The sequence below is a fragment of the Heloderma suspectum genome, chromosome 2, assembly GCF_057233095.1.
Source record: "Heloderma suspectum isolate Gila_16-S chromosome 2, 16-S_ref, whole genome shotgun sequence".
Classification (NCBI taxonomy): domain Eukaryota; kingdom Metazoa; phylum Chordata; class Lepidosauria; order Squamata; family Helodermatidae; genus Heloderma; species Heloderma suspectum.
The window spans coordinates 191790237-191932860 of record NC_139459.1 but is presented as its reverse complement, the minus strand read 5'-3'; the positions used below and the strand labels follow the sequence as shown (position 1 = coordinate 191932860).

Below are 142624 nucleotides of genomic sequence, written 5' to 3'. Positions count from 1 at the left end.
AGTTAACATGAAAGAGAAAGGAATCAGGATTAACGTCTACGGAGGGCCCAATCCCTCATGAAGATGTTACAAATGGCCTACCTACCATCCCAGGCAATGAGTTTCATAGCCTCTCTATGGGGTGACAAATAGCATTTATTTGTTTTATATATGGCACCACTCCCTCATCCCCATACCTTACCGTAACTAATCCCAAGTATATGTAACTGCAATAATCACATATTCTTTGCCTCCATTTCCCTTCCCATTCTCTGTTGTTTGTCTCCCTCGCATCTGTTTCAAGACTGTAAGCTCCTTGGGGCAGGGATCTGCCACGTACATGGATGATGCAATAATGACAGCAGCAGCAATGAAAGAATATATGATGCCAGGTGATAGACGTAACATAGTCTGGACTTGAGGACGGGGGCGGGGGAGAGAGGGCAAGATCAGTGGTTAGCTTAATTTTTTTAAAGTGATCCAATGGAAGAACAAAGGAGCAGGCAATTAGAACAAACTGTGTTGGTTAGCAAAAAGGCACAAGAGTGCCATAGCCAATCCAGAGACAAAAGAGATAAAGAAGGAGTAACAACAGTGGCAAAAGGCCTGTCAATGGGCCACTTTTGGAGAGGAGACTTGACCTGTTACCCTTCACACTCTTGCACAGTGGCCCTACTAACTGACCTAAGCTTTAGGACGAAATGGTATGTTATGGCATGCACTTCCACAGAAGGAAGTCCTACAACTGCCAGTATTACCCAGGGGATACTGGGAGTTGTAGGACATTTTTCTGTCTAAATGTTCATAGAATTGGGCCCTTAGGGAGCAATCCTAAGCTTCTGGGGAGGGTAGATTAGGAGCTGCTGGATACTGTGGACCTCTCTCTACACAGAGGAAAGCTTTCCTGTGCTGTGAAAGAAAGCTCTGCTGCCATTGCTGTATCATGCACGGTGTTTCGTGGGTGGTGGGACCAAAAATGGGGCATCCTGGGGGCATGCTGGGGGAGGCCATGGATCGACTGGATCCAAATCCCTCTCATTCTCCCAACATGCCCCCCAGAATAGCCCAAAAATTACACCAGCCCTGAAGCTAGTGGATTTATTTCCCCTCACATTAATGTACGTCTAGCATATGGAGAGTTAATATTGTACATCACAGTTGCAGCACAGATACATAATGCATGATATGGGTATTTGTCAACAATACCCAAATTGTCTGAATGGGAATAATATTGCATGAATATGACATTATGGCAAAATTAACAAATTATACTGCACAGGAAAGGAGGCAGGCATACAATAATTTTATTTAAAATTTATTATTAGAAAAACAAACTGCACTCTTCAAATAATGATTCCTGCTTTTGATTTATTATTCATTTTGTATTTGAATGACTTGTTTGTTTTGTTTTAATTGATATGAAATAAACTTCATAAATATATATTAAAAGAACAACACATATTTTCACATGTGAAAACTTTTGCCTGCTTAAGGGCATGGAATATGAAAGTTTTCTTGCAATATTTTAAAAGAATATTTGATTAAAATAAAATGTATTACCTCAGTTATTCTGTTTCTTATTGTCTGGGACTGACATCACTATTAATTACATTTGTATAGTATTACCTAGGGCTTCAGACAGATAGAAAATCCAAATCATGCCCACACAGTAGTGAAAATACAATAAGGGAGCAATCCTCTGCATGTTTTTAGCTGAAAAAGTCCTACAATTCCCAGTATGGCTGGCTGGGGCATGTTGGGAGTTGTAGGATTTTTTTCTGTCTAAACATGCATAGGATTGTACCCTAAGGCTGCAGTCCTATACATACTTACTTGTAAGGCCTATTTAATTCAACGGTGCTTACTTCTGAGTAGACCTGCATAGGATTGTGCTGTAAGAAATGAAATAATGGACCATTTAAAGTTTAAATAGCACAGTTCAGTTCTATACATCAGCTCTCATGACTGCAAAGCCCAGATCTATTCTATGCAGGGTATTTAACATTTAATTGCCTTTAAATACCCTTTTATCTCCAGTCATTGATCCCCAGCAAAAGCAGAAGAAACTTGAGGGCGGATGGAGAACCTTTGCGGGGGCGGGGGGGGGATGCATCTGGCCCATGGGCTGGAGGTTCACCATCCCTGATTTAAACCAATATAGTGATGCTATCCACACACCACTCTTTAATGGTACCCTGAATCTGATTCCTGAGATGGGTTGCCCCACCTTGCTTCATTGAGTTAAAACAACATTGTTCTCTAGACAAATGCTCTGTCCAAAGAAGCCTGTCTGTACAGCCAGCATGTACTTTCTTCCTGTAACATTTTGATGATAGGTGTTTCAAGTTTTCCTTGTTGAGGACAAGGAAAATGTTTCTGGGCAGGGCCAGAGATCTGAGCTGCAGCAGGTTCCAGGCAGCACCTGGAGGGATCAGACAGATCAGGGTCGGAGTCAGGGTGAAGCACTGCAAAATCTGGATTTTATTTTTTCAGCCCCTGACAGTACCTGGTTTGAGACTAGTAAAAACCTGGCTGGTATGTAACCCAAGCTCCAAGAAACCTCCAGTCTGAAACTTTTTCACTGGATGCCAGTGGTCACCATCCCAAAAAACTAAAAATAAAGCCCTCATACATTCCCTGGATCTCCCGACAGTAGCCTTTCCTGTGGTGGAAATCCATGCACTTCAAATGAAGATGTGGAGGTGATGGCCCACCAAGTTTTCTGAAAGACTCAGCCAATCCACCCCTTCCTCCACCAGCACCTAGAGGTCCTCCTGCCCTGCTCAGCATCAGAGCTTGATGTGCTTATTTTCAAAGTCTTATATCACTTCCCACAATATAATTTAAAGCTTTCACGTATGTGCGGATAAGCTTGAACAGTCACTTCCAGTGTCAGAAAATTTCAAAATAAAGTAATACCACAAGGTGGCAGTACAAGCTCCTCCTAATATGGTGAGGTAAAAAAACAGAGGTTGTGGGGCTGTTTCTCTTCAGCTTGGTTGGTATCTTCAGACCAACCAAGCTGACCAACCAAGATTTTCCAGGCTAAGATTTTAACAATTACATATCAGCTAAGGGCCTCATTCTGAATAGAGCTGCCGCCTTTTATTTTGTGGCAAGCTCTTTTGTCTTTAATGGGTAGAGTGGCAGGTAGAGGGATTCAACAGGTGCAGCTTCTGCCAGCAATGGAGAGGTGCTGTGAAGGAGAAAGCTTTGCCTGTTGGATTTCTCCCATCATGCAGTTATTAAAATCACAGGTGGCACACAAAAAAGGTGGCAGCTTTAGAATGGAACTAAAAGTATCCTGATACACAGAATAAGGAATTTGGGCAGAACCCCAAACTTTGCATCCCTTCCTTTCCTCTCCTTGATCTGGTATCTAGTCTACCACTTCCTTCTCTTTTCCCCACCCCCCCTCATATTGCCTCCCTTTTAGATACTCATGCTGGCAACCTTCACAGTCTTTTCTTTCCCTTATCCAGAAAGTACCCACCCCACCCCACTACACTACACAGCAGAGGCCGGCTGCCACCTCCTGCTAGCTTGATACCCAAACTGATACACAACAAGGGGCTATTAATAATATTTTGCTCCATTAAGAAGTGCTGGCTTGCTCCTATTTAAAAATGGCTCCCATGAGTTCCTCTTTAAGGACAAAGGTTCAGCTAGGGAATAGCACTGGGTCTCAGTTGATGGGAGACTTCGTTGGCCGGGTTGAGATGGGAATGACGTGATGATTAAAATGGATTTTTAAACCTCCTTTCAGGAAAGATTATCCTCCTCCCAAAGTGTTTTACCATAGTTAATAAAACAATATAATATCATATAAAACACCATTAAAATATTAAAACATAATGGATGGCCAGTTTGTTGTGATTAATTTAACACTATTCTTATGGAAATTTCTTTAGTGGTTATAGTGTGCAAAGCATTTTCATTCTTTTTTCTCATTTGTACTCTTTAATATTCCCACTTTATGGATGAGGAAGCTGAGGCTGAGCGACAGCAACTGGCCTATGAGCACACAGGTTTTCACTGAGCTTTCTTTTTTGAGAAAAAGCAGCTATGTGGTGCCCCAGTTTAATCCAGAGTATTAAGTTGGGATGGGGACAAAGGAAGGGTAAATGAAAGGTAATACACCCTTTTAATGGGTCTACTCTAAGTTTGACTTAGCGGGGACTGTGGGTTTAGTGGGGTTTGACTTAATGGGATCCAACCCAATAAACTGTATTTTATGGGGGAGGTGAGAGAGAGAGAGAGAGAGAGAGAAAGAGAGACCTTAAAATTTTATAAGGAAATGTGGGATGTAAATATTTTAAATAAATTAATATCTGAATAATTCTTACAACAGCCATGTAAAGTAGGTCAGTATAATTATCATACCCCAATTACAAAAGGGACTGAGAGACATTTGCTTGCGTAAGACCATGTAGTGAATTCATGGCCAAGGTGAGATTTGAATCAGGAGCTTCTTGATTAACAACTCGGTCTGTTTGCCCTTAAACTAGCTCTGAACATGACAGAATATTACATGGAAATTACTAAAGAAAAAACTCAGCCAGGATTTCCCCTCCTACTGATTAGGCTGATTCTGATCCAAGTGTCCCTTTCCTCCAGACAGTACCAGGCAACCAAGGCATTTTCTACTGTTTCACAGTTACAGAAAAATCATCAAAATTTCCACATGTGATCACAAAGCCAGGAAAGCATTATCAGGAAATGAATTTGTCTTCTCCAAGCTCTTTTCCTGTTGATCCCCACACTTATGGATTTTCTGTTCCACAGTTCCATCTCCCCACACACCTCCTAGCATGCATAGGATTAGATTTGATGGGAAGAAGCCCCGGCAGTACTCCTGGTGGCCAAATCAGGTGTTTTTAAAAATATAAATCACCACTACTGTCTAGTACCATCTTTAGTTTGGCCTCAGCTGTTCCATATATAGTGCAATCCTATATATATCTACACAAAAGTAAGTCCCATTGAGTTAAATGGAACTTACTGTCACCGGTAAGTGGGTATAGGACTGCAGCAATACTACACACATGTTGCTGGGAGTAAGTCCCATTGAACACATGTTTAGGATTGCATTGTTATTCTCCCATTGCCTGGTAACAGTACAGCTGCAACTCTAAACACATTCAGCAACTATCAGGATAGGCAGTTATGGGGAGGGGGTGAAAGGGATGCAGAAGTATTCACTAGGGTCGACTCAAGATGCATCTGCTCTCCTACCCAAAGATTTCATTTCCAGAGACCCAATGTTTTCCGTAAAAGGTAAAACAAGGACCATGTTTTGCCAGGGACAGGTAACAGAAAATAGAGATTGTATTTGATCAATAGGGGTAGCAAAGTGTATAGGTCACACACACACATACACACACACACACACCTCTTTGCTATTTTCAGACAGGTTTGTCCCATGAGTGCACCAGTAACCAGACTCTGGGCTTCTCTACACATGGCTGTTAATCTGCTGCATCTTTCAGTTTCACTGCAGAACTGAGTTCTGAGCGTTTCCTTTCCTGCTTTTCTGCTACATAATCTCTAGGTGGTGCTGTGTTATAGTGGAATAACATAAATACACAGATGGAAACGGTGTTTTCTTTCCACCATCAAAAATAACATCCCATTTTCCCTGCTCTAAAAAGACTCACAGAAAGAACTGTTTACAAACAGAAGCGAAACTGGATGGTCACAATGTTGACTAAAGATCCCATAAACAACTGTGAGTAGGGAATGACAAGCTCACAATTAATGCCTCATGTAGAAAAGCTCTCAGAGGGGATTAAGCAGCACCCTTTCCTGTCAATTTGGAACTTGTTTACATTATTTGCTAAGAAGGGAGCGAGAATTGGGGAGAGGAGGGTGTTGTGAAACAGATTGTTAAAATATTAGGATTGTTATCTCAAGTCAACAATTTCGCCTTGGATTTGTTTGCACAACCTGAGGTGAGTTTTATTTTCCCAAATTCTGAGCTCACCATAGGACCCCTGACAGCTCCAGCAGGGCACCATGTGAGATGAGAGGGTGGGATGTGCTGTGGTTGCATTAAGGACCTTCTGTGGGCTACACAGGTGTATCAAGAAGGCTCTTCCAGTCCCCTTTCATTTTGATGGGTCATAGAAGTGAATGGGGTCATCACAGTATACTTGTGCTTTATATTTGCATGAAAGAAAAATGTTTTGTGGGAAAGTCCCTCTTCCTTCCTCACCCACCTCCATCTTCAGTAAGCATAACATTATTCATGTGACTATATTTCTGTTCCAAACCACAACCATTGTAAGAACTCTTAAGAGTTCAAAAGTGTAGGACAGCTGGGGAATTTTCTCTCTGAGGGGAGTTTCTACTCTGGCTAATGTTTAACATAGAAATTGCAACATACATGACATTCTGAAGAAACCAAGCAAGGCTTAAGCTCTTCGCTGATACATGCCAGGATTTAAGCCTGCCCGGAAGTTACACTGAACTGAAAATCTATTATTCTAATTCCAGGAAATGTCAAGACTAGTTTTGCTTTCTCAGTTATTTTATTTTTTTTCATTTAAAGCAGGAGTGCGGAACGTGTGGCCCTCCAGATGCTGTTGAACTACAAACCCCATCATCCTTCACCAATTGCCATGCTGGCTGGGGCTGATGGAAGATGCAGTCCAATAACATCTGGAGGGCCATGCATTCCAAACCCTGATTTTAATGCATTTTAAAACCGCTCTTCGGCTGACAAGGCTTCCAGAGTTGTTTACATTACATCAACAACAAGATGCTAAAAATAGGCTACTTAAAGAGGTGGGGATGAAAACAGTCCTCTTCCTTTTCCGCTCCTGCTCACAGGGCATTTTGTTTTAATGGCCTCTGTGTCGGGAGGAGAAGGGTCCAGTCTGAGCTGAAGCAGATTGCCTCAGTGGCTTCCTCTCCTACTCAAAGGGCAGTTGGTTCTAACAGGCTTTGCGAAGAGAGGTTAGTCCCAACTGTGAGGCAACAGCAGGTAGAGACGGCGATGGTGGCAGTTCACCTCACTAACTTCTATAAGGTGATGGAGAGACACCTAGTACACTCCGGAGGCCAATTTCTTGCCAAGCACCCTTGCTGCTGTTTGCCCCTGAATTTGGGGTGTAGTTGGGGTGAAATAGCAGCTGGAGAGGCAATTTTCTGCAGAAAACTGGCACAGGGCCCCAATCTGGATTAACAGCCCAATCTGGATTTGAGCCCACAGCTGCTTTTGCTTCAGAATAAAAGTGGCCAGTTTATGCAAAGCTTCTAAAAAGGCATTAATAATGTAACGTGCATCCTGGCACTGATATTACTGGAAGCTAAGACTATGACATTCTGTTTGTAGCTCTGGGATGAAAATGAATCTGAACCATTAAGATAAAGAGGAAGGAAGGGGCGAAACACCGGATTTCTGAATTCTCTTTCTAGCTCTGGCACGGAATGCAGATAGCTGGAAAACAAGATTATGGAGTTCTTGTCCTGCCTCTGGAAGATGGATGGGGTCTCAAGAGCTACACCCAGGGCAAATTTAGAGGCAAACAACCCAGATTGCTACCTTGGGCACTGAGCACAGGGAGTGCCTCTCATGGAATTTCTACTCAACTATCCACTCAAGTGCTGGAACAATCATTCTATCTATTTTCCAAATACCGGAGGTACGGGAGGAGTGTGGATCCTTATATCACCAAAAGGGTCATACCCATGCACAAAATGAAGGTATCAGCAGGAATGGAGAACCTCAAGATTTGCAGGAGTACCCTCCCCCCAAAAAACCTTTAGGGGGAGAAAAAAAAACTTCGGGGGGGTGGAATGGAAATGGAAAATAGTGGTGGTGGTACAATGCAGTATCAGGAAAAAAGCTGGCAACACTAACTGGCATGGCTAGCACTGCATTAACATTCTTTTAAAAAATCATGTGCTTTTTTGATAAATGAAAGTTTATGCAAGCAATTGTGATCGGATCAAGGTATGCAAATTTATTATCTTATTATATGACAGCAATGAATCATGCCTGCAAACTGAGCATCAAAGTCATGAAATGGGCTACAAATGAAACACAAAATAAAGTATTAAAAAGCTAAACCAACTGAGCGTGGGCGAGGGGGTGGAACGGAAGATCCTTCTTGCCTGGGGCACCATTTGGTTGAAGGCTGGCTCCCCAAGGAGACGGAAAGCCAGCAGGACACGTGGTTTCTCTTCTCGTTCTTCAGCATGGGTCCTAGGGCTAAAGATGGAGAAAATGGGTTTCTGTATAATTGTTCCCAAACGATTGCCTGTGGTAATGAGGTAAATCGTTTCATCATTCTGTGCCTCAGTTTCCCAAATCGTCCCATGAAATACAGCTTCGTCACAAACTCAAGTGCCTGAACAATGCCGAGCAAGCTCTTTTCATTCTTTCGCCTTGCCAAACCCATAGGTGGATTTGCAGCGAACTCTCTCTGATGTTGTTAATGATGGGAAGACTGTGATTCTGAATCAGCATCTAGAATGGAAAGCGGAAGATCTCACACTTCCTTGAAGGGGGTGTGCGTGTGAGGACCGATCTATTCCAAGTTCCTTTCAGTTATGAACTATTTTGGGAACTTCCCCTATCACTTAATGGGAAGAACCACTGGGAATTTCCTGGAGTGCTAGTTGGCCAGGATCGACATCAATGCTCTCTGCAGAAAAATTGACTTGCACTAGAAATAGAGCTTTCCAAATGCTGATCCCTTTTTGTAAAAAAAAATTCCCTCCCTAAAAAAATCCATCAGATTAGTTCCACTGAAATTTTTTAGTAAACCAAAATGTTTTTGTTTTGTTTTTTTGCTTCCTCCACGTTTTGGGGAGCTACAATCCATGCCATGTGTTTTATTGGGTTGTTGGTTTTACACCCCTCTCTATCTGGATTGTTTTGTCATTTGTTTTTATTTCAATGCTTTTAATGGTTGCTCTGTTGTATTGTTCTACTTCATACACTGCTTTGACAACAGAAAAGCAGGATATAAATTAAAACTAAAACTTAATAAAAATTTAGCAGCCAGCAGTGCATTACCATTTCTCTCCTATGGAATCTGCCTTTTCCTTTTATATTTTAAAACTGAAGAGGGCCAGCAGGGTCCCATTTGGTTCCACATAGAATCCCCAGACACCCATCCTTACATCTGTCTTTCCTGCCCAAGCATCCCGAGATGACATCAATTAATGGTGCAATCTGTTTCCCAAATCCCATTGAATGAGGAATATAGGAAAGTGGATTATGTAATCTGATCATTTGTCTATCTAGCCTGGTCTCTGACTGGCACCAGCTTTCCAGGATCTCAGGCAGAGAAAATCTTTTGCAGAACCTGCTACCTGATAATTTTAACTGGAGATGCCAGAAATTGAACCAAGAACCTTCTGAATGGACCATCTGAATGGACCACTATGCTAGGCTCCCTCCCCTATATCTACCTTCAATGAGATTTAGTCCCTAGCAAGCATGCTCAGGATTGCACCCTTAAACTTGTTTGTTTGTTAATTACTAATGGATGGATCCAGCTTAGTTTGATAACAGCGAAGTCTTCAGGCAAAGTTACCCAGCTGTCAGAGTTGGACACACTGTGCCTGCCCCATCTAAGTGAAACCATGCCTGCTGCCACCCCTAAGCATGGGCCCTGCCATGATGCATCCCTACAGTCCTCTGAGGGAGGGGTCTGTCCACTCCATTTCCCTGAGGGGGGGCTGCCCCACAGCAGGGAGGTGAGGGCAGGCGTATAACTCTGTCCCTTGACCTACTAATCTGCCCTGGCTTCTAACTGTAGGGCTCCAAAGCTATACACTGGATAGGAAGTCTGCTCCTAGTGATGGAAGATGGTACTGCATGCTTCAGCCATGTGGGCACATCTAAATTAGAGAGCAGTCCTATTGGGAAAGGCGGCCGCCTATCTAATGCAGGGTGGGCGGAGCACAGAGGGGATCCTCTCTCCGCGCTCCGGATGCCCTGCATTCGCAGTTAGACAGTCAATTTCGGCTGTGTAGCTGCGGGACTTTGCAGCGGGGACAGGGGGAGGCTGGATGATGCATAGGAAGCGTTGTACCGTCACTTCTGCATTCCCCGCTCCCAGGAACACCCCCTTTTGCCCTGCTCCACACTGCTCATCTGAGTGCGGAACCCAGGGATGATCCATGCCGCCTATGAGGCGGTGAGGGAATAGTTTGGGAGGTGGTTTTCTGGGAACTGAACGATCCTATGGCCATCTAGCCGCTATCTAGCGGCCATAGGATTGCACCCTTAATTACAATTAATACATTTTAAAAACAAAGCAACCCCAAGATGCATACCCCTAGGGCCCCTTTAGTATGCAAGCCTAGTTTCAGGTGTCTAGTTTTTACAGTCTTGGTGCTATGGCACTGATGGATGGAAGGATGGATGGGCAGACAGACATCCTCATTTTTTGTTATAGATTTTTAAAATCTGCCCAATAATAAACATTCTCTGGGTGGATTACAAAAAACTAAAACAATAAAATGCAGTACACCCACACACACAAATAGCACAGGAACACACACACACACATATATGAAAGATAGAAAGACTAACAGCAGAGTAGTTAAATATATGTATATATATATTGAGCTAAACATTTGCGCTTCTGCCCTGGTCAGTAGCACTGCTGTTAAATGGATACCAGGAGTGATAGTCTGGAATGCCTGGAGATGAAAATTTCTTAGGAAAAAAACAGAGGGATGACTGCTTACGAATTGTCCTTCAGATATATATTCCCTGCAATATACTTAACCTCCCCATTGTGGTCTCCTCCCCACAATGAAGTGCACTTCACTCCCCCAAAACATCACCAAAGGAGGACAATGGGCTGTGCTGCTGACTCCCTGCCTCAAGGGCAGTCAGTGACACAAAACAAACTCAAAGGGAGTTGCCTGTTTCAACACAGTTTTAAGAGCAGGTAATCGAAGAGAAACCAAAGCATTAAACCCCAAAATCAACATTCAGCAACCAACACTTTTCGGAAAGGGCTTACTGGTCCTGCCTCTATTGTTGCTTCATGGAGCACTTAAATGGGCCCCTGGCCCCACCCTAGCAGTGCAATCTGTGGGCAGCATCGATATGTGACACTTCATAAGGGGCTGAGCCTTGTGCCTGGGAGTTGTGCTGTTCCAAATTAGGTTCAAATAGACCTGCGGGAGGGTTGCCACATTTTCCTGACAAAGGCTCAGTGTGTTTGACAGCATTTTGCTGAACACCCATCCAACAGCTCCAGATTTCCCTCTACCATGCTGATGCAGCAGTTGGATATTTTATCACTGGCTTTTTTTTAGTAACTCTATATTCTTGCATAAGGTTCCATGGAACACGGGAGATGAGTAGCATCCCACTGTGTGTACGGGCTATCACACACAGCAGATGGCTCATTGTTTGAGCCATGGGCACTCAAGGAACCTTTTGCTCTTGAATTCCTTTCTGCTGGGACACAGGATTGTAAAAACAATTCACTAGAAATAAATCAAAGATAACAGGGACACTTGGTGAGTTCACAAACATTAAGCAACATGAGAAATCCACACCAGCAACATCTAAACAGCAATGACATTAGGACCATTGAGTAAAAAATTGTGACAAAGAGCCCTCTCTGGCCTTCAGAACTGAGCTTGGTTCAATGACAGTTCGTGGTCTAGACAATTTACCAAGTTGCAAGAAGAAGGCAGCATTCTTCTTAGATTCCTTTTGGGAACAGGATGGGTGTAACCCACCTAGATTAGAGGCAGACACCCATTCTGTGTTCTGATCAGTCCTATTGTTTATCACTGTCCATTCCTGGCCAGCCAAGTCATCTTCGCTGCATTGATGCTGAAGAATGAGAAACACAGAGAAGTCTAAAATGAAAGGTTTCACTGGACCAACGGAATACGTAGAAATTGCATGCTTGCAAATTATTATGAGGATCTTTCTTAGGCAAAAGTGCTCAGAGCAAAGTGCCATCAACTGCTTTGTTGCCATCCAACCCTGGTCCTTAGCACTGCTGTTGCTGGGCTCATGGTCTGGTGCAAGGGACAGATCTTCAAGCTGCACCCACTGCAGGGCGAACTAGAGACTACCAAACTTACCACTCATTCTGCCCCCTTTCTCCACAACTACTTTTCTCCCCACCACTCTTCCTGACTCATGTTTACCTCACAGGTCTGGAACTGTACACTGGAACGGGGGCAGTTAGGGAACTTTCAGGGGAAAGGTAGCTGGTAGGGAAAGGGTTAAAAACTCTCTTCACTCCTTCTCTACTTCAAAGTAACAGAGTAGGATCTGTTGGGCTAATGTTAGACACAGCTGGTGGTATACACTTTGAAGTGCAGGAGCTCATCATGACACCAAAGAGCAACACTACACACCATAATTCCCAATGTATTAGGATCAGCATTTATTTATTACATTTATATCTCATCTTTCTTCCATTGAGGAACTTAAGGTGGCTACATGTGGTTCCCAGGTGGTCTTCCTTCCAAGCACTGTCCAGACCCAGACCTGCTTAGCTTCAGCAAAGTGGCTGCCTCATGTGCCTTCAGACCATGTACACAGTCACCTGAAAGTACATTCCACTGAACTCTGTGGTGCTTACTTCTGACTGCATAGGTTCAACCTGTAAAACACACTTGGTTTGTTGGCATGTCACGCTAAGCCACTATGGTTAAATAACCCCCAGGGTTTAGTGGCATGTGTGGGCAGCCATTTTGAATATTCAAGCCGTGACCGCAGCTTGTTGTGTTGTGTGAACCCGGCGAGGGCGGCTTGTTGGCGTGGTTAACAAACCAGCCAGAACCCATGGGCTGTTTTAGGGTTGTGGTTGATTGGTTAACCACGCTGTTAGAAAAAGGAGACTCCATAACCGTTGGCGTCTCAAGTTACGTAAGAGCCCGAGTGGCGGGAAAATATAGGCGGAGCAAAAAGGGAATCATACTGACGCGCTCATGACTAACAGCTTGGTAAGCTGATAGTGACTGTTTATTGGATATTGACTTAGTGAGCCGATGTACTAACTGTTTCATTAGTTACTGGTAAGAACAATAGAAGCGATATGATATAAAGGGCTTTTGCACACGTGTCTCGGGGTCCAGACTACTGCACCCGTTTTGCAAAACGTTCAATAAAATAGTGTTGGATCCACTGCTGCCTGCCTGGCATTCTTTTCTTCTAAACCAAAAGCAAGGACTTTTTATCTAACAATTTGGTGCCGTGACTCGGATCCTGCTTCGGGGCGCGTCCCCTTCGTGCTGAGCCAAGGGGCCGCGGAGGAGAAGTGGCCACAGGCGGTTGTTTTACACTGCCTTCTCCTCACGACGGTGGCGGCAGAGGCGCCTGGGGACCAACGCCAGAGGAAGAGGGAGACGTGATCACTCTTTTTAGGCACCGGCAGTGGATCAATAAGCAGCTGGACGCAGCTGCGGGCGGGACAGAAGAGGCTTTTGGGGTAAGTGAAACAGCTTACATTAGGGGATAAACGCGGGACGGTGGTGTGTTTCTGATTGTGTGAGACGCCTACGGGCGAAGTGAGTGGGGAGCCCCGATCTGCATTTCCTTACCCCGGAGACGGGCTAGGTCAGAGGAGGGCGAGGCGCAAGAATTGCTGATTGAAATTCCCACCGTCATGGGCGGGTCCCAATCTAAGTCTGCGAAGAAGTCCCATACGCCCTTGGAGTGTTGTTTGCGCAATTGGTCACATTTTAAGCAGGATTATGGAACTAAGATGACAAAGGATCGTCTTGTCTTTTTTTGCACCCGGGAATGGCCAATATTAGAACCCAAATGGCCACCCAAGGGGTCTTTTGACCCAACCTTGGTATCTGATGTGCGAACAATAGTAGCACAGAAGGGAAGTTGGGACCAGTTCCCTTATATTGATTCGTGGGCAACTTGTGTGCCCCTTGGTGGCAGGCCTGCTCCGTGGGTTGTTAAATGCATGTCCCTTGCCCTTCCCATGGTGGTCAAAAGGAAACCACCAAAAGAAGGACCACACAGGGTCGTGGCCACGGCACCGGAGGACCTACTGCTTCCTCCTCCCTACGGGACAGCCGTCGCAGGGCGCTCGTTGCAACCACCACCCTCTCCTGAGGGGCCCGCCCAGCGGTTAGATGCCCCCGAGAAGGACCCCTCTCACGAAATAGTACCAGAGGACCCCACCCCTCTAGTTGAACACCAGGACACTCTCCAAGATCGTCTATATTCCCTAGAGGAAAGATTGGAGGTCCTACAGAGAGAGGCAAAAGGGGGACCTAACTACAACCTGCGAAAGGACCCCCAACCACCGGTGAAGTTCACCTTCCCCATCAGAGAAGTCCCCGACCCTACCGCCCAACATCCTCAAGGGACGATGTTTGTTTATGTCCCATTCACAACATCTGATTTGTATAATTGGAAACAATTTAACCCCTCCTTTGAAGAGGATCCCGGGCCACTCCTGTCTCTGATGGAGAATGTGAGGCTTACTCACAACCCCACATGGGACGATACACAAATGCTATTGAACACCTGTTTTCTCAGCCAAAAGCCAACCATCCTTGCGGGGGCACGAGCCAAGTATAGGGAGGAAAATCCCCAGGCAACTGAGGAGAAGACAGCGGAGGTTCTGCCCACAGGGCGACCCAATTGGGGGGTGGCCACAGCGGCACATAGACGCTTACATGCTGACTATTTTCGACTCATTTTAGCAGGCATGAAGCAAGCCGCGAGAAGGGCCCCCAATTTGCAAAAAGTCCTGACTCTAAAGCAAGACAAAAACGAACCTCCTGCCGTGTTCCTCCAAAGGCTGAGGGAAGCCTTCGCTAAATATACTGACATTGACTTGAATGATCCAAATAATTTAAAGATCCTCACGACTCAGTTCGTGGGAAATAGCTGCCAGGACATCAGAAAGAAGTTGCAAAAAGTTGAAGGAGTGTTGGCAGCTGACCTAGGAGTTTTAGTTGAAGTAGCTCAAAAGGTTTATGAGAGGCGAGAAGAAGAAGAAGAAAAAGAAAAAGACAAGAGGCAGGCCAAGCTCCTTGCTGCGGTTCTTAAACCTGACAAAGAGGGAGCTAGAAAGGGGAGGAAAGGGGGAAGGAAAGGATCTCCCCTGGGGAAAGATCAATGTGCCTTTTGTAAGAAAATGGGGCACTGGAAGCGTGACTGTGAGGCTTTGAAGCAGAAAGAGAGAGGGGAAAATACGGGAGGAGCGCAGAGAGTTCTGTATGAACAGGAAAGAGATTAGGACAGACCGGGGCCCGGCCCCCTCTTAGCCATCTCTGAGGCAAGACGGGACCCCATGGTCAAAATAAAGGTTGGGGGCCGCTCCTACAAAGCCCTTGTGGACACAGGGGCCGCCCTGTCCGTCCTCCCCCTCAGTGAGCCCCCAACGGGAGGTGGAGGGTTCACCACCATAATGGGGGTCGAGGGAAGCACAACCCAAGTGCCCCTCTCTCGTCCCCTGTTCACCAAGGTTGGGAAAACACACCTAGAACATGCATTTGTCTGTACCTCCTCCTGTCTGGTGGCATTGCTAAGAAGGGACTTATTGACTAAACTCCAAATTGAGATTGCTTTGACTCCTGACGGAAGGATGGAGATACGGCTCCCTAAACAGCAGAGTAGTAACTACCAAATGGCCCTTTTGAAGGTTGCAGAAGAATCCACCCCAGAGGCCACCGAGGACTGGAGCTTAATAGAAAACAGAGTCAACCCTCTAGCTTGGGCCGGGATTGGAGGGGCCTCTCGTGCCAAGTCGGCAGCACCATACAAAATTCCCCTCAAGGAGGGAGCAAGGCCTGTTCATGTGAAACAGTATCCCCTTTCCCGCCAAGGAAAGGAGGGCCTACAACCAGTAATAACAAAGCTCCGAGAAGAAGGCCGGCTCATGGAGATAATGTCCCCCTATAACACGCCCATCATCGCTGTGCCAAAAAGGGGAGGGGGGGGCAAGGGCTACCGCTTAGTGCAAGACCTCCGGCTCATTAATCAGCAGATCGAGGCCCCCCATCCTGTGGTCCCCAACCCACACACCCTCCTTGTAGGAATTCCGGAAGAGCACGCCTGGTTCACTGTCACAGACCTAAAAGACGCCTTTTTCAGCATCCCCCTCCACCCTGATTCAAGGCCTTTGTTCGCCTTTGAATGGGAAAGCCCAGAGGGGGGGTCAAAAGTTCAATTAGCATGGACAGTCATCCCTCAGGGGCTCAATCTCTCACCGGTCGTCTTTGGCCAGCAGCTCCAAAAGGATCTCGAACCCTGGGTCCAGCAGCACTCAGAGGTGCATCTCCTCCAGTACTGTGATGACCTCCTGATTTCAGGCAAGGCCAAGAATGCGTGCCTGAGTGGGACGGTTTCCCTCCTCAACTATCTAGCGGGGGGGGGGTATAAAGTGTCAAAAGAAAAAGTACAGTTGGCCCAACCAACTGTAAAATTCCTAGGCTACCACATAACTAAAGGGACTCGGAGCCTAGGGCAAGAAAGAGTTGAAGTCATCCATGACACTCCTGTCCCTAAGTCCCCCCGCGAATTGAGGGCCTACCTGGGGTTGACCGGATTCTGCCGACTATGGATAGCAAACTACGGGGAGACAGCGCGGCCGCTGTATGAGGTGCTGCAGAAAGATAGACTGGATAAATGGAAATGGACTAAGGAAATGAATAAGTCTTTTCTCAGTCTTAAAGCTGCTCTTGTGTCACCACCTGCTCTAGCCATACCAAATCCCAGCCGGCCATTTAGACTTTATGTGCATGAAAATAAGGGCATAGCTTCGGGAGTGCTTTGCCAGCGAAAAGGGCCCTCTTGGAGACCAGTGGGATATTATTCCAAGGTCCTAGATGTCGTAGCTCGAGGATGGCCAAGTTGCCTGAGGGCAGTAGCGGCAACAGCTCTGATCTGTACCGAAGCCGAGAAAATGACAATGGGAGGACCCATTGAAGTTTGAGTGCCGCATGGAGTGCCACAAATTTTGGGATCAGGAGGAGGAAGCAAATTTCTCAGCCCAGCCCGGCATTCCCGATATGAAACAGGTTTACTAACAAACGAAAACCTCACTTTTAAGGCTTGCTCTAGCTTTAATATCGCCACACTACTGCCAACATTACTGGGCACAAACGGATCAGGACTCCCAGATCATGACTGCCTTGAAGTATTAGACCTAGACACCAAAGGCCGACCAGACCTTGAGGATGAACCAATAGAGGGAGCCAGAGATCTGTTTGTAGATGGGTCTAGCTATATGCTAGATGGAAGGCGCTACACAGGCGTGGCCGTCGTTACTCTAGAGGAGAGTGTGCGCGAGGAAAGGCTGCCTCCTCATTTCTCCGCCCATTCCGCTGAACTGGTAGCCCTGACAAGAGCCCTGCAAGCCAGCAAGGGAAAGCGAGTAAATATTTATACCCATAGCAAAAATGCCTTCGCCGTTGTGCATGCTCATGGGCAACTGTGGAAAGAGAGGGGATTCCTTACAGCAAACGGATCTCCAGTGGCTAATGGCGGCCTAATAGTGGATCTTCTAGATGCCCTCCAGCTACCCTCACAAGTAGCTGTTGTCCACGTCCGAGCCCATGGGAAAGAAAAAGAAGAAAAATGGAGACAGGGAAACCAGAAGGCAGATGAGGCCGCAAAAAGAGCAGCCAGAGAGGGAATCCAAGGAACATTCCTCATTCTACCCAAAAGAAAAGAGCGCCCCACATACTCCCCTGCTGAGTTACGGATGGCACAAGATCACGGAATAAGTCCCTGCGATGACAGATGGATCCAGATGACAGATGGAAGACTGCTTCTTCCACAGACCCTGCAGAGGGTTGTTCTAGAGCAAGTTCACCATTCTCTTGGACACCCTAGAGCATCAGCCATGATCGACTATTGCAAGAGGCTGTTTGTCTCCCCTGGCTTAACTGTATGCGCCCACCGACTAGCCGCAACCTGTGAAGTCTGCCAGAAAACCAACCCTCCCAGGGCACCCCCTCCTCCAAAAGGAGGGCGACCATGGGCCTACTATCCTTTCCAGAGGGCGCAGATTAATTTTGCTGAGATGCCACCATGTAGGGGTTACAGGTATTTGCTTGTAATAGTATGTCAAATGACGGGGTGGGTAGAGGCGTTTCCATGTAGGAACTGCCAAGCTAAAACTGTTGTTGCTAAATTGTTACAGGAGGTGGTGCCCCGGTTCTCCCTGCCCGAAGTTATAGAGTCCGATCAGGGCTCACATTTCACCTCAGTTATTACACGGGGGCTGGCACAAGCTCTGGGAGTAGAGTGGCATTCACATTGCCCCTGGAGGCCCCAGGCAAGTGGACAGGTTGAAAGAATCAATCGGAGCCTCAAGGAGACTTTAACCAAACTCCAACGAGGGGTGAAGCTCACTTGAGTTGAGGCTCTGCCAATAGCTTTAACGAAGCTTCGAAGGATGCCAAGAAAGGACATAAAATTGTCCCCCTTCGAACTGATGTTTGGGTTCCCGCCTCGGGTACACTGCAGAAGGAGGGAAGAAGTCAAGTGGGAGGTGGGTGATCAGATGCTAAGGGATCAGTTGACTTCTCTACAGTCTGTTCTTTCACAGCTACGAGCTTATTCCGTTCCGTTTCAGAGACTGCCGTTAGATGCACCTATCCATCTCTTCCAGATGGGAGATGAGGTGTTGCTGAAAAAGTGAAATAAGGAAGCTTTAAAGGAAGGGTGGGAGGGGCCTTATTTGGTGGGACCAACCAGCCACTCATGTGTAAAGCTTGTGGGTTCTAGTAAATGGACACATTGCAGCCAGATAAAGCCATTTAAGCGACCCTCGCTTCCTTCTGTCACCTGGAAAGAACAGGAGGACACAGGCAACGGTCCTTTGCTCCCTGGCACCCCTCCGGAAGCTGCCAAGGACACAGGCAAAGAAGCCATCCAGGAGCCACAATCGCCTGTAATATACAAGTCACAACATCTGAGAAAAGCTCGGGTTCGAATTACAAAAAACTTGTAATATAAAGCAAGTATTGTGGGTGGTGTTGGTAATGTTAGTTAAAGAAATATTAACGTAGATGGTGATACCTCAAGGACTTGGGCTTGACAGCTTTAAGATAAAACCCCGAAATGTCACACCAACACCCCTCAGACCACTTCTGGTACAGATCCCTGAGAAAGAGAGGCGTCCCTAGAGAACCAGGTTAGGAATCCCAATAACAGAGGAAACTGATAATGTGTGGTTAGAGTGGATAAAGTATACAGCCAAGTCTTTAAATAAGTCTGACTGTTTTGTTTGTTCCACAGGGAGATCTGTAGCAAAGGTGCTGCCCTTTCCACTGGGATGGGACACTCCTTCCCTCCTCACCTGCATGATCCGTTTGTTCCAACACCCTGATGCATGGGGAGAGGAAGAATGCCAAACCCTCAATAAATTATACCCCCCACTCAAATCAAAGTATCGTGTCAGACCTTCCACAGTCTTCCTGCAAAGAAGAAACCATACCGGATGCATACACCGAAACCTTGCAGACACAGAGGGGCGTATAGGGAACCTGATGAGTAAAGTAAAATGTGTTAATTCCACCCGCTTTAGGAATAATTCCCTTTCAATCCCACGAGCTGATCTCTAGTGGTATTGTGGTGGTCTAGAGTTGTATGAGGTATTGCCCTCCAATTGGTCCGGAGCTTGTGGGTTAGTTCAGTTGGCAGTCCCCTTTTCAACTGCATACCATCCAGCAGAGAAGACTGGCCAACCCCGGCAGAAACGATCAGTAACCCCTTTTGATGATCAAATATATATTGACTCCATAGGAGTACCAAGGGGAGTGCCAGACGAGTTCAAAGGAAGAAATCAAATTTCTGCAAGATTTGAATCTACCCTGTTTTGGTGGGTGACCATTAACAAAAATGTAGATTAGATTAATTACGTTTATTATAATCAACAGAAGTTTATAAACTATACTCGAGATGCTGTAAAAGGATTGGCTGAGCAGCTAGATGCCACCAGCCAAATGGCTTGGGAAAATCGGCGTGTTCTTGATATGATGTTAGCAGAAAAAGGAGGGGTTTGTGTCATGCTAGGTGGATGGTGTTGCACCTTCATCCCTAACAACACTGCCCCAGATGGCACGGTAACAAGGGCTTTGCAGGGCCTCACTGCCTTGTCTGAAGAATTAGCCGAGAATTCAGGGATTAACAACCCCGTGACTGCCTGGTTAGAGAGATGGTTTGGAAAATGGAAACACCTAGCAGCCTCAATCCTTATTTCGCTTGTAGTGATAATAGGAGTTTTAGTGTTATTTAGTTGTTGCATTATCCCCTGCGCTAGAGGCGTATCCCAGCAGTTAATTGAAACCGCTCTGTCAAAACAGATGCTCTTGCTTTATTGTGCTGATAAAGAAACTCCGTTTTAAATGCTTTAAGACGTGAATAAAGACTTAAAGGAGGGAATTGTTAGAAAAAGGAGACTCCATAACCGTTGGCGTCTCAAGTTACGTAAGAGCCCGAGTGGCGGGAAAATATAGGCGGAGCAAAAAGGGAATCATACTGACGCGCTCATGACTAACAGCTTGGTAAGCTGATAGTGACTGTTTATTGGATATTGACTTAGTGAGCTGATGTACTAACTGTTTCATTAGTTACTGGTAAGAACAATAGAAGCGATATGATATAAAGGGCTTTTGCACACGTGTCTCGGGGTCCAGACTGCTCTGCACCCGTTTTGCAAAACGTTCAATAAAATAGTGTTGGATCCACTGCTGCCTGCCTGGCATTCTTTTCTTCTAAACCGAAAGCAAGGACTTTTTATCTAACAACGCCAACAACTCACCTTTGCCAGGTTCACATGACATGACAAGCTGTGGTCGGGGCCTAAATAGGCAATTTGGTGCTTGCGGGTGCCGTGGCTCATCATGGCTTAAATACGCCACAACGATCATGTGAACCTGGTCACTGAGCTTCAACAAAGGGTAATCAACTAGCTGAAATGCAACTGTTAGATTTTAATCAGAAATGCAAACAATCTTGCAAAGAAGTGTTACCATTTAAACCACTGGTGAAGTAGGAACTTCATCAAAGAAAATGAAAGAAGGACCCAGCCTCTAATTATTTCCCTCATTCTCTGACTTCCTATACGCCAATCTGTCACAAACAATAGTAAAACTCAAAAGCCTTGGTATTACCTCATTCCCATGCCGGAAAAAGGAGGATGCATCCATTACCTTGGTGCTCTGTCAGATGAAATCATCGCTCCTACTCTTAAAAAGGTCCCAGAGCTGCGCTCCCCCATATTCCCCCTCCACTACACCACTGCACACGACCACAATGTACTGCTGCTCTTTGGCCATTCATCACCGTGCTGTCCAGCTCAGACTTTCCTTGACAATGGACAGAACTGGGAAATTACTCACTGTTTTCTCAACCATTAGCTCAAGGCCTAATGAAGGACTTTGGACAGCTTCCAGGTCTGACTGGCCCTATTATTAGGCAGAGCAAGGTGGCCACTTCAGGCTGATTTTAGGTGTCATAAAAGGGCAGCATATTTATTCAATTTATAATTGTTTGCAAGTTTACTGCCAAGGAAGGGAAGAGGTGCTTGTGGGATTTTCTACCTCCGGTGTAAAAAACAACTTGGGTGGCCCTCAGGTGTTACGAATCTTGAGTGGGGGGCAGCATTTACTCCTCTGCCTCACACAGCAAGATGTTTTGGGCCAATCCTAATTGCTTCACACTGGTCTCAAAAACAAAGGACAGGGGAAGCCACTTTCTAATTTCAAAATAGTGATCTGGTTCACCCTCACCACACCACATTTTAATCTGATCGGGATGTTTTTAGACATGATACTGGTAATGTTTTCTATGTATGAGGCCCCAAGGATCAGTTTCCAGAACTGAGAAAGAGCTTGGCCAAAGCCCTGGAGAACTACTGCTACTCATGGTTAGCTACACTACCCAGAAAGGACCACAAGTTCATCTTGGTATCCAGGTGCTCATTTAGGCTGTATCCAATGTTAGTCTTACTTAGCATAGGCTCATTCATTTCAATGGGTCTACTCTAAGTAGGACTAGCATTGGATACAACACGATATATGTGGATTTGTGGAATTCAACATTTTTTGACTGTAGGAACAGCTACATCTCCCAAAAGACATGTTATGTTATTCATGTTTTTTTAAAAAGTGGCTTAAAAAAATACTGCCACCTTTATTTTGAAGCAGAACGAGGTGCACCACGCTCCTGATTAGGCTCAGGGCTCCACGTTGGTTTCTGGTTGCTATCTGCCCCCAGAGATGCTGTTTACTGCAGACAGTTCCTTCAGGGGCAAGTAGTGGCGAGAGGAGTGACTTTCAGCAGGAAACTGGCACAGCAGGGCCCAATCTGAGTCAAGACCATGGTGCCAGGTCTGTTTCCGCATGTCAGTTTTTGCTTCAGAAGAAAACTGGCAGCATTAAGCGCACTTAAAAAAATTAAAATACCATAATGCGTAGTTCGGTTTGCCTCAGCAACTATTGTCCTTTAACCACAGCAGCTGATGGGACAAGCCAGGACTTGATTTTAAACCATGTGCCAGGTTACTTTGTGTCACTCAGCTATTTCTATATGTTTCCTACAGAGGGCATCATTTTCCTGTGTGATTTTTATAGAGCTAAAATGAGGTTTTCCATATATTTTGAATAAAACAAAAAAAGGAGGGAGAAAGAACTCTGTAAACTAGAGGCTTGCAATTAGTCCTAGATGGCATTGCATACCACACAAATGACCAAGTACACTGGGAATTCTCCTTGACTCAGTGCTAAATGACCAGGAGTGTTTTTTATCAGCTTATGCTGGTTTGCCAACTGAGGCCCTATCTGGAAAAACAGACCTTGCTTTAACTATCCATGCTCTAGTGACATCCAGGCTGGATTACTATAATGCACTCTGTGTGGGGCTACCTTCAAAGACAGTTCAGAAACTTCAACTGGTACAAAATGCAACCCCTCAGGTAACGGTAGGTGCTAGGTGCTCAGATCATGTGCCCCTATATTTTACCAGCTGTACTGGCAGCCATGCTGGCTGGGGAATGCTGGGAGTTGTAGGCCTTTTCTCTGTCTAAACATGCATAGGATTGTGCTCTAAATCTCTAAACGGTCTGGGTCCAGGTTACTTGAAGGACTGCCTCCATCCGTCCATACCAACTTGGCTGCACTCTGAGATCAACACTGGAGGCCCTGCTTGTGTGCCCATTTGTCAAAGCAATTATGCTGGTGGGCATGAGGGATAGGGTCTTCTTGGTAGTGGCCCCCTGCTCTTCATGTGGAACTCTGTTCCAGATGATGTCCACCAGTCCATCAATAGAGGCCTTCAAGTGGGCCCTAAAGACTTATTTCCCTTGGTCGGTAACTGAGTTAGGACTTTATTGGGTACCACTGTATATATTATCTTTTAACCATTCATTTTGATTGTATTATTGTTTTATCACTGTTTTCTGTGCTTTTAAATTCTGTACACCACCTTATGAACATAGAATCATAGGGTTGGAAGGGGCCTACAAGACCATCAAGTCCAATCCCCTGCTCAGTGCAGAAAGCCTGATTCCCACATGGTCTCCCATCCAAGTACTAACCAGGGCTGACCCTGCTTAGCTTCTGAGATCAGACGAGATCAGGTACATCCAGGTTGCCCTAAAAGGCAGCTAAGACATCATTTAAATAAACAAACTGATAATTTCTCTCCCATGTTCCTCTTAAGCCAGGCTTTCTCAGCCTGGTACCCTCCAGATGTGTTGGACTACAACTCCCAGCATCCCTAAGTCAGCATGATCAACGGCAGGGGATATAGTCCAATATATCACTGGGTTGAGGAAGGCTGTTTTAAAGCACTCATTAGAAGTGGAGTACCTACAGATGCATCAAAATATCCTCTTTTTCTTCCTCATCCGCAAGGCAGACTCAAAATATTGACAGAAGTGTATTTTCTAGGATCAGCTGGTTTTTAAGAGTAGGGGATTACATGAGGTTTTAAAAGCCCCCTTGTTTCTCACTAAAACTAAAATTCTATCACTAAAATTAGACCACTGACTCACTATACAGTCTTACCAAATGACCTGGTTTCCATGTCATGATTACCTATGGGTTGTTAAAACCATGGGTAGTTGCATACGAGTGGGAGTAAACAAGCGTGCTAGCTCCTGCCCACCCACCTGCTCCAGCTGAGTTAAACAACCCAGGGACGGAATATTGATAGTGACGTCAGAACCAAGATTTGTGGATTGCTGTGGGAGATACAACCCAGAGTTGTAACCTGTATTTTCTTCTTGGGTTACAACTCTGCATTGTCTCCCCCAGTGTTCGGGCATCCGTGGGTTGTTTAGTTCTACCTGGCCACAGTCGGAATGATTGGGCAGAAAGAAGCATCTCACTTTATCCTGCTTCGCTCACAAGGCAGGGTAAGAAAACAAACCTGGGTTGTTGTGACTTGTAAACCAGGTCACACAGTCTCCAGAGGAAACCATCACATCACCTGCTAGGCAGCTAGAGCCTTCAGTGAGCGTTTGCAGACTTTTCTTCTCCCATTCCATCTCAAGACTGTAATCATGCAGATGCCATGACTTCAAAATCAAGTCAGCTCTTCTCCCCCCCCATCCTTTCTCTCACCTCTGCTTTTTGTAACATCTTGCCTGATGAAGACATCTGGAGATCTTGAAAGCTTACACATTTCTTGTGATCCATTTTGCTGGCCTAATACAAATATTATACTAATCTTGATTTTAGAATCTCCACATCTGCATGTCTGAACTGTAAGCACTAACTTCCATCTCAAAAATCAAATCCGAAATGTAGACGTTGTGATTTCTGGATGTATGAACATTTGACACTGTACAGATTCAAAGCGGAGAATTTCAGCCACACACTCACTCAGCTTTTCTTTTGATATCTGGCAGGATGCTGCCCACTTCCTCTTACGTGGGACACTGAAACAAAAATATTGCTTAGGCATTGACCCGATAGACTTAGTCACTGATTCATTTTGTAAAAATCCCCAACGACTATCTAACCTTTTAGCCTGCTCCAATTTTATACACCCCATGGAAAAACAAACAGGAGCAAGGACCCTTTAAGACTTAAAGCTTAAGTGATTTAGAGTTTAGTCGACCCGCACACTTCCCTCACTTAAAAAAAAAACACACCTCAGCTTGCAAGGTGAGAAACCCTTCCAGCCACGCATCGGAATGTGTCTAAGGTGAGAAAAAAGGCGAGGAAGAAACTCTGACTCAGCTACCCTGCTCTATCCCTGGTCGTCGGGCTGGCGTCCTGCTTCTTTTCTGATTGGCTGCGAGGAATCTCGCCTCAGCTTTTCATTGGCTCGCCATATTATCTATAAGGGCCGCCTCGCCGCCTTGGCCTGGATTCCGCGCTCAAGGCGACCAGAGAGGCGGGGGAGCCGGGTTGGATTTTTGCTGCGAGAGCTCGGTGGTGCGTTGAGCCGCGCTGAACGTCGCCATGAGGGAGAGGAGAGCTCCTCAGCCGGTGGTGGCCAGATGCAAGCTGGTGCTGGTGGGGGATGTCCACTGTGGGAAGACTGCCATGTTGCAAGTGCTGGCCAGAGACTGCTACCCGGAGGTAAGCGGGGCTCCGCCGGGGTCGGCGTCTCGCTTCGACGGCGGGGGGCAGCTGGGTTGCTTCGGCCTCTCTTGCGTCGGCTTTGCTCTCCCGGCGTTGCATTCTCGCGTGTATCCCATAATATGCATGCTTCTCATCTTCGTTTAAAGGGGGATTTGTCGCCTTCCTTTGGGGGCAGTTTCTTCGGCGAGAGCCCTCCGTCTAGATCAGCCTTCCCCTATCCGGGCGCCCTCCAGACGTGTTCGACTGCAACTCCCGTCGTTTCCAGCGAGGATGGCCGTCCTGGCAGGGAATGATGGGAATTGCAATGCTGCATATCTGGGGGAAGGCTGACCTAGGCAGCGCTCAGGCGGCGACCCGCTTCGCGTTGACGATGCAAGGGAGTCACGTGCCTCCAGGCCATTCATTGGCGCTGCGCCCTCCATCTTCCCGAGCGCTCCAAAGTCTTCAGCTTCTGTGTCGTGGCCAGATGTTCCCGGCCTTCATTCTCGCGCTGCAGGGTTTTGCATGGCAGGGCTTGCTATTTTTTTTAAGGTGTGTGCGTGTTGCTATGGTTTTATCCAGCCTTCCCCTACTCTCCAGCAGGATTTCAACTCCATGTTCCCAGCCAGCATGGCCATTGATAGCTCTGAGTGGGGATTATGGGGATTATAGTCCAACACATCTGGCGAACACTGCATTGGGGGAGGGTAGTTTTATCTACTGCATTGCATGATGAAAGCCAATATGGCCTCTTCTCCCCCTCCCCCCCCCATGGAATTGGCAGAGCTTTGCGCTAAACTGCCTCTGTCAGCCAGCTTCTGATGATAGTTCCAGGTTGTGTGCCGACTTCTATCAGGTGCTACCCCCCATCTTTATTTGAGGGTTGTCGGCCCGGCCTTTTCCTTCACTGCTGGTAATGCACCCCCCCCCCCCGGCCTGTGCTTGGTAGCTCTTCCAGCCCCTGCCCCCTCCACTTTGGGAAGTTCTGCCTAATGACCCTTCTGTGTCTTCTCTCCATCCCAGACTTATGTGCCCACAGTTTTTGAGAACTACACAGCGTGCCTGGAGACAGAGGAGCAACGGGTGGAGCTCAGTCTGTGGGACACATCTGGTGAGGCATCTCTCTATCCTTCTGGACTTGGCACTGTGAAAGACCAACCTGCAGCCGCCCACTGTGCTGCAGTGAAGCAGCATGAGTAGAGGAATAACTTGTAGGACCTACTAGCTGGCTGAATGGGCGATGCATCAGTGTTGGGAATCCCTGGATATGGAGATGATGACATGAGGATTTCTCAATGGCTCAGCGTGTGCTTTGGGAAGAGGGCATCTCGCTAACCTGGTCTGTTCCCCAGGGGGAGGGTGGGAGGAGATTTCCTGATCTATTTGCGGTATGGGGGAATATACTGCAGGTGGGTGTGAATTAAATTCCTTTCCACCCACCTCGCTCTAGCAAGGAGCAGGAAAAGATCTGGTTAGCCAGGATAAATAGCTTGGAAGCAAGTAGGTCTTTGTTTGGAGGTGAGTAGGTGGTGGGGAGAAGGATGTCTTGTGCTGTGGTGCAGCCCTGAGCAGGGGAAAGTGGGACATCTAGCATTGGTACGCAGAGCCGCTGGCTCCTCCAAGGCAGCACTTGGGGAGAGGTGGGGAGAAAACAAGAGCGGAGTGTGGAAGGCAGAGGTTTTAGAGCAGTCAGAGTTGGCATCCTGGCCAAAGGGAACCAAGTCCCTAAAAGGCGACTCGTTTGGGGTTTAAGAACAAAACACCTGTAAGGAAAGAGGTTCCTGTTACAGATCTGAAAGCTGCTTCTTCCCCAGCCCCAGTTGAGAGTGAAAGCCTCTAGTCCCTCAGGGTTGAACTATAAAAATGCAGCAATCTTGTTCTCTTCTCCCCTGCCCCCAATTCCCCCACACCCCTGTTTCTTCCCACATCTCCAGTAGATCCTCTGGGGGACTGTGCATGCCTTCCCCTTGCTTGGTTTTGACTCCATTCTTCCATTTCTCTTCTGGAATGCACAGAGGGAGGAGGTTTGCCCCATTGTGTGTGCGGGGTGGGGGTGGGGAATCCTGGGTCTGGGAGCTCAGTGGACTTTGATAGAGAAATCAGGAGGTGGAAATGCCACTTACAATAAGGGGCTCTTAAAAGTATTGTGTGTGGGGAGGGGGGCAGTGGAGTTACCCTAGCAACTGGGGAGGGGCGACAGCCGCTCCTGTTGCTGTGGCATCCCCTCTTTTGAAGGGGGCCGGAGGTAGGGGTCCCTGGCTACTTCGATCCCCCTTGTTGCCATGGAGATTGTGCTGGTGCAGGGAGCCAGGGGCTGCTTGCTATTCTAGGCACGCAATGTCTGGGCTGCGGAAGCGTTTTGGATGCTGCTATTTCTGATGGCGGGGGGGGGGGGGGGCTCTGTGATCCTATTCCTCTTCATCCACCCCATGTATCTATGCAGCATCTCTCCCCACTCCTTGCATGCATAACATCCCTTGCACATATGCAACCCATTTTTCACTGTGCTTTCTGGCTAAGCATGTTGCTAAGCAACCCACATTCCTCCCCGTATGTTGCATTTTCCTTCCCCACCCCCATCCCTGAAAAATGGGAGCCCTGCACCACCCCATCCCTTCTCAGTATTGCTTGTATGGAGTGGGGAAATGGCCTTGGTTATATAAACCATAGTGAAGCTATTTCCTGGGGAGAATGAATATTAAAATGGGAAGGAGGGAGTATGCAGAGCCCTGCAGAATGCAGTGGGGGCGGCGTGGTGGTGGCTTTGTTGGAAATTATCAAAGGCTTTTACCCTCACTATCCTTTGGGAGTGTACAAAGCCAAACATATGCGTGCACACAAAAGCTTGAGGTGTGCCGAATTAACCCTAAAACAGGGCAGCTTTATCTTAAGCCATGAGAATTGGATGCTCCCTGCTTCCTTTGATTCTTGGTGGAAGGCAGTCTCCTGAGCTGCTTCGTGACCTTCTTACCCACTTCTCTCAGGATCCCCCTACTATGACAATGTGCGCCCCCTGTGCTACAGTGACTCGGACGCTGTCCTGCTCTGCTTTGACGTCAGCCGCCCGGAGACCATGGACAGTGCGCTGAAGAAGGTGAGGCATGTGCTCTTGCACCTCTCCTTGCCCCTTTTATCATCATGCCTGAGCTTTCCGTGGCCATACCGGTTGGTGCGTGGCTTGACAGAGAAAGGCATGGCTGGAGAAGGTGTGGCCCTCCAGCTGTTGTTGGACTGCGAGTCCTATCATTCCTCACCATTGGCTGTGCCAGCTAGGGGTGATGGGAGTTGCAGTCTGACCACAGCTGGAGGGCCACACCTCATCTCTAAGGACAAGGCTACATGGTAAAGGGAAAATAAAGGTTCTTCTTTAGTCAGTGACCCATTATGTACATGGAGGGCTTCCTATCAGATCTCCAATTCCTGAGCATCCTGTGACTAATGAAGACTGCAGCATTGAGGGTGCGGTGCTACAGACCCTCTTAAGACAAGATGGTCAGCTGGGCTCTCATAGGCTGGATGCAGTCCCCCCAGTCTATTTTTCTCTGGTCCCTGGTGACCCTAACACATTTTTGTCATGCTATGGCCCACAGGAAGAACTTTTCCTTAGGTTTTGAGAGGGAGATTCCACACTTCCATGTTACATTTCTTTTTTTGGTGTTGTATATAAATGTACATAGCTGTTAGCAACCCTCTGCCTGTGTGTGTGTGTGTGTGTGTGTGTGTATAGGTAGCATCAACTTTATTTAGGCAGCTGACCATTCCTGAAGGCCATTTTGTGCTGCACAGTATTTGTTTCTCCCCCCATCCCTGACCCCCAGAAGAGTAGCCTTCAAGAATACAGACTACCTTAGAGAATTGTGGAATAATAATTTGGAAGGACATAAAATACAGCCATGCTCCAGGAATTGTACCGAAAGCATTTGAGACACAAAATGAATGCTGTGTTTTGCCTTCTGTTTCCCCCAGAGCTGAAAGTAAATTGCCCGATCATCTAGCAGCTACTCCCTCAGAGAGAGCTCCCTAAACAAATACATTTCCTGCCTACTGTTAAAGGCTTCCAATTATTACTATGGAGCCTAATATTTCTAGGAATTATGCAAACTATAGAAATGGGCACTGCTTTTCTTACCCCACCTGCCTTTCCAGGTCTCTAATCAATCCTCCATTGATAAAAGATTCTGCAGCATCCCTAAACTCCAGTGTTCATCAGCCTAACTGATTATGATAGTAATAATGATAGCATAATACAAATAACAATTTTTAAAAGGGGGCTATATCCAACTGTGATTATCTGCTGATAGAAGAGCATTTGTCAGCAATATGAATTTCTCCAGCCCCCTGTGCTCCCCAGAATCTCTTCTCCACCCCCTCACAAAGCAGATTTCAGGGAGGCTGCAGTGGGGAGAGAAAGTTCCATTGTGTGAGTGAAAATCCACTTGCACAACATTGGATGTTGCCCAATAAACACTGCCTCATTTGAGCCTTGGATTTAGAACAGTCTGTGTTCATAGTCCCTGCAGGTCTTGAGCATCCCTGGAATTCTAAATTGACGTGGAAAGCTTTGTAAGCTGGCATCCCCTGGAGTGATTCTGCGCTAAGATGGCAATGTAAACAGCCCTGTAGTAGTCCCAGTAACTGTGAGCCCTAGGACAGAAATTCGTGGCTAGAGCCGAATGGATTCTGTGGTGTAGGGTGGGACAAACATTTCACAAAGCAAGAAGCAGATGCACAGATCTGGAGAAGACCATTGCCGGAGGGGTATGGGATGGCTTCCCAGCCTTTGTTCAGGAAAACCTGAACGAATCACTTTGGGGGTACACAAGCTGATAGCTAGCACTGCAGGTAGTGTTAGCTTGTCCTCTGTTAATAACTGCTTGTTAACTTTTCATAACGAGAGCCCCTGCCTGTCAGATTCAGGGGAAGGGAGAAGGACTTTGGGTTGGATCCAGATTTCCACTGGATCAACGGCACTGCTTGAAGTAGACTTCCCCGCCCCACTCCTTCCCGAAGCAGTCCTTCCACCCTGCTGAAAATGCTGCGCAGAAAGTCAAGGGACCCTGCTGAATAGGGTGAGCTGTGCGGGGAGGGAGAATCCCCCCAAATCAGGTGGAGGGACCTTCCAAGAATGGAGCCCATTCTCTTGCAGAACGTTGCTTCCTCTTGCGGAAAGCAGATCCTAGACCCTTTAAGTCTCGTAGATATGTTTGCTCTAGGGTATGGCTATGCAAATAACCCAAGCCAAATTACCTGTGAAGGTATGATCCTCCAAATTCTCTTCTAGTAGTAATTGAAATCTGCCTCTAGCCATGATCGGCCCTGGTGTTCCAGCATCTGAGGCCACCTCCACATTCTTACTTTTGCAAAGGATTCTTGTCATCTGTAACTTGGCTCAGGATTAGAATTGTTGAGGGTAAGGAGGATATAGAAGTTTCTTCCTAGTGCATCTAGTGTTTCTGTGGAGTTGACAGAGCTTGAATTTTTCATACAGAACTCCTAGCATATTAAAAACAAGCTCCACAACTAATGTAGGGGTGGTAGAAAGGAGGCAGCAGTGTTGCCAAGTTTGCATTTCTCCTGTTTGCGCTGCAACTTTTTAACAGTGCCCAGAAGGGCAGTGGTATATAATATGCATTGTGGTGGTCTGCCAACTTCTCAACATGGGATATATGCTCTGAGGCTTGGAACATTTGGGGTTCAACTCATCTCCAATATGTTTCCTCCCAATCCAGTGGAAGACGGAAATCTTGGATTACTGTCCCAGCACCCGGGTGTTACTTATTGGCTGCAAGATAGACCTGCGCACTGACCTCAGCACCCTGATGGAGCTGTCCCACCAAAAGCAAGCCCCTGTCTCTTATGAACAGGTAAGCCCATCCACAGTCCTGGTCTGGACCTCTAATCTGTCCTGAGATTCTTCCTCCTGGCCTGGACCCCTTTTTGATATCGCCAGCAAATCTCCTGTTTTAGGGATTCCTTGCACCTGCAATTCTTATGGTGTGAACTATTAAATTCCAAATTCCCACTTCAGGCTCCAATTCTTAAGGGGAAAATCGTATATAAGTGTGCTATTAAATCCATAAAAACTACCTTACAAGCTGACATCAGCACTGTATAAAACTGAAAGGCCCTCTGATTATATCCTTTCAAAACAATTCTAAATTATTGGACAGCTTGCTTTCAAAGTCATAAGACTGGAATAACACTCCACTTGCGTAATATTCCAGCTTCAACAACCTCTTTCAATCCAGTGGGGTTATACCCAGCAAGCACTCCCTGCCCCCCAACTGTCTGCAAAAGCTTACCCCTGCTAATAAATTAGCCTTGATGAGAGGTATTTTGGATAGCTGAATCGTGCTGGGGAATTTTGGATTCAATAGACTTGTATGCACCCATAGAACGTTGCCATCTTGTGCATTCAGGTATTACCCTATGGTTGGAGCTGTTCTGGGATGAGTGAGCCTGGGGTGAACATGCTCCCTTTACTGGGATGTCATGGCCAAACCAGTGCTGCACAGCGCATCTGACATGGGCAGCTGTGCCTTAGATGTGTAACAGACCCACAGCTGGGGGCATAGTGCACAGTTGCAGCTAAAATACAGCTCAGCTGCCCTAAAGCTTCTTGTTATTTTAGTGTTCAACCAGAAGCTTGAGGGATCTCCCTGGGGAAGGGGGACGCATGGGGCAGGGCAAGATCAGGAGAGTGTTTAGAATGTGGTGGGGTTGAGCTGAAACAACTAGAACCCATTGAGCTAGTTCGCACCATCACAGTGGGTTAAACAAGCCACGGCGCATGCTGGGCACTATTTGCCTAATCACCCATCTGGATGCAGCTTGTTGTGTTGTCTGAACCCAGGCGGCATGGTTTGTTGGAGGAGGAAACAACCCTCAAATGACCCAACCACAGCCCATGGGTTATTTGAGGGTTGTTTCCCCCTTCAACAAGTCATGGTGCCTAGGTCTGGATGATGCGGCAAGCCGCACCTGGGCAAGTGATTGGGGAAATGGTGGCTGGCACTGTGGCTTGTTTAATGTATGTTGGGTGATGGTGCGAACCAGGTTATTGTCTGACCATAAAACACCTTCTACAGTTCATGAAGATGATGAGAGAAAATGTGAATACCATGCATTTCCCCCACAATCCCATTTGGCCAGTCTTGATGTCTGCTGTGCAGAGACCATGTTAGTCTTCCTAACTGTGGCAGTTGTGGCCGCTTCTCTATGAAGTAACAGCCACGTATCCTGTTCTGAATTGCCAGGAATTTTTAGAGGACTCAGATGGACAGCAAGAAAGCTGCTGTTTCACAGAAAGTGGGTGAGGTGTGGGTCTTAACTCTTGGAGGATTTAGGAGAGCAGTTTATTCCAGCTGTGGCAGAGCACTGACATGGGAAGGTGCCATTCAAACACTTATTCCACATGCTTATCCCTCTGTTGCCACTAAACGTCATGCCACGGCGCCTCTGGAGTTCGGATGTGCTTAAAGAGCCCTTAATGCAGAGGTAGGCAACCTGGTGCCCTCTGGGTGTTTCAGACTCCAACTCCCATCAGCCCCAGGCAGCATGGCCAATGGTCAGGGGTTCTGGGAGCTGTAGTCCAAAACTTCTGGAGGGCCCCAGATTGCCTACGCCTGCCTTGGTGCCTTGGTCCTCAAAGCCTCCTAATGGGCACTTCCGGACTGGGGTGCTAGTCCTGTTCGATGGCTGGACCAGCGCCAACAGGGTGGTTCTTAGATCTTCTCTCTTCCCCTTTGCAGGGTTGTGCCGTGGCTAAGCAGCTTGGAGCAGAAACCTACCTGGAGTGTTCAGCCTTCACCTCGGAGAAGAGTGTCCACAGCATCTTCCGGACAGCAGCATCCCTCTGCCTCAGCAAGTCTGGCCCCCAGCTGCCCAAGAGCCCAGCCCGAAGCTTCCCCAAGAGACTGCTCCACCTGCCCAGCCGATCTGAGCTCATCTCCTCCACTTTCAAGAAGGAAAAAGCAAAGAGTTGCTCTGTCATGTGAAGGGCTGCCCGCTTCTGGGAGCAGGGGGTGGTGGTGGTGGAACCATTGTGGACTCCGGGCCCTCCAGTTCGCCCTTCTGGGGTGGGATGTAGGGGGGTGCTGGTGGGTTCCCATGGGCCAGGCCTGGAGAATCCGGAAGGGTTCAATGCCCCACTCTCCCTGGCTTGAGCAGGCCTGTCATCCCTGCTGCATCGCAGTGCTTCCCTCCATGCAGCCGCAGCGTATGCTTCCAGATGGACATGAGGGGGGATCAGAATGTGGCTGGACTGAGAGAGTAACAGTTGTCCTGCTCTGGAAGGCCTTTGGGGCTTGGCATAGTAACATCATGGACAGGAGTGGCTCCCATGGCTGTTCCACGTATTTGAAGGATTCAAAAGAGTTTCCCCCTTCCAATGCACAGTTAATATCTTTGTTTGGCCCTGACCATCTTCTCCATCTGCTGCTTGTCTCGTTGCCTGTCTGAAGCAGGCCAATTGCAGACACCTCCTCCCCGCCCCATACGCCTGTGCCCTTCCCTTGACTCCCCTCCCTTCCTCTAGGACAGAGGTGTCTGGGCATCTTCCCCTTCTCTCTCTGTAGGTGGAGGTGGGAAGGGCAGAAGGGAGTGACTGGTTTATGGACATTGTCTCTGTGTATGTGAGAAGGAAAGGAAATATGGGGGGGATCTTAAATGTTCAGTGTTATTAAAAGAAAGCTTATTTATTAATGAAGATATAATGCAGATTAACAGCCTCGTCCAAAGGGCTTTTTTATTTGTTGGTACCTCTTGGGCTTTCCCAGTAGTGGAGAAAATGGCGGAGAACTTGGCTAGCACACTGCTGCTATCCTGACAGTACTGAAGCTCTACTCAGTTTCTGGGAAAATGCCTCCTTCTGCACAAAGTCTCATATGCCTGCCTTCCTTTCACATCAGAGCAGCAGTAGAGCACAGATGAAGCACAGCTTCGGAATGTGAGAGGGCTTCTCGGGCCAGTCCCTCGTAGTGTGCCAATTATGTATCTATGGCTGTGGATATAGTCACGTTGGCCATAGGGCCATAGTGCCAGATCATCTCTTCTCAATGGATCCACATCCTATCTCTGTCTCCCCTATTAATGACAGTTGTTGGGACAGGTTCAGTGGTTGGATATTAAGGGCAAGCTGCAAATAGCTAAGCTCTGTTGTCTGTTCAAGATTTATTTCAAATATACATACGCATGTGTTGCTAGAGAGGTGGTTTTCAAGCTTCCTAATTTTAGGGGATGAGTACCCAGCTTGCTGGGGGAAAGGTAGTCACGACTGGGGAAGGCAATGGCAAACCACCCCACTATAGTCTGCCATGAAAACGCCAGCAAAAGTGGCGTCCCTCTAGGGGTCAGTAATGACCCAGTGTTTGCACAGGAGGAACCTTTCCTTTCACGCTGGTGTCTGCTACTGTGCCCTTGTCCATTGTAGTAGATTCTGGGGTATGTTTTAGAGTGCTTGGTCAGCTGGCCAAACCTATTTCTTTGCCCTGCTTTTTATTTATTATTTATTAAATTTATTAATCGCCCATCTGGCTGGTCACCCAGCCACTCTGGGCAATGTACAACATACAATAAAACAGTTTAAAACAATAAAATTCTACAATAAAAACATTTTCTAAAATACCCTAACCCACCTCAAATGCCTGCCTGAACAACCGCGTTTTTAATGCACGACGGAAGCTCATTAAAGAACGGAAGAGTGCATCTTAGAACATACCTGGTGCTTTGCTGCAACTGAATTACAAGAGTAAGAAAGGTAAGGAAGCTGCCTTTCTAGGGCAGCTTGTCTACCACTACTGATCTTCTGGATTTGGGGATGCTAAGGTTCCTGCAGCAATTTGACTCCTATTGCCCTTGGTCAGGAAACAGGCAAATCCCCCAATAAATGTTTGGTGGCAAAGCATAGTAGGAAGAGTAGGCTAGAGAAGCCTTCCCCAACCAGTTGCCTTCTGGGTGTTTTGGACTATAGCTCCCATCAGCCCCAGCTAGCATGGTCAAAGACCAGGAATGCTGGGAGTTGTAGTCCAAAACATCTGAAGGGCACTGGGTTGGGGTAGGCGACGAGTGCAACTAAATACCTTTTCTGCCTAAATGGCACATTTATCTAGCCGAGCTAATGTAAGATGGTACAGGAAGACAAAACACCTGCCCTGTAGTAATGCATGAACAAGTCAAAGCTGCTGCTATCTGCTTGGGCAGCGGGAGCCATGGTTCACTTTGAAGCATCAGCTTCTCTACCAGTGACATCTTAACTTCAGCGCTTGCACAGAGAGCTTCTATGTGACAATGACACTAAAAGGCACAACTCCTCCCTTCTACATAGCTAAGCCGCCAAGCTGGTATGCAGCGAAGAGCTGGCACTTGTCTCCTGCTTACATCAGCATTTTTCTTCAATAGTTGGCCTACACTGCAAGAGGTCTTATCATGAACTGGCCCTGAATTCTGCATCCTTTTGTCATGTCCAAATTATGTTGCCAAAATGTGTAATGGAAGTTCAATACTACCCTACTTAATATAAGTAGGGTAGAATGCTTTGGCCAAAAGAAGCTAATCCATCCTTCCCCAACCTGTTGCATTCCATATGTTTTAAACTGCAATGCCTATTGTCCCTGACCGTTGGCCCTGTTGGTTGGGGTTGATGGGTGTTGTAGTCCAAAACATCCAGAAGGCACCTGGTTGGGGAAGTTGGAGTCAAATGATGCTCCAGCTATTCTATGGCCTGAGCCAGAAGTTGGCTCCTTCCCTGAACCTGGTCTCTGAAACCTAGCAACTACCTGATCTTGTTGCTTGAATATAACTCCAGAGTGCTTGATAGTATGAGGGTGGCTATTTTACAGACAGTGTTACATCTATACTTTGCGATCTTAGTGTTACTGCATGGCTGTGCTGGTGTAGCTGTGAGCCCTACCAGACTTCTGAATGTCAGTTTTCCTAATAAAAAGTGGAAGTGCCCTACTCCTCATGATGGAGATGAACTCCAGCCAGCCGCTGTCTGTTTAAAGGGTGATGGGAACTGGGATCGAGCTCTTACACTTATTCCCTCCTCCAAGTGCCAAGCCTGATTTCACCTTTCCCTCTCTGCTCCCCTGAATCCGTTTTTCCTTTTCTTTCTGCTAGCACACTTCATCTGCGGTTAGGACAGATTACCTAACCAATAGAGGTACACTTGAATAAGCTTGTTGCATCTACAGACTTGTGTCTAGTAAATAAAAATTGTGCTTTATTTGATGAGATCATTACTTAATATTTACATATTTTCATTTAGAGCAAGCTTTTAACAAGGTGGCTTTCTAGGTTGCTGAATCATGAAGGTTCTGTAACAACTGAAATCTGTTAACTGGTGGGAAAAGTCACATATCCCCTCGAGCAGGGATGGCATAGATCTTCCCCTTAGAAGGAGGTGAAAGAGGGGAGGAAGTGAGATTTGCACACCACCCCTGTTGACCCAAAATTCTATTCTTAAACATATGTTGTAACCAGGCAGTACTGTGTGCTGTGTTGGACTTTACTCCCTGAGTAAATAAGTTTCAGCTATCACATCCGGCCTACTAATTATGTAGCTGTGGGCTGGGTTTGCAGTAGCCAAAACTATGTCATGGAACAAGGACTCACGATAACAGCTTCCATGGGTGTGCCCCATTCATGATTTAGGGACTGGTGGGTGGAATGTCTTCTGTTGCCAGCAGGGCTGGCCCTACCATTAGGTAGAGTGAGGTGGCCACCTCTGGCAGCAAATGGTGAGAGCTGGAAAGCAGCAGTGAGGTACTAAAGGGCAGAGCTCTGCCTGCCTGCCCTGCACCCCGCAAGCTAGCCTGCTGCCCTCTGGAGCAGTGGAGGATATTGTGCTATTACTGATGTTGAAGTGTGGGCAACTGGACCCCCAGCATGAAATGGGGGGGGAGGCACCATCTCCTTCTTTGCCTCAGGCAGCAAAATGTCTTGGCCCAGCCCTGGTTGCCAGCTAAGGCAGAAGGGCCCTGAGTGACGGTGTGGGCTTTTGGAGTGCCTCCTTGATGTGGGCTTAAACCATCAGTTGAAAGTATAGAGAGTGCTGCAGATGTGAGGAGGAAGTAATATAAAAAGCTGGTGGCTGCTGCCTATGGCTCTACCAAGCAGCCTAAGCCAGACATGGTTCTCTGACAGCGTATCAGTCTAAAAACATTTCTCAATATTCCATCCCATTCTCTTAACATTTGATTCCATACCAGAATGACCAAGGAACAGAACCCAGAATGTGGCTATGCGGATGAAGGGGTGAGGCTATGCAAATATACAGCTTGATTCTTAGTGGCTGCACTGGAGTTAATGTGGGATGAGGACCAGATTTGGTTTCTGCCAGTGTTCATGGGGAAGGTCGGGGGGAGCTCCTCTACTTATCTTTTGCAATTGCTGCCTTAGGTTCTATTTTTAGGAGGTGAGGGGAATATAATCTAGTGAAAATTAAGGATAGTTGGGGTGTGGCATAAGAATTTAATTAGGGGTGCAGTCTTATGCGTGTTTCGACAGAAAAAATCCTACAGCTCCCAGCATTCCCCAGCCTCATACTGGGAGTTGTAGGACTAATTTTTCTATCTAAACATGCATAGGATTGCATCTTCAAGCTCTCTGCCTGTGCACACATGATTTGAACACTGGGTTCCACCTAAATGGTGTCACGAGGTCCACCCCTTTCCTTTCTCCTATATACATGAATGGACACTTAGTCATTCCTATGGGGGAAAGTTAAGTGCTGTACTGGCAACAGTCGTGGGAGGGCAAAAATGTGTCTTCCTCTCATATACTGGGCATCCTAGCCCTTTGTAACTGGGGTCCCACAGTGGTGCAATGCGTGCCTCAGATGCATTGTAGTCCCTCCTGTACCATAATTACTGGCAATATACAGCCCTCCTTCCTCATGTACAAATGGAGGGACTATAGCTCTGTAGCAGAGCACCTGGTATGCAAGCAGATGGTTCAGTCCCTGCTGTCTCCAGTTAAAAGGACCAGGAAGCAAGTGAGGGAAAAACCTCCTCTGCCTGACTGGGGAGCCATTGTGAGTCAGAACAGACAATACACAAGAACATGAGAGTAGGGCAATCTACATTACAACTTTAAACTGGTTTCAAACCGGTTTATCTAAAGGGATCCTGCACTTTCATGAGGGTACTGAGAATTCTTTGCTAGAGACCCCTGTCCCCTGCCCAAGCGGCCCCTCTTCCTAGAGCTACAATTCCCAGAATTCCTGTATTTGGTAGCCGTAATTGCTAAAAACAGGTTTGAAACCAGTTTAAAGTTGTAATGTAGATTGCCCCATTATCTAATCCAGCATCCGGTTCTCACAGTAGCCACCCAGATGCCTATGGGAAGGAAATAAGCAGGCCATGAATGCAATCACACCCTCCCGCTCATGTTCCCCAGCAACTGGTGCTTAGAGACATACTGCCTCTAATACTGGATCCTCTGTGAATTTTGCTAATCCCCCTTTAAAGCTGTCCAAGTTGGCAACCATCACTACATCTTGTGGTAGTGGATCCCACAGTTTGACTATGCACTATATGAAGGGCTTTCTTTTGTCTGTCCTGAATTTCCCACCATTCCTCTTCCCAGGTTTTATTATTATGAATGAGGAAGGGAAACCTCTCCCTAACCATGTCTCCATTCTATGCCACATTTTATTCACCTTTATCATGTCACCCCTTACTCATCTTTTCCCCCCCTAAGCTAAAGAGCTCCAAGCATTGTAATCTTTCCTGATAGGGGACTTGTTCCAGCCTATTGATCATTTTGGTTGCCCTTTTCTGTACCTTCTCCAGCTCTACAATATCATTTTTGAGGTGCAGTGACCAAAGCTGTAGACAGTATTCCCAGTATGGCTGCACCATAGATTTGTATAAAGACATCATGATATTAACATTATGATATGAGTTAGATGAACAAATCTCACCTGGTATAAGGGAGGTTTCTGTACATGCATTGCCCATCACAGTGATACCACATTCAACATATACATAAGTAGAAAACTGCTCAGCAAGTCCAATGCTGTCATTTAATTTCAAAAGAGGATGCTTCTCAGAAACAGGAGACATTAGTCAAGAAGAAGTTGGAAAGATGAGTGAAGAGAGTCAAATCCCTCCAAAATGCTTGGAAGTTATTTAACATCATGAGAACAGAAACTACGGTGGAGTATATACATGGATTAGGAAAGGGGACGCCAGTGTGGTTAATGAGCAGAGTCAACGAAGCTACAAAAGGCCACAAAGCTTTCTTCAGAAAAATAAGCAATGAGGAAAGGAAGGAGCACAAACTCAGGCAGTAGAAATGTAAGTTGTCAGGCAAGCAATGTTTTTTTTTTTTAAAGCACGACTATAATCCTGAAAGTACAAAGAACAAGAACCAAAAAAAAATTTTCAGTAATAGGAGTAGTCTTGGCCTAATTATCCACATCCAAAATTGGGAGGGCAGAGTAAAGGTCCCCCTGCCCAACAGCTGCCCACATTTCCCTTGGCAGATCCACCTCACGCTTGAGTACCGGAAATGGTTTTAACCACAACTTTGATTCATTTAAATAAAATGAGCATTCTTGCATCCTGCATATGTGGAGGTACATAGAGATAGAATGTGTCTCCTCATGGCTTACCACGGTTCTGATGCAGAGCTGGAGGGGCCCCTAGCCAGAGCCGTGGGACTGATGCAAGGTGAATTTTCTTCAGGGGCCTTGTCTTGTTTTGTTTTGGGGAGGGATAGCATATTTTTCTAGTTTGCTTCCAGACATCAGCTCTCCCTAGTGTTGGCTTTGTAACATGCATACATACCAAAATCAGCATGCAGGACACCTGAAATCCACAGGAGGACAAAGCCCACCCCTGTGCTAGTGCAGTCATCTCCAAACACAACATTACTCTCCTGGCTAGCTATCAGAATTGTAAGATACAAGATCAGGTGGGGGAGATTCCAGTTTTTTCCCATTAGCACTTTTGATCAGCTATCAAAGTACACATATGTGCGTGAAGGAGTCTTGAGAGGCTAAGGGAGCAATCCTATGCATGTTTAGACAGAAAAGTGTCCTACAACTCCCAGCATGCCCCAGCCAGCTATAGGCATGTGAGTTGTAGGATACTTTTCTGTCTAAACATGCATAGGATTGCACCCTCAGCTGAACTGAGCATGCGCAGAGAGCTTTTCTATAATCCCACACACCGATGTGGCTCAGAAGCAGGTCTCCCAGGTAAGAAGCTTTGGCTTCCAGGCAGAATTAAGCCCTGGCATGTCTCTTTTCAGATATCTCCACAGTCAGCAGGAGTCACAGTCAAGACAACTTCTATGGGCTTCTTCACTCGGAGCTTTTATCCTGCTACTGAGATTGGTTACTCACAGACGTTTGCAGATGCTTTAGATGACGTTGTTAACCTCCAGGGTGTCTCCCGCACTAAATGACCTTTATTCTGTTTTTTAAAAGATCAGAGATAATAAGCATCACTACACCAGCCTAAAATCCAACATTTAAAATGGGGCTTTCTGCTTCCATTTTAAATGCAGGATCACTCCCTTTGCATGTGCTTCCTTTCCCCCCTTATCTGAGTCTTCCATATGTTACATTATATAGCCACTAGATGGTGCTGTTGTCTAACACCTCTTATTGTTAGTTTTCCTCTTTTTAGGAGCAGAACTCAAGCACTGTAATTTGATACCTCATTATCTCCAAACTTTTGAAAAATGGAATAAAGGTCATTTACTGCGGAAGAGACCCTGGAGGTTGATGATGAAATGTCCCCGTGAAGAAGCCCAATGAGCTGTCAAATTACCGCACTTGAATTCCACTTGAATTCCCTCCTAAAAAAGGAAAACCTGTAATAAGCAGAGGTAGACCACAGTGTCATTGAGCAGCTGTATAGGCCTGGCATGCTATGGTCCATGGGGTCACGAAGAGTTGGACACGACTGAACAACAACAACAACATAATGAAACATATGGAAAACTCAGATAAGGGGGGAAAGGAGGAAGGAAGCATGTGTAAAGGAGTCTGTCGTGATCCTGCTTTTAAAACAGAAGCAGAAAGCCCCGTTTTAAATGTGGGATTACTAAGTTGTTGCTTACCTGGATCTAAACAACTGTTCTCCTATTACTATGTCAGTTGCAGAGATTTAATATTTTCCCAGCATTCAAAACTACAATTTGGTATTGCTGGAGAAAGTCAAATTCTTATAGCAATTGATTTGAAAACATTTCATTCTTTTATAATTCTTTTAATTTCTATGTGATTAACAAGTAATGGTTAATAATGTTTTAAAGTTTGTTTAGTCACAAGTACGTGCAATGATCTATTTAGGTTGTAATCCTATACCTACTTTCCTGGGAGTAAGCCCCATTGAACTAAGTGGGACTTCCTGTTGAGTAGACACATATAGGATTGCACTGTTAAAATATTCAGAACAGAGGTTCTCATCATTTCTAGGTAACTTGCATCTAGTGCCTGGTCAAAATGTTTTTGTTTGTTTGGCCTGGCCCTTTAATAACTATGATCATAATAATACATGTTATTTTACCATGCTTTCCAACCAAGGTTGACTCATAAAGTGGCTTACAATTAAAATTCTCTTAAGTTTGTAACGTATTTGCTGTTGTATTGTCGATTTTACTAATAGTGTATAACGTCTTATGATTTTTGTTGAGTGCTTTTATTTACCCTGAAAGCTGTATTGTGAATTCTTCCAGCTCAAAGGCAGAATATAAATACTTTGAATAAACAAATATAAAATAAAACTTGAACCCACACATATGCAAAGGATTTTGTTATAGAGTAGAGGCGTCCTCTACCGTCTACTGAAGCAAGTCGCAACTGCATTTTTATTTTTACCAGAATCCACAGGCAATATTGCATCTTGCAGACCTGCGACCTGGTTATTTCAAATGTTTTTACTCCGCTGCCTCTCTAATCATTCCAATCGATTTCAAGCATAATTAAGACCATAACGGAACCCACACTTAGAAGTGGCTACTGTGGTGATTTCAATTTATTGTGTTGGGGGGTGGCTGTTTTGTAGGGAAGGGAGGAAGGGTCGGAATTTAATGTAAAGCGAAACAGCAACGCTGGGCTCGCCCCCTTTCGGGGATTCGTCCAGCAAACCCTCCACAGGAAGCCTGTCCGCGTCTGTTCTTACGCGGACGAGCCGTGCCCTGTACGAGGTCAAAAGTGCGCGCGCGTACACTTCCCAGTCTTCCTCATAGGCCAGCAGGCGGTGCTATCCCCCGGTTCTGACACGAAAGGGCCTTTGGGAATTGTAGTTTATCTTTAACGCAAGGCTGTACCTCGACGGCCGTTCCGGAGTGCTTACGGTACGTGTTTGGCGTGGTGCATGCTGGGACTTTTTTTTCTTGCGCCCGGCTCGCGTTTCATTTTGGGGCTTGTAGTTCTAAGCCTGGGTATTGAGGTGGGTAGGCTACGTTTAATTGACTTGCTTTCCCATGATGCTGCACGGCAAGGCGCTGTTGCGACCGGAATGGGCTTGACTAAGATGGCGGTGGTTTCGGAGACGCTGTGAGTCGCTACTGACGTCGAGGAACGTTACAGGTGAGGCATATCCCGCTGTTCCCTGGCCCCCCGTGGCACTGTCAGCGACCCACAGGTAGAGACGGGTTTCCAGGAGTGCGGGGGCGGGGGCATTTGGCGGAGAGGCTGTTCGTTTCAGGCGGTCAGCGGCCGTCTTGGGAAAGTGGGAGGGGGTCCCCCCTCCCCGCGCTTAATTTGTTTTCAGTGCCAAGGCTCGATCCTGGAACATACGGCGTAAGAATAGACGAAAGTGCCTCTGACGAAGTGCAGAGTGCCTCTCCCACTTCATTGGGTAACTACAGGGAGTTTCTCTTGTGCATCAGGGATCATGGGAAGAACGGACTTCCAGACAAGAGACTGCTGTTTCCAGCCCGACTTGAGCTCCACTATCTCTTTTTCGAGGAATTAAGCATCCTCCGTACTCCAGCTTTATAGGGTGAGGGATGAGGAAATCCCAGAGTGCCACCAGGATGCAGATCTCCTGGGTTCCACCCGGATTCTGGGAATGAGGCTTTGATGTTTCAGTCGGCTGCACAGGAACAGCGTGGAGTTTTATTCACTTCTAAGACCCATGAACAACTTTTAATTGCCATCTTTCACCCTTTCCCATATACGACTACATGGATTTTTTAATTAAAAAAATCGGCTTACATTTTTTAAATTACATTTCTATCCCACCTTTCCTTCAGGGAATTCAAGGTGGCATTCTGTTTTCTCCTCACCTCCCCAATCATTTCATCCTCACATCCATGCTGTGAAGTACATTAGGCTGAAAGATAATGACAGGCCCAAGATCACCCAATGAGCTTTATGGCTGAATGGTGATTTGAATCCAGGGATCCCCGATCCCAGTCTGACACTGTAGTTACAGCACCACGCTGGCTTTCGTGGAACTTATATGTAGGATATCAAATGTGAGAACTGCATGTTCATGCATGTATATTCAGCAAAAGATATGCGCACAACATGCATGTGATGCTGGGATGTGCTGACAGTCACGCTTTTTGTCATGCCTACATGCAGTGATCGTGTTGTGTGCATGTCATTGCACATAATGACCTATATGTAGATTTTGTGTTTTTTTCCCACAATGGAAAGAAAAGGATTACATGAGAAGCAGCACTTATCAGTGTATATGAACTTGAAACAATTATTCATTTGCAAAGGTTAATTAATTTAAATGTATGTAGTATTTTAAAATGTTCACTGCCTAGCTTTTTGGTGGTTTTCTAAAAAAAGGCCAGCTGGGTTAAAATTGAGTCTGGTAGCAAGTCAATGAACAGCCCATGTAGTCAGTAACTAGGGCCATATTGAGAAGGGAGTGAAACGTAATTTCTCAAGCCTGCCAGACTCCCAAAACAACCTGCCAGCAAGTCCTTTTCCAGAGATGCCATCCTCTCTGTGCTCCTTTTTCATGTCTGAATCAATAACTGGGTGGAGGGCAGGTGGCATACCTTTGGGGACCAAATTAGGCCCAGGGGCCTCCAATTGCTGATCCTTAGCCCTACTCTGAAAACAAGTTCAGGAATTCAAGCATAGCATAACTGATGCTCAGTGGTAGAGCACTTGTTTTACATGCAAAAGGCCCTAGATTAAATTCCTAACATCTCTTGGTAGGGCTGAAAAAGAACGCCAATCTGAAACCTTGGAGAACTGCCACCAGTTGGTGGCAATACTAAGTTAGATGGACCAATGGCCTGACTCAGTATAAGGCAGCTTCCTATGTTTCCTGTTATTTTGAGGGGAATACTTCAAATTCCCCATTAGGATACATTCACTGATGACTGGGACAGTACCATACTGGAGCAGGTTTCTCTGTTCCCCCAACTTCCCTTCCCACCACATATTAATGCCGCTTTCTTAATCCAGATGGCTGGGGAAACTGTTGAAAAGAGAGAGCGAGATTCTTCACCTGTCAAAGAAGAGCGGAGACGCTCACGCTCACCAGACCGGGAACGTGATCGAGAGCGTGATAGGAAAGGCTCCCCCGTTGCCAAGGACAGGAAACGTCACCGCTCCCGTGAGAGGAGAAGAGGTAGTCGGTCAAGATCCCGATCTCGGTCCAAGTCAACTGAGAGGTAATGCGTGACTAGGTGTCCTCACAGTCTTTGGAGGTAGCTTGGCCAGTCTGGTTTGTCATAGGAATGGCTTGGATTATTCAGCTTTAAGTGGCCTGACATAGCAGGGGGTAGAGGTAGTTTTGACTGCTTTGATTTGGCTGCCAGTCAGATTGAGCAACCTAGCACTGAACCAGATTTTGTAAATGGAGCTGTGGCCAGGCTGACTCAAATCATGCTTTATTGAGGAAATAGCTAGTTTCTCACAGCAGCTACTGTCAAATGCTTTGAGGCTGTACTAAGCAGTTGTGGTACAATCCATTCCCGTTAGGTGCTTGCAGAAACATAGTGATGTCTTGTGTATGTCTCTTTGTCTAGATGCTGCTCTGTGCCCTTGTTACACTGGGGCTGTGTATATTCTGTGGTGGTTTTTAAATCAAAATTGTGTACAAAGTTATCCTACACTGAGAGAAATTTAATTCTGAAACCTGCGAAAATTATACATCTGAAATAGATTTCAATGTATCTCTTTGAATGACATAATGTATTTGTCTTCTGCTATATATTCTGCGATGGGGCGGTGGGGGAACTTATCAAACCATACAGGCTGTTGTAGCATAACTTCTTAAGTGCTACTCTGTCCTGACTTTATCTGAACATTGGCTAGGCATTGCCTACACACTTGCAAGCCAATCTTTGCAGCTTTGCTTGCTTAAAAAAAGAAAGAAAACATATTCTTACAATACTGATTTCAGCGCTCAGTGCGCTTCCATGTCGCTATCACAGACATTCACATCCGCTGAATCCTGAAAACATTTGTTGACCATTCCTATGTGTGCAGATAGACAACAGCTGTACCCTTTACACAAAGGATGTGTTGGATGGTGTGGACAGACATATAGGGGGATGCTTTTTGAATTTTGTGGGATTGAACAATAAATGAAACCCACTGAGTGAATATGTCTTCTGGTTTCTATTGTCCAATGGAGGGGACGGTGTTGGCTTGCTCTGTATGTGAAATTGTTCTGCATGTAAACCATCTATTCGTAGAGAACGGCGGTATAAAGAGAGAGAGAGAGACAAAGAGCGGGACCGTAGCAAAAAGGACCGGGATCGTGAGAAAGATGGACACCGGAGGGACAAGGACCGTAAACGGTCTAGGTAAAGCACAGTTCTCCTGAAGGATGTGGTATGAATGTGGCTGCTTCTGAGATGTCAGTTATTTTAGAACAGCATTGTTTCGTGAATAACAAAGGTGAAACACAAAGTTTGCAATCTCTTTGGAAAGTGGGCGGTATGAAGAGAAGCATAATCCTTTTAACAAATTTTTTACTCTATAGGAATGTAAGAAAGGCCTCATAAAATCTGATAGAGGTTAATGAGGATGACTGGTGACAATGACAGAAATTGTGTTTAAGATACGATACCTGGGTTTCTGTTGAAAATGCAGTAGGATCGCCAATGACCGTGAGTGGCTGGGCCTGAGGATTTGTTGAGTAAACAAACTTCCCAGCAGCAAAATATCTTGATGTAGGCTGCAAGTCAGGGGACAGCGGTTTCCCTCTACAGAATTAATATTTCTTTCCCATTGTCTACTACGTGTTCCTTGTTCTATATAAGTTGCTGACAAGCTTGTTTCTGGCCACTTTGGCTAGCTTGGTGTCAGATTTTCACTGAAGTGTAATTTTAACCAAAACCTGGAGTTTGGTAGCCTGCAGCTTTTCTTGAAAACACAAGTGGCAGGGGTCCACAACTCTGTTTGCTGTGGTGAGCATTGCACCATCCTCTGGCTTATGCAATGAGTCCCAAACTTCCTCCCAATCCTGGGAGCAGGGGAAGGGAATGGGAATCATCCCCACAGTTCTGCAGTGATTCAGGAGAACTCAGTGCACCTCCAAAATGAAGCACAATGGCAGGAACAGCTCTCACGCCCTACCCAGCTCCAAGGTAGGAGGATGGCTGGACTCCTTTTCGTTCTGCACTCCTGAGGTGCTTGGAGCACTTTGGAAATACAGCATCAAAACAACAAGCCCCAGCTTTCATCTTTGGCTCTGTATGGGATGTCACTTTACTGCTATTCTTCCAGTGTTCTCTTAAGTGTCTTGGAAGCCCCACACCAAACCAAGTCCCAGCACTTCTCTCTAGCTTAGCTTGTTTTTGCACTGCAGCAGAATTCTAGGGACAATCACATATACCTCTGCCCAGATCGAAGCTTGGAGCTGAGGAGGGGAGCAGGGGATTGTCTTGGCTTTGTGCTGCATTTTGGAGATGCAGTATGAGATTAGGGACAAGACAAACAGCCCCCCAGTGGGAGGGGCCTGGCAATCACACATTTTTTGTCGGCCACCAATGCCGGTCAAAACTTGTGGATGCCTGAGTTGGGGAGGATAGAGTTGCTTCACTTCTGATTCTTCCCTCCCCTGTTGAGCAGGAGCATCTCTCCAAGTCGGAACAAATCCAGGAAGGACAGAGACTCTCGCAGAGATGAAGAGGATGATGCATTGTCCAAGAAGGAGAAGGTACCGCATGACCTTCCTGGTCACCAGCACTTGCTCACTTCCCTGTAGCATGAATAAAAAGTACAGCTGAGCTAGGAAATTTTGCATTCCCCACACCATGCTGGTTCTCTTAATTGGGAGCCTCCTTTTAATAAAAGCACCTGATGTCCTTGTAGACCTTTAGAAGTATTTTCGTAGGGTCATATAGATAAGAATCTTGTATGTCCTTGGTTGAAAATCCTCACCACAAACATCCAACAAATCTCTCTCTCTGGCACCTTTTATTGTAACTAGTTTCTGTTATCTACAAAGCACAGATCATGAAATGAAAGGGCAGCTCTTCTCACTGACCCATGCTACTTAAAAAACAGCTGTTTAGATACTCCTCCAAACTTGCTGCTTTGGAACTTCATGGCATTGCATTGCTCCTGTACAGCCCAGTGTGTGGGCCCCGCAGCTTTAAAGGTAGCAATTTCTGTTTTTTGATGGCTTTTCTTCGACATTGATGCGCACTGTTTTGTTCACAGGCCCAGCCACTTTCTCTGGAGGAGCTGCTGGCCAAGAAGAAAGCTGAGGAAGAGGCTGAAGCCAAGGTGAGAGGATGAGGCAAGGCCCCAATTTCTGTGCTCCCACCTGCTGATTCCACTTCTGTCCATGTGAGACCAGTTAGTGTATGTATTGGAGTATACAACTAACAAAAGCGAAAGGCACTGAATGCCATGCAAAACAAGAGAGAAATAACTCTCAAAGAGCCTGAAACATTTATTCTGCCCAATGCATTTTAGAAATACAGTTTATTCTTCAGGGCTTTTGTCTTCCCAGAAATCTGTAGCAATGAGCCCTTCTGCTCCTTCTGCTGAAACAGTTTCAGAAGAGGAAGGAGCAGAAGGGCTCATTGCTGCAGATTTGTGGGAAGAGAAAAGCCTCCGAAGAAGGAATTGTATTTCTGAAAGGTGTTGGGCAGTATAAATGTTTCATGTATTGGATTATAGCAAGTTGTGTGATTTGAGATGTATTTTGCTTCTTGGTAACTTCAGCAAAAGGACCACCAAATATCCCCATCCCTTCATGGTCTTTCAGGGTTCTTGCTAGTGGGGGCACAGGAGTTTCCTTGCACGTTCATCACCTTGCTCTGATTTCTTGCAGCCCAAGTTCCTTTCCAAGGCAGAACGAGAGGCCGAGGCCTTGAAGCGCCGGCAGCAGGAGGTGGAGGAGCGGCAGCGGCTGCTGGAAGAAGAGAGGAAGAAGAGAAAACAGTTCCAAGAGATGGGACGGAAAATGCTAGGTTAGGCTTTCTTCCTGATAGACGACCAGATACTCAGCCCCAACTCTAGGGACGTTGTACAATTTGACAAATGAATACTTTGCTCTGAGCTTATGTGATCTTGATGCCAAATTCTCCTGACAGTCTGCCATTTACCCTACTTGCAGAAGACCCCCAGGAGAGGGAGCGGCGTGAGCGGAGAGAGCGCATGGAACGAGAGACTAATGGGAATGAAGATGAGGAGGGGCGGCAGAAAATCCGCGAAGAGAAAGACAAGAGCAAGGAGCTGCATGCCATCAAGGTAACGATTCTGAGCTGGGTGGAAAAAAGAGGCCACCTCTTTTCTTTTAAGTTGCTGTCTCAAAGAGGTGTTGAGATGGAGATCAGTGGGCTAGAGCAGGGGGACCAGGGCAAGAGGGTATCTTGGATGTGCATTCATCTAAAACAGGTGTCAGACACACAAGGGGTTTTCCAGGTTGAAGCTGGCACAAGTTGACTTCATCAATAGACTTAACATGTTGAGACAAGGACTTTTTAGTGGGTCAGCCCACAGTCTAGATTGGTTTGCTGTATCTTTGCGGGGGAAATATTGATGTGGGTTGACATAGTTTGGGCCATTCACAAAATCAGCCTGGTACCAGTATACTACCAATGCCAACATGATGATTTCAACAACCCCACCCCTAAAAAACTGCTCTGGGAATTGGTCCATAGTATGTGCAGTTTGACCTATCATCTCCCTCTTGTCCTGTTTGTGGCTTCATAGCCTTAAGGCAGTGTGTAGCCTTAAGGCAGTATGTGGCTTCATAGCCTTAAGGCTTCACAGAAACCTCGTAGTGAGGTTTCTGTGAAGATTCCTGAATATATGAAATGCACAGCTGGAGAAGAAAGTAGCAGGCCAGCTCTTGACGGGGCCATAAGGACACTTAATTCAGGTCTTCGACACCGGGCTTAAAAGTGTTCTGCTTTGCTGTGGCAAAGCTGGGCTGATACATGAGTTTTTGTCAATGCATTTTTCATGCCGTTTCCTGGATCTCCATTCCCAAGGTCCAATGTTGTTAGCATGTCTGTAAAATTGGGGTGAAAATAGCTCAGAGAAGGAGGACAAATGGTGGCCTGGAGATGAGCCCAAAGGGGAAAAGCTAGTATTGCTTGAGAGCTAGTATTGAATATATTGGCAAAGTATCTTAGCTGTGAGCTAGGATGTCTCTAGTTCAAATAGCACTCCTGTCACCAGACAGGACCAAGGCCACCTCACTATTCTCTTTGCATACCTATCAGCCATACGATGAATGATAATACTGATCTACCTTACAGGGTTGTTATATGTGAAGTGCTTGGAAAGCTCAAAAATACACTATAAATAGGTTATAATTTTACTGTTTCGTTCCTGTTAGCAGCCTTACATTTCCTTTGGGAAAGAGCATCAGGGTATAAACTGAATGAATAACTATTGTGCCCCCCGCTAGGAGCGGTACTTAGGTGGGGTCAAGAAGCGGAGACGCACTCGGCACCTGAATGACCGCAAATTTGTCTTCGAGTGGGATGCTTCGGAAGACACTTCCATTGACTACAATCCCCTGTGAGTACTACTTTGGGAAGTGGATCCCCTACGGGGCCTGCTGCTTCACAGCACAGGGACTGGTCTCTGCACAGCTGCGTGATGGGAATATGCTCAAGTCTGCATCCATTCTCCTGGGAGGAATCTGCATCCATTCGCCTGAGGAAGCTCAAAAGCTGTATGAGCTTTTGAGTATGATGCGAGTGAACTAAGGTATTCCTAGCTGTGTGAGGACAGGATGACTAAGAAGGCCTGGGATTTGATACTTTAAAAAAGCCATGTCCTTGTACCATGAAAAATACACTGCCATGTAAGTGAGTTATGTACATTAAGCAGGTTTGCGGAAAACTTTATTTTGAGTTGGACACCTTGTGTTCAGCTGTCGGCCTGTTTTATTGTGGCTTCTTTGCTAGTGACTGGGGAGGGGCCGTAGCTCATTGGGAGAGCACATGCTTTGCATGCAGAAGGTCCCAGGTTTGATCCCTGGTATCTCTCGTTAAGGGTGCGGGGGCTTGCGTAGTGGGGTTGAGAAAGACCTGCTTGAGAACTTGAAGAACTCTACCAATTGGAATAGGTAGCGCTGGGCTACATAGACTTCAGACAGGGTAGCTTTATATTGCCCCCGTACAGTCTTTGTAAGGGAGGCGTTAGCATTATTCTTTATTCAGATAAATGAAAGTGAACCCTTTTCATTATTTCAAGCTGCCTATATGTACTTTTAGCTGTTTATCTGCAGAGTGCGGGCTGGGAACCTGCTCCTCCTTTCTAAAACAAAAAATGTCACCCAGGGTTTTTAGGATTCTGGGAGCTTCTAATCAGACCCTGTATACGGTTTGTGGTGCAGTCATGGTCATCTGATGTTTTGTCCAATAGGTACAAGGAGCGACATCAGGTTCAGCTGCTGGGGCGTGGCTTCATTGCTGGCATTGACTTGAAACAGCAGAAGCGGGAGCAGTCTCGGTTCTATGGAGACCTGATGGAGAAGCGGCGCACACTGGAGGAGAAGGAGCAGGAAGAGTAAGTTGCACCTGGAGAGGAGGGCGATGCTGGGGTTCCATGGCTTAAAATGGGGTCCCCAGGTTATGAGAGATAGTAGACTTGCATTAGACCTGTGTGGGTTTCTCTGGAATCTGGAACTTGGTGTTCAGTTGGAGGTGGGAAGACAATCTGTGCTGTCACAAGTACAAGGACTTTTGTTGTTGTTCAGTCGTTCAGTCGTGTCCGACTCTTCGTGACCCCATGGACCATAGCACGCCAGGCCTTCCTGTCCTGCGCTCTCTCCCGGAGCGTGCTCAAGTTCATATTCATTGCATCCGTGATGCTATCTAGCCATCTCATCCTCTGCCGTCCCCTTCTCCTTTTGCCTTCAGTCTTTCCCAGCATCAGGGTCTTTTCCAGGGAGTTTTCTCTTCGCATTAGGTGGCCAAAATATTTGAGCTTCAGCTTCAGTATCTGTCCTTCCAATGAGCACTCAGGGTTGATTTCCTTTAGGATGGACTGATTGGACCTCCTTGCAGTCCAGGGCACTCGTAAGAGTCTTCTCCAGCACCACAGTTCGAAAGCATCAATTCTTCGGCGCTCAGCCTTCCTTATAGTCCAGCTCTCACAGCCATACATTACTACTGGGAAAACCATAGCTTTGATTAGACGGACCTTTGTCGGCAAGGTGATGTCTCTGCTTCTTACTATGCTGTCTAGGTTGGCCATAGCTTTCCTCCCAAGGAGCAAGCGTCTTTTAATTTCATGGCTACAGTCACCGTCTGCGGTGATCTTGGAACCCAAGAAAGTAAAATCTGTCACTGCTTCCATTTCTTCCCCTTCCATATGCCAGGAAGTGATGGGGCCAGATGCCATGATCTTAGTTTTTTTAATGTTGAGTTTCAAACCAGCTTTTGCACTCTCCTCTTTCACCCTCAACAAGAGGCTCTTGAGATCCTCTTCGCTTTCTGCCATTAGGGTGGTATCGTCTGCATATCGGAGGTTGTTGATAATTCTCCCGGCAATCTTAATTCCGACCTCTGATTCATCCAACCCGGCATTTCTCATGATGTACTCTGCATATAAGTTAAATAAGCAGGGTGACAATATGCAGCCTTGTCGTACTCCTTTCCCAATTTTGAACCAATCGGTTGTTCCATGTCTGGTTCTTACTGTTGCTTCTTGACCCTCGTACAGGTTTCTCAGGAGACAGGTAAGGTGGTCTGGTACTCCCATCACTTTCAGAATTTGCCACAGTTTGTTGTGATCCACACAATCAAAGGCTTTAGCGTAGTCAATGAAGCAGAAATAGACGTTTTTCTGGAATTCTCTTGCTTTCTCCATGATGCAGCGAATGTTGGCGATTTGATCTCTAGTTCCTCTGCCTCTTCTAAACCCAGCTTGTACTTCCGGTAATTCTCGGTTCGCATACTGCTGAAGCCTAGCTTGTAGGATTTTGAGCATCACCTTGCTGGCATGTGAAATGAGCGCAATTGTGCGGTAGTTTGAACACTCTTTGGCGTTGCCCTTCTTTGGAATTGGAATGTAAACTGACCTTTTCCAGTCTTGTGGCCACTGTTGAGTGTTCCAGATTTGTTGGCATATTGAATGCAGCACTTTAACAGCATCATCTTTTAGGATTTTAAATAGCTCGGCTGGAATACTGTCATCTCCGCTAGCTTTGTTGTTACTAATGCTTCCTAAGGCCCACTTGACTTCACTCTCGAGGATGTCCGGCTCAAGTTCAGTGACCGCACTATCATGGCTATCAGGGACATTCAGATCTTTCCTGTATAGTTCTTCTGTGTATTCTTGCCACCTCTTCTTAATCTCATCTGCTTCTGTTAGGTCCCTGCCTTCTTTGTCCTTTATCATGCCCGTCTTTGCACAAAACGTTCCCTTGAGATCTCCAATTTTCTTGAAGAGATCTCTAGTCTTTCCCATTCTGTTGTTTTCCTCGATTTCTTTGCATTGTTCATTTAAGAAGGCCTTCTTGTCTCTCCTTGCTATCCTCTGGAACTCTGCATTCAGTTGGGTATATCTTCCCCTTTCTCCCTTGCTTTTCGCTTCCCTTCTTTTGTGAGCTACTTGTAAAGCCTCATCAGACAGCCACTTTGCTTTCTTGCATTTCTTTTTCTTTGGGATGGATTTCGTTGCTGCCTCCTGAACAATGTTACGGACCTCCGTCCATAGTTCCTCAGGCACTCTGTCTATCAGGTCTAATCCCTGAAATCTATTCCTCACCTCCACTGTATATTCATCAGGGATATGATTTAGGTCATACCTGAACGGTTTAGTGGTTTTCCCGACGTTCTTCAATTTAAGCCGAAATTTTGCAAGAAGCAGCTCATGATCTGAGCCACAGTCAGCTCCAGGTCTTGTTTTTACTGACTGTATGGAGCTTCTCCATCTTTGGCTGCAAAGGACATAATCAATCTGATTTCGATATTGACCATCTGGTGATGTCCATGTGTAGAGTCGCCTCTTGTGCTGTTGGAAAAGAGTGTTTGCTATGATCAGCATGTTCTCTTGGCAAAACTCTATTAGCTTTTGTCCTGCTTCATTTTGTACACCAAGGCCATGCTTGCCTGTTATCCCGGTGATTTCTTGACTTCCTACTTTAGCATTCCAATCCCCTATGATGAAGAGGACATCTTTTTTTGGTGTTAGTTCTAGAAGGTGTTGTAGGTCTTCATAGAACCGATCAACCTCAGCTTCTTCGGCCTCAGTGGTTGGGGCATAGACTTGAATTACTGTGATGTTGAATGGTTTGCCTTGGATTCGTACTGAGATCATTCTATTAGTTTTCTACAAATCAAAAACCAAAACTCCCTAACCAGGGAAGCCAAACTCTGAAAGTCCATTGTGATGAATAAATTATGCAAATTACTTAAATTATGGACATGCTTGATCTAATTAATTATTTGATTAATTAGCCACATGTGCCATTCACCATTTACAGAAGTCATGATACCTTGCTTCAGCGGTTGCGGTTGCCACTTTTCTGCTCTGGTTGGGTCCTTGTGCCTTTAGCAGCTGTATAGCAGGTGGAAATTCAACAGGTGCAGCTTTTCCTGGCACAGAAATGAAGTGTTGGGAAACCCGTCACCTGCTGAATTCTTGCCTGCCAGGAAAAAGCTGGCAGTCTTATAAGAACATAAGAGCCATGCTAGCTCAAATTAAGGGTCCATCTAGTCCAGCATTCAGTTCACACAGTAGCCAAGCAGCTGCCTGTGGGAAGCCCACAAGTAGGACATGAGTGCAATAGCACTCATAGAATACAATAGCTAGTGCAGAGCTTTGCAAAATATTGTAGTAGTAGTGGGAGAGGGAGAGGTGGGATATTTGAGAACAGAAGAGATGGTCAGGGAGTTGTGAAGATTGAATAGATTATTTTCCTGGATACAGACAGGCCCATCCACATCGCTTCTTGTGTCATAGTTTTGAGCAGATATATTTTTATAACAGTAAGAGCTGGAATCTCACTGGAGGGGTTTAAATGAAAATTTGGACACTTAGAAAACTTTCAGATGTACTGGATACTGCGCTGGAAGCCAAATTCCACAATTCCCAGCTTAGTCATAGTCTTGCAGTACACAAATGTTCTTGCGTATATGCATTTGTGTATAAACTGAAACAGTCCTCTTCTGTATTACTGCTTTTTTATTGAGTGGCTTTGGTGTACTGTTTTGGCTTGTCTCTTCTGACCCTCTTGGGATTTTCGTTTCCTCATTGTCAGGGCACGCCTGCGCAAGTTACGTAAAAAGGAGGCCAAGCAGCGCTGGGATGATAGGCATTGGTCTCAAAAGAAACTGGACGAGATGACAGACAGGGACTGGCGTATTTTCCGGGAGGATTACAGCATCACCACCAAGGGAGGCAAGATCCCCAATCCCATTCGTTCCTGGAAAGACTCCTCACTACCCCCTCACATCTTGGAAGTTATCGACAAATGTGGCTACAAGGTGAGTAACAACCTACTTTGTAAAGTTGATTGGCTCTTCTGTTTACCATCATAACTTCAGTGTATTGCTAGACCCTGCGTAAGTATTGGTCTGTTGTAAATGCTAGATCATTTATCTTCCCCATAGGGGAGGAAGAAAGATTGAGAATTAGGGCTTCTGGAGATCAGCCCTGTTCTTGGAAGGACACATTGTTTAGGATGTTGTAGGGGGAGGGCCGAGAGTCAGGATTCCTGGGTTCTGTTGCTGCCTGCTTGAACTTCCTTGGATGATTCCTCTTAAGGGGTTACGCTTACCTGACCAGTTTTGTCCTCTGTTCTGCACAGGAACCTACTCCTATCCAGCGTCAAGCTATCCCTATTGGTCTACAGAACCGTGACATCATTGGTGTGGCAGAGACTGGCAGTGGTAAAACTGCTGCCTTCCTCATCCCACTGCTGGTGTGGATTACCACACTACCCAAGATTGACAGGTGAGAGAATGGCTGGTACCGCAGGTTATTTAAAAGATTGGGGTGCCTTTTAGGATACAAAAGCCCTCTCAAAGCAGCTCATAAGTAAAAAAATAATGTAACAATAAAGATCAGAATTAATAAAAGTCGGTGACAATAATAAAACTGATATCCCGCCCCCAAAATACTAAAACCAAAACCATCAGCAGTCCTGTTTGCACGCATGCTAACTACAGGTGAAGGCCAAGGGAAAAACGTGTCTTGAGTGCTTTCCTGAAGGCCTGTCACGGTTGGGCTTGACGGACCTCAGTTGGTAGTGCAATCCAGAGACCTGGGACCTCTGCAGAAAAAGCCCTCTCTTCTACCACCAATCTAAATGCTCCCAAGAAAGGCATGTGAGAAGGGCCTCCACTGCTGATCTTAAAGTGCAGGCAGGCTGATATGGGCGAAGGAAGTCCTTTGAGTAACTCTGCCCCAAACCGTTTAAGGCTTTGAAGGTTAAAACCAGCACTTAAATTGGGCTTGGCAACCAGTGCAGCTGTCACATGAACTGACCACATAAGCCTTCCAATACTAGAGCGGCTGCATTCTGTACCAGCTGAAATTTTTGAAGCATCTTTAAAGACAGCCCCACATAAAGTGCATTATAGTAGTCTAGCTTGGATGTCACTATGTCTGGGATTACCATTGGTATATGGATTACCAAGGCAACATCAGAATTCTCCTGTTGAGGCAGGGACAAGAGAAAGGAAGACACTCAGGTGACCTGGGGATTGGACAAGCGTCATACTAAGGTAGAGGCCCTGACTCTTGTTGCCTTAAGACCCAGTAAATGTTCACGCAGATGCTCCTTCAGGATTGTTGTCTGCACTGCTGCCAACAACAGACAGGCATTCTGCTGAGTAGCATTTGTCCCATACCACAACAGTTGATTTGTGTGCAAACATGTCAAGTAGTATTCTGACTGTCAGGCACCATGTGAAGCCTTTGTAATCCCCTGAAGAAGTTTTGGTAATGGGTGGTGCAGAAACTCTGCACTAAAGAATTCAGTGCTAAAGAGAGGGTTTATGTGAGTGGGAAGGAGATGAGGAGCTTTCTCCACAGTAAAGTAACTGTTCCCAGGTGTATAGCATTGTATGAGCTGGGCTACAGTCATGGTATGATGAAAACAAAAGAATTGTTTTGCTGGATTAGACAAAAGTCCATCTAGTCCATTACTGTTTCCAACAGTGGCCAGTTAAGATGCTTCTGGAGAGCTCACAAAGTATGCTGGAGATGAACCATACTGCAATGGCTGGCTGGGGCTTTTTCCCCCCCTAACATGGACTTGAATTGACCATTGCTTCCAGGAGAGCTAGAAATAACCTGGCTCAGCTAGGGCCCATTCACTGGGCCAACAAACTAAGGAGTGCCCTGTTTAAAAAGTCTCCTATCATACCCACCTTTTATCTTACTTCAGTGCCGGTCAACTGGATCCAGGTCACAAAGAAATAAAAGTAATGAGTATCCTAAAACAAGGAGCGGACCTTAAAACAAGCCACATTTGGCCATTTTTAGCCTTCCGTAGTGGGTTAAAGCCATGAATATTGGTAGTGCAGCAGTGGTGGGGGGCGTTTGTTGCCCACCCATGATCTGAAAAGGATCCTAAATTCTCACAATCCAGTCTAGCAGCAGGAAGACTGAGGGACCCCCTAGGGGGGGAGTCTGTCTTTGATGTAGATTCTTGTGGGCAAGGGAGGGAGCAGTTTCCTACTGTTTCCTGGGGTTCAGCATGTGGTTTTTCTTCACTGCAGGATTGAGGAGTCGGATCAAGGCCCCTACGCCATCATCCTGGCCCCTACCCGTGAGTTGGCCCAGCAGATTGAGGAAGAGACCATCAAATTTGGAAAGCCCCTGGGCATCCGCACAGTGGCCGTTATTGGTGGCATCTCGCGTGAGGACCAAGGCTTCCGCCTGCGCATGGGTTGTGAGGTGAGGGGTTGGGCCCTTTGGCTGCAAACGCTAGGAGGAATGGTCCTTGCCTCCCAGACATAAATACTCATACATTGATAAAATGCAGTCCAGGAATGATAAATGATAACATCCATAGCTTAATATCCTCTAACTCTGTAGCCTGGCTCAGCTTCCCTGCCTGGGCAGAACACTGGGAAATATTACATCGTTTGTTGCTCTCACCGAGGGCGGGGGGGGGGGGTGGTGGAAAAATAATACAGGTACTGGTTGCAAGGGGAGGCACAGATTGATTTCTTCCTCCTTAAACCTGCTGCTGCCTCTGCACTCCAGATTGTGATTGCTACGCCTGGCCGTCTAATTGACGTGTTGGAGAATCGTTATCTGGTGCTAAGCCGCTGCACCTATGTGGTATTGGATGAGGCTGACCGCATGATTGACATGGGCTTCGAGCCTGATGTGCAGAAGATTCTGGAACACATGCCTGTCACTAACCAGAAACCTGATACAGATGAGGCTGAGGACCCTGAAAAGATGCTGGCCAACTTTGAGTCGGGCAAGCACAAATACCGGCAGGTTAGTGGGACTTGGATGCATTGCTGTGAAGTCTGCTGTGTTGAACTTGTAAAAAGTGAAGTGCCAGGGTTCAAGTCCACCAGTGAGTTCCACCCTTTAACGCAGAAACCAGTTCCTTAGTCTGGCCTGCTGAGTATGTAGAGCGTCATTTATTTATTTTCTTGAAATTTACACAAGAGCTAGACAGTTGATTTGAAGGTTTTTTTGTCTTTGGGGGGGGGGGAGCATGTTTTTAAAACTGAAAGCAATGATTGTTAGGAAGCTATGCTCATTGCAGAGTAGGTGCATAGTCATGAAGGAGGATGTCAAGAGGAAGATGGTGTAAGTGGCTCTGTCCTTTTCAGTAGAAAACATGGAGTACTTGAAAGTGTACTTTAAATGAGAGGGAGGAAAACAGAACAAAGATCAAATTAAAGTTGGCCACGTTCACAGTAGAATAGAGGCTCCAGGGCTTACCAGCCAGAAGAGATGCAGTGCTAGGACTGTGCAGCCATGGAGATTGAAGGATTCAACAGATCTAAACTGGGTTCCTGTACATCTGGTTAAGACATAACTTATTAAAGTGTGGAGACAATTTAGTGATGATTGGACCTCACTGTCTGAATAAGATGGCTTCAAAGGAAACTAATTAAATCTACGTATTCCCCACAAAGTGATATTTGTAAGCCTCCATTCCCCTTCTTTTACCTACAAGGGGACATTGGGGGAGTTCTACTGTGGGATGAGAAGTAGGGCTGCCTTGTACTCATGATTCTCTCTCTCCCCCACCCCACTCCCCCCGCCCCCTCCTGGCAGACTGTGATGTTCACAGCCACCATGCCACCTGCTGTGGAGCGCCTGGCCCGGAGTTACTTGCGCCGGCCAGCTGTGGTTTACATTGGCTCAGCTGGCAAACCACATGAGCGTGTGGAACAGAAGGTCTTCCTCATGTCAGAGTCAGAGAAGAGGTAATCATTGGTAAAGGAGGTAGAGGACAGTTCTGAGCTGTGCCAAGGCAGTTCCAATCTGATAAGATGTTATGTGTGGCACGCACACCCTCCTGGTTGTGCAGTAGGGTCTTGGCCAAACGGAGGCCTCTGTTGTAATGTAATTACCAGAGAGGGGCTCTCTCGAATGGGCCTGCTAGGCCTCCCTTCAGCATTCCTCGTGGCTTAGACCATGAAACTGTTCCCATATCATTCAGGCATGGTGGGTGGGATGGGAAGGAGCTGTGTACCCGGTTCAGGAATTTGAAAATACTAGTGGCTTAGGTGGCCTGAAGAGAAATGTGGTCTTATATGTACTGTGTGGTGTGGGGTGAGGCAGTTCAGTACAGAACAGGGACCATGGCCTATAGGCCACAGAGGGGAATGCCAGAATACTGTTCAGCACAGCCTGACCCCACCCATCCTGTGCACTTACTTGAAACAAACACTGTGCGCAGATGGAAGTTTCAGGCAGGATTTTGGATGTTGTCAGTGCTCTTTCCACATGGCAGGGTACTAGACCAAATGGTACTATGGAGATGAAAAAAATCTTGGCACAGACTGGGAGAGACACATGCCATTAGGACAGAGGGCAGAGGTGCCAGAGAAAATTTCTGCTAAACAGATGGCACCTTCAGACTCCAGTGTCCTGCCTCCACCTGCCTGCTTATTCTTTGTCTTCTCTCCTTTCCCTTACGCAGGAAGAAACTGTTGGCTATTTTGGAGCAGGGCTTTGACCCGCCCATCATCATCTTTGTCAACCAGAAGAAGGGCTGTGATGTGCTCGCCAAATCCCTGGAGAAGATGGGGGTAAGTAGTAATGACATGTAAGGTTGGAGGACTGCAAACCCGAGAGTTATGGGAATTTACAGGCCCTTCTTTTGAGGCATCCTGGCTCCCAGAATTGGGGTCACTGGCCTTTGTCATACTTTGGGAAGACATATAGGTTCTGTCTTTCATCCTGTCTCACACTTAAATGACCAGAATAATGCAGGACAGCTGTTCAGCTAACAGTAGCAGCTGGTAAGATGCTTTCCTGCTGACTGTGCAGAGTCCTGTCTGCAGAAACCTTACTGCTAAAGAGGTAGCTCCATGCTGATGCTCAGGCTGCTGTGCATTTCCCTCCACCCCCCTTAAATACCTTCCAAGGCAATCATCATCTCTTGGTATTGGTGTACCAGTAGGAGTATTTGGGAATGATACAGCATTCTTTCCTGCTGCCTCCTTTTGAAACAGTTGTCTTTGTCCTTCGAGGGAATCACTGCTAGTTCATGTCTGTTTGGCTACCCTCCCCATCCAAACATCTGGCTTAACTTTACTCATCTCCCCCCCCCCCCATATATCTCTACAGTATAATGCTTGCACCCTTCATGGTGGCAAAGGTCAGGAGCAGCGAGAGTTTGCCCTCTCCAACTTGAAGGCTGGTGCCAAGGACATTCTGGTGGCCACAGATGTGGCTGGACGTGGTATTGATATCCAGGATGTGTCCATGGTGGTGAACTACGACATGGCTAAGAACATAGAAGGTGAGCTATCAAGTATTCTCCCTTTTCTTTGAGATCTTCTGGGCACTCCCCTGTTCTCCTGAGTCTTCCCATCTGTGAGGCATGGTTTTGGCAGTTTTTGCTGCTGAATGGGACCAGGTTGAACTGATGTTTGATAGAGAAGTGTGTGTGTTTGGTATGATGATAGCAGTAAGGCATAGAAGAGGCCACCTTTAAAAGCCACTGTTGCCACCTTTAAATCTCATAGCGATGTGATTCCTCCAGCTTTCCACTAATGAGAGCTGGTGGTGTGTAGTGGCAAAGTGCATGAGCCAGAAAGCCCCTAGTTCAAATCTTCTCCCAGCTGAGAATATGCTAGGCAATTCTAGACAAGTCATCATCCCTCAGCCACTTGTGCAGGGTGGGGTTAATAATGCTGACCTACCTTACCAGGACTGTTGTAAGACTACTGAAATAAGTATATGTGAAATGCTCTGAACACAGACGCTCTGTATTCATGCTTTATTATTATTTCCGTTATCCTCTTTTATGCAACTATTAAGTGATGGCCAGATCGTTTCCCAGAAGCAACTGTGTTTCTGGATGTGAGTCATCACTTAGTCAGCTGCTGCATCCTACACTAGAAGTAGCTGTGTCTTGACAATTCCATTCCTTCTTGCTTGTAGATTACATCCACCGCATTGGTCGAACAGGAAGAGCTGGGAAGAGCGGCGTAGCCATTTCCTTTGTCACCAAAGAGGACTCTGCCGTCTTCTATGACCTTAAGCAGGCTATCCTCGAGAGCCCTGTATCTTCATGCCCACCAGAACTGGCCAACCACCCAGATGCCCAGCACAAGCCGGGAACCATCCTTACTAAAAAGCGACGGGAGGAAACTATCTTTGCCTGAGTCCATAGAGGAGCTACTCAAGAGGCTCCTCTCTAATTGTGATCAGGGACACCCTCTTCCACTACCTGGATCCTGGGCAAGACTGACAGATTGAGAGGCCCCAGTGTGAAGTGGCTCTTCCAGTCCCTGGGACGATTTCCTTAAAACGGCAGTGGCTTTTTCCCCCTTCAAATTTAGGTGCACCCCTTGTGCTGTTGATGTAACACCCAGCACAGAATTCAGAACCAAACAATGGGGATTTGAGTCCAAAAAAGATAGAATGTCACAGTGGGAATGCTGATATAGATTTCTTAACCTTGTTTTTGTTGGAGCCAGTGTTTATAGCACCTGGGAAAACTTTATTTACCCTTGTGTTGAGAGGCTGGGCTAGGCTAAGCAGTGGCCAGCAGTCTCACCTTGCTGATATGTGACACTTGTTGGCTTTATGCTGCTGTGAATATGGTCTAGAAGCATTCCATGTTGGCTCCTCCTTCATGTTCAGGCAAGACTCTGGGGTTTGGCCCTGTCTGGGGGGAAACATAGGTTTGGGGCACTGTAGTTGGAATGCTGCAGGCTCTCCTATCCTGCTGTAGTGAGGATGTCACCCCATTTCTAATCCCAGATTATGTTTCAGCATGGTAATTTCATAAGGAAGGGGTGGGGTGTTTCCTGAAGAAAACTTTTCTTATGGAGAGGCTAGCCCTTGCCCCTCTCAGTAGAAGAGGGGCAGGTGATGTACAGAAAGACTCTTGATATTTTTTCAGTGTTTTTGTGCTACTATAAATCCATGTGAAATGTTGCTCAGGTTTGTCTGTTTTTCTTTGTTCTTGACTTCTTGTAAGCAAAAACAGGGACCCAAGTTCAGACAGTATACTCTGTGTTGAACTGATTTTCCTTTACCATGGTGTATACTGCTGTGGGGTTTTCGAAAGAAACAGCAGGCCTTAAAAGGGAAACACATGGGACTATCAACTAGAAGCAAGATAGGTGTTTTGGATCACTCATATTTTTACCAGTGTGGGAATAAGAATCAGTAGCAGGAACAAAGAAATGTGACAATTGGAGAGATAGAATAGGGAAACTTATTTTTGTTAAAAGAAAATCCTTATGTGCAGAAATCCTTCATCTTTCCAAAGCTGATAGCATGTCAGACGTAAACCCACAATGTTTCCTCAGGCCAGTTTGACACTTGCAATAGCTGCTAGACACCCTCTTCTGTGGCAAAGGATGAGGGTGCAAGGTGGACTTGGAAAAGTCATGTCTCCATTAAAGCAACCTCTCACTTCATGGTTTGCACTCTAGTCTAAGTAACCCAAGAACATCTGACATAAGTTCTGAAGGTCTTCCTGGCAAGAGTGCCTCAGGTTTAGTTCAATGTACGTTACATAGCCCTCCATGCTTTGCAGTGGCGTTGTCTTCAGTTTACTGGCCTGCTCACCAGATCAGCAGCGCAGGATGAGTCAAGAACACCCCCCCCATGCTGCCACTGTAATAAATTATGCAAAAATTACCTAACTTTATATGTAGACTAAGTGCCCAGGGCTTAGGAATACAGATTTTCTTCTAATAAATTTGCATTTCCATTAGGAAATGGGGTGATGCAGGGATGAGGGCACTTAGGGTAGTAAGCTGCAATCCTAAATCTGCAAACCACGGAGTCTAGTCTGTCTCATTGCAATGAATGGGCAAGATGCTTCTGACTAAAGTGTAAGATTGTATGACATAGATTTAAGGGCGATGTGTGCAAAAACCACCCTGTTTCTTGAAGCAGCTTTGTGCTATGACCTTCTGGAACTGGCTTACTATACTTCTGCAGTTTCATTTGTACGGCTACAGGCTCGATTCCTAGAACATGTTCTCCTAAACCATTTTTGAAAGCCAATATTTTGCAAGACCCTCCAGCGGGTGCTGGAAAATGAGATTCCTTGAAGTATTGTTGTTGTTCAGTCGTTAAGTCGTGTCCGACTCTTCATGACCCTATGGACCATAGCGCGCCAGGCCTTCCTGTCCTCCACTCTCTCCCGGAGTGTGCTCAAGTTCATATTCATTGCATCGGTGATGCTATCTAGCCATCTCATCCTCTGCTGTCCCCTTCTCCTTTTGCCTTCAATCTTTCCCAGCATCAGGGTCTTTTCCAGTGACTTTTCTCATTAGGTGGCCAAAATATTTGAGCTTCAGTTTCAGTATCTGTCCTTCCAATGAGGAGTCAGGGTTGATTTCCTCCTCAAAGTATATATGGTGTTGGGGGGGCTGCACCTGATGTGATAACTTCTTGCTAGAGGAACTGGAGAAAAGTGATGATGCGATTTTCTCCCATGCTCCCAACACACCTTTTCTGAAAGCCAGTGCATACGCACCGGGAGCAAAACAGACATACAGGTATTTGCATACTATATTTCACATGCTTTTTCTAATACAGGTGGTGTTAACACCTGTAATGTGAAAGGGCTGAAAGTATGCAGAATTCTGACCCTTCTCTTGGGTAAAAGGAGTTTGTGCCTCAGATAGCGTCAGCCAAGAAGGAGGGGTATATTTATTTGGCACTCTTTCAAGGTAAAATCTAACTTAAAGCTGTAGCAGAAATGTATCTGTTGTGAGAGCGCTTCGGCTATTGGGTGGTATATAAATGTAACGGCAAGCTGGAAGCTCATAATCAAGTCACATGTTAACCATTAACCACCTCCCCTTGGCACAACTGACAGTAGTGTAACGTGAGAGAGAGGCCTCATTAAGCCCAGCTAGAGCAATGAGACATTTGGGGCCTTTTCTTAAGATGGAAGTGGCTGTACCCAAGCTGTGAGAATGGTCATTATACTAAAAACATGTTTTGTGGACCACTGGCATAGTGTCACTTGAGGAGTGCTGCAAGGCACTATGTCCTGACTCAGAGAATGCTAGTTTCCAGGGGAAAGGGAATGGCTGTGAAGCCAGCTTCACGGTGTAGTCTGAAGATGCATTCAGTTTTCTGTATCACGTGATACACAGTTGGGTCGGCTGTAGTGTGAGCTGCCCCTACACACACATCCCTCTACAGTCAGTTGCTGGCCCTATAACTGTGTTGGCTTTACGGTAGCAGTGTGTATACCCCAAAATCCTGTTTCAATCTCCAGCCACTTTGACTCAATAAAGCCCAACATCCTCCCAGCTGTATTTCAAATAAAGGCAGACCAGCCACATTCTATAAACAGCAAACGCTTGTTTCAAACCGCTTACAAGTTGTCAGGGAAATCAGTGCTCTCTACAAAAGAATAGTAACAAACCTGTTGCTGCGGCCAACTGGGGACCGCAGGGACAGAACCCAGATCTCCCTGTCTGCCCCTGAAACCGCCTAAGCCGGGAAAGAGGAGGAGACTTCCCTCGGCTCTGGCCAGTCCAGGGCATGTGACAAGACACTCAAAACAGCCCCTGATGGTGGTGTGCAGTATTTACAAGCTGATTTCTGATAGGTGTACGTGCTTTTTAGGGGCAGGGAGCTGCCATCTACTGCCCAGTGAAGTGTTTGGAAGTGGGGTGGGGGGAATGGAAGAGCAACTAGGCCTCTGGGGTAGAGGGTTTGTGCATGAGATAGGAAGCAGGAAATGGAGATGGCTCTAGCCAGTACCTCCATCCTTCAGACAGTGTCCAAATGTGATGAAGGTGGAGTCACTGCCAAGTAGCAAAGCTGGCATGTATCCCGCACCTCTTCTCCCCCACATCCCCCTCCCAACAGACTTAAATGCGGAAGATCAAGGCCTCATGCAATTAGCAGAGAAGTCTGGGGAAGGTGGAGGATAATAAATTAAACTCATATTGTGGCTTTACCAAGGTCATCGTCCCGCCAGCTCCCTCAGGAGAGGAGGACTGGCTGTGTACTGAGAGGAGACCAGAGTCTCTGTAAGCAGGGAAAACAGGGACAGAGGGACCGAACCCAGGCTGAGTCTCAGACTGCAGCTCCAAGGAGTTTATGGCTCATCTGGCAGAGGCAAAGTACATTGTACTCCCCAGCCTCATGGGACTGTGATTTTGAGTGGAGGTTGGGAAGGGGTACTTAATCCCCAAAACCCCTCCTTTCCCAGATGCTTCCTGTGGATCTGGAATTCCAGGAAAGGAAAAGCAGCGGGAAAGGGGATGGGTACTTTAAGTATAGCACCTCATCACTTCATTACATGTGTTTGCCTCTCAGCTTACTAAGAGTCAGGGGCTTCCAGTTCATGGAAGCCAAACCAAGGACAGCATGGGTGCAGGGAGAGAGGGAAAAATTCTGAACCATGTCTTTGTGCATGGAAGCATTGCCTGTTTGCCTGCACTCACAGGAACAATGCACGGTGAAGGCCACATAGCCCTCTCATCTTGGCCACAGCAGTGTCTGAGAGTGATGACATTTAAAAACATCCCTCTACATCAGAACAACATCTTCAAGTGGAAAAGCCACTGTGGAATGATGCATTCTGGCTTGGTGATTAGATGGGTGGATGCTTTGACACATCATAGACAAGGAGTGAGCAGTAGGCAACTTTTTGCCCACCTCTTTGATCATGCCTAATGTCCCCATTAACATGAACAGCATGGAAGAACCGTTTCTGGATTATACCACTTCAGGCTACAAGTAAGGGGATGACATGGTTGAATGTTCCTCCATATAAAAACATCTCCCTGCACACAGAAAACTCAATGCCAGGGAGAAACATTGTAGCCTAACCTTCTCCCTAATGTGCTACTTTTCATTAAGTAGGGGATTAGTTTCCAATACAGAAATGTTCAACCATGTGAGTCCCACCCCACTCCCCCGGCCTGGTACAGTCCAGGGTCAGTTTAACCTCTTGCTGCGATGCATCAAAGCACTTGCACAAAATAGGCACCAGTGCCACAAACCTCACATGTAATTTCTTCCTGTAACTCCAGCAATTATACGCTGTAACTTCTGGACTGGTCTCATGGCAAAACATGGGCTGATGCCAAGTCCTTATGGCAGGGATGTTGAACCTCTTTCAGCCCAAGGGCCGAATCCCATTTCAGAGAAGCTCTTGGAGGCTGCATTCCAATGGTAGGCAATGTAAAAGGGGTGGGGCCAAAAATACGAAATCATACCAGCATATTTTAGCTTAAAGCTCTTTCGGACAGTAACTAGGCCTTAGGAGGGGCATTTCAACCTTTTAGAATGGGGGGAAAAACTGCACAAAACCCAGGGAATCACCCAACGATGAGTGCTTAGGGGAAAGGGGATGCAGCCACCCGGGGAACCCTGGAGGGCCAAATCTGGCCCCCAGCTCTGTGGTTCTACACCCCTGCCTTATGGCAAGGCAAAAACCAACCGTCTAGTCTTTCCACTTACAGATGTCCCGAGCTGCTGACCCTCTGTGCAAGTACACAGCCCTGCTCTCCCCGTTAGAGAGAACCACAACTCCCAGCTCCCTTCTCTCTTGGCCATCCTGCCTCTCTCCCAAAGATACATAGCCCTAATTCACCCTCTTCCTTCTCCCCACACAAAATGGAACTGGGATGCAAAGCTGCCAATGGAATTTACCCTGCAAGGACGTTATCATGGCCCTCGTCACGCAAAACGAAGGCGGGTGAGAGAATTCACCCAACCTGCGCGTAGGAATCAGGCAGCTGCGGCTGTGTCTGGCGTTCTATAGATAGCACCGGTATACTGGGGCAGGACCTGTATACTGTGGGGCTCAGCTAGAGAGAGAAAGAGAGGAAGGCTTGCTAGCAGGCAACTGACTCAGTCTGGGAGGCAGTGGTGACGGCCATGGCCTTGTCCTGCGTCCCTGGCTGCCTGGCCCAGGGGTGGGAGGTGCCTGGCCCGGAGGTCTCAGTAGCTGTCCTTGGCCCAGGGCCGGTTGCGCTGCCAGTTCCTCTCGCTGTGATTGTGCTCGGACTCACGCTCCAGGAGGCGGTCCTGGGAGTCGTGGCCATTGGTGTTGTGGAGGCCGCTGTTGTGGTTGCGATGAGGCTGGTACAGGTCAGTGTAGGCATCCGAATACTCGTCCTCCAGGTGCCGGGAGCTGCGCTGAGACGCCGCCATCCAGGTCTTGTGGGAGGCGTCGCTCACTTCGTCGGACTGCATCAAGCTGTCATGCTCCACCGGGGAGCGCTCACTGCCACGCTCGCCCGGCGGGGCCTGAGTCTGAGGAGGGAAACAGAGAGTAAGGCTCAAAAGGCTTCAAGCAATGCAGCAACCTGGGGGCCGTCTACGTGGGAGGTTTTTTCCAATACTGTTGTGGCATAAAGTCGTTAGGAACACATGATATCATCACCCCGGAGTTTACCTGTGGGGAAGCCACATTTTTGCAGAGTACTTTTACTCCATTGTTTTTCTTTAATTTGGTTCCCCTGCAGTTCAGCTGCTGTGTGCCCATCCCTCCACTTTAAATTCAGCATGATTGGGCATTCTTAGGGGTGTGTCTTTTATCGGACCTCAGTAACCTAGGTAACTCGAGTAAGTCGCCTGCCTTTCCAACATATCAAAGCCCTAGAGCACTCTTTAGAGCCTTCAGAATCGCCCTGCACTCCCATTTTGCTAGTGGGAGTAATTCACCTCCATAATTATGCACTTCTCTGATGTTTACGCTACTTAGATGTTAAATTGCTTCCCCAATGGTGTGTGAAGTCACTTCTCTGATGTCCTGTGACTTCACTTCTCTGTGATGCTTGCAGCAAGGGATTAAGGGCATATAAGGGCTCTATCAAATAAGGGCTTTATCGCTGTCGTGATCTAGTGAAGGCTCAGGAACGCAGCTGCTGAGAAGCCTGTAACTGCGAGCAGGGAGGAGTGCTCAGGGGAAGGAGAAAGGGGGGTTGGAAGCTATAACTCCACGAAAGTTTCCTGGAATGGGGCAAAATTGGGGTGGTAGGCTGCTCTCATAGGGAGCCTTCAGATGCTGCACTGGGTAATCAGGAATTTTGGTTTCTTCACTGAAAAGTGCCCATATTGGGAAACATGGGTTGGGAGCGATAACTCCATGAAGGTTTGCTGGAATGCGGTGAAATTGGGGTGGTGGGCTGCTCTCATAGGGAGCCTTCAGAAGCTGCACTGGATAATTGGATGTTTCTAGAGAATTATGAATGGAGAGTAACTAATTCACAATAATATAGTAGCAGGGGGGACCCTGGACATGGGCCAGGAAACAAGCCTCTCTCAATGGTTGGGCAGCCCCTACCCAACTGATAACGTTCAGTTCTACTCCCCTCAATCCAACCCAGCAGTATGGTTCTTTCAAGCACCGTGTGACCCATGAAAACCAGATTTTAAAGGTGCAGTAAACTCAGCTTTTCTTGCTTCATGGGTCCCTGATGGACCAAAGCCGATTCCATGAAAATGTGGATAATACTCAAACACGCTTCTCATTCCGATGTTGTAATGATCCCGCCATGGTTCTTGCTTAGCCATGTAGCTGCTATATGACTGTTTGCAGGATGCCTAGTCCAACTATGGTAAATTGCACTAAAGCCCCATCGAAATAACTAACTTGTGACAAAGGCTGCAATCCTGTGCACTTACTTGGCAATAAACCCCACTGAATTAAGTGAGTAAACATGCATAGGACTGCACTCCACTTCATTTAACGGATTTCAGTGGCACTTTAGAATGATTAATTTTAGTTGGATTGGGGTCAAGAGGTTTAAGCTTCCACAATAATTATTTTCCCCAAACTCTTCAATCAGAATCCTTTGGGGGGTGGGGAGGGAGGGAAGTACAAACTTGCTTACATTTCCTCACTAGGTCTAGCTTAGAGCTGTGTTTACAAGGTTGGTGTTCAGTTTTTAAATAATTTATAGTTAAGGTAACGAAGGAAAGAGGTACACACATCACAACACAATGAATGCAGTAAAGTAGCATCTGATGCTCCCTTAAAGCTGCCAAAGACCCAGCTGGCATGTAATGGTGGCAAATCATGGGTTAATGAATTAGTTGTTGGATTAACTGTGGGTTGTTTAACCCACAATTAACCTATAGTGTCCAGGTTTGGATGTCACATAGCAACCTCTAATTGGCCCGATCAGAGGTTGCATATGCAAAATGGTGGCGGAACACACCCGGCATGTGCCATGGCAAGTCATGGATTAATTTTGCATATGTAATCTCCAATTTGGCTGACTGGAGGTTGCTACGTGATGTCCGAACCTAGCTGCTGTAGGTTAATGGTGTGTTAAACAACCCAGTTAACCTAACAATTCATTAACCCACAATTTGCCGCTGCTGTGTGTGAACGAGCCCAAAGTCTGGCTGTATACAGATTTTTTCACTCTCCCGAAATGTTAGCTGTTTAGGACAGACAGTGCAGCTGACCGAGGATTCTCCAAGACAATAAACCCGAAGGTGGGGAAGCTGTTCTCCACCATTCCTGACCACTGGCCAGGCTGGCTGGGGCTGAGGGGACTTGGATTCCAACAACATCTGGAGGGCCAGAGGTTCCCCATCCCTAGACAAAGGAGGTGTTTGCTGGTAAGGTTTCAGGGGCAAGGGTGGTCTGCTGTCTCTCTAAACCACTTTTGAGCTTCCCAAAGCATCTGGCTGGGCCACTGTTGGAGACTTTTGGTCTGATTCAGCAGGGCAGCTCCTACGTTCTTTGTACCTGCAGGCCTGGAATGGCAGTAGAAGGTGTCACGAGGTTCTGGCTGCCGAGAGTGTGCGAGGGGTGGTGGGTGGCTCGCCAGTACACCTCCAGGTACTCCGCCAGGTGTTCACAGGCATCCTCCAGCTGGTTCTCATCCAGGATCACATCAAAGAGTTCCTTGGGGAAGGGGTGAGATGGGGGAAAGAGATGGTGAGATGGACAAGAAAGGCCCTCAGTGACAGAGTAGTGACACCAAGAGACACTGACAGTGGAGGAGCTACGATATGGGGCTTTGAGTGTTCAGTGGTGAATACAGGTATAGGGTACTGGTGTAACTTCTAGCAACGGTACAGAACTCCTGCCTTAAGCTGTACGCTTTAAATGTTTCCAAAAAAACTGGAGTGGGGTGGAGGTGACTGCATTCTGAGAATATCTGTCAAACGAGGTATGGGCAGTGCTTAATTTCCATAAGATGATGCCAGAAATCATCTTTATATAGGAATTACTGCCTGGTAGGATGCTCCTTAATTCTGAGTGCGAGAGGCCAGACTGCTATTGCTCAGGAGTGTGGGAAAGGCACTCTGTATACGCACAAAGGCCCATTTATCATATAATGTGACTTCTCAGCCATTTATTTCAAAAAAGGGCATGGCCATAGACAGCAGTGGTACCTGCCAGAGGTTTCTCCTACTTATACCCATGGGGGTGGTACAAGGGGGGCGCTGTGCCAAAGGGAAGAAATCAAGCAGAAGGTGGCGTTCTGAAGTAAGAGGAGGCACAGCAGGCAAGTGAACAGCATGGCTGGAGCCATGCTCAAGAATCCAGGGATGGGACACACCCGTCTCCGAAACTCACCGGAGGACACTGCACAAGCTTATCCGCTGCCATCATCTGCACGTTGAGATGCTTCACCTGCGATTTCCCTCTTGACTTGATAAGCCGCTGCAGCACCTTCCACCAAAAAAGAACACAGAGCCATAAGGCGCCGAAGGAACCATCTAGATCGGGGTGGGAAATTTGTTGTCCTCCTCTACATGTTTAGGCTTTTACCCTAAAGCAGGGGGTGGAGCTGTGTGGCCCTCCAGATGTTGCTGGGCTGCAACTCCTATCCGCCCTAGCCAGTGTAGCCAATGGTGAGGAATGGCAGGAGTGAGCCAAAACATCTGCAGGGCCACAAGTTGCCCAGCCCTGATCTAGGGCTAGTGTAAGAGATTGAACAGCAAGGCAGCAAGTCTCTCCTGCGATGAAACCACTAGGTGGCCTTAGGCAAGCCACTTCCTCTCCACTTCAGCGCTCCATCCCTGCAACTCCTACATTCTGTGAAGCCAGCACTTATGAGCCATGGGGCTCCTACAACTTATGAGCCATGGGGCTGTAAGGGAATAGTGGCAGAAGGAGAGCAGAGACCATTGGGGCTAGTGGCTGATGTTAGTATCTCTACTCAGGGCCGGCCCTATCGTTAGGCACAGTGAGGCAACTGCCTGTCATGAAAGGGCAGCAACGTGTTTGTTATTTATTATTGCTGCATTTTTATTGCTGCAGCAGGGAAAGGAAGAGGGGCTTGTGGGATTTTCTGCCTGTGGTGCCAAAAGAACTTGGCTGGCAGTGGATAATGTGCTCTTTGTCTTGGGAAGGAGGAACGCTATTTACTGCTTCACCTCAGGCAGCAAGGTATCTTGGGCCGGCCCTGCCTCTTCTGATGCTGTTGCTGTGAAGATCGGTGGGCACGCGAGTACCACATGTCCCAACACACCCTCCTGTAAGGGTACGTGTTACGTTGGAGATCCGTGACTGGATCCTCCAAGTGTTTTTTCTTTCAATGAAAAAGTAGCTGCCACCCCACCCTTGCAGCTGCATTTCATTAAAAAAGAAATAAAAATCAGAAAACCCAATCACAGGTCTTCCAACTAAAATATAGTTTGACCTGACGACACTGAGGTTTGACCTGGGTGCCTTGCTGATTTAAGAGTGAGCCCTCTATGACAGGACAAAGGGGGCGTGCACTGGCATGAGTGAGAAGTGAACTGAGTTTGCACTTTTCTCTGGCTTGATACCTGAAACTGGAGTGGCCCAGCTCTCCACTTGTATCTTTAAATCGACCACTAATCCCGGGAGGAGGCTGCTGCAGTTTCTCCCACCTTACACGCTCACACTTCACTGGCCTTTTTGCCCACTACCCTCTGTTGTACAACACGCACCTGGACTACTGATCATTAAAGCAGAAAATGGAGGGGGCAGACAAGATTCAGATTCAGTGGTGGATTGAAAGGAAATGTGTGTGGGGGGGGGAATCTCTGGACTGTAAACTGGGACAAGCCCTGAGTTGAGATGCTAATTTTGTGACGGAATGGGAACCTAAAATCTAAGCAGAAACCAGCTTACCTAGCGCCATGGGGCACAGCCTAATAGCAAGCAACCAACACTAGGGGGCAGTAAAGAGCACAAGCGGGAAAGCTGCCATTCAGAACTGGCCATGCTTCAAAGCAGCTGCCTGAGAGCGGCCCTTTCCCCCCTGCTCACCTTTGGGGAGGAGACCTTGACGTAGACAATGATGGGAGCCAGTGAGGTTTTGGCCAGCTGTGCCGGGTGGTTGATGGTGTCAGCATCCAACACCACCAGCTGCAGTGACTTGGCCAGTTCAAAGATCCGCTCAATCTCGCTCTGGACTTCAGCTGTGAAGGAGATGGAAAGACGGTGAGCCGGATGCCCCCCTCTGCCAGACACAGGAAACCAGAGCCCTCTCTGTCATCAGCAACCTCCCACACACCTACAGCTTCTCTTGCAGGCTGGGGAGCCTCTAAGTCACAAAGGAAAGTGTGTTCTGAGCATCGCAAGAGGGAGTGAAGGGAACCGGGAGCTCTGCTCAGAAGCCGCTTCCATTAGGATTTCCTCTCCCTCCACTGTCATCCAGGAGCAGCCATGCCATCAGGCTGCTGCAGAGGGAAGGAAGAGAAGCAGGGCCACGCCATCAGCTCAGCTGAGAGGCCACTAACGTTTGGCTCCTCCTCTCCTTGAACTGTGTCTACTCCAGCTGGCTGCTAAGAACTTTGTCACTAAGACCTAGCGCCTGGGTTTGCTTTTTCTCCTCTCCCCTTCCAATCTATTTTCCTTTTGTCTTGTGTCTCTTTCAGTTGTAAGCTCGAGAGCAGGAGCTGTCCTGTTAGTGATCTTTGTGAGCCACTTCAGCAGACTATTTTGGCTGGAGAGCAGGATAAAATGCTGTAAATCAGTAAGTACATGAAACTGGGCAAACAGCAGGATAAGAGGAGTGAGTCTGGAGAGATGCACAGAGTTGGGAAAGATAGGAGAGGAGTCAGGGACTGAACAGGGGAAGCTGGGCGGGGTGGGTGGGGAATGGACCCCAAAGTTCAGAGAAAAACAAAAGGAGACCATGAGAAGACAGTTGGTTGTTTTGTTTTTACAACCATTTTTAAGACAGTTGAACAAAGGTTTGAGAGAGACATTGCTTCCTGTGGTGTAACATAAACTTATTTTGTCCCACTGTTACATCCACTCAAAACAGGTTCTGCAGGTTTTGTATTTTAAAAAAACTGCCAAGCCTGTACACTAAAAGGGAAAGTGGGATGAGCATTCACACAATGAGCAGTGATTCCTGTTTCAAACTGCTTTCCACTCTCCAGAAAAACTACTACTATGTCTCCAGTCAAAACTGAAGCAAGGTTGGAGGTAAACAATAGTCTTTGGGTTGGTTTTTTTTCTAAAAGGAAGTTGGGGTTCAAGAGAGCCTTGCTTCTTCTGAGCTGGTGGAATTGCACCGACTAAGGCTCCAATTCTATACATGCTTCTGAGTTGCCTGTATAGGATTCCACTGCAAGAGACCATGCTATGTTCCAGGAAGTCCTTAATTCAAATTTCACATCTGCCATGAATTCACTAGGTGACCTTAAGCAAGCCACTTTCTCTCAACCCCTGTGGAAAATCTAAAACTGTTGTGTAAAATTTACAAATGCTGTAATGCAGAATTGTTACAACTATAAAGGTTGTCTGGGACTGGTGAAAAGGTTACCTGAGGCTAGTTACTGAGCCGGTTCACATTACACAACTTATTGATAACACCTAATCTTATTTTAGTATACATTGTAAGTAGATAAGATTTTAATCCAAAGCTAAATACATTTGTCTTGTTTTTAAAATAATTTCTCTGTGCCTGTCCATCCTGAATGGCAGCCTAACAAGCTGCTACTTTATTTCACGTATTTATTATTTTGTCCCACTGTTACCTCTAGACAAATTGTTCACGTTTTTGAAACAAAGGAAAAAACCTCGCAAAATCTGTTTACCAGAAGTGAAAGTGGAACAAGCAGCCCCATCCCTCTTTCAAACTGGCTTCAACGTTCCAAAAAAATTATTATTCATCTCCAGGCTGAGGCTGGAATTCCATTGAAGTCAATGAGGCTTACTTCTGAATAGACAATTAAACGATTGCACTGCTGGTGGATCTTGTGACAATTACTACCCTTCAGTGCATGCTTCTGAAATTCTGCAAGCTGCCTTGATGGGCATAAAAGGTATATAAATAAATACAATGTACTGGCTGTTGCAGGAGATGGAGAAACTCAAGCCGGCAGGTACATTCAAGGAGACTGACGAGGATGCTGATCCAGAGATCCCAGGCGAGTTCATGTGATCTGGTTTTACAGTGCAATGTCAATGTGAGGTGGGGGGGAAAATCTCTCCAATTCTAGCTTGCAAGGTTTCTCGCTCTTACAAACATGTTCCTTACAGGGTGTGACCATACTTGGAATACTGTGTACAGTTCTGGTCACCACACCTAAAAAAGGATATTGTATAGTTGGAAAAAGTGCAGAAAAGGGCAACTAAAATGACCAAGGGGCTGCAGCATCTCCTCTATGAGGGGAGGTTATAACAGGAGGGATGGAAAAAAGGAGGGTAAGGGGAGACATGGTAGAGGTGTACAAAATTATGCATGGTGTGGAGAGTGTGGATAGGGAGACATTTTTCTCCCTTTCTCATAATACTGGAACCTGGGGTCATCCCATGAAGCTGACTGGAGATATTCAGGACAGATAAAAGGAATGACTTCTTCACACAGAAGTTAAACTATGGAATTAGCTATCACAGGATGTAGTGATGGCCACCAATTTGGATGGCTTTAATAGTGGATTAGACAAGATTTATGGAGGATAAGGCTATCAATAGCTATTAGTCCTAATGGCTATATGCTACCTCCAATATGCCTATGCACAACAGTTGCTGGGGAACACAACCAGGAGGGTGCAGTTGCACTCATGTCCTGCTTGTGGGTTTCCTGTGGGCAGCTGATCAGCCACCGTGAGAACAGAATGCTGGACTAGATGGACCCTTGGTCTCATCCAGCATGGCTCTTCTTATGTTCTTTGGGTGATACAGAGATACAGACACATGATCCCCTCTATGCCATTTGGGGCTTGCACAAGCACATTCCCGTATGTGCAACTGCAGAGATACCGCGTAAGAAGCAACAGGACATTTCACATACTGTGTCATCTCTTTTCTCACCCCCACGTGAAATTATGCATTTCTAAGAACCAAGAATCATGGAAGAATCAGGGGAACTTTTCACATCACAGTACAATTTGCTCTGCTTGCGTGAGCTCACCCTACGCTGGAGCAGGATCACTGCCTTAGAACAAGAGCAACCTCAGAGTGCACGTCTGAAAGCTTCCCAGATTATTAATGTACATGTAGGCAAGAGAGCAAAGTAGTTTTGAAAAGAGATTAACATACAAAACAATTTGTTAGAAGTGAAAGAGGCCTGCACATACTAAAATTCATGTGAGGGTTCTTGCCAAGCTGTCAAGCCTCTAGGGATTTAGATTAATGTGTAGCCAATGGCAGCTCCCCAAAGCAATGAAAGTTTGACTTAAAAACACTAATGAGGGTAAGTTATCTCTAAATGCATCCTGGTCTTGTTTCTACATTGCCTAATGATTCCAAAAACTACAATTGCTATGGAGGTTAATAAGGGGCTATAAAGATGATCATTAGCATCACAGTGGCCCTGTTTTCCATCTCCACATTTAACAGGTGAAATGAAATAATTTACTAGATTAGATATTCATAATCACAATACTTGATTCCATTAGTCTCTTCCTATGTCTTACTCATTTTGCCCCAGGTGCATGGCTGGATCATCCATAATTTGCTGCTGATGAATTCTGCGACACCATGACCTGGGCTGCTTCCAGATGAGCATTTATTGTGGAATCACCATGGCTCATTCACTCACATTTTATGGGAGGTCCACATGACGTCATCATTGCTGTGTAATCCTCCTATGTTTTCCCAGCAATTCTCCCGACTTTATTCTTAGTGAGGAAAATCCATTAAGGAGGGAAAGAGCAGAACTGCAGTGCAATCTCTTTGAAGGTGCGAACAGGAAAATGTAGAGTCAGGGCAGGGTGGGAGGAGGTGTCCTTGGGAAAGGGGGATGATGTATTGAGGGTTCCTCTCCTTCCCTGATTGCTTGCCATCCATTTCCTGTTGCAGAGCATTTTGTGACCTGCAACGCATCAGCTCCTTTCCCGGTTTCCCCTAAAGAGTTTTACCTTTTACTAGTTCTTAAAAAAATAATAAATGTCTGAATGCATTTGGTGAAGCAGGTCCTGCTTCTGACTCTCCAAAGGGACATTACCAACCACTTAACTGATTGCCTCCTGACTAAAAGTGTTTCCTCCAGGCATGCATTGCTGTTAACCCCAGTGCTGAAATCACCAATTGCAGGATTGCAGTTTGCTTGTTGTTGTTTAAAAACGTGTGCATGTCAACGCAAATCTGATGAAACAGAATTATGCAAAAACCGTAAAATGATATATATGAAGTCACAAGATTGTGTTCCTAAGGAACGGAAGGGGGATCCGCTCAGCCCTTTGCGTCTCTCCAGCGCTGAGATTCCTTGGGATTAGGGCAAAAGCACAGCCGAATGGGGATACATTGCTTGAAACCTGTTGCTGAGAGGAGTGGAAGGGAATGCGGTCAGCTCTTTGCCTCTCTCTCCTAGGGCTGAGATTCCTTCGGGGCAGGGATGGGAACATGGGCCCATCAGATGTTGTTGCATTGCAACTCCTAGCATCCCTCCCCTCTGGCTATGGCTGATGGGCACTGCAGTCCAACATCTGGAGGGCCACACGTTAACCCATCCCCTGCTTTAGGGAAAAAGCCTAGCTGAATGGGGATACATTCTCCAAACATTTCCATGCAGCAAGGAACTCCAGCGCTTGTTTTTACCAAAGAGGGAGAGGGGCAAGATGTCTACTTCAACCTGCAGTTTTCTCCCTGCCCAGCTCAATTTCAGTATAGGGTGGCCACTTAGAAATCACCAAAAAAGAGGACACGCATCACCAAAAAAAGAGGGCACCAATTTGCAAAAAACCCCGTGTGTTAAATTGTATGTACAGATGCAAATTTAGAAGTCACTATAATTGAAATAGTAATACGTCTCACCATAGCGTGGAAGGATTTGACCAGACGACCTGTGTGTCTGCCTGTTTAGCCTGCTCTTCAGGTGCTAAGTATTGATGGGCAACCGTTCTTATGGCTCTTTATCTTTAAACCGGAATTGGACAGGACAGCCTTCAAAGAGAAGACTGTTCTCTGTAAAAGAAATAGGGCGACTCTATTTCAGTATTTGACCCAGGCAGGGAGGAAACTGCAGTTCAGGCCAGCCAAGCAAAACAAGGTACAATGGGAGAGGGAAGCAGGATCCTGGCTTAACAGGCAACATTTTCTTGTTTTAAAACAGCAGAGCTGCAAGGAAAAGGACAAAGGGGGAGGGGGGACGAATTCCTTTCCCTGCCCACACAGCTATGGCCCATCACACTAGTGTGGATGGAACATAGCAGGGCGTATGCACAAAACAAGGTGCAAGTGTATGGAGAGCCCGCTGCATTCTGATTGTACCCTATGTTGGAAAAGCAATTATTTTGCAACACTAGGTGCTTTCCATCTGGAAGCCGCCCTGGAAGTTCTGCGTCGGCAATACTAGGACAGCCTTCCCCTACCCGGTGCCTTCCAGATGTTTTGGGCTGCGACCCCCAGCATTCCTGACCACTGGGCCGTGCTGGCTAGGGCTGATGAGACTTGACGTCACCAACATCTGGAGGGCACCAGGTTGGGAACCCCACGCTAGCGGGAGGAGCAACATGCTAGAAGGAGGCAAACTACTCGCCTGCCAGCCCCTGTCACTGTCTGGGGACCAGATGGGACTCACCGATGCTGGACCGGGTCGTGGACCGCTCAATGATGACCCGCTTGCCTGGGTTGTTGAGCACGGAGCGCTTGGCCAGTGACAGGTCAGCGGTGACACGCGTGATGGAGATTCTGGAAGACAAGATGAGAGGCAACACGTTCAAATTAAGCATGTCAGGCAGCCAGTTACAGGTTCTAGCCAAAAAAGGAATGTACAGCCAAACAAAACAAACATTCAGAATATACAGATCATACGCAATAGGCAAAGTCCTTAGACCAAAAAATTAGCCTCATAGGCTTGCCAGAGCTGGGAGGCCTTCCCTGCAAATTTGGCTGTATTAAACATAACAGGCTTAACTGTGCTAGACAGCAGGGATTTGATTTTATCCATATCACTATGAGTGGCTACCAACTAGATTTGTATTCCTGTATTTTCCCTTGGTGTATCATATAATTTACAGTATGATATATCATGCACAGTATCCTCAAAACCATCTGGCATCTACAGACACAGAAGCGCTGCTCTCCGGGGATGTTCTTGTATCTCCCTTCCAAAAAGTTGGTTTTCATTGTCTGAAAATGCAGGGTTATAAAAGCCTTGCACAGGAAGGGTGAAGTAAGTAAGCGCAGATAAATATTTCTCTTCCTCATGCTGGATTTTTAGAATGGGAAAAGCTATGAGAAAATCTAGATATCCCGGTTGCTTCAAGGTCCAGCCTAGCCAATAATTCCTGAAGCTGCTCTGTAAGGCTTTCCCGGCTAGACTGTATATCAGCAGCTGTCAGAGCTGAAGGCAACAAGCACATTACCCCAGACTCCCTTGGAACATGGGAACAGAACAGATGAAGCAGGATGAACAACTCTTCATTTCAGAGGAAGGGTGTCTTACCTGCCATCAAATCTGTGCTTGAGAAAGTCAAAGAGAGCTTTCTGCATCATGTCTGTCACCTGGAAGGAAAGAAAGGATGGGGAGGGGGGAGTGTGGTGTGCTGGTCAGGTGACTGCTACAGCCAATAGCAGCACATAAGAGTCTGCGGTTTTAGGATAGAATTCCATCCCTTCTGGGTTCCTGTACCTCATATCCTTTCAGTGAGGGTCCCACCAGGACCACTGGCCGCATGGAAGGCACCACATCGTATGGGGGGATGTGCTCTGCCTGCAAAAGGAAGGGTCTGTCACACCAAAGTGGCTGCTTTCGTACTTTGCATCCCCCAAAAGCAGAAGCAAAGGCAGCAATGACAAAGTCGAGGCTCTCCAAGCCTCAGCCACCACCACAAACATGCATCTACAAACCCAAATATCAAGGCCTCAGATTCCGCCCCCCCAACCGATACCTTTCACTTTGCTTTTGCTACAGTATCACACCCCACAACATCCAAGGGTGTAATCCCAGGATTATGTCCTTACCTGCTTTTGCTTCTGTTTAGCTTGTTGGAAAAGAAAGAAAACATGGGGCTGTCAACAGTCAGGAATCAGCAAATGAGGAAGACTGCAGGAAGGGCTCTGTAGTATAGGAGCTCTGATCCCTTGGAGCTGCAGTGGAACCAAGGGGCTGGAGGTTGGCTTTAGCTTCTTACTGAGCCTTGTTCACCCAGGGCGTATCTGGCCCTGGCTGACCAAATGCGACAGGGTAGGGAGCTATGTTAAGCCCAGCTCCTCTTACGGAGACAGATTTGGTCTCAGCAATGGCAGCCAGGGCTTATGCTCAGGGCTATGTACATGCTGTGCTAAAGACTCCGAAGAGTCTACACCCCAGGCACGAAATCCAAATGTCGTGTCAAGGAACAGCAAAGTCTTGTGACAAAACGTGTAGGATTTCTCTTACTCTGCACAATGTATTCTGTAATCATTCCTACTGTGCAGAGCTGATTCTGGTTTTCCTAGCTGTGAGGAAAGGCAAAGAGCTACTGTGGCCCCAGCCGCTGGCTACTGGGGATCTTACTCAGCAATTCCTCCAGCTCCTAACGGTGCGCCACATGAGCCCACACTGACACCACCTGCACACTCCTTTTTCTTCCTGAGAATCCAGACAACACTCATCTCAGACAGGCGCATCTCTGTGTCGTCCCACCCCCTCCCCACAGTTGTAAGGGTTTATTGCAAGTCTTGCTTGCTCTTTTTCAGCTCCCGACCAAGTGCCGCAAAATCCTTTCGGGTGCGCTCTGACTGAGGTGCTCTTGTCTCAGTTGGTACGGAGGAACGGTCAGCAAATCATTAGTGCTAAGACCTGTAATTCTAACTTTTGCCATTACCTATCCAGCTGCTCCTCTACAGCAATAAATACCTCGGATGCGATGCTACCCAGAGAGTCAGCAGCCTCCGGAGAGCGGCGGCTCTGTGCTCCAGCCGCCCTGCATTTCTGCTGGACAGGCGATTTTGCCAGTCTAGCAGCAGTGCCTCAGAGGGGGAGGGAAGGAGGCTGGGGCAGCCATAGGAGATGTTGTACAGCTGCCGACCCAGTCTCCTCCCCTCCCCCAGGAATGCCCTCTTTCCACCCATCTCCGCACCCTGTTTTCCAAGTGCGGAGATGTAGCCGCTGCGGTTCTCTCTGCACTGGCTACGAGGGGGATGGGGAGGGGTCAGGGAGTGTGGTTTCCTGGCTCGGAGCCAGGAAACCAAACTATCCTATCCACCCCCCCCCCCCAATCCTGTCTGGGGTGGGGATAGGACTGCTCTCTTAGTCTCCCCATCTCTCAAGTGCAACTGGCAAGAGCAGAGATTTGACATAGGTGAAACTGGCAAGGTGGAAGCCTTGCCAATTTCAACCCTACTTTGTCAGTCTAAAGTAAGCAACATACAGTGCAAACCAGCATTAATAAGCCACACACAAGCCCTTTCTGAAGGGGGCGGGGGATACAAATCTTCCTCAGTACAGCAGCAGTAGCTGACTGCTCATTTGTATTTAGACAAAACCCTTCCACTTCAGAATCTACAAAGAGTGCCTCTGAGCAGGTGCAGAGGGGAGTAAGCACAAACCAGCCTCCAAATATGTGAAATTCACACAAAAAATAAGCCTTCTAGTCTCCAGCAGGTCAGAAGGTGCAACTTGCTGGTAAGATCAGGCTTCAGCACCTCTCATTTAGTCAGCTTTTTTTTTTCCCCCCCAACAAATGCATGTACAAAACTCTGAATCTGGATGAACCACTTGCAGTGTGAGTCGTGCCCACTGTGAAGATCAGCAGAGTGGGAGAAGGTGATGGGAAACTGACTGACTGAGGATAATCAGCTTTATTTCCACATCTTTGCACCTCTCTGTGACTCCAGCTTTTCTGCATTGTGTGTGGGAGACTACATTTCCTAGCACCCCCCACAGCAAAGGGTGGGGGCGGCAGCATGGCTGGGCTCAGGACATAAACGGTAGAGATAGAAGCAATCCAGCCCAGTGCGGGTGTCATGGAGAGTTAGGGATGGAAGAGGTTAAGGGCGCAATCCTATGCATGTTTAGACAGAAAGGAGTCCTACAGCTCCCAGCATCCTCCAGCCAGCCATGCTGGCTGGGTCCCACTGGGAATTGTATGACTTTTTTCTGTCCAAACATGCATAGGATTGCATCCTAAATAACTTATCTCACCTCACGTTAATGTCTTAATCCTCTCAGTCAAGCTGCGGAGACTGTGCAAACTCTCTAGGAGCGTTGGGGAGACGGAGACTGGAAGCTGCCAGAGCTGTAGCTCAGTACTCCAATTAGGTGTCTCCCCACAAAAAAACACAAAACAGTCCTAGTGCCTTATAACTCAGTAGTTGTTGGCAGCTATTGCCTCTTTGGATATTTCTGAGTGGATCTGGTCCCAACAGTAAACATAGAGCATCCATCTAATTTGGCTTAGAGCGCAATCCTATGCATGGTGAGACAGAAAAAAGCCCTATAACTCCCAGCATTTCCATGCATAGGATTGCGCCCTTACAAAAGGACAGGAATGCTGGACCCTTTCAATAACCTACCTTACCAGATATAGGGGAGAGAACGAGAGCGATCTCTCTGCTCATTAATGGCACAATCCTATGCATGTTTAGACAGAAAAATGTCCTACAACTCCCAGCATGCCTCAGCCAGCCATGCTGGGAATTGCAGAACTTATTTCTGTCTAAACGTGCATAGGATTGCACCCTTACCTAGTAACCCCCCTGGGGTGGCAAGGGTAAGGAGATGGACAAGGATTGTCCAATGAACAACACAGCTGATTACTCCCAACCCTTATTTATTCATTTATGGAGGGAGCAATCCTATGGCCGCTAGACAGCAGCTAGACGGCCATAGGATATCTTCCTTTCCGGCAACCAACCTCGGAGCCCGCACCCCGAGGGCAGTTCCCGGAGAACCGACCTCCCCTGACTTCCACGCTGCCTCCCCGTCCTCCGCATTCACAAGAGGAGCACGGAGTGGCAGAAAAGGGTGTTCTGGGGTGGGGTGGGGTGGGGAGGGGGGAAATGCCTGTATGACACATCCAATGTGTCATACAGCAACCTGCTCCCCTGCTCCGCCCTCCTGCAGCTACATAGCCGCAATCGGCTGTCTAGCCGAAAATGCAGGGCAGGAGGAGCGCTGAGCGAACAATCCCCTCCATGCTTCTGCTGCCCTGCTTGGAATAGGCGGTCGCCTCCAAGTTCAGAGGCGGCTGCCTATCTGGATAGGATTGCGCCCTAAGGTATTTTTACCCGGCTTTGACCCCTACAAAAGGAGTCAGCTCCACCTGGTTAAATATGAAAACGTAAGTATAAAAACAAGTAATAATTAAAACACCTTAACAAGCTAAAGGTAGACATGCATGCATGCACGCACACACACACACACACACACACACACACACACCCCCCACCCAGCAAAAAAAAACCCAACAAGCTGAAAGCAGCAGCACTCTTCCCTGTTCTCCCTCTTGGTATTTCCATTTGGGTAAGGTAGTCCCTCCCCACACTGTGGTGAGATCGTGATTATTAACATCCTCAACTCTACTTTGACTTTCCTAGACTGGTGGTTATTTCATATTTGAGCACCAAGTGCTTCCAGATTGCAAGAAAAGAAAAGGCTATATTTTGTGTCATTAAAGTGTGAGGACTAAATACTGCGTAACTGCGCAAAACAGGGCTAGTGCTTGCTTAGCACTAGTATCATTCACAAAAACTGTGTGCAAGGAGTGTGTGTTTTGCTGTATGGATACATGTTAAGATTTCACCAGGTGTCATCTACGCACTTTCAAACATACCATTGCTGTCATAAAGGCTAGAACAGGGGTGCTGAACTTCCTTCAGCTGGAGGGCCAAATTCCATTTCAGAGAAGCTCTTAGGGCCAAATTCCAGTGGTAGGCGGGGCCAAAGGCAAAACGGGCAGGGCCCCAAATCCCAGCCTATTGTAGCTTAAAGCTCTTAATGCCACTAAACCTTAGGAGAGGCATATCAACCATTCAGACTGGGGGCAAAACTGCACAAAAGCTGGGAAACCACCAAAGGATACGTGGTTAATGGAAAGGGGTGGGGCCAGCGGAAAGGGCCATGGCCATCTGGGAAAATGCAGAGGGCCAGACTGTGACTACAGGTGGACTGGATCTGGGCCCCGGGCCTAACATTCTGCACCCCTGGAACTTGCTTTTGTTGTTTTGTTTGAATAAGAGTGGAGATTCTCAGGAAGTTGAGTTTTACACCCAGTACCACATTCTGTACTCCCATGGGATCGTGGCAAACACCCAGCCCTGTTTACGCCTTTACCTAGAGATGGGGGAGGCGATCGCCGGTTGCTGATGGCGGGATTGCCAGATTGCCTAGTCAAGGGAGAAGAGAAAAAGTCACTGTAACAACATGGGAGAACTGCAGAGCTCAAGCTTGTCTATGTGTGTCTGTTCCCAATGGGAAAGCAAAGCTTGGAAGATTCAAGAGCCCCCTATATAGAGCACCCCCTCCCCAAACTCATCTTTATTAAAAGAATAAGATCCATTGCTGCATAACGAGGGTGGTACATAGCACTAACATTGGCTTCCCATGTTACTTTTCATTAATGATGGCCTTAAAATTAGCCTCAAAGTCATCTGAAAAGGCACATTAAAATGGCACATTGTGAAAATGCACAATCCCGAGCAGTGGATTGAGTTCAGCTAGCAAAGAACTTGGATGGGGGAGAGCACATTGCATACTCCCAAATTTACAACCAGCCTCCCCACCGCAGGCCACTATTATACCCCTTTTTCTTGCTGACGTGGATGACCGAGTCAGAGTTATGTCCCTTTCCACCCTTCTCCCTGCTTACCTGGCTTTCTGTTCCTGCTTCAGCCGTATGGCCTCCAGCCGCTGCGGGCTGGGGATGAAGGCGATGTCTCCCCCCTCCTTCACTAGCCGCCCGATCCACCAGTCATTGCTGTACTTCTGGAGAGACAGCACAGCAGAGGGAAGGTTTCCCACCTAGCCTCCCACCTCATTTTCACACCGACACCGTAGGGGAGGACAGGAGGAGAGCTGGGCCCTTTCAATATCCTTCCCTACTGGACACAGAAGACAGAGTATGAGAGCTGTCTCTCTACTCATTAAGGGCGCAATCCTATGCATGTTTAGACATACAATAAAATGTCATGCAATGCCCAGCATGCCTCAGCCAGCCATGCTAGCTGGGGCATGCTGGGTGTTGTAGGACTTTACCTTCTCAGCATGCATAGGATTGCGCCCTAAGATACTCAGGCTAGCAACTGAGCTTAGAACCTATATTTTTGTATTTATAAATCCTCAGGCTACATAACAATGTGTCAGTTTGAAGAAGTATGAATTTTGCACGCTGTCATAATAGATAAACATCTCATCCTTCAATACAGGAAGGCTTCAACCCCTCCACCAGTCAAACACTGGGAAAGTGGAGCTTCTGGATGTAGCAGTCAAAGATAGAGTCATTTTTAAATAGCTGACATGTGAGCACTAAATTCAGTAGTATCCAGACTAAATAGAACTTTTAAAATCCTAATTCCACCTGCAACCCCCATTTCTGGATATTTCCTGTGGCTTGTCTCATCTTCTCCTCCCCACCTCCTCGCCCTCTCCCATCCTTCTCTTCCTCTACCTTTGCTAGGTTTAGGTCATGGGACAGGGGTGAGATATGAAGACAAGTGGGCACTGCTGTAGTTTGCTTGCTAATATTAACAAAAATGTTTCAAGAAACTTCAGAAAAAAAACAATTAAGTTAATTAACACCTTCTTGCCCTCTCTCATATTATCCCTGGCCATTTTTTTAGATTTTAAAAGTTGGACACTACCTCTGGCAGTCACCTAGTCTTTGGCAAGTCTCTGGGGGAAGGGAATTCCAAACCATATATGCCTAACAGCACAATCCTGTGCATGTTTAGACAAAAAAAAGGAATTCCTGTAGGGAACAAGCCACTACCACAAGATTTACAAAGGATGGGCCATGGCACCCTTCCTGACTCTGCCACAGGCTTTCCTGTGCAACCTTAAAGTCCTACAACTTCCAGCATCTCCCTGGGGCATGCTGGGAGTTGTAGGACTTTTTCCATCTAGACATGCATAAGATTGCGCCCTAGATCATTATTTCCTCCACCACAATTAGCACCCTACCCCCTCTCTCCCTCCCACCCCCACCCCAGTGGCATTGTAACCTCCCCTACCCCCTGGTAAACAGAGGTACTAGAAATGCATACTGCTTTCCCCTGTCTCCAGTTCCTGCAGCACCTCACCTCTTTGATGTGCAAGAAGTCTTTGGCTTCAAAGTTGATGGCAGCTTCCTGCACGGGGCATTCCTCATCCAAAGCACCACAGTAGCTGACATTGGTTCGAACAGCAAATGCGACTGGCTTGTGCTGAAGGGAGAAAGAAATTAGGGGGTTGTCAGTACCAGGTCAGGTGTTACATTTGGCACATCCCATCCCAGAGTAAATGCACTGGATCAATCATCAATCAATGTAATAATAAAATTTAAAAATCATAAATCAATCATTCATCATCCATCCATCATTATGCTTTGCAGCTTAAAGCACTTCAGAGATCATCCTTACAACAGCCCTGTAAGGTAGAACACTCTTGTTATCCACACATTGTAGATGGGGGTGGGGTGGGAGGGTGGAGTCTTGTCTCTGGCCACCTGATGAGTACATCGCTGTAGCAAGAGTCAAATCAAGGGCGATCTGGTTCACAGCTTGGTCTCTAAGAGTGCAGTCCTATACACACCTGGGAGTAAGTCCCCTTGAATTCAATACGCCTTACTTCTGAGTAGAGTACATAGGATTTCACTGTAAGCCACTATATTACACACAGATCATAAGTAATATAGTATGGGTTACATAGATGAGTGGTTCTCCAGGCCAAGTTAACTGTTACATTTAAGAGTCTCCCATATTTTCTTCCACAGGGGAAAAAGCGCAAGAGCAATTTTGAACTGCAAATTATGGGAGAGAAAAGGGTTAAGAACCCATTCCTTGCTGCTTTTCATTAAATAAAACAAAAACAAGCAAACAGAAGAGTCTCAGGAAAGTATTACCTGTGTCTGCCATGTAAAACCTAGTTATGCTCTCTGACTAGTCTTAAGCTGTGACCACAGACCATGCATGCTAGCCACTGGTGTGCTCCCTCGCACATCTAACTGTAGATTGTTCCCCTTCGTTCATTGGTGAATGGCTATTCATGTTCTGAATGGATTAAAATATAGAGGAAAGGAGAAGAGGCTGCAACCATGGAAACCAGTAAGTAGAAGACCAACATCACTCCCTTCCCCAGAATCCAGGGAGGGTGTTTCTGCCAGCCATTTACTCCGAGCTGGCTGCATGCTGAGTTGAGGTCATTAGGGATACATGATGTCGTGGCCACCCAGCTGCCACCCTGGGGCTTATCAGGGGAAAACTGGATTTCCTGAGATTGCTTAAACTCTGATTCTTTTCCTTAAGTTGGGTTCTTCCAGGTATAGTTGCTGTGTGCCCCATCCCTGCATTGACCTCGGTTATGCTAGCCCTGCCCAGGGGTGTGCCTTTCACCATGACCCGGTCAAGAGGTGTTTCCTGTGTGTTTCCCATCCCTGCACAAACCCGTTAGTGTCTCCTCAGAAGTACCTTCCATTGTGCTGAATGAGGCTTGCCCTCTGAATGCCCACATCAGAACTTACAGAGGTCCCCCTCAACTGACATAGCACAGTTTAAAGCCCAATTCCCTAAGTGCGGTAAAGTTCGAGGCTCTGATTCTCCTTTGTTTGGTTTATTGCCTTAGGAAGTAACTACTTCAACCCTTCATTATAGAGATCCTGCAGGTTAAAATGGGGGCTGGTTTCCCATCTTTGTGTTCTCCCCCCGGCCTTTCCCAGCACAAGCATATGTGCGTCTACTCAGAAGTAACTCCCACTGTGCTCAATGAGGCTTGCTCCTGAAATGCAGGTGCATCTAGACTTTCAGGGGAAACGTGAAACGGGGGAGCCTCTCTTATTGGTTGAGCAGCCCCTGCCCGTCAGATGACATTCACTCCAAACCCCACAAGCAAGTATGTTCTGTGAAGCGATTTCTACTGCTGTGGTTTTTACTCCTGCTCATGGAGCCCTGCATTGCTGCGCTTTGCATTGACCAAAGCACAGCAAAGCTAATTCCTTTTAAAAATCCGGTATTCCTCCATTCGCTTCTCCTTCCATTGTCGTGGAAACACTGCCCAGAACGTGTGACACCATTCAATAAGAAGCTGAAGAACAATCCACCCACCTCACGTGGCATCACATAGCAGTAACGGCATCGTATGTATAGAGCACATGATTCTGGAACAGTCTGAGTTCATCATTTAGGGAGGAGGGCTGAGATACCATTATCCTGAAAGATGCCCAGTGAGGTAGATAGGAAACACTCCTTTCCAGAAGACACAGTAGATAGTAATGAAATGTGGGATCTGTAACAAAATATTGTCGTGTGGAGTTCAGAATTCCAGACACTCCATTCCATTCTATCCAGGTGTTCTGTTCTCCCGAGAACTGTGTCAAACTATTTTCAGGCATTATGATAAGGGGTGAAACTCGCCATTAGGGCTGAGATGGGGCTGCACAAAGTAACCCCATCACCAATATCACGTCATAACATAGCCCCACCCGTAGGCATCCATGCATACAGCAGGGAGGCCTTCGCACGTACAACTGTTGTGTCAGGGGGTGGGGCGACTTGGCATGACCCATCTCAGGCCACATGGAGAGTTTAACCATTTATCATAACGTCTGAATAGGGCTTCAGTATGTCAGCATTCTGTGCCCACTGAGCATGCTCATTTAGCTGTTTGGGGGTCTCTCCCTTTCCAAGGGCTTTTTTCCCTCCTAAACATTGTTTGTACTTCTACAAACCGCAGCGTCTCCCAGACCTGATGATACTCCTGTCTTGTGCATAGATGGTGGCCTTTTGGCTACATAAGCAACCGTACTTTGAAACTAGTATTTGTATATATGATATACATAAAGTTTCTTTGCTATAAATAATACATTAAATAAATAAATTGCTTCATCTCCTTATAGGGTTTCTTTTTCTTTTTTAAACAGACCCTGATTAAAGCTACTAGGGACCAACTCAAGTTGTTTCAAGAGGGAAAGTCCTCAACCGAGACAGTCCACTCTCTGCCCTGCCAAAGCAAGACTGCACCCTCCCTGTCCAGTACCTTGGCCTTCTCAAGTTGCTGTTGCGCTTGATTCTCCACTTCGCGCTTCACGCCTTCGCGTTCCTCCTCGAGTGACACGTCGGAGTCCAACGAAGGGCGGCTGGTGTAGGAATCAGCTGAGCCCTGAAGAGAAGGTAAAAACTTCAGTGAGGTAACGGATTCCTTCTGATTGCAGATCAGAATACAGCCTGATCAGGGGAGGCCTATATAAGCTTCTTGACAAACATCTGCAGTGGGATCCAGACTTAGTCATGCTTAGAGTAGACCCATTGAAATCAATGGGACTAGAGTAAGCCACTACTCACTTAAGTCCCATTGCTTTCAATGGGTTCAATCTATGGGTGACTAAGTCTGGGTCTAACCTTTGGAGATGGATTTTTCTTTCCAGAATGACAGCTGAAGGGATAGTGAGAGGAATCTCAGCCACAGAGATGCTTTTTCTAACATCTTGCCTGAAGAAGAAAGCTTGAAAGCATGCACATTTTGGGGGACCTTGAGTTGTAGTAATATGGACTGTGGAAGTTTTCATCTTGAATTTTTAAAACCTGCAAATGTGTGCTTTTGGACTGTGGGTCTCGGAAGTGTCTCCCACAATCCTTGTTTCTGAGGGGACAGTGGACTGGCAATGTTAAACCCTGCCCTATTTGGTACACGAAAGCACTTTCTGTAAGGGCCCATTAGCCTATAAAGTAGTTGCAGGTGGCAACTACACAAACACTATCTGCTTTAGAATGCCAACTGCAGAGATATTAAATCTGAATTCTTGCAGCCTGTTCCTAACATCAACGTTTACCCAGATGTACATAAACCATTGTCTTATGTTACAAATTGCTTACTTTCTGACATTTCCTAGATGAGAAGAGGACACACCTGTGCATTTAGAAGATCCTTAACTTCACGCTAAGGATCACCGTGAGAAGGCCCCCCCCACCACACACACATTATGCATTGCTGAAAACCCTTCTCTGTATTCACAACGCAATAATCAGCCTTCCCACCCTGCTGCTCTCCAGATGTTTTGGAGTTCAATTCCCATCAGCACTAGCCAGTATAGCCATTGGTCAGGAATGCTGGGAGTTGTACAATAACCTGTTTTGGGCTGGGTTCAGATGGTGTGTTAATAAAGCAACCATAACAATCTCCTGTTTAAAACCCCCTAAACAATATTGAATAGTATGTGCGTGTCTGTGTAAGTAACACTAGAGATATAGTTGCTCTTACAGAATAGCTACAACTCAGACACAGCAACATTCTCTGTGATGCAAAGGAAGTTAATGCACCATGTGCAAACACTAACATTTTTGAAAGGCATCCCAAAATCTCCCCAAAGGCAAAATAGGGACAGATAAACAGGGATCAGCTAGAGCATATGAAGTTAGACCAAGTCCTGTTGTATAGCCCCTAGTATAGTATAGCGGGTGCAGGGCTGTCCCTGTGTGGTATTGTTTTTACTGGCCCTGCTCCTATATCTTAAACAGCAACCCTACGCAGAAATTTAGCTAAAGCTTTTCCCACGCTTGCCAGGAAATGCTTCCGCTTCTACATTTCTGCATGTTGGGCTGTTCTTAAAGGTACGAGAACAGGGTCAGCAAAAGGTGGTGAATGTACACAGCTGTTGCAGTCCCTGGTTCTCCAACATCTTTTCAGGCACAAACTCATGGGGGGGGGGGTGTAAATCCCCACCCCTCTTTTGCTGCCTCCATCTGCATATTTCTGCAGCCGAGCTGCCAATCTCTCCTCTGCCAGAGCCTCACTGTATTTTATACAAAATATTTAGAGCATTAGCAATGTGGAAGAGATGCCCCCTCCTTCCTCCAGCTCCCTCCTCAAACCCCATGCTCCACCCAGGGCTTTTGGAAGAAACCCAGTAAGTCCCCGTTCCCAACAGTGATCCATTAAAGTACACACATTAACTGCAATTGCTCACATTTCATTCCTTGCTACCCTTCCCTCTCCCTTGTTTCCCTGTGTGTACTGCCATCTCCTTTCTCGATTTGCATTTGTAAATTCCTGGCAGGAAAGGACAGGACTGTATTTGCGTATGAAATTCTGAAATTTAATCTAAGCAAGACAGGAAATTAAAGAAAAAAGGAGGGGGCATAGGCACGCATACCAGGTGTGCTCAGGCACACCCTAATGTCTACACACACACGCACAAAGTGGCGTTGCGTTTTAATTCGATCACATGATACGGGATTTTAGTTTTAAAGTATAGATTGTTGTATTATGCAATAAGTGCCAAACTGCATTCATATAGATGTTGTAGAAATGTACAGGAAGCCGACGTTCACTCACAGCATGTGGCCCCACTACTGCGGGGCCACATTACTATTGGTCCTCCCCTCCCCCTCCGACAGCTATTCTGGAAAATTATTTGACCTACATAAGTTGCGGCCGCCAGGAAAAAAAAGGTATTTTGCATCTCATTTTTTAAGTTTATATTTTTAAAGTAAAGTATAGTTGTTAATTAAAAAATTAAATTTTAGTTTGTTTAGTTTGAGGAATAAAAACAACATCCTTTATGACTGAGCATGCAATAAATGTTTCCCTTTTTAAAAAAATCCCTGGGTGCACACCCCAATGGGCTGGACATGTCTGATCTCAGAAGCTAAGCAGGGTCAGCCCTGGTTAGTACTGGGATGGGAGACCGCTTGGGCATCAGGCTTCCTGCATTGAGCAGGGGGTTGGACTTGGTCTTGTAGGCCCCTTCCAACCCTACGATTCCATGAAATATGCTGCCCATGCCTATGGGTGGGGGGTAAATTAAGAGGAGGCAGGGATGTCACCTGGGAAGGAGAGAGTTAATAAGTAAGCAGCAGCATCCTCAGGGAGGGGCTGTAGCTCAGTGGTAGAGCACTTGCTTTGCATGCAGAAGGTCCCAGGTTCAATCCCAGCATCTCCAGCTAGGGCTGAGAAAACTCCTGCCTGAAACCCTGGACAGCCATTGCTGCCAGTCAGTGCCAACAATACTGGGCTAGATGGATCAATTGGTCTGACTCAGTATAAGGCAGCTTCCTATATTCCTATTCTGGTTAGCCAGTCAATATCACTGACTACTAGTCCATAGGGCACACATGTTGCTAGCTCCAATGGTGGTGCCACCAGGAAAATGCTTAGGGTCACCATCCTAGAACTGGGCACGATGATGATGACGTAACACATTTTAAATATCCAAAGTGCTTCATGTACATTATCTCGCTAATCCTCACAACAGCCCTGTTAGGTGGGATGTAAGTCAGGTGCTTGTTCTGGAAAGATATTCTGATGAGAGATGATGCTTGGCAATTCCAAAAAAAGGATCAAAAGGAGGATGAGAAAGTTCCATCATGAAACTCAGAAGGATTATATTAACCCCTCTCAATTCTCCACTGTTGCCCTCTGCTACATTATACAGGGCAGGGTCCTGTTCTTGCAGTCTTCCGCTCCAGGTGCTCTGGACTTCAATACCCATCAGCGTACCGGAATGCTAGCAGTTGTGATCCAAAACACCTGGTTGAAGAAGGCCGTCTTAACAGTTTGCGCAGAAGGGAGAGCTGTTGCAAGCAGCTTATCTCTGCTGTGACGGCGAAACCCATCTCCCCAAATCCTCCCCTCAGCACAACTTAAATGCGCAGGAATGCCTGCCCCCACCTGGATTCTAAAAACCCTGGTCGCTTCCCACGTTACCTTTAATAGGAAGGGGACGGTTCACTGGTGGGGTTCGCACCTGTATTCTCCTTCTGCCATTTATTATGTTTTCACAGATAAAACTCCAGGGAAACATCACAGCAGAAGGAGGATCTCGCAGGCACCTATTTTGGGTTGTTGTTGTTGTTTGCTTCAGGAAGGTGACCTTACATGACTCCTCCTCCTTTAAATAAAAATGTGTACTTATCTGATGTTACAAGACACGCGTGCACCCTTCAGACACGGGTGACTTCAGTGACTGGCATCGCTGAAGCCAATTCAGGGACAAAGGGAGGGGGCTTTTCTGGTTGTCTCTCCCTGCGAAGCCATCTTCGCGGCCTTGCCTCAGCTCCCGCGGCCTGGTGCAAAAAAGGCAGTGCTGCTGACACAGCAAAGGGGCGGACACCAGCCTCTGATCCCCCCTCGCTCTATGGCGGCGGCGCTGTTCTTGAGGGGAGGGGGCAGCAGCACAGCAACCACGACGGGCGTGTGGGGGCCGCCTACGCCAGCAGCACTAGAGACAGATGACTGAGTGAACGCCACACCCCCGCTCCTGCTCTGCACAGACGAGGCAACGCCAGCCACAGTTGGGGTGGGAGGCGCGGCGGGAGGATGCGAGGATGTCTGCCTCGGGATTCCCGCTGCTTCTGCCGCGCACGGGGCCACGCGTTCATCTGCACGAGTCCCCCACACGCGTCCGCATGCGTGCGCGCGGCAGGCAGCCGCCGCCAAACGCGCTCTGCCGCCACGCTGCTGCGCGTCCATCTGGCGGAAGAGGGGCACGTGGGAAGCCGCGCGCAGGATTCGCTCCGGCTTCCTGGCTGGGATGGGGATGGAATCTCGGGGGAAACAAGGAGTCCTCAGAAGGGGGCAAATAGGCGAAACGCGCGCCTTTGCCTCCAGGGGCAACGCCCCCCGTTCCGAGGCCGGTCCTTCCGAGAAGCGCACAGCGCACGTATGAAGCCCTGTCAGGGCTGAAACTCGGCAGCTCGCAATGTTACTCCATCCACAGGATGGGAGCCTCGGAGAGAGCTGCTCTCTGCCCTGGAGGAGTTGCTGCAGGACGGGAAAGCCTCAGCTTGTCGAGGTGGGGGGGGGGGGTACACACACCAGGCTTCTCCAACTTGGTACCCTCCAGATGTTTAGAACTTCAGCTGCCATTAACCCAGCCAGCATGGCCAGTGTTCAGGAACGCTGGGAGTTGTAGCCCCGGCATCTGGAGGGCATCAGGTTGGGGAAGGCTGGTGTACAGTTGAATGCAAATGAACAGCAGCTGCCAGTTTACAGCATCCCCCTGCCCTGTCAATGCGTGGAAGGTTGCAGCGCACAGAATAGAAAATGTATATAAAGTGGTGGGGGCGGGCGGGGAGAGAATAGGACCAGTGAAAGCCAAGGGAATCTCACCGAAAGTGTGTTGAAACATAGTCCCCTCTTCCCATTTCCCAGGTTTAATTTTCATAAAGGCCTGCCTTGAAGCCTCTTTCTGCTTAATTCCAAATGGGTATGCGATTTGATTATGATTACACAGAGGTGAAGGAAACGCACTTTGCACATGCTCCTAGACTCTCCTCCCTCATTTTAAGTTTTGTAAGTATTTTTATTTAATTTATTGAGGGATGGTATGATGCAGTGGCTAAAAGACTAAACTATGTATGAATCGGGAAGCCTCTAGGTAGCATCTTGTTTCTACCTTCAACTCACTTGGGTGCCTTAGGTAAGCAGCTTCCTCTCAGTTTCAGCCTGTGGGGATAGTAATCCCAGCCTACCTTACAAAGCTGTTGTAAGGCATATAACTAGGTAATACATGCAAAAACATGTGGATGCTCCAAAGTGCTATACGGATGACAAGTAATACTATTATTATTAAAAGTAATACAACTGTCAAATGAATGTCATACAATAGTACAACATAATAACTGTATTTTTATTTCTCAATATAGTTCAAATTAAAACATTCTTATTTCAAAAAGGGAGTGGCCCCATTTATCAGGGAAATTATTGTCATCATTAATTCATCATCATTCTTCTCTTATTTTTCTAAGACAGGCTAACTAGTAAAGAATGACTAATCCTGCAGTCTGAAACTATGAGAAAATGGCTTGCACCTTGTCTCCTCCCGCCCCGCTTTATTATTACATGTGCCGGGGCAATATTCTTATATTCCAAAACAGTTTTGGACCTAAGTCCTGGCTCAAATGAAGTCCTTTCATGCCCGCTTCCCAAAGAAAGAAATGTAGGGCAGGGTGCTGGCTTTATCACTAGAAAACGATAGAGGAGTACTGTAAAACGGATAGGGGATACAGCTTCACATTTGGGGCATCAGCAGGTGGAAGGGCCTTCTTCCTTCCAAACCATACCCTGGTACTCATATCTTTACTGCTCACTGACATAAGGAGATGATGGAGAAACAGGTGCTGATTCAATAAGGAAGGACTAGGCAAGAAGTGTCAGGGCATCTAAACAAAGGCACATGATGCAGAAACTTTACTGAAGCTAAACAGATCTTGGTCTGGATGGGAAACTGCCTGGGAACCTCATGTATGCCCTCTTGAGTTCCATGGTGGAAGAAAGGTGGGATATAAATGTAACCAATGGGACCTGCAACAAAATGTTGCAGTATGAAGTGCTGCTGTTCAGGATTCCAGCCACTCCATTTCCCCTCGCCCTTTGCTTTTCCATTCCCCCCAGGCCCCCCAACAGTCAGCATTCTGTGGTCATGGAGTATGCTCAGTTCTCATTGGGCTGTTTGGGGGGTTCTCCCCACCCTTAGTTTTTTTCCCTTAAGTTTTATGTACTTCTCTAAACCGTGGGATTCCACCAAGCCTGCCAATACCTCCCTCATGTGCATGGGTGGTGACAAAAGCAACGGCATGCAAAGCCTGAACACCGGGAATAGAGGGAATGATAGATAGTAGGTAGGTAGGTAGGTAGGTAGGTAGTCGCAGCAGCAATAGAAGTGATTGGATCTGTTTCCAAATGTGAGGCTTGGAAAGGTGAACAGCACAAATATTTGATGATCCATAGAAGGGAAGTGGGCTGGATTTGTTGAAAGGCGAGGGGATGGAGCCTGCTGGGGACTCCAGACGTGCTGCCTGGTGGGAACAAGAATGTGTCAAGGAGGCCATATTGGAGCTAGAAATGCTATTGATATACGTCAGGGGTGGGCAACTTGTGGTCCTCCAGATGTTTTGGCCCACAATTCCAATCACCCTTCACCATCGGCTATGCTGACTGGAGTAGATGGGAGCTGAACTGCCCACCCCTGCATTAGAGAGATGAGCCCCAGAATCAAATGAGGGAATGAGCACACTGCAAATTTGCATCACCTGATTAACACAAGCTGGCCATGGCAGCAGGAACAAAAACTGTAAATGTACCCTTTCAGATTTAACCAAAAAAAAGCCCAACTTCCAAAGCAAACAGATGACACCACTAGCAAAAAAAGGTTATTATGACCTGCTTACATTTCTCCTTTTCTTGTACTACATCTGCCCTGACACTGGATGCTTCCAGATGAGGCTTTCTGTGCAATCACCCTGCCTTAATCACAGAATTTTATGGGGGTGGGCAGGGATGTCCAGACACTGTTGTCTTCAATGTGTAGCCCTCCCATGTTTTCCCACCACTTCTTCTGTCTTTTCCCTTACTAGAAAAAAACAGTGAAGGAAAAAAGATGGAAAAGCTGCACAATACCTTTGGACTGTTAGCAAGAGAAGCCACCCACCCACCCCGGTCCAGGAGCACCCACAGTATACACTGGGATATACAGAGACCCCAGCATTGTGATCTGTGTATCCAGCCCATAAGATATCGTGAGCCAAAATGTCCTCTCATTCAAAGCCCCATTTTGGCTTGGTTAGCATCATTTCATTCATAGGACAACAGGCACTGTAATTGCTGTTCTCCACGCATCCAGAACAGGGACAGCAAACCACACATTATGTGCAAATGCATCTAACGAAGCCCTGACAGATTTTGTTTCTGTTTTTGTTTTAAGTGAAAAGCAGCTGTGAGAGGCTGCAATTCTGGGCAGAGGAGCAATGACAGAAGGAACTGCTTAACCCTTTCCCCACAGATTTGAGGGCGGGCTGGTGGGTGATTTTGAACAGAAATACAGTTGGTGGGGAAAGGGCTAATCAGCGCCTCTCACTGCCACTACTCCACTCCAAATTTCAGCCTCCCCAAAAGGCATTTATTTATTTTGTTAACTGTCAGGAATTTGTCACATGCATGTGCAAGTAACATATGCCAGAACAGCCGAATATCACAGGGCCAGGCCTAGTGTTGGGCAGAGTGACGCAGCTGCCTCAGGCACCTGATTTGGGATGTCATGAAAAGACAACAAATTGCTAGTGATTTAATTTAGTCTTCTTGTATTTTACTGCCAGGGCCAGGGAGAGATGCTTGTGGGTGTTTCTGCTTCTGGTGCCAAAATAACTTGGCAAACCTTGGTTACTATGTGCCTTGTCTTGGGGAGGGGGCACTATTTGCTGCTCCCCTTCAGCAGCAAAATGCCATAGGCCAGCCCTATTGGGATAGGATTGGTCAGGATGCTTTTTGGATTTCTAGTGTACGGATGTTTCTTTTGGCACTTATCCCTTTGTCTGCCTGTATGCTTTTTCTCTCTCCCTCTAATGCCTGCTCAACCTGTGCGTGCATAAATGCAGTATGATGATGTAATGAAACCTGTATATATGAATGTAGCTCAACAGTGCCTCCAAGAGTAAGTGGTCAGTTGGTACCCTGTCGGGCAACCTGAGTAGGCTTACATAACCTTACTTCACTTCTTTATCCTTCAAAATGTGATCCAAACATTAAGCTCTGTTTTAGAATAGGCTGACTGGTTCCAACCACTTTGTGCTTTTGATATGCAAGTTTACAATTGTTAAGGAGGCGGGTCCAGCCTCTAGGTAACTTTCTGATTTGCTGGCTAGACCTCTGACATCAGAGATGGAGACTATCACATTATTGGACAAAACAGCGATCAGTCTCTGCCAAGGGGCTAGCTTCTGCTGAACTGAGATCCCGGTAAAAGAAGGGTTAATCCAGTCCTAGAGCTGTCCTGTATACCATCTAACTGGAGCCCAAGATGTTCTCTCTCAGACTATCCTCTCTGCAATAAACTCTTCATATGGTCTGGAACCCAAGACTCTACTCAAGTAGGTAGCATTTTACTAGTTTAGTTAGACTGACCTTACTGGTTTTATTTGGAATTCTGCGCATGTGTGTCGTCATTGCCTTCCCTTTGCTTTCCCCCATTTTTCCTATGTAAACTCCCTTTTTATATTCTGACACTTGGCTGTGTTGTTTTAATCAGCAGTTCTCACTAAACTCTTCCCCACATGAAAGACCACATGGTTACAACGCTACCACTTGTGTTTCTGGGATTTTTTAAAAGGGGGTTAAGTTCTGTGTTTCTGGACTTTGGGAAGTTATTATTTGTTATTTTTTCCTAGCATTGGGCTGAAGGGCTCAGCAACTCCCCAAGCAGCTGGGCAGACTAGAGTGTGTCAGGAGGCCCATCCTGACTGGTGACAGCCTATCAGTAATTCTTTTTCCTATGGAACCTTTGTAAAGAAGGGTCCACCAATGAGGAAAAGTTATCCCCCCTCCTGGCCCTATAACAGATGAAGAAGACACTGTTAAGTCTCCCGTGCACTCTCCTTTCCTCCCAAAGAGATAGCTACTCTCTGGACTTCCCACTGCTTGGGGAAAGGGAAGAAGTGGACAATGTGAAACAAAATAATACAACAAAATTCCTTTCTACTCATGTCTAAATCTGGCTGCTGACCTGAAAAGAAAAAAACAGGGGAGAGGAAGCTAAGAGGGACATATGTTGTGCATGATGATGAAGAAGAAGGAATGTGTCAGAGCTCAATCAGAAGTCATGCCCTTTGCCTTCAAATCCCTATGGCCCTGGGAGCCGATTGCCCTACTGTCATGTCACATGTGTCGGGAATTGCTGTGGTTATTCAGTGGTGAGAGAAATGCACTCTGCACATAGCCAAGATTTCTCTCTCTCTTTCCTGTTTCCTGAAACATATTCCAGGGTTAAGAGAGCCCTGTTGGAGGCTGTGTTCAAAGTAAGCCCGAGAGATACTTCCTTGCTATATGCATGCCTGATGTGCAGGTACCCAGGAGATGGCCTAAAAAGAACTGGACTTGGAGCCACCAATGGAAAATCCTTTAACTGCCCCCTCTACTGTGGAAGAGAGAGAGGCTCTTTCTGGCCTGATCTATGTTGTCACAGCTGCAAGTACCGTCCCTCCAAAAGGAAAATGAATCTTCTTGGCCAAAGAGCTTAAGATCCCAGCTGTCAATGAGCAGCAAACCCTCCCTCTCCTCTCCCCAGCAAAAAGCTTCACCACTTGGCCAAGCGGCCTTCCAGCCTCAGCTGTCATCCTCAGCATGGCCTATCTCTCATTTTGCTGAGGGGGGGGGACAACACCCACAAAAAAGGGAGATTCCTTATTTTATAGGACACTGCATATGGAAAGGGATTGCACCATGAATTAGCTGCCTACCCCAGGGAAGGCTACGGAGAAGGAAGTGCGTGGTGGTGGTGGATCCCAACAAGGGGTAGAGGGATGGATGGAAAAGAGTGTGGCTCTCATGGTCTATCCTGATTTGAAAGGGGATGAGGCAACCACCAGACATCTGATGCGGTGTTTTCTGAGCACTTACATATGGGCAAGAGAATGATGGATGCAGGGCCATGCATTTGGAGAGGAGGTGGGAGAGCTCCACGGAGACAACATACTGCAGCCTTCTTCAACCTGGTGCCCTCTAGTTGTGTTGGACTACAATGCCCATCCTCTTCAAACAGCATGGACAATGGCCATCCCAGATTGACAATGGCCATGCTGTCTGGGGATGATGGCAGTTGGTCCAACACATCTGGAGGGCACAAAGTTGGGGAAAACTATCATCATCTGGAGATAAGCAACTGACCCATCTTATACTCTACCAGGCAGTTTCTTCGACTTACCATTGCAACAGGTAAATTCAGAACTACCCAAAGTCCAACAGTGGTCATTTTTTCAGATCCCTGTTCCTCCTCTCCCCACCCCGACTCCAATTCAGCATGAAAGCTTGCCATTTGCCCTGTTGGTTCCTTCCTTGAAAAACTGCACACCCAGAGCCAATATGTGCAATGTAGCGCAGTGGTCCCCTCCAGGAGTTGGATCCAGATCTTTGGTTCCTCCAGCAGAAGGACACCACTGGTGGCCTGGGACTTCTGTGACCTCCCCACCGCAGCCCCCCTGGGCGCCCTCCAAACCTGCTCTGGGCGCTCCCCCAACCCTCCAGAGCAGACTTGGAGGGCGTGCAGGGGGCTACAGTGGAAGGAGAGAGGATGTGGAAGTCCCATTCTGCGAGAGTTGTCTTTCCATTGGTGGAACCAAAGATCTGCGGCTAGCACCAGGTATTTTAGACTACAACTCCCAGCATTCCTGGCCATTGGTCATGCTGGCTAGAGCTGATGAGAGCTGAAGTCCAAAGCATCTGCAGGACACCAGTTTGGGAAGGCTGGGTCAGTTTAGGATTGGGGAGACTCTGATTCAGTGCCCAAGTCAGCCCTGAAGCTCCCTGGGTGACCTTCGGCCCATCATCCTCTCTTAGCCTAACTTACCTCCCTCACAAGGTTAGGTTATTGCAAGGACAAAAATGGCTGGGGAGGAGAACCATGAATGCCACCTTGAGCATCGTGGAGGAAAAGGCAGAATATAAATGTCATAAATAAATGTAAATTAAAACAAACCTGTAAATGAGGAAACAAGATTGGAGATGGAGTAGCAGGTGCCAGGGATTTGTTAGGATACCTGATACTAACACTTAGGGATCTGGAATATTTCCCCAAACCATGGGATAGAACAGCCTTCCCCAATGCTGGTTGGGAATGATGGGAGTTGTCAAACACATCTGGAGTGCACCAGGTTGGGGAAGGCTGAGGTAGAGAATGACAGAGTTACGGCTCCAAGTGTCTCTTGCTCTCATGCCGGCTGTCCCAGTTCTGCACCTTCCCTCCCTTTCCCTGCACATGGAGGTGATCAGTTGACACCAAGAAAAGAAACCATACCTTGCAACAGTCTTTAAAAAGCGTTTATGGCTTAGGTGAAAGGTGCTAGAAATCACGGGGGGGGGGGACAACTCACGCAGCACACAATGTGTGTCCCCCCACCCCCAGCTCAGGCAGACACTCTGGAAAATGCCACGGTGCCCCCCACAGCCCAGTTCCGTCATGTCATCTGATCATCTGCCTCCTCCTGCTGGCACCCGCCCACCCATTTCAAAGCGGAGCAGCTGTGCCTGCTGTGGGTGCCTGACCCCAACCAGGTGGGCAGGAAGTACCAGGTCTGGGCATGAAAAGAACTGTTCCGGCATCATGTGGGGAGTCCGGCACCTGACTTATTATTGATGGGCTCCTAAGGAGATTGACAAAGAGGTTCAGTCCAGACCTGCTGAACTGGTTTACGGGCAGAGATTTCCCTAGCCATCCAGATGCCCCTTTCCCTTCCCTTGAATTCCCAGATAGCCTCTTTTCTTATCCATGTCCAGTCACAGCCCTACAAACTTCCCATCCAAGATTTCTGCCCTTTGGAGCTCAAACAGCTGGATAAAAGGAACACCTCTTTCACAATAGAACTATTTTTGGGTTCCCTCTTCTAGGAAGACTGATGCTTTCCGCACCTCTTCCCCAACTCATGCAGGAGGACATCCAGCTAAGGAGCTGCCTCCAAAAGGCACAGGCTGAGGGCTGGCTCTAGATTTAGTCTTGCTACTTGAGTTTAGACACATTGGAGTCAATGGGACCTGAGTAAGTCATGACTCACTTAAGTCCCATTGATTCCAATGGGTCTTCTCTAAGTAACATGACTCAAGTCCTATTGATTCCAATGGGTCTAGTCTTAAGTATGGCTAAATCTGGAATCAACGCTGAGTTTGCACTATCCCCTCTGCTTCTGTTCAGTGCCCTCTACCATACTTAATGGACTATCCTGTGTGCCTTATCCTCACCAGCCAGCAGGGGGAGCTATTACGAGAAGGCTACTCACTTCCCTAGGAGGCGAGAAGGGCACCCCTCCATCCAGTCAAAGTCAGAGCAACCCCATCTACCCAACGCCAGTCCCCAGTCCTAGGGGAGGACCAAGTCCCAACTATCCACAACCCTCACGCCAATCCACACAAGCCAAGGAAAGCAACTCTTTTACCACCATCACCACTCAGTGATTCTCCCAGCAGGACATAGCGCTCCTCCGTCAAAGATGCATGGGGAGCACAGTGCCTTGTGCCGCCTGCAATTGTGCTAGGAACAGTCGCTTACTCCACATCCCCCTAAGCCCCCCCCCCGGCTCCCCTGCCCCAACTTTCCAACATCATCACTCACTAGCCCCAGAACTCCCCCCCCCCACCCTATGAGGATGCCAGGTTCCGTTTAAGGTGGGCGGCTCCCATGCTTAAAATAGCCCCTTCTCCCAGCCTGTCGACTCACCACCTCGGAGTCTTCGAATCCATGGAGATAGGAGTCCTCATACATGGAGGTGGGGAAAAGGATCGTCCGGGAACCAGGGGAGAGGGGGGGAGGCAGGTGGCAGCTCCTCCGACCGGAGAGGTGTCCAGTGCTTTGCCCCCTGCCCCAACTGGGTTGGGGGGGCAGCAGATAGCAAACAATCGCAAGGCTGCTCAGCCCGCTCTCTGTCAGACTCCCCACCCGGAATGCTCTGGCTCTGAGCTCAGCAGCGACGGCAAAAACAATAGCGCCCACCCACCAGCCCTCCCCTGGGGGGCAGGCACAAAGGCAGGCAGGCAGGCAGGCAGGCAGGCGAGGCAAGCAACAGCTACTGGACCATCCAGATCCGCCTGCACCTGCTGGGGCGAGGGGGCAACACGGAAGAGCTGGGGTGGTGGGGGTGCCAATGGGCGTGGCGCAGATCGGCAGAAAGGAAACAAAAGGCTGGAGAGGGCCCACCAAGAGGGCACACGGAACAGTAGGGCAGCCCCGTTGGATGGGGATGCGGTATAAGTACATTCTCAGCGGGCAACAACCTTTGCCCCTCGTTTTGCCCTCTCACTTGGGTGCCTTAGGTAAGCAGCTTCCTCTCAGTTTCCTCTCAGTTCCTCTCAAATCAATCTGAGGGGCATCAAGACGATCCGCCGCAGGAAAAGTTGCCTGCTAGATACACCCAACCATTGGGTGAAGAAGGGCAGGAAAGCCTTCCTGGGGTCAGGCCTGCTGGACGAGCGCGGGTCAGGCAGGGGAGGCAGCAATACGGGACAAGCGGAGGAATGTGGGAAGGGGAGGGGTTCGCAGAGGAAGAAATGGGGAAGTCCAGGCCACTGTCCCCATCATCTCCACTTCCATCCTAGCACCAACAGCCCTAATTGCCTTGCACATCGCTTACCTGGTCCTCAGTGCCAAACGACTGCCTTCCACCAGCCGCCCCCGGCAACCCATCCAGCCCCTCCCCACAACCACCTTTGCTGCCACCTCGGGCTCCCACCCCCCAACACACACACACATCCCAACTGGCAGATGAGTTGCTTCGCCCTCAAACCTTCCCTCCCAACCTCTGGGGCAGGAACAAGGTTGTCAGGGGCGGCAGGCAGCGTGGGGGATGGCGGTGGGGGAGGAAGGAGAAATGGCTTTGCAGGAAATGGGGCCAGATGGGGATTTCCCCCCCTGCAGTTTCCCCAAGCTCTGTCTCCATATGCCGCTCTTCGCTCGATGCCAGAGCTGCTGCTGGCACTCGCTTAAACCCACCCACCCATCCCCAATCTCCCATTTCCCATCTAAAGTTGGGGAGATGCCCAGTTATTCCACCCTGATTCTTCTCTTTGTTTTTACACCAGACTTTGCCAAAGAGGGGTATCTACCTCGCGTTTTCCGAACACCCCCTCTAATACGACCCCCCGTCCCCGGATCTAGAAATACAACCAGAATGCGCGGGGTGGGGGCGGGACGGAGAGAAGCAAAGACGCACAGCTGCCTGACTCTCCCCCTCCCCATCTCCCCACCCCGCCGCCGCCGCCGCCGCCTTCTCCCAGGGTCTTTGGATCTGCCAAGAGTTGCAACCGCGGCGGGTGGGTAATAGAGGGCCAAAGAGGGGTAAGAAAGGGACCGGGCTTGGCACGGATAGGAATTGGGGCGGGAGGGGGGAAGGAAGGATAGAAGAATGGGGCGGAGAAGACAAGCGAAGGGGGCTGAGATCGGCGTGGTGGGAGGCGGCGGCAGCGGCGGCGGCTGCGCGGTGCCTGTTAAGTTACCTCGTTGAGCAGGAAGGTTGCGCTGGAGTCAGAAAAAGACATAGACGGACGGGGAGGGAGCCGGCCGGCCGGCGGGGCCCGGGGTGCGGTGCCAGCTGGGAAGAAGGAGGGAGGGAGGCGCCCCCCGCCCCCGCTGCTTTCCCCGCCGCGCCGCTTCCAAGCGCCTTCCTCGCTCTGCCTTCTCTGGCTCTCTCCTCCCGACGACCGCTGTGCGCGCCGCCGTGCGTCCCTCTCCTCTTCCTTGCTCGCCTCCCCTCCTCCCGCTACGCGCCGTTCCGATAATGGACTCGGGGACGTGCCAGGCGCTATATAATCACATTAGGGGGGGGGGGGGGAGGCGCCCAGCAAAGCTAGTGAACAAGCCTCCTCCAGCGGCAACGGCGGCGGGCGTCCTCGACCTCCTACCCACCACCCCCACCGACTTCCAGCCATCTCCCCTCTCTTCACCTCGGATCCTCTAAAACGGGGTTTGGGGTGGGGTTCTGAATTGGGGAACAAGCGAGAGGAGCTGCAACGGATGATCCAACTCCCTCCCCCCCGTTAATCTCCCGCATGTTCCTCCCGCAGAATATAATGGGGCAGGAGGGAGAGACATTACAGATCCAGGAAAGTGGAGATGGGGGTGGGGGGTGAAGCCGCTCATCCGCCCCTGCCTCACCGTTTCCCAGGGTTTCGTTTGCCTTGGCTCACCGGAGCTCAGCCTACTGTTTCCTAGGCTGGGGCTGATCCCTGGAACAGATGAAGTATGAATAGAAAGGTCTCCAGAGTTAGTGCAGAGTGTATTTCCAATGGGAGTCTGCACACAAGAGGAATTACGGGGGAAAGGCTTCCTGATCAGAGGATTACACTGTCAGATAATCCAACCCTAATATCTCCTTTTTTCTGCCTTTCCCGAGTTCCTTCAAGTTTCTTTCCACCGCCAGCAACCCCGCCCACCCTACTGACACATCTTTCCCACTGCCTTTGCTGCAATTCCAGGCTGGGTACCCCCTACCCCCACCCAGGCTTACCCCAGCTTCTTATAGTGCCCCCTGGTGGGGAGATCAGCATTCCTGAGGTTCAACCTCCCTTGGTGGGGAGTTGTTCTAAGTGGGTTTCTGTAATAATATTTTTTTTTTTTAACCCTCCACTAATATATGATAATTCACACCCTGGTTCCGATCCCAGATGGGGCTTTTGGCATCAGAGAATATCAACTTCATGTGTATTATAATAAGGAGCAGCTGGATTTGAGGAGGGGAAGGAGTGGAGATCGATTATGCCGCCTGGCTCTCTTGCAGAGGGTGGGTGGCGGGACAGATGAGTCCAGCTGGGTGGTGTAGCCCTACATGGACAGTACCATGGCACTTGGCCTGGGGGGAAAGGAGGAGATGGGCTCTGTTGCCACCATAGCACAGTGGGATAGACCGAGAGCAGCATGTGGAAATAACCATGTGCTGCAGTGAGGGTAGGTTAGCTTGGTTGTTCCAGCCCTGCAGGGGGTGCTATGGGGTGGGGTCAGCAATCCTCGCCAGGAGGGAAGCTTCTGGCTTTACTGTATGGGGTAAACTCTGCAGTAGGGAGCAGACCTGGAGCACTGGTTGAGGAGGAAGGATGTGGTAGTTAGTTACTCCAAGAGGGACCGCAGAGGCTGTGCAGCTGAGGTTCTTGGCTGAGTGGGGAGCTAGTGTCTGCCTTAGGCATCAGTGACCCAGCAGGGGCACTGCAGGGCATTGGGTGGGGATGGAAGGGGGCAATTAGTGGGCAAGGCAAACTACAACACGCCCCCCTGCTTCACACCCTTGCTGCTAATCAAGCCACGAGCCACCATGGCCAACGCCATCACCTCCCTGACAATCTAACTCTTCTGGACAGCTCTGGCTTGCCTGGCGGCCCAACCCACCTCACCTGTAGTGCCTCCCATTTCCCATGCCGCAGTTCTTGGTTCTGCCACCCAGGCCCACTCTCTGGGCTACTCCACCCCCACCTGGCCACTCCTCGTCTTCCAACCCTCCCCAGGAGATGATGCCACATTACCTCGTTGAGCAGGAAGACACTGGAGTTGGAGAGAGACATGCAGTGTGTCTGCTTTGCCAGATGGTAGTAGCAGCACTGCCTGCCTCAACACCCCCCCCCCCTTCCTCATGAACCCAGCCCAGCTCACAGGGCAGACGGGAAGCCCGGCCCACAGGGACTCTCGTGGGATGGGCAGCGAGCAGCCTGCAGGCTCGGGGGCACGAGCAAATTGTGCAATGGTGCACGAGCACTCCAGGTTCTCCCACACAAGGTTGCCTCGTGGCACTGTCTGTGAGCATCCCATTGGCCCGCAGGCGCTTGTGGGGCAGAGTGTGTGCATCACAAGGTCGGCTGTGTGAACCATCCTCTTAGCACTAGGCACAAACAGCCCGTTGGCTCGCAGACTATCGTGGAACGGCTCACCGTCAGTCTGTGCAAAGAGGCATTTGAGCAACACACAGACTCATGCATGCCACTGGTTTGGGACCGATCAGCACTTAAGGTCTTGTGGGACTGAGTGGGAGCACCCCCAGCCATCATCACACAAGACTGCTGTGGGCCAGCGACACATGGGCTTTTGTGACTATGATTATCCTGTGGCAGGACTGGTACTCACAGGATCTTTGTGCATGAGTCTCCAGCCTGCCAAACGTGTCTCCTGGGGAATGACACAGCACAGTGGAGCAAGCACTTCTGGGCCAATGGGTTGAAAGAAAGTGATAGGTAGTGAGCCCAAGAAAATATGAAGTCCTCTCGGTGGGATCTGTCTAATTCTGATACCTGGTGTTTTTATGAGACAGCGCGCAACCGACCAGTGCCGGCTCCAGGTCTGGAGGGCCCTTGGGCAAGGCACCCTCACGGGGCCCCTCCCTCAGTGAGTCGACCTTCTTGGTGTTGTGGTCGCCAGCTGCAATGGCTCCCTCTCCTCTCTCCTCCCTGCTGCCACCTGCTTGCTTGACAGGCCTGGAGCCAGGGAGCAAGAAGGCAGCGGCACCTGCTGCTCCCCTCCTCACCACCGCCGCTGCCGGGGCCAGAGCGAGAGGCGGGTGAGCAAGCAGGTTGCGGGGGTGAAGGGGAGGAGCAGCTCCAGGGGGCTCTTCTCGGGGGCGCCCTGCTGGGGTTTGGGCCCTCAGCAGGTGTCCAAGCATGGCTACCCTTTACACCGGCCCTGAAACCAACAAGCCACCCAATCCGGTGCCCAAGGCCTCTTGGTCTACATGTTTCCTTCAGCTTGCTGGGATGCTCCCACTGTGGCTTCTACCCATCATGTTCTGCCTTGGTTCAGTTTCTAGGCCAGGATGGGCACTCAGCCATCCTCAACAGGACCAATATTCCTGCTTAATACAGCATCCTAGGAACGTGCCCATCAAGAATCATGTTGTAGCCTCCTGAGGGGCCGTCAAGCTGCTTGTGAGGGTGGGGGTGGCTTCCTTCCTCTCTCCCTTGTTCCTTCTCAGACTCTCCAGGCTAGCACTCTTTGTGGCATGCATCAGAGGGAGATCCTTTCTTCCTGTCTGCTGGAAGTTCAGGGTGACCAAACTACAGACACTCCAAGCTGGCTCTTATAGAAATGGTTAGCAAAAGGTCTGTGAAATATCATGGGGGTGGGAGGGGAGGTTGAGTTCTAGATCCTTGTGCTATCATCATCCTTTCAAGGCAGCCCTCTTCATTCTATGCCCTGTGTCTTGCTGGTGGGCTTCCTAGAAACAATGATGCCAAAGCAGAATGCTGGCCTAAATGGACCCCAAGCCAAGTCTAAGCCGAAGAGAACATTGGTTATTGGATGGACTAAAAACGTAATTAATTAATTAATTAATTAATTAGCCTGCAAAGTTTTTTAAAAAAACGTGTTGTCTCTCTAAAATCTAAATCTAAAATTATTCCTAGGCTGCTTTTAAAGGTAGAACCCTTAATATTTCTCACTGGAAATATTCCCCTGGTTCTCCCATCCTTTTCTCTCCCCGCTCCCAATATCAGAAGAATCCAAGAAGAGCCCTGCCAGCTGGATCAGACCAAAGGCCTATCTAGTTCCACCATCCTCTTTCCCACAGAGGCCCCTGGAAGCTCACAAGCAGGACACAAAGAGGCCCCCAAACTCTCTTCCTCCCCCCTGCAGCACCTGTTTGCCACCAGCTCTCTCCCTTACACCATGGGTGGGCAAGCTCTGGCTGTGGGGATTGTCCATCCAGCACACAGAGAATTGGGCTCCCTCTGAGGTCCCTCCCCAAGCCCCGCTCCCTATCCTGGAGGGTACGGGAGGAGCGCTGTGTGAGGAGGCAGGGAATGGACTCCCCTTGTTATCTCTGATAGGTGTGGAAGACTTTCGCAGAACACCCGGCTCCCCCCACTCCTGGTTTCAGCTTTCTCTGCTTTCTCCACTATGCCCCCAAGCACCCTTTCCCTTTCACAACACCCCTGCAGCTCCCTTTTCCTCTTTCCATCCAAGTGGACTACTTTACTTTCCTCCATTGGAATAATGAGCAGCCATTCACTTCTACTTGTGGGGGGCAGGTGGGGGGCGATATAGGGATATGTTTAGGAGAACTGTGAGGGCTCAGTCTGTTCTTTGCCCCCAGTAATCCCAGCCATTAAGAACCAGGCCTGCTGCTCCTACTGTCTACATAACCCCTTCCTGGGCTTTGTTTCTTGGTCACTCTAAAATGCAACACAATGTTGGGGACTGTCTTTTAAGCAGACACAGAAGCATTTATGCTGCTTTGGGGCAAGAATAAAATTGATTATCCAGAGGAAATGAAGGCAGGATGTATCATTCAGAAGCTCAGGGATTCAAGAGGCTGGCACAGCCTTCCACATCCCTGCTCCATTCACAGACTGGGGAGTTCTGAGTGTGGCTTGCAGTGGTTAGAGCAGCCTGGCGCCCTCCAGAGGCATCGGACTACAACTCCCACCATCCCCAACTATGCTGGCTTGGGTTATGGAAAATGTAGTCCAAAACATCTGGAGGACACTGACTTTGGGGGAGGCTGAACTGGGAGTCCCAGGTTCAAATCCTCACTCCAGCCATGAAGCTCACTGGATGACCTTGGGCGAGTCTGTCTCTCTCTCCCTCTCAGCTTTACCTACCTCACATAGTTGTGAGGATAAAATGAGGGAAGGGAGAGAAGCAGTGAGAGTCAGTGTGGTGTAGTGGTTAGAGTGTTAGACTGGGACTTGGGAGATCGGGTTCTAGTCCCTGCTCTGACATGAAGCTCACTGGATGACTTTGGACAGTCACTGACTTGGTTCGCACATTAGCTGTGGCCTACTGTGGCTTATTTAAGCCATGAAGAGTTGCAGTACCTGTGGGTGCCAGGTTGCCTATTCAGGCCCCAACCACAGATTTCGTGTCATCTGAAACTGGGTGGCAGGGATGCTTTTTGAGGGTTAAACAACTCTCAAATAACCCATGGTCTGTTGTAGAGTTAATTGAGGGTTGTTTAGGCTTTGGCTTGGGGCCTCTTAGGCCCTAAGCCAAGGATTACCCTACCTGGCAGGTTCAATTGTTTCATTGGTGAAATTCTTTTGAACACTTGATCGCTGAGCATTGCTGCGATTGATGAAAAATCCTTGCATTGTTTCCTGTTGGCCAATGCCTGTGACCCCTTGCTGGTGGTGTAGAGAGTTAGAAGGTGACTTGATGTGGGAGAAAATAAGTGCTCAGTGGGGGTGGAGTAGGGGTTGCAGGGAGATCAATAGAGCTGTTGTCTGTAGAGCGGGGCAGGCAGAAGGGAGGTGGGGATCTACTGGTCTATCTCTAAGTGATCTGCAGTAAATCTCTATGGGGTTCTGACTCCCAATACTTAAACAACAGTAATACAACAGTAAATAAAATTGCAAGGGGAAAAATCACTGGCACGGCTGACCTTATGCTAATTGATTCTCTCTCTCTTGGCCTCAGTGTTCCTCATCTCTAAAACAGGAGTAATAATTGGTCACTTGTGACCGGGTCTTTGTTCAGCTCAGCAGGCCAGTTTTAGAGAGTTGTATTAGAATCCCTGATCTCTAGTAACTCAGAAGTAGACTTTAGACAGACAGACAGACAGACAGACAGCTATATACACCAGTGTATCCTTCATGTGGTGCAGTAGATAATTGACTCTGCCCTCTGAGCCACCATGTTGTGTCTGGCCCTGGTTGATAGACCTCAGCATTAAAAAACAAAATAGATCCCACAAGCCTGAACTCTGCCCAGTGCCTGCCCTGGATATAGAGAGCAGGTAAAAGGATTTGTTTCTGGTACCAGTTCTGTGCTGCGCTGTGGTCCGGGAATTAAGACGTCTACTGCCTCAGACAGGAAGAATCCTCCATCTCTTGACATTTACACTTCCTCTCTCCAACTCCCCTGGTGTGGCTCCATTTTGGGTTGTGCTCCATCATACCCTGAAGGTATAAGAGGTTGAATGAGGAGCTTCTCTGAAATGCTGTGGCTTTATCACCCCCACCCCACATTGTGAGTCATTCAGCTTGGGCGAGTGGGGGATGTACAGCTGGAAGTGTATGTATGTGGGGAATCCTTCCATTTGGCTGCCTCAGTCCAGCAGTTTCATAAATAAGAAAACACAAAGCCTGGAGGGGCGGGTGGGGGCCGGGTCAGAGTGGCTGCTAATGGATGCTCTCAGATGCCAACAAAGGCCCTGGGGATACAAGAAGCCTCTTCACTTTCCGAAAGAAGGAGAGGAACGAAGGGGGGTGAGGAAGGAAGGCTGTGGGATGTGGGGGGTGAGGGGCATCCGAGTGCTCTCCCTCTCTTACATTTGGGAATGATGGAGCCAGAGCCAAGCTCATTTCTTACCAGGATCTGTATGAAACCAGGTGACCAACCAACCACCAGCTTCCCACCACCACCACCATCAGATGACTGGCAACCCCATTACAGCTTGGCGTACTTGGCAAAAGGGCACCTACCAAAAATAGCCTCTCAGCCAAAAAACACTCTCCTATTGTTTTTTGTACGTCCAATTTTTATATCCAGAGATTGTGCTTATACAGGAGAACAATTTAGAAAGGTGGAGGGTAGTTTCCCCCTTTTGTTCAGGTCTTAACCATGTAATTGTTCTTCAGCAGCAGCCATATCTTTGGTTTTTATGATATATAGTGCTCTTTAAAAGGGGAGGCTTTGGGCTAGTTAATCTTGAATATATCCAACAGCAGACCTTTGAAACTTGTGGTGAATTGAGCTGCCCACTTGACCAGGGGGAAAAATACCCTGGTCTCCTCTCGTGCCATGGATGGAACTTGTGTCAAGTTATTGACTGGGGTGCTTCCAGGCAGAGGGGTCCGATGCTATCAGAAGGCATTGTGCAGGTACTCTGTCTTTTCTTCCTTAATGGTGGTAAGAGAAAAGATGGAAGAAGCAGTGGGAAAACACGGGAGGGTTACAAGTGGGTGATGATGCCATCTGGACCCCCCCATCAAATTCTGTGAAAGAGGCAGGGCCAGCATAGCCAATGGTGAGGGCTGATGGAAGTTGTGGGCCAAAACATCTGGAGGACCACAAGTTGCTCGCACCTGGAATAGACGATCATGGGTTGACAGAGCAATCCTATACATGTCTGCTCAGACATAAGCCCCATTTTATTTGTTTGTTTGTTTATTTATGAGTGAAGACATATCTATATCAAAGCCTTCTCCAACCTGGTCCCCTCCAGATGTGTTAGACGACAACTCCAATCATTCCCAGCCAGTATGGACAATTCATCTAGAGGGTGCCAGGTTGGGAGAGGCTACTTTCGGACCTAAACAAGGGACTCCAAGGTGGTTTACATAACAAAATACACAAAACCAAAGAATAACAGAATAAAAAGCACTAAAACAAGGCAGAGATAATCTCAATTTAAAACCATTAAAAGCCAGGTGGAATAAAAATGTTTTCACTGCCTGCCCAAAAGTCATCAGGGGTTACTTACTCCCTGGTAAGTATGTAGAGGATGGCAGTTTACATACAGTTGCATATTCAATGACTATCTGAGACAACTTTGTATGTGTGGTGCAAGGGAGGAAGAGTCATTTTAATATTTCATTGAATGTGCTAAAACAACCTGCAACTTGGCCTCCACTGGCGCTCAAGACATCCTGTGACTAAACAATCTAACATGGTCCCCCAAATGATGGCACTGGGACTGTGGCTTAGCAGCCCAGCCTGGGCTCCACGCACACACCCTCCTTTGTCTCCAGCTGGGCTCAGAGAAATTGCCCACCTTGTCACCCTGCCAGCTGGTATTTCAGAAGGCTCAGCATCTCCGGATGTTGTCCTCTGACACAGCATTTGCTAGATACAAAAATAGCGAGAAAGATTCAGGCAGCGCTATCTGGCCGGCACGCTTCCTGCTGACTCTCACAAGCTTTGACAAACGCCACAAAGCCCTGCTTAGCTCCACCATGTGCTCAGTCAACCCTTGTGCCTTCCAGGGTGACATTCAAGAAACCTCACAAGGGTCTCCTTTGGTTTCTTCATCACCGCAAAGTCCTCATGGATAGGGTGGCCAAGTATGAATCGCCAAAAGAGAGGAAATGCTTCAATAAAGAAGAACATGTGGTTTGCATGAAATTTTCATATTCTAATTTATAGGCACAGGTGCAAATTTAGAAATAATTATTATAATTTAAATAGAAATATAGTACACCCCACCATAGTGCGAAAGGCTGTGACCAAGTGACCTGTATGCCTGCCTGTTAACTATTGATGGGCAACAGTTCTTATGGTTCTTTAACTTTGAACCGGAATGGGACAGGTCAGCTGTTCAAATAAAAAACACCTTCAAATAGAAGACAGTCCTCTAAAAGAGGCCACTCAGCCACCCTAGATGGAGGAGTATATTTTCTTGGCATTCAGCAGCTTTAGGGTGCCATCTTATGCATGTTTAGGAAGAAAAAAAACATCCTACAGTTCCCAGTATGCACCTACCAGCATGGCTAGCTGGAGGAATGCTGGGAGTTGTAAGGCTTTTCTCTCTCTAAACATGCATGGTATTGTGCCCTTAGTGACTCAAAGAAAGGGAGTGGAAACCAGGGTGGCCAGATGCAAAAGAGGGCAGGGCTCCTGCACCTTTCATAGCTGTGCAGAAGAGGGAATTTCAGCAGGTGTGGCTTGTCATTAACAACTATTAAAGGTGAAAGAACCCTGCCCTTTTTTGCACCTTGCCACCCTAGCAGGAGTGTGGAGTCCAGGGGATCTGTTGTTGGTGGGAGTTCTAGCAGGCTGGGAAGTACAGAGTGCAGGGAAGAGCAGGGAATGGGGGCTGCACATCATACAGTTCTATGCCTCTGGATACTCCAGCAACTGGAAGAGGAGGAGTTCCTGCCTGCTGGATTATGACCCAATCCCTCTGTGATCCAGCAAGCAGGAAATGCTGTAAATTTACACTTCCTGCTAGCAAAGAAGGGGCAAGGAGAAGCTGTTGAGAGGATGGGGCCCAGTTTGGATAGCACTTAGGCGGAGTAGAGACTGGGCATATCTACACTAAAGCTTTACAGCACAGTATCCTATACACATCTATGGAGAAGTAAGCCCCACTGTGTTCAGTGGGACTTGCTCCCAGGTTAAGTGGGTAACTGAAATCCTGTACTGGCTTACTTGGGAGTAGGCCCCATTGAACTGAATGGGACTTACTTCTGAGTAGGAGTAAAGTACAGGAATGTATTTCTCATCTGGTTTTAATAGGCATTCCCTTGCCCCAGGGAACTCTGGGAGGTGTTGTTCTGTGAGGGAGACTGGGAACCTGCAACAGAATTCTTGGCACCCTTATTTACCAAACCACAACTCATAGAATCATAGGGTTGGAGGGGCCTACAAGAAGATCGAGTCCAACCCCCTGGAAGCCTGATTCCCAGGTGGTTCCCCATCCCAGTACTAACCAGGGCTGACCCTGCTTAGCTTCCGAGATCTCCCAGCATGTTTTGGAGACCATTACGTGGGTGTAAAAGTAACATAAGTTGGTAGTATGGCTGTGCCCACGGTGTGCTCAGTGGATAGAGAGGTAGACCGGCATGTGGGACTTGCACTCTGTCCTGAGTCCTGCCATTGCCATGGTTTAATTGTATGGCATTGAGAAAATACCCCCCTCCAATTGCTTAGTTCCCTTCTGCAAAAAGGGGAAACTAGTGACCAGGTGTAGAATAAAACACTTTGAACATTGGAAAGAGAGTTCTGATGGATAAGTAGTAGTAGAGCAGGAGCCTATTTTTATTTATTGTTACATTTATATTCCACCTTGTTTCCTCTTGCTAGGAACCCAAGGCAGCTTACATAGTCCTTCTCCTCTCCATTTTATCTTCACAACAGCCCTGTGAGATAGGTGAGGCCAAGAGCCAGTGACTGGCCCAAAGTCACCCAGTGAGTTTCATGGCTGAGTGGGGTCTTAAACATGGATCTCCCAAGTCCCAGTCAAACACTCTGACCTAACCACTGCACCACAGTGGTTCTCATTTTACACTTGTCAGTGTAATGAGGTAAGGGTCCCTACTTTCTTTGCCCAACCCAGGGGCTATTTCAAACATTACAACACTCTTACACTTCTATGAAAGAATTAATGTGCAGCCTGTTTCTAGATTGTCATGTATGAGGATTGCATATGTGTGTCTATTTCCATGGGTCTGTGTTAGCCTTCCCCAACTTGATGCCCCTAGCTCTTTGGGACTACAATTCCCATCAGCCCAGCCTGCATAGCCAGTGATTGGGAATACTGGGAGCTGTAGTCCAAAACATCTGGAAGGCACCAGATTGGGGACGGCTGGGCTGTGTGCAGTCAGTGGAAAGTTGTGATGAGCAGAGCAAGTTCCTAGCACGTATACACTGCATCATGATCTGCCTGCAGGTTCTATATTATTTCCCACATGTAAGTGCTTTCTCTGTTAGAACTTTGTAATATTTCAAATGGCCCTGGCTCTGAGAGAGGAAAGTGATCTACAGCAGAGGTGGGCAGAAAGTAGATCTTCAGATTTTGGGACTTCAACTCCCAGAGGCCTCTGCCAGCACGGCCAATAGTCAGGAATGTTGGGAGCTGTAGTCCAAAATATCTGGAGATCTACTTTCTGCCCAGCCCTGGTCTAGAGGGTTAGGGGGCTGGTTGGTTGGTTGGTTGGTTTCCTGGCCCTGTTCTAGCTGTAGAAGAAGCCCATGCTGCTGTCTCTCGACGTCACTTGCTTTGAGTTTGCATGGCAAAAAAAGACATGGATTTCCCCAGGATGGGAAACAGGTCATATCCTTATGCTAAAATTAGAGGTGCTGAAGCACAAGTCTGCTTGCAACAGAGTAGGGTGACCAAGCGTGAAGAAGAGCAGGGTTCCTTTAGTGATTATGTGAAAGAAAGAATTTCAGGAGAGTTGGCTTTTCTCACCCCTGCCCCAATTCTTTCTTCTGCATAATTATTAAAGTATAAGTGAGTGGTCCTCCTTCAGCATCCAGTCACAATGTGCGCAGTTTCAATTGCACACATTCCTTTATTATTGCCTGACAAACATGTCCCAGGGCTGTGCTCTGTTGCTGAAAACAGGTGTCAGTATTAAATGTTAGGGTTGCCAACTGACCTGGAAAGAAAAACCCAGCCTGGCCATCTTTTGTGCTTTTAACAGCAACTTGATCTGCCAAAATCAGCAGGAAGCTTTTCACTGCATAGAGATAAGCATCATCACCTCCTTATGTCTGCAGATCAAGCTGCTATTAAAGGCACAGCTACCATGGCCAGTTTTGAAGTTGGCAACCTTAGATGACACCCCCCAACTCAACTTCAGTGCTGGTCACATCAGCAGGTCAAGAATGGAGCTTCCCCACCCTCCAAAACTAATTCCTTGTTTTGCTTTCCCTCTGCTTTTAGGCAGTCCACCAACTCATCGAACTTCTGGGGTGAATGTGCAAGATTTTGCCGCATCCCTCACACTGTGCAGCTAGATATTCTGCACTCAGGCCCAAACAACAAACATAGGATTGGGTCCACAGCATGTCTAACGCCCACCCAAATGCAGTCACAGAAATGACAGGGACGTGTGCGTGCGCGCTTGTGTGTTTGCGTGGTATCTCTTTTTTCCTCAGCTCTCCCTATCTCACTGTGTCCCACAGAGTCCCTTGAATTTCCCCAGCAGCGTGTGGGGGTGTGGAAGGGAAAAGAGTGTGGAGGGGCCCCTTCCCAAACCAAGATAGTCTAAAAAATTAAGACATCTTGGCAAAACAGCTTCAGCAGCATATGAATTATTGAGGAGCATGGAGACTGCCAGGTAGTTTGAGAAACGAGGGGGGCAGAAACAGGCTAAGGGTTACACAGGGACAGAGGCAGGACTGAGGGAACGGAGGTAAGGGGATGCTGCTGGTGGGGCTGAGCTACAACACAGCGCTCTCCAACTTGGCTCTCCAGACCATAATGTAGAGCCAGGGCAGCAAATTGGGCAGCTGTCTGAGGTGGCAGAATTCGAGGGGGGGGGGGCTCCAAGCTAATCAGGAAAACCCTCTTGGGGGAACACAAACAGAAGCCCCCACCCATTGCCACTTGCATCCTAGAATTTTGGAACAACACAGTCTGAGGTGTGGGGATAATTGTGCTTTTCTCCAAAGGCATCTCCGTTCCCCTCAACTGAGTGAAGTGAAAGCCCTTTCCATTGGAAGGGATAAAAAAGGAGCTGCCATCAGGAAAACCCTTGAGGAAGAAACATAATTGCCCCCACACCGGCCTCCCTCACACCCTGCCATGCACAACAAGGGGCAGGTGTCAAGGAGCAGCAGCAGGGTTCGTTTTTGGCTACAGCAGCTATGTGGTCTTTTGAGCTAGCTCTTGGCTCTGAGCTGTCTGTTCTGGGGAAAAGCAGGGCAGGAGCTGGAAGGGGGAATGGAATCAGTATCTGGCAGGTACTATAGCTCAGGGGTGGGAGACATCTGGCCCTCCAGATGTTGTTGGACTGCAACTCTCATCAGCCCCAGCCAGCATAGCCAGTAGTGAAGGATGATGGGACCTGCAGTCCAACAACATCTGGAAGGCCACAGGTTCCCTATCCCTGCTATAGCTCGAAGCCTGACCTGGAAAGACAAAATTCAGGAGTTGATTAGTCCCCTGGACTACTGGCCACCCAGCCTATGGCAGAAGCGACCAGGGCTTCCAGTAGAACCAGGCGGATGGGCCTAGTCTCCATTTTAAGTTCACACAATGCCCCTAATGTGATGTCATGTCGCTTTGGAGCACTTGTAGGAAATTGAAATGGCAGCTAGACACCCCCCACCCCACCGTTGCTTACAGGGTCAGGCCAGGAAAAAAAAAAAAAGTGTGCGTGTGTGTGTGTGTGTGTGTGTGTGTGTATATATATATATATATATATATACGCCCAAGGCAAGCATCAGTGCTTCCCAAGGATGACAGGGGCTGACACCTGCTCTAAGTGTGATGAACCAGTGTGATGTAACGGTTAAAGAGTGTTGGACTAGGAGTGGGGAAAACCCAGGTTCTAACCCCCATTCAGGATAAAATGGGAATGGAGGGGAGGGACCATGCTTTACCTCCTTGGCAGGATAAAAATGTAATAAATCAACCATAGATAATGGCATAAGCATCAGTTTGTAGCATGACTGGACAGAAACAAAAAGGCCTGTAGGCCTAATGTCAGGTGTACCCCTCATGCCAGGCTCACTGCTGCCTGCTCCTCAATTTAGTAGACTAAAGCAGGAGTGGAAATGCTGTTTCAGCCCTGGGGACTGAATTTAATTTCAGAGAAGTGGGGGGGGGGGCTGCATTACAGCTGTGGGCAGGGGCAAAAAATACCAGCATATTTTAGCTTCAAGCTCTTACTGCCTGTATCTGAGCCATTTGAGGGGCATTTCAACCTTTTAGAATGGGAGAAAAAACTGTACAAAAGCCAGGAAACCACGAAACTATCAGTGGTTGGGGTAAAGGGGGTGGGGCCTTCTGGGGAACCCCAGAGTGGAGGATTGGGACCTTAGGAGGGACAGATTTGGCCTACAGGCCTGAAGTTCAACACCCCTGGACTAAAGGCAAAACCATTAGTAAGGCATTGGATGGGTGGTAGTGAAGATGTACTGTAGCGCACGCCAGAGTGCCACTCTCTTAGACACTGGGCTTGATCTGAGGCAGACTTCACCAAAACATTGACTACCTACTATAGTAGCTAGATCCTTAGTTGTTTCCTAGTAAACTCCAGACCTTCCTCAGAAGTCAAATTCTGCTGTTTCTGAGGGCAGAATTGGATATTAATACATGGCCCACGAGTAGCTGCTGACAAAAGCTGCATAGGCTTCTTCCATTTCCCCCTCTGCTCTCCCAGTAATATCTCATAATACAAATAACTCATGACAGTGATGTTGTTGCAGTGTCTGTTTCCTTACCCCTGCAGTTAGCAACCAATTAAATAGAGCAAGGGGCCAGGAAAATCAGAACGTGATGACTTTGCAATTATACTTTTGGAATTACAAGGTGTTTCCGGGTGGGGTGGGAGGATAAGGGGGTGCTGCTTTTGACAGCAGCTGGGCATGCACCATAATGTGTATACGAGCCATTCTGGTGAATTCAACTTGACATAGATATCAGGTCAGATTATTTGGCCATCTAACCCAGTATTGCTGACTCTGACTGGCAGATATGTCAATATGAAAGAGCAGTCAGATACAGTCTGAATGGGCTGTGCTCCCTGGAAGGAACCAGGAACTAGTTAAGAGCAACACCAACTACTTCTGGCCTGAAAATAGAGAGGCTACAGTTGGAGAGAGCTCTGTAAAAACCTTTCTTTAAATAAAACTTACACGTTTGTTTAGAAAGTAGGGTCTGTTTGATTCTGTAAGGTACAATCCAACTATCTTGAAACATGGTGCCAGCGGTGATTGAATCTAGATAGAACAACAGCAACAAGAAACTGTGAGCTGAGAAAGAAAGAAAGAAAGAAAGAAAGAAAGAAAGAAAGAATTGCAGGCCTGAAACCACCAAGCACATTAAACCTTCATGCTCAGAATTTAGCTAAGGCATGGAAAACCTGGAAAGAAGAATTTAATCTATGTGAAATGGCAAATAAAGAGCAGCCTGTGAAAATGAAACTGTTTTTATACTTGAATAGAAAAAGGGGGAGAGAAAAAAGTCAGATGTTGTATGCAAACATTCCCCAAACACACTGTGGTTCAGCTATAACAACAGGTTGTTTTTATGCTCATAGCCGGTCCAGAAAGAATGAAGCGGTTCACCTGGGACCAAGCAAGAGAGGATATTGCATCACTTTAAAGATGCTAGCAGCCGGTTGCAGTTTTGGAGATACTGAACAGTCCTTGATGAGGGACCAGATCGTGTGTGGCATTCAGGGCACTTGAGTATGAGAGAGACTGCTGAAGGAAGCTGACTTGACTTTAGAGAAAAACTTGAAGGTTTGCAGGGCAGCTGAGTTGTCCAAAGATAGGATTAGAGCCTGTCCACATAATTCACAAGAAAGAGAGGAAGAAACAAGCCATAAGGACAACATGTTCCAGAGACTAAAACTCATGCTATTACAGAGTTGGCCAGAAACAAAAGAGCATGTACCATAAGAGATAGCACCAGTCTTACAGATCAAGATGTACTGTGTGTACAGAACAGCATTGTCTTCTGGGGAGAAAGAGCAGCTATATCAGAAGCTCTTCAGACAGAAATCATGTGCAAAGTGCATTCATCTGAACTGGGAATTGTTTGTCTATGACAGGCCAGGGAGGCAGTCTACTGGCCAGGAATGAATGAACAATTAAAGACATTAATGGGGAAATATGAAGTGTGCAGATCCTGGGAAGACCGCCAACCCAAAGAAACACTCCTACAGCATGACATTCCAGAGAGAGCTTGGGCAAAGTAGGTGGGATTTGCTTAGCTGGGCAGACAAGGAATATACGAGAACTGTAGGTTACTTCTCAAAGTTTGGGGAGATAGACCATTTACCACAGCCTTCCCCAACCTAGTGCCCTCCACAGCCTACAATTCCCAGCTTTCTTGCCCTTGGCCATGCTGGTTGGAGCTGATGGAACATTAAGTCCAAAACATTTGGAGGACACCAGGTTGGGGAAGGCTTATTTACCAGATATCTCTGTCAGAACAGTCATATGTAAAATAAAAGCACACTTTGCACACTATGGGATACCAGACACTGTGTATTCAGATAATGGTCCCCAGTTTGTTGCGGGGGAATTCAAGAAATTTTGCAAGGACTGGGATTTGGATCACTTCACTTCATCATCTGGGTATTTTCAAAGTAACAACAAGGTAAATTAAGCACCTAAAAGAGCTAAAAAATAATTGATAAAAGCAAAAGCAGCAGGGGTAGAGCCATTTCTAACACTACTATAACATCAGAACACTCCATCCCAAGGCCTAAACTCAAGTCTAGCATAAAGGTTAATGAGTTGTAGAAATAAGGCAGTTTTACCAACAAGTGGGAGGCTATTAGAGCAGGATTCACAAAAGCATCTCTTGGTGAATTGAGGAAACAGCAGCAACAGAAACAGGTCCTTTATTACAACCAATTGGCCAGAGAACTTCCAGGTTTAGAACCAAGGAGCACAGTGAGGGTCTAACCCCTAACAAAACAAGACACAGTCTGACATAAGGCAGCAGTAATACAACAAGATTACAACCCACACACATTGTTGAGGGTTCTAGGACTTCACTCAGTTTTAAGGTTGCCAGCTTTTCAACGAGCTCCTGCAGCTTGCCTTCAACCACATAGGGCCAGCCCTGCCATGCAGCAGGGTGAAGCAACCTGCTTCAGGCAGCACTGGGTAGGGGTCAGTGAGATGGATGCATGCAAAATTTGGTGTCTGAAGACTTTTGAAGTTCTAGCCCTAGCAGAGAGCAAACATCATGGGCCAGCACTGTAACAACAGCTGGATGTGCACACTTTCTCCAATCTGGCATCCTCCAGATGTGTTGGACTACAACTCCCACCAACTCCAGCTAGCAAGGCAGATGTATTCCAACTACATCTGGAGGGTGCCAGGTTGGGAAAGGCTGCATTAGCAGATGCTAACATTTATGGATCACTGCCTTGTTGTGGCGAAGGGGCTTGCGTAACTCAGTGAAGCCATAAGCTATGCCGTGCAGGGCCACCCAAGATGGACAGGTCATGGTGGAGAGTTCTGACAAAATGTGGTCCATTGGAGAAGGAAATGGCAACCAACTCCAGTATTCTTGCCAAGAATACCCCATGGAACGTATCACAAGGCTAAAAGATATGACGCCGGAAGATGAGCCCCTCAGGTCAGAAGGTGTTCAATATACTACTGGGGAAGAGCAGAGGGAATTTCCAAGTAGCGCCAGAAAGAGTGAAGCGCCTGGGCCAAAGCCAAAAGGACACTCAGCTGTGGATGTGTCTGGTGGTGAAAAGAAAGTCCGATGCTGTAAAGAACAATATTGTTTAGGAACCTGGAATGTAAGATCAATGAATCAAGGTAAGCTGGAGGTGGTCAAGCATGAGATGGCAAGATTGAACATTGACATCTTGGGAATCAGCGAACTAAAATGGACAAGCATGGGCAAATTTAATTCAGGTGACCATTATATCTGCTACTGTGGGCAAGAATCCCTTAGAAGAAATGGAGTAGCACTCATAGTCAACAAAAGGGTGGGAAAAGAAGTACTAAGCTACAATCTCAAAAATGATAGAATGATCTCAGTACGAATCCAAGGCAAACCATTCAATATCACAGTAATTCAAGTCTATGCCCCAACCACTGAGGCCGAAGAAGCTGAGGTTGATCGGTTCTATGAAGACCTACAACACCTTCCAGAACTAACACCCAAAAAAGATGTCCTCTTCATCATAGGGGATTGGAATGCTAAAATAGGAAGTCAAGAAATCACCAGGATAACAGGCAAGCATGGCCTTGGTGTACAAAATGAAGCAGGACAAAGGCTAATAGAGTTTTGCCAAGAGAACACGCTGATCATAGCAAACACTCTTTTCCAGCAGCACAAGAGGCGACTCTACACATGGACATCACCAGATGGTCAATATCGAAATCAGATTCATTATGTACTTTGTAGCCAAAGATGGAGAAGCTCTATACAGTCAGTAAAAGCAAGACCTGGAGCTGACTGTGGCTCAGATCATGAGCTTCTTATTGCAAAATTTTGGCTTAAATTGAAGAACATAGGGAAAACCACTAAACCATTCAGGTATGCCCTAAGTCATATCCCTTATGAATACACGGTGGAGGTGATGAATAGATTTAAGGGATTAGACCTGATAGACAGAGTGCCTGAGGAACTATGGATGGAGGTCCGTAACCTTGTTCAGGAGGCAGCAACTAAATCCATCCCAAAGAAAAAGAAATGCAAGAAAGCAAAGTGGCTGTCTGATGAGGCTTTACAAGTAGCTCACGAAAGAAGGGCAGCGAAAAGCAAGGGAGAAAGGGGAAGATATACCCAACTGAATGCAAATTTCCAGAGAATACCAAGGAGAGACAAGAAGGCCTTCTTAAATGAACAATGCAAAGAAATCGAAGAAAACAATAGAATGGGAAAGACTAGAGATCTCTTCAAGAAAATCGGAGATATCAAGGGAATGTTTTGTTCAAAGATGGGCATGATAAAGGACAAAGAAGGCAGGGACCTAACAGAAGCAGATGAGATTAAGAAGACGTGGAAAGAATACACAGAAGAACTATACAGGAAAGATCTGAATGTCCCTGATAGCCATGATAGTGCGGTCACTGAACTTGAGCCGGACATCCTAGAGAGTGAAGTCAAGTGGGCCTTAGGAAGCATAACTAACAACAAAGCTAGTGGAGATGACAGTATTCCAGCTGAGCTACTTAAGATCCTAAAAGATGATGCTGTTAAAGTGCTGCACTCAATATGCCAACAAATTTGGAACACTCAACAGTGGCCACAAAACTGGAAAAGGTCAGTTTACATTCCAATTCCAAAGAAGGGCAATGCCAAAGAGTGTTCAAACTACCATACAATTGCGCTCATTTCACATGCCAGCAAGGTGATGCTCAAAATCCTACAAGCTAGGCTTCAGCAGTATGTGAACCGAGAACTACCGGAAGTACAAACTGGATTTCGAAGAGGCAGAGGAACTAGAGATCAAATCGCCAACATTCGCTGGATCATGGAGAAAGCAAGAGAATTCCAGAAAAACGTCTATTTCTGCTTCATTGACTACGCTAAAGCCTTTGATTGTGTGGATCACAACAAACTGTGGCAAATTCTGAAAGTGATGGGAGTACCAGACCACCTTACCTGTCTCCTGAGAAACCTGTACAAGGGTCAAGAAGCAACAGTAAGAACCGGACATGGAACAACCGATTGGTTCAAAATTGGGAAAGGAGTATGACAAGGCTGTATATTGTCGCCCTGCTTATTTAACGTATATGCAGAGTACATCATGAGAAATGCCGGATTGGATGAATCACAGGTCGGAATTAAGATTGCCGGGAGAATTATCAACAACCCCAGATACACAGACGATACCACCTAATGGCAGAAAGCAAAGAGGATCTAAACAGCCTCTTGTTGAGGGTGAAAGTGGAGAGTGCAAAAGGTGGTTTGAAACTCAACATTAAAAAAACTAAGATCATGACATCTGGCCCCATCACTTCCTGGCATATAGAAGGAGAAGAAATGGAAGCAGTGACAGATTTTATTTTCTTGGGCTCCAAGAACACCGCAGACGGTGATTGTAGGCATGAAATTAAAAGACGCTTGCTCCTTGGGAGGAAAGCTATGGCAAACCTAGACAGCATAGTAAGAAGCAGAGACATCATCTTGCCGACAAAGATTCGTATAATCAAAGCTATGGTTTTCCCAGTAGCAACGTATGGCTGTGAGAGCTGGACTATAAGGAAGGCTGAGCGCCGAAGAATTGATGCTTTCGAACTGTGGTGCTGGAGAAGACTCTTACGAGTCCCCTGGACTGCAAAGAGGTCAAATCAGTCCATCCTAAAGGAAATCAACCCTGACTGCTCATTGGAAGGACAGATACTGAAGCTGAAGCTCAAATATTTTGGCCACCAAAAGCGAAGAGAAAACTCCCTGGAAAAGACCCTGATGCTGGGAAAGACTGAAGGCAAAAGGAGAAGGGGATGGCAGAGGATGAGATGGCTAGATAGCATCACTGATGCAATGAATATGAATTTGAGCACACTTCAGGAGAGAGCGGAGGACAGGAAGGCCTGGCGTGCTATGGTCCGTGGGGTCACAAAGAGTCGGACACGACTTAATGACTGAACAACAGCAACAACAACAACAACAACATTTATCTCCATGCTGTGAACAGCTTCACCAGCAGTTTTCTGCAGATCAAAGGGATAGGATTAAGTCAGGTTCTGGCCAGTGGGCAACCCTATTCAATCCCTAGATAATGCTAGCCAGGCTATAGGGCCTCACCCACCGTCACCATGTATGAACTTAGAATGCATGCACCGCAGACAGAATATACAGCACTGTCTTCTGCACCTGTGCCTAGCAGGTTAAAAAAAAAAGTGGTAGACAAACTGTCTTTCAGGAAAGTTTGCCAGCTATTACTTTGATTCTAAATGAGTCCCTGCTAAGCTTTTGAGGAAGCCCAGAGCTTCCCTGGTTCAACATTTGAGAGTCACTTGCCTACAACTATGTCTTGTATTGCATTTGCATCCCACACTTCCTCAGAGTACGTGGTGGCCCGGTTCACACAATCACTGTGGCTTAAACAAACCATCGTGAATTGTTTAAGCTGCAGCATGTGCTGGGTGCTTTTTGCCTAATTACCCACCTGGATAATTCATGGCATCTGAACCTGGGCAGCAAGTCTTGCTGGAGGGGGAAACAACCCTCAAAACAACCCAACAACAGGCCATGGGTTATGTGAAGGTTGTTTCCCCCACCAACAAGCCATGGTGCCTGGGTTTGGATGACAAGCTGTGTCCAGGTAGGTAATTAGGCAAATGGCACCTGGCATGTGCCAGCATGGTCCATGGCTTAAACAAGCCACCAGGGTTTGTTTAATCTGCGGTGATTATACAAAGCAGGTCAGTGATTCCATTTCATCCTCAGAACAATCCTTGTGAGGTAGGTTAGGGTGGGAGGGGGAGATTGGCACAAGGTAAGGGCTCCGAACACTATGGATGAAAAGGCATTGTGCAGTTTATTCTGTCTTTTTTTCCTTAATGGATTTTTTGCAGTAAGAGAAAAGATGGAAGAAGCAGTGGGAAAATGTGGGAGGGTTACAAGTAGAAGATGACATTGTCTAGACCCTTCTGTAAAATTCTGTGAATGAGGCAGGGTGAGGGCACAAGAAAAGCCTTGTCTGGAAGCCCAGTGACCTTCACGGCTGAGCAGGGATTCAAACCCAGGCCTCGCCAATCCAAGTCTAACATTCTACCCAATACACCACACCACACCACACCACCTCTGACTGTACTTGGGTACAAGCCAAACAAAGTTAAACACGGTAGCGCTCTTTTGTTTGCAAGGAGAGAAGGCTGATCCAGCGCTTAACTCTCCTGTTCCAGTCATTGGGGCTTTAATGTGCTTAGCTTTGGCTGGATCATGGGAACAACTTTTTGGTCAATCATTGCAGCACCAGTCCAAATGCTGAAAATGTAATTCATGCATCACACACGTGAGAGGGGAACTTGATGGTCACAGATAAGGGTTCCCAGGGCCACACCCATGCCTTAATTAGCACCTTGATCTGCAAAAAGCTTTTGTTTTGCAGCTTGGGGAAAGATTATTGCCTACTAATATGTATCTGCATCAGGATGCTATGAAAGGTGCAGCTACAGTGGCTGGCCAAAAAGATGGCAACCCTGCTCAGGAAGGAATCAGCATTCCCCCTCAGCCATAGTAAATATGTCAGTGTATTGTGCCTTGTAAGCACCGAAGACTGAACTCAAATTTGAAGTGAGAGTGGAAGAGGTTAACATGAGAACATTTTGGTGAAACAGGAGATGGCAGCATTAGAGATGCCAGGGCCCATGTGAGGATTTCAGAGTTCACCCACCCTTTTCTCCTTCCCCCAATGATAATTGAGAGAGGGCAGAAGTGGAGCTGCAGCCCCCAACATGATCAGATCAGCATGGGGGAGGAAACTGAAATCCTCCCCTTTTGTTGCATTGCCAGCCCTCAACCTTGTGCATTATGGTGCAGAACAAAGTGAGCAATGCCCCCCCCCCCCATCCTTGGGCATGGGCAATTAAGCGGGGGAGGGGTTACCCCTCCTCCCCACACTGTCTTGGAGAGATCCTTGTTTCCTGTGTGTGTGTGTGTGTGTGTGTGTGTGTGTGTGATAAAGAATCCTGCTTTTCAGCCAAAAATTGGCTCCCAAAGCAACTGACAGCAATTAAAACACAACACAATATACTGCTACAGAAGCTTCTCAGCTGCAGCTAAATTGAGGCACAATGGGAAGGCGTCTGACTGCTGCCTCCCCTCCTTCTGATGGCCTCTACAGCCATGGTGCGTGGTGGTGGTGGGAAGGAGATTAGGCCCAGGTTTCCTCCCCACCCGCTGTGGTGTTACTTGAATGGGGGTGGTGACTTTGGCCCCTCCTCGCTCTTGCTTTTATCATGGTCACACCGAAATTGTTACAGGAGGGCTTTATGCACGGGCAGCTCTCATCGGGAAGGAGTTATTCTGTCTCCTTTAAAGATAATAGTAATAAAACAATACTTTCTTGCTTACCTGAGGGGAATCCTCCGAGTATGCAGAAACACCCCCTCCCACACCGCCATTTTTTACGGGTCGTCCAACTGGTTTGCTTCAGGCCACCATTTGCTCTTCAAGGGAACAAGTGAGACCTGCACCACAGTGTTGCAGTATATCTGCAGCTCCTACGAAGAGTGGTCTTACAGCCCGCACCACCAAAAAATCCTTCTGTGATGATACAGGTGTGCAAATATCCACCACAAGGGTTTTTTGAGGGGGCCTAACAGCAAATTATGTAGAAATATGTGTAACTGTAACCCCATCAGTGGCCGCTTTCTAGCTAAAAAAGCCACTTTGGGAGGAGGTAACAGAGAGTGGAGAAGCAACGAGAGGTAAGGGGTGATGCTGCTTAATTCCCTGCTTACTTGTTTCAAATCCCCCCCACCTTGAAACTTTCCCCAATGGGGTTTCAAATCTGCTTTTGCCCTTGCAGACATATATTTGTAATCCTGCAGAAGGCAAAGCCATAGAGAGGAGATTTAGAACAGGGAATTGGTTAGCACTTCTCCCTTCAGTTGGCCTTTCCTGAAGTGGCTCTTCAAAATTGAAAAGTGGGGGAGGGGTGCTACAGTCATATAAGAACATAACATCAGACCAAACTCCATCTATTCCAGCATTCTGTTCACTCAGTGGCCAACCAGCTGCCCACGGGAAACCCACAAGCAGGACATGAGTGCAACAGCACCCTCCTGCCCATGTTCCCCAGCCACTGGTGTATATAGGCATACCACCCCTGGTACTGAAAGCAGCATATAGCCATGAGGACTAGTAACTATTGAAAGCCTTCTCTTCCATAAATTTGTCCAATCCCCTTCTAAAGCCATCCAAATTGGTGGCCATCACTACATCTTGTGGAAGTAAATTCCATAGTTTAACTATGCACAGTGTGAAGAAGTACTTCCTTTTATCTATCCTGAATCTCCCACCAATCAGCTCCATGGGATGACCCCGGGTTCTAGTATGAGAGGGAGAAAAATGTCTCCCTATCCACTTTCTCCATACCAGACATAATTTTGTACACCTCTATCATGTCTCTATCATATTCATACACACACACACACACACTGGCATGTGGTTTGACTCTTGGATTTCTTGGGTTGTGGATCTATGGTAATAAGTAGTACACATGCAAATTTCTTGTTCATCATTGCTGGGAGTGTGGTTATGCTGTTTTTCTTCCCAACAGCTCTGTGGGGTTTTCAGTCAGTTCTCTGTAAAGCATTGCAGTAGAAAGTTGTCTTGGTTGCCTCTATGTCAGTCTTCCCCAATCTGGTGCCCTCCAGATATTATGGACTACAACTCCTATAATTCTTAACCACTGGTCATTCTGCCTGGGGCTGATGGGAGTTGCAGTCCAAAACATCTGGAGGGCACCAGTTTGGGGAAGGATGCTATATGTAATCACACTTGTTCATAACAGCCCTTCCTTCATCAGCCTCTTCTTATGAGGGGCTGTGGCTCAGTTGGTAGAGAAGATGCTTTGCATGCAGAAGGTCCTAGGTTCAATCCCTGGCATGTCCATGTAGGGACGGAAAAAATACCCTACCCGAAATCCTGGAGAGCCATTCCTGCCGGACAGTGTTGACAATACTGGGTTAGATGGACCAGTGGTATGACTCAGTGTGAGGCAGCTTCCTGTGTACCCCGGAATTGCACATGAAGGGAAGGCTGTGGATGCCGTTGCATGTTGCGGGGCTGAGATCCCATGGCCAGCAAAACCACTTGTTCACAATACTATCCTGGGTACCACATCAGAAAGTCCATGATATCAACATCTAGTCTGGCTACTGTGCAACATACCTAAAGCCTACCAAAATTGAAGTGGAGAGGATGTTCAAGGTAGTGTCTTTTCGTTTAGGCTTAGTCAATAAATGTTCATCTTTAATGTGGTATGTGTTCAATCAATCAGACCAATACAGGTCCAGTTCGGTGCATTTTCTAAGTTCATGTCGCTCAGAGTAAAACTCAGTGATGGCATTGCAAAATGGTGGCCCCACTTCAATTTTGATAGACTCTGGATATGTTGATTGGGGTACCTTTCCAATTCTGCTGCTATTTTTTTGAGGTTTTCCATTAACACTCCACCTCCAATAAAATAACAGGCTTGTGCCTACACCCTCACCCTTCCCCTGTGGCTGCTACTTCCTACTTTTTAACACTCTGCTTCTTCTGTTCCTCCTTGTATAGGCTCAGCTAATCACTGTCAGGGACTTCATCAACACCACATCACCATCGCTATAACACCGCTTGCTCAGTGCATTACAGTGCTCATTCTAAAGGCAACAATGTAAAGGAGGTTGTAGTAGGTAAACATGGGTACCTCTGTCTGTAAGAGGATGGAACTGCTAAACTGTGGTGGCTACAGGATCAGATCCCTGTACAAAGGCCTAGGGTAATCACTCTATCTAGACCATAGCTCGGTACCGACTTCTCAAGGGTAACAGGACCAGGGAGAAGCCAAATGCTGGTAGTTTTTCTTTGGGCTAATTTCAAGGACAGTTCAACTGGGACAGATTGTGGGATCTTACAGAGTGGAAGAGAAGAAGGTTTCAGGCATTACGTCAAAGGCGTATTGCACAAGCAACTGTCACCCACAGACTGGGGAGTTTGATAGTTGGCTGGCTCCGTCCTTTCCCCTCTTGAAGACTGTGGGAGTGTTGTTTCTGCTAGTATTTAGCATCTGCTGTGTCAAAGAAGAGCAATATGGGTAAACTTGGCCAAGTGAATGCTCCCTCTTCTGGAGGCAGCTTCTTCCTAGCTGCTGGCAGCCATTCTCTCTGGAGTTAGAGATTAGTCTGAAGCAGAGAGAATTTTGTTGGAACAGTTGGGGCTGGGTATCAACGCACAAGAGAGTTCCTCTGGCATCCAGGAAGCATCAGGCAGTATGGCAATATTATGGCTGCTGTAGGATTCTGGTGCTTCTTTTCTCCATTAACACGTGGCACAATCCACCTGGACATTCTCTTGCGTAACCCCAATGAAATGTTCTTGCACAATGTCCATTTATTTTAGTGGTGCTTGAGCATATGAACATCTCCATGGATTATGGCCCATAGGCCAGATCTCTCCCCCCCAGCCCCCACCAATGCTGGTATCTTTATTGGTGTTCAAAATCTGCCACCTCACATTACCTCATAATACCAATCTTGGGGTATGTAGGTTCTGAGGAATAATTCTTGTCCAAGCATCTTGGTGGTCACAGCAACTGTAAAGCTCGGTCACATATACATTTATAGCATCAGCGATAAACCAACACTGATACGCAACATTTTATTTTACTTGTTGGTATGAGAACAGATTCCCACATGATAGTCTAGGCACAAGATGTGGAACTTTGGCACTGAAGCCCACAATTCAGCCACCCTGGGCAGCTCTGGATTTGAGAGGGGCTGAGCAAAGTACCCTCTGGTGGGCCCCTCCTCTGCCAGAGGGCCTCAGGCGGCTTCTCTGGTGGCAGAGGCAGTGCTCTGGGGACCTGGGTGGCTGAGCCCAGCTGCCATTCAAATTTCCCACAATTCCCCCCAAACATAGTGTCATTCTGTGGCATTGTGGGAAACTGAAATGATGGCCAGCCACTCAGCACAGGTTGGAGTGTGGGCCAGAAAATAATGAAATGGGGGGCTGGGAGGGAAGGTATCAGCAGGGCCCCAGCAGCAACCCATGGGCTGATGCTGGCCCTGTAACTATGCTAGCTTTAACGCAACTTCTGGGTATGTCTCAGGCTAAGCAACCACACACTGGTTAACATAGTCTCTAGAATGTTCCAAGGGTGACTCTCCAACCAGCTTATCATTCAGGAAAGGGTGTTGAAGGGTGCCCCTGTGTGGTAAAAATGTGTAACTTCCCCTAGAACACAAGCTTACCTCAACAATCTCTTGCACTTGGACCCATACTCCTGCCTCAGCTGCATAGCAGTATGTACCCAAACATGCATGCATATGCTCTCTTAAACACTGTTAGACAAAAGTTCTTGCTTCTGGTTGAAAGAAAGGATGCCAGGCAGGCAGCAGTGGATCCAACACTATTTTATTAGTCGTTTTGCAAAACGGGTGCAGAGCAGTCTGGACCCCGAGATAAGCGTGCACAAGTCTTTTACTGAGGCTGGGCGGCAGCCTTTTACATACCGAGGCTGGGCGGCAGGCACTGGCGGAGCGCTAGGGGCAGGCCATGCCAGGTAAGGGGAACAAGGGAGAGATGTGTAGTATCTGTCCCCTGCTCCGGGCCTGTTCAGAGCCAAAGGATGGCTGGGGGAGGCGTGACCCCATCTTCTGGCCTTCATTTGCTGCTCTGCAATGCCAGGTCTGTTACCCAGAAAACCTCCCTCATCCATGACATGATCCTGGATGAGGGTGCAGACCTGGCATGTATTACGGAGACCTGGCTGGCAGAGGCTGCTGCTCCAACCCTTGCAGCCATGTGTCCAGCTGGATTTTCGTATGCACAGCAGCCGAGGGCTGGGGATCGGGGAGGGGGAGTGGCTGTTATCTACCGAGAGTCCTTGGTCTTCACCAGACCCCCTCTCCGGGAGACCAAGGTTGCTGAGTGCATGTACTGGAGGTTGGGCCCGAAGGGCAGTCTGGGGATTCTGCTCGTGTACCGTCCACCCCGCTGCACGACTGACTCCCTGGCCGAGGTGCTTGAGGTGGTCTCTGATGTGCGTGTACAGTCCCCTAACTTACTGGTGTTGGGGGACTTCAACGTACATTCGGAGGAGCACCTCGGGACTTCATGGAGACCATGGCCTCCTGGGAGCTGCACCATATTCTAACTGGGCCCACCCATGTAGCTGGTCATGCACTAGACCTTGTGTTTGTTTCTGGAGAAGCGGGGAGTGATCTGGAAGTCGGGGGTATATCCACCACCCCCTTGTCATGGTCAGATCACTATCTGGTGATGTTGGACTTCTCGGTTCCACAACCCCTCCGCAGGGGTGGAGGACCCATTAAAATGGTCCGCCCCAGGCGTCTTATGGATCCAAATGGATTCCTGAACGCGCTTGAGGATTCTCTGGGGCATGCCAACGGCCACTCGGTCGAGACCCTGGTGGGTGGCTGGAATGCCGCAATCACCGGGGCATTAGATCGGGTGGCTCCGAAACGCCCTCTCCCCCTGAACAGGGCTCGGACTGCACCATGGTTCAATCCGCAGTTACAAGCTCTGAAACAGGAGGTGAGACGGCTAGAGCGCCGGTGGCGGAAGTCTCGCTCCAAAGACGATCAGACACGGGCTAGAGCTATATCTTCAGCCTATCACGTGGCGGTGAAGGCAGCAAAAAAGGAATATTATGCTGCCTCCATCGCGTCTGCAGAGTGCTGCCCCAGGAGGCTGTTCCAAGTGGTCCGGAGCCTGGTCGGTCCTGTGGCTCCGGAACCACTGGAGCATTCTAAGGCCTCCTGTGAGGCTTTGGCAAGGCACTTTGCAGATAAAATTGATCAGATTAGGTGTGTTACTCTGCACACTGTGGATACAGTTAGTGAGCAAGAGGCGGCCTGTGGCAAACCGGTTTTGTGGGATCGGTTCCAGCTTCTTCCTCCTGATGAAGTGGACAAGGTGCTTTCATCTGTAAGGCCGACCACCTGCTTACTTGATCTTTGCCCATCTTGGCTCATTATGAGCTGTAGAGAGAGACTGGGTGAAGGGATCAGGGCGGTGGTGAACGCCTCCCTTGAGGAGGGAGTGATGCCAACAGCCCTCAAGGAGGCAGTTATAAGACCACTCTTAAAGAAGCCCTCCTTGGATCCTCAAGTTCTGAACAACTTTCGCCCAGTCTCAAATCTGCCATTTTTGGGCAAGGTGATTGAGCGGGTGGTGGCGGTGCAGTTGAAGGCACACTTGGAAGAAACTAATTATCTAGACCCATTTCAGTCGGGCTTCAGGCCTGGGCATGGGACAGAAACGGCCTTGGTCGCCTTGGTGGATGATATGAGGAGGGCTCTGGATAGGGGTGAATGCTCCTTCCTTGTTCTCGACCTCTCAGCAGCTTTTGATACCGTTGACCACGGTATCCTCCTGGACCGCCTGGAGGGGATGGGCATTGGAGACACTGTATTGCGGTGGTTCCGGTCCTTCCTCTCCGGCAGGTACCAGAGAGTAGCACTGGGAGAGGAGGTTTCGGACCCGTGGCCACTTACTTGTGGGGTGCCACAGGGTTCCATCCTCTCCCCGATGCTATTTAACATCTATGTGAAGCCACTGGGGGCTATCATCAGGAGGTTTGGGGTGCAGTGTCATCAATATGCGGATGACACGCAGCTCTACCTCTCATTCAAATCTTCACCAAGGTTGGCCGTAGAATCCCTGTCCAAATGTCTGGAGACGGTGAGTGGCTGGATGGGGAGGAATAAGCTGAAGCTCAACCCTGACAAGACCGAGGTACTTTTGGTGGGAGACAAGAGGAGGCTGGGGGATGTTGACCTGGTGTTGAATGGGGTATGGCTACCCTTGAAAGACCAGGTCCGCAGCCTGGGGGTCATTTTGGACTCCCAGCTGTCCATGGAGGCTCAGGTGTCAGCTGTGAGCCGGACAGCGCTGTATCAACTCCATCTGATACGGCGGCTGCGCCCCTTCCTTCCCGACCATCTGCTCCCATCGGTAGTACATGCCCTGGTCTCCTCTCGTTTAGACTACTGTAATGCGCTCTATGTGGGTTACCCTTGAAGACGGTTCGGAAGCTGCAGCTGGTACAGAACACAGCGGCTCGCCTGATTAAAGGCAGCCGCTGGCGAGATCACATCACTCCAGTGCTGAAGGAGTTGCACTGGTTACCAGTTGTTTTCCGGGCCAAATTCAAGGTGTTGGTTTTGACCTTTAAAACCCTATATGGTTCCGACCCAGCCTATCTTAAGGAGCGCCTCCAGCAACACCAGACAGGCCGCTTAACAAGATCAGCCTCAGATGGCCTTCTCTCTGTCCCATCAGCCAGGGCAGCTAGACTGGTGGGGACGAGGGAGAGGGCCTTCTCTGTGGTGGCCCCCCACTCTGTGGAACTCCCTCCCTAGGGAACTCCGTCATGCCCCCTCTTTAATGAGCTTCCGTCGTGCATTAAAAACGTGGTTGTTCAGGCAGGCATTTGGGGTGGGTTAGGGTATTTAAAAAAAAAATTTTATGGTAAAATTTTATTGTTTTAAATTGTTTTATGGGGGTTGTACATCGCCCAGAGTGGCTGGGTGACCAGTCAGATGGGCGATTAATAAATTTAATAAATAAATAAATAAATAAATTTTATACCCTTGCCCCCCACAATCTTTCCATTAGCCACAGGACATGTCAACTGACTGAGCCATTAGCTGACTCATTAGTCATGAGTGTGTCAATGTGCTTTTTGCTGATTATGCCTATATGCTTTTTTCTGATTATGCTTACGTGACTGACATGCCAGCCATTTAGGCATCTCTTTTTCTAACAATTCCCTCCTTTAAGTCTTTACTCATGTCTTAAAGCGGAGTTTCTTTGTCTGCGCAGTAAAGCAAGAGCATTTGCTTTGTCAGAGCGGTCTCAATTAACCGCTGGGATAGGCCTCTGGCGCAGGGGATGATGCAACAACCAAATAGTACCAGAGCTCCCACCACCACTACAAGCGAAATAAGGATTGAGGCCGCTAAATGTTTCCATCTTCCAAACCATTTCTCCAGCCAATCGGTCAGGGGGTTGTTAACCCCTGAGTTTTCGGCTAGCTCCACAGATAGGGTGGTGAGACCTTGCAATGCTCTTGTTACTGTGCCGTCTGGGGCGGTTTTATTAGGGATGAAGGTATAACACCGTCCGCCTAACATAACACATGCCCCTCCTTTTTCTGCTAACATCATATCAAGAACACGCCGATTTTCCCAGGCCATTTGGCTAGTAGCATCTAGCTGCTCAGCCAATCCTTTTACAGCGTCTCGGGTATAGTTTATAAACCTTTGTTGATTATAATAAATGTAATTGATCCAATCTACATTTTTGTTAATGGTCGCCCACCAAAACAGAGTGGATTCAAATCCTGCAGCTATTTGATTTCTTCCCTTGAATTCATCTGGGACCCCTCTCGGGACTCCTATCGAATCTATATATATTTGGTTATCAAAAGGGGTTGCCTCACGCCTCTGCCGTCGATGAGTGGGCAGTTGAGATGGATGAAAGGCTATGGAGAAAGGAACTGCTAGCTGTACTATCCCACAGAGCCCAGACCAATTGGACGGGAGGGTCTCAAAAAGTTCTAAACCCCCACAATACCACCAGAGGTCAGTACGGGGGACTGATAGGGAATCATTATGAAATTTTGACATGTTAACACAATTTATACCACTTGTTATGTTTCCCAGTTGGGACCTGTCCTGACGGGGGAGTCGGAAAATACAACCTGTGTGGTTCCAGCCTATTGTAAGGGACATCGGGGGTATTAACCGATCCTTAGCCCTCAAGGGAGGATACAATTTATTAAGATCTTGGCAATGTGTATCCCCCCAAGCGTTGGGATGTTGAAATAGACGCAATGTACAATTAAGGCACTCAGGGCTGTCCCATCCCAATGGGAAGGGCAACACCTTAGCTATGGAACGGCCAGCTGCGCACACAAAACAATCGGATTTATTTAAGGATTTTGCGGTATACTTGACCCATTCTAGCCACATATTATCTACTTCGGTGCTTACTTTATGCCCATATCGAGGTCTCTGGGGATGCTTTTCTACCTTGGGAATCTCTACTAGAGGGGGTGTACGGGGTGTGGCATTTTGTGGTTTTATTTTAAAGCTGTCAAGCCTAAACCCTTGAGGTATCACCATCCATGTTAATATTTCTTTGACTAGCATTATCAACACCACCCACAACACCTGCTTCATATTACAAGTTTTTCTTTGGTCTCTGGTTTTTTTTTTTTTTAGACTGTAACAATTCGAACCCAAGCTTTTCCCAGATGTTGAGACTTGTATATTACAGGCGATTGTGGCTCCTGGATGGTTTCTTCGCCTGTGTCCCTGGCAGCTTCCAGGGGGGTGCCAGGGAGCAGAGGGCTGTTGCCCGTGTCCTCCTGTTCTCTCCAGGTGACAGGAGGAGGCAGGGGCCATCTAAATGGCTTCAACCGGCTGCAACGTGTCCATTTGCTAGAACCTACAAGTTTCACACATGAATGGCTGGTTGGTCCCACCAGGTAGGGCCCTTCCCACCCTTCTTTTAGAGCTTCTTTTTTCCACTTTTTCAACAACACTTCGTCTCCCGGCTGGAAGAGATGGATGGGTGGATCTAGCAGCAACCTCTGGAATGGGACGGAATAAGCTCGTAGCTGTGAAAGAACGGATCTGTGTTCTTGCGCCACCTGCAACTCGGGAGTATGTGGGGGGCTCTTCTCTTCTGGGTAAGATGAGAAATGTCCCTTGGATTCCTTCCTTGGCTGCCCTTTTTGCAGCCTCATGTGCCCTTTGGTTTCCCCACCTCCGCTTTTCTTCTTTCTCCTTTCTATGGGCTCGGACGTGGACAACAGCTACTTGCAAGGGTAGTTGGAGAGCATCTAGAAGATCCACTATTAGGCCTCCATTGGCCACCAGAGATCCATTTGCTGTGAGAAATCCCCTCTCTTTCCATAGTTGCCCGTGAGCATGCACAACGGCGAAGGCGTTTTTGCTATCGGTGTAAATATTTACTCGCTTTCCTTTGCCTGCCTGCAGGGCTCTTGTTAAGGCCACCAACTCAGCGGATTGGGCGGAGAAATGAGGAGGCAGTCGTTCTTCGTGCACACTCTCATCTTGGGTAACGACGGCCGCTCCTGTGTAATGCTTTCCATTTAACACATTAACTAGACCCGTCTACAAACAGATCTTCGGCTCCCTCTATTGGTTCATCTTCGAGATCTGGTCGGCCTTTGGTATCTATGTCTAGCACTTCGAGGCAATCATGATCGGGGAGCCCTGGTCTGCTTGTGCCCTGTAGTGTCGGCAACAGTGTGGCGATATTAAAGCTAGAGCAGGCCTTAAAAGTGAGATTCTCATTTGTCAGCAGGCCTATCTCATACCGGGAATGCCGGGCTGGGTTGAGAAATTTGCTTCCTCCTCCTGACCCTAGAATCTATGGCACCCCATGCGGTACCCAGACTTCGGTGGGTCCTCCCATTGTCATCTTTTCGGCCTCAGTGCAGATCAGAGCTGTTGCCGCCACTGCCCTTAAGCAACTCGGCCATCCTCGTGCCACAACATCAAGGACCTTGGAATAATATCCCACCGGTCTCCAGGAGGGGCCCTTTCGCTGGCAAAGTACTCCCGAGGCTACGCCTTTATTCTCATGCACATAGAGTCTAAATGGTCGACTGGGATTTGGTATGGCTAGGGCAGGTGGCGACACAAGGGCAGCTTTGAGACTGAGGAAAGACTTATTCATCTCCTTAGTCCATTTCCATTTATCCAATTTATCTTTTTTGCAGCGCCTCATATAGCGGCCACGCCGTCTCACCATAGTTTGCTATCCATAGCCGGCAGAATCCAGTCAACCCCAGATAGACCCTTAATTCGCGGGGGGACGCAAGGACAGGGGTGTCACGGATGACTTCTCCGGGTCCCCTTAGTTAGGTGATAGCCCAGGAATTTTACAGTCAGTCGGGCCAGCTGCACCTTTTCCCTCGACATTTTATACCCCCCCCCCGCACGCTCCTCTCTCTCTTTCTGCTTCAAGGCTTCACAGTCATGCTTCCAGTGCCCAATTTTCTTACAGAAGGCACACTGGTCTCTTCCCAGGGAAGACCCCTTCCTCCCTCCTTTTCCTCCCTTCTTAGCTCCTCCTTTGTCGGGTCTGAGAACCGCAGCGAGGAGCTTTGCTTGCCTCTTGTCTTTCTCTTTTCCCTCTTCTTCTTCTCGTCTTTCATAAACTTTCTGTGCTACCTCAACTAAAACACCTAGGTCAGCCGCCAATCCTCCCTCAACCTTTTGCAACTTCTTTCTGATGTCTTGGCAACTATTTCCCACGAACTGAGTCGTGAGAATCCTTAAATTATTTGGGTCATTCAAGTCAATATCAGTATACTTGGCGAAGGCTTCCCTTAACCTTTGGAGGAACACGGCAGGAGGTTCGTTTTTGTCTTGTTTTAAAGTCAGGACTTTTTGCAAATTGGGGACCCTCCGCGCGGCTTGCTTCATGCCCGCTAAAACGAGCCGAAAATACTCAGCATGTAGCTGTCTCTGTGCTGCTGTGGCCACCCCCCAATCGGGCCGTCCTGTGGGCAAAGCTGCTGCCATCTCATCCTCAGTTGCCTGGGGGTGCTCTTCTCTAAACCTGGCCCGTGCCCCTGCAAGGATGGTTGGTTTTTGACTAAGGAAACAGGTGTTTAGCAGCATTTGTGTATCATCCCATGTGGGGTTGTGTGTGAGCCTCACATTCTCCATCAGGGATAGGAGTGGGCCGGGATCCTCCTCAAAAGGAGGGTTAAATTGTTTCCAAGTCAGACGTTGTGAATGGGGCATAGACAAACATTGTCCCTTGAGGATGTTGGGTGGTAGGGTCGGGGACCTCTCTGATGGGGAAGGGTAATTTCACCGGTGGCTGGGGATCTTTTCGCAAATTATAGTTAGGCCCCCCTTTTGTCTCCCTGCCCTTTTTGGGGGCCCTTTCCTGTGATGAGGGTCCCCATGTGTCCTCTAGTATTTCCAACTTTTTCTCAAGGGAATCCAGACGATCTTGCAAAGTGTCCTGGAACTCAACTAGAGGGATGGGGTCCCCTGGCACCACTTCGCAAGAGGTGTCCTCCTCGGGGGCATTTGGCCACTGGGTGGGCTCCTCAGGAGATGGTGGTGCATGCAATGGGCGTGGTTGTCTGGCGACGGCTGTCCCATAGGGTGGAGGAAGCAGTGGGTTCTCCAGTGCCGTGGCCACGACCCTAGGTGGCCCTTTCCTTGCTGGTTCCTTATTGACCACCACAGGAAGGGCCAGAGACATGCATTTGACAACCCACGGAGCGGGCTTGCCGCCAAGGGGTACGCAGGTCGCCTATGAATCGATATAGGGGAACTGGTCCCAACTTCCCCTCTGTGTTATTATTATACGAACAGCAGATACCAGGGCTGGGTCAAAAGACCCCTCGGGTGGCCATTTGGGTTCTAATACTGGCCATTCCCGGGCACAAAGAAGGACAAGTCGATCCTTCATCATCTTAGTTCCATAATCTTGCTTAAAACGTGACCAATTCCGCAAACAACATCCTAAGGGCGTAGGGGACTCTTCTTCAGGCCTGGATTGGGACCCGCCCATGATGGTGGCAATTTCAATCAACAAATCTCGCGCTTCGCCCGCCTCTGACCCAGCCCGTCACCGGGGTAGGGAAATGCAGATCGGGGCTCCTCACTCGCTTCGCCCGTAGGCGTCTCACACAATCACAAACACACCACCGGCCCGCGTTTATCCCCTAATGTAAGCTGTTTCACTTACCCCAAAGGCCTCTTCTGTCCCACCCGCAGCTGCGTCCAGATGCTTATTGATCCACTGCCGGTGCCTAAAAAGGAGCGATCACATCTCCCTCTTCCTCTGGCGTTGGTCCCCAAGCGCCTTCGCCGACGACGACGAGAGGAGAAGGCAGTGTAAAACAACTGCCTGTGGCCACTCCTCCTCCGCGGCCCCTCGGCTCAGCGCAAAGGGGATGCGCCCCGAAGCAGGATCCGAGTCATGGCACCAAATTGTTAGACAAACGTTCTTGCTTCTGGTTGAAAGAAAGGATGCCAGGCAGGCAGCAGTGGCAACACTATTTTATTAGTCGTTTTGCAAAACGGGTGCAGAGCAGTCTGGACCCTGAGATAAGTGTGCACAAGTCTTTTATACCCTTCCCCCCGACAATCTTTCCGTTAGCCACAGGACATGTCAACTGACTGAGCCATTAGCTGACTCATTAGTCATGAGTGTGTCAATGTGCTTTTTGCTGATTATGCCTATATGCTTTTTGCTGATTATGCTTCCGTGACTGACACGCCAGCCACTTATGGCGTCTCTTTTTCCAACAACACGGAAAACAGGGTATTTGCTCCCTTGTGCCAATGTGCTGCATCTCTGGCGAATACTGGCCAGACCTTACAGGCCCCTCTCTGCTTTTGTGCAGGTCAGCACTGAGTCAGTGCACAAATCTGCCACCGGGGGGTGCTGCTGCCTTATAAGTGTGAAAAAGGCAGGCACTTCTGACGATCAAGGATCACCAACCAACTCAAACTTTCCCCTAAGACAGCCTTCCCCAACCTGGTGACTTCCAGATGTTTTGGCCTACAACTCCCATCATGGCAACATTGGACATGCTGGTTTGGGCTGATGGGAGCTGTAGTCCATCTGGAAGGCAACAAGCTGCCCAGCCATGCCCTAAGATACAAGTGCTAACAAATAAACAACAACAACAGAGGCAGGGTAGCAACCCTTTTTATGGCAGAGCACCTATGCCTTGAACAGTTGCAGAGCATGCAGACATCCAACAGGTATAGCCACTCCCACCATAGAGATACAGTGCTGAGAGGATCATTTCTCCGCCGAATTACCACACAGTAATTAAAAGCACAGCAGCCTTTCCAGAAAAAAGGTGGTGAATCCACTCGGAGCTACATTCTATCCGGGCACAGAATGACCTGATACAAGAGCAGTGGTTTCCAAAGTTTGTATTTGCAGGTTCTTCATCTTCCAAGGAATCTCTGCACAACAGCCGTGGAAACCTAGGGTGTTGCAGTGGATTCTGCGGCACATTCTTTGGCATACTCTCTATTCACTGGCCCGGTCTACTGGGCTTCACAGCTGCCCTACTTGAATGGAGAGTGTGAATGAGAACACAGCCATCACTCCTGCAACTGTGTGTTGCAGAGGGAAGATTGGTAGTGAGGAAGCGAACTGTTACCATGCGGTATCCTTGGGCACCTAGTTGCTGAGTGCCAGGAAAACATTTTGAAGAGGGGCGCAGGCCAGGTATTGGTGTTGGGCCCAGCTGGAGCCACGTCCCTCTCAAAAACTGTTCCTCGTGCTCAACAAAAGGCGGCCAGGCAGCTGCCATTTTAATTTTCCACAATGCCTCAGAGTCCCCCAGAATGCAGTTTTAAGAAACCCTGCAATGGCGATCATTGTACAGAAGAGGCCATATCAGCAAGTGCTGCTTTTCATGTCACAGTACTGCAGGGGTGAGGAAAAGCTGCACTTGTTGAAATTCCCTTTTCTGCACAATAATCAGTGGCACAGGAGCCCTTTCATCTCATGCTACGTATGACCTTATCTGGGCAGGAGGGAGGTGGTAGGATGCTCCATTCTGCCTCTAGGCAAGACAGCAAATGAACAATATGCAGAGAGTGACAATATAATAAGCAGAAATAAAGGCATTTTTGTGTTGCTCACTGGTTGCTACAGGAATATCACATAGAACTCAGTGTGGGCAGGATGCCAACTGACCGGTGGGGACACAAAAAATGGCATGGCCTGCTCCTATGTTTTTAATACCACCTTGGTATGCAGGAATAAGTGGGTGGAGCCTGTTGTGGCACGGAGATATAAACGTGATCACCAGCCAGTGACTGCACATTAAGCTGGTAAAGGCACAGGTGCATGGGTGATATTCAAAAGCTGGCAACCCTATCTGGTCCAAGCAGAAACCACCACAGCTGAGGTGCTGTGAATAGGACAGACAAGTGTGTCATATTATGCAGCATCAGGGAGGCCTATTCTTCTGATGTGGTTGACTTTCAAAGCTTTCCTTTCTCACACAATGGGGTTTTCTCTCAGCCACCATTTGTGCAACCTGTAACTACATCTACCACCTGACGGGCAACTTAATGAGATTAAGGGTGCAACCCTATGCATGTTTCGACAGAAAAAAGTCCTACGACTCCCAGCATTCCCCAGCCAGCTATGCTATGCTTGCTGGGAGTCGTAGGACTGTCTTCTGCTGTCAAAACATGCATAGAGTTGAACCCTAATAGTCACATTCTGTCGCTGAGGAAGAAAAGAAGCCAGAAGGAGCAACAGGCAATGGATCAGCCAAGGTGGCATTTATTTACCAACACTTTACTAACTAATGAACTTCACAATCAGAGAGGGTGGTGGTGGTGGTGGCCACCAGCTTAGGTGGCTTTTGCAAAAAAAAAAAAGGGGGTTAGTCAGTGGTTCCCAATCTTGGGTCCCCAGATGTTGTTGGACTACAGCTCATCAAGTGAGGCTGCAACCTGAAGCGAAAAGGAAGCTGATCAGGCTGGTCATACACGTTAAATATCATCCCACAGTTGAAGCATCTATGCCACCCACACTACTGCAGTTTTCTGGAGCTCCAGCTAGGTTTCTCTCTCCTTACCAATTCCCGGCCATCTTCCTTACCCATTTCCCTAACACACACACACTCCAGTTCTATTCCAGGCACTTTGAAGTTGATGACTGGCTTTCATAGTATCCCCAAAGAATTTCCCCTGAGATTTAGATACTTCCCCGTGCCCCCACAATCTGCTCCCCTGTGTATACTTCACGCTGAGTGAAGTGAAGCAGCTCTCCCTTACTCCCCTTTGCAACAGGTATGGTGCTATGAAAAGGATGCTCTACCAAGCAACATATGCCCAGCAGTAAAGACGTAACTACTCAGAATCAAAAAGGACCGCTCAGGCTGTCCCTTTAACCTTAGGCTGCATGGAGCTAGGACAGTCTTCCCAAACGTGGTGTCCTCCAGATGTGTTGGACTACAACAGCATCCCTGACTATTGGCCACAGTGGGTGGGAATGACAGGAGTTGCCTTCCAACAACATCTGGGAACTAATGGTTGAGAACCACTGGTATTATTTCATATATGTGGAGCCCACCAGATTGGGAAAGGTGGGATTAGATGGGTCTTGGTCTGATCTGGTAAGTATTCCATTCTAATATTCTCATGTCTATGGTGTATGTACACCACTAAAGGAGCTGGATTGTGGCTTAGTCCTACTTAGAATAGACCTATTGAAATCAGTGGTACTTCAGTTATTCACAACTGAATTCAGTTCCTATGATTTCAATGGGTCTGCAACTCCCATCAGTCCTAGCCAGCATAGCCAATGCTGAGGGGTGATAAGAGTTGCAATTCAACAATATCTATATATTCACAGTTTCACCTCTACCAGCCAGCCTAGTATGGATCACATGAATACAGCACTTGACTGCA

The 142624-nt window shown here is 47.6% G+C and overlaps 3 protein-coding genes across 6 annotated transcripts; 2 read left to right on the top strand and 1 right to left on the bottom strand.

The window, feature by feature from the left end:
• The first annotated feature begins 25265 nt into the window (after positions 1 to 25265).
• RND1 (Rho family GTPase 1) lies at positions 25266 to 35173 on the top strand. The gene is made up of 5 exons (XM_084836992.1): positions 25266 to 25491; positions 26497 to 26584; positions 28458 to 28567; positions 31203 to 31337; positions 33225 to 35173. The coding sequence occupies exons 1-5, from the start codon at positions 25372 to 25374 to the stop codon at positions 33468 to 33470; spliced, it is 699 nt and encodes a 232-aa protein (XP_084693118.1). The 5' UTR covers positions 25266 to 25371; the 3' UTR covers positions 33471 to 35173.
• Positions 35174 to 42941: 7768 nt separating this feature from the next.
• DDX23 (DEAD-box helicase 23) lies at positions 42942 to 66907 on the top strand. Of its 2 annotated transcripts, XM_084836987.1 has the most exons (18): positions 42942 to 43021; positions 43324 to 43436; positions 44870 to 45078; positions 46108 to 46218; positions 47489 to 47576; positions 48083 to 48148; positions 48702 to 48840; positions 48987 to 49120; positions 50289 to 50401; positions 51254 to 51397; positions 55098 to 55323; positions 55647 to 55792; positions 57565 to 57742; positions 58055 to 58297; positions 59093 to 59244; positions 59964 to 60072; positions 60614 to 60788; positions 61433 to 66907. In XM_084836987.1, exons 3-18 carry the CDS (start codon positions 44870 to 44872, stop codon positions 61654 to 61656), a joined length of 2457 nt encoding a protein of 818 aa, XP_084693113.1. In that variant the 5' UTR covers positions 42942 to 43021; positions 43324 to 43436; the 3' UTR covers positions 61657 to 66907. The 2 variants fall into 2 exon arrangements, with proteins under 2 accessions (XP_084693113.1, XP_084693112.1); XM_084836986.1 differs by lacking the exon at positions 43324 to 43436.
• On the bottom strand, positions 64812 to 139333 carry CACNB3 (calcium voltage-gated channel auxiliary subunit beta 3). 3 transcript variants are annotated; one of them, XM_084836991.1, is made up of 14 exons: positions 138918 to 139333; positions 88978 to 89100; positions 88047 to 88227; positions 86049 to 86171; positions 84620 to 84735; positions 84085 to 84137; positions 79791 to 79810; positions 79459 to 79539; positions 79273 to 79331; positions 78406 to 78515; positions 72696 to 72847; positions 71031 to 71126; positions 70194 to 70352; positions 64812 to 67744 (listed from the first exon to the last, which is right to left on the bottom strand). In XM_084836991.1, the coding sequence occupies exons 3-14, from the start codon at positions 88056 to 88058 to the stop codon at positions 67430 to 67432; spliced, it is 1296 nt and encodes a 431-aa protein (XP_084693117.1). In that variant the 5' UTR covers positions 88059 to 88227; positions 88978 to 89100; positions 138918 to 139333; the 3' UTR covers positions 64812 to 67429. The 3 variants fall into 3 exon arrangements, with proteins under 3 accessions (XP_084693117.1, XP_084693116.1, XP_084693114.1); XM_084836990.1 differs by lacking the exon at positions 88047 to 88227 and having other exon boundaries at positions 103906 to 139333; XM_084836988.1 differs by lacking the exons at positions 88047 to 88227; positions 138918 to 139333 and adding an exon at positions 102134 to 103899.
• Positions 139334 to 142624: the final 3291 nt, after the last annotated feature.

Bases quoted from the DNA above. Each gene is read 5' to 3' on its own strand.
- RND1 (XM_084836992.1), top strand. From the start codon at position 25,372: ATGAGGGAGAGGAGAGCTCCTCAGCCGGTGGTGGCCAGATGCAAGCTG. The intron at 26,585-28,457 runs GTGAGGCATCTC...CACTTCTCTCAG, and splicing joins CAGTCTGTGGGACACATCTG to GATCCCCCTACTATGACAAT. The intron at 28,568-31,202 runs GTGAGGCATGTG...CTCCCAATCCAG, and splicing joins TGGACAGTGCGCTGAAGAAG to TGGAAGACGGAAATCTTGGA.
- DDX23 (XM_084836986.1), top strand. From the start codon at position 44,870: ATGGCTGGGGAAACTGTTGAAAAGAGAGAGCGAGATTCTTCACCTGTC. The intron at 45,079-46,107 runs GTAATGCGTGAC...ATCTATTCGTAG, and splicing joins CGGTCCAAGTCAACTGAGAG to AGAACGGCGGTATAAAGAGA. The intron at 59,245-59,963 runs GTAATCATTGGT...TCCCTTACGCAG, and splicing joins ATGTCAGAGTCAGAGAAGAG to GAAGAAACTGTTGGCTATTT.
- CACNB3 (XM_084836988.1), bottom strand. From the start codon at position 102,670: ATGTACTTATACCGCATCCCCATCCAACGGGGCTGCCCTACTGTTCCG. The intron at 84,736-86,048 runs GTGAGGTGCTGC...CTGTCTCTCCAG, and splicing joins ACTTCTTGCACATCAAAGAG to AAGTACAGCAATGACTGGTG. The intron at 78,516-79,272 runs GTAAGACACCCT...CTTGTCTTCCAG, and splicing joins AAGCACAGATTTGATGGCAG to AATCTCCATCACGCGTGTCA.